At 38.7% G+C, this 131,368-nt stretch overlaps 1 protein-coding gene across 2 annotated transcripts; it reads left to right on the top strand.

The window, feature by feature from the left end:
• Window positions 1–12,066: 12,066 nt before the first annotated feature.
• LOC145985805 (uncharacterized) lies at window positions 12,067–119,234 on the top strand. Of its 2 annotated transcripts, none has more exons than XM_083119891.1 (3): window positions 12,067–12,321; window positions 108,503–108,589; window positions 117,843–119,234. In XM_083119891.1, the coding sequence occupies exons 2-3, from the start codon at window positions 108,559–108,561 to the stop codon at window positions 118,385–118,387; spliced, it is 576 nt and encodes a 191-aa protein (XP_082976017.1). In that variant the 5' UTR covers window positions 12,067–12,321; window positions 108,503–108,558; the 3' UTR covers window positions 118,388–119,234. The 2 variants fall into 2 exon arrangements, with proteins under 2 accessions (XP_082976017.1, XP_082976018.1); XM_083119892.1 differs by lacking the exon at window positions 12,067–12,321 and adding an exon at window positions 82,479–82,546.
• Window positions 119,235–131,368: the final 12,134 nt, after the last annotated feature.

Raw genomic sequence — 131,368 nt, 5'->3', positions numbered from 1 at the left:
ATCGAACCCGTGACCCCTCGATTACAAGGCAATGATGCTACCACTGCGCCATGTGGGAGGCCCAATTTTGTCGTATCATCTTCGCGATTAATCAAATGTGTAAAAGAAGCGAATCAAATCATTCATTGATTGATTGTTTGATTGGTTTATTTTACTTCCCTTTCCGCCATTTTTGGCTAATCGTGAAGACTATACGATAAAATTGATGAAGGGACGCACAAAGATCACCCATTGCCAAGCCGAGATTCCAACCCGGCATCTCTGGCTCAGTAGTAAAATCAAATGGTTTTTGATATTCGAAGGTGGGTGGGAGTTACGTGTACAATTTTTTGTAGTCATTCCTAACTTTGCCTCCTCGATGGCGCAGTGGTAGCGTCGTCGCCTTGTAATCAAGGGGTCCCGGGTTCGATACCCGGTGGAGGCACATAGTGGTTCGGATTCCACTTTAAACTGTAGGTCCAGTCGTGATTAGCCTTACTGTGCATAAAGTGGACTTAAAACACTAAATCAACCAACCAGCAATTTTTCCTGTCTTTGACGTTCTTCTTTTAGGAATACTGGGCCCTAAAGAGGGGGGTATGACCCACACCAACTCCCGTTGGGCACGCCACTCGTGCTACCCCAAGTGTCGATCTCACCGCACGTCACTGATTCCAACCTTACGTATATCCGACTCTCACCCTCCCTTCAACACACAAAAATATTAACAATGTAAAGGGTTTGTATGATTACAATGTACCAAAAAATTATTTACCTAATCAACTTCAAGATATATTATTTTGCAATAACGTTCCGTCTGTCAAATAGATTGTTCTGCAAGAGAGACGAACAAAGCAAACTGATCGAGAAAATTTTGTTTTATTTTCCATGTAGCTTTCTTTTTCTTCCTCAAAGAAATAAAATAAAAGCTAAACTGAGAGAAACTTGCCTCAGGGCATTTATAAACATGTATAAATTTAATGGGATTTGGATTAATAAAAGTTGCAATTTTTCACGTCTACGGAGGAAAACTTGGAATAGAGAGAACATCCGCTTGTACAGTTCTGTTCACAGAATCTGGCACACTCGTTTGAGTTAAATATCAGCTTTGGAGCCGATCGCGTGTGGCAGTACAGCCGAAGTAAAGGTTCAGGAAACCATCACTCTGCAGTGTTGCTTATCACGAAAGTTTTTCACCGGATGCAGGGAATTTTCTGACTTGCCGAGTGAAAAGAAACTGTTACAGGAAAGCTTTGCATTTTAATTATTAATGCAATTCAGTGTCCAATTTTAAAAGAGAATGGCGAGAAAGGATTCAGGAAAATATGTTCGAGATAATCAGTATCCCATAACTAATAATAATAATAATAAAAGAAACTGCCTCAATCCCTTCGCTTGCGAAAAGCTGATGTTCATTTGAAAGCAGAGGGGAGTGGATGGTGGTTCCATTACCTCTTTCCCTAGATTAACGTAACATTAAGTCGACGTTCACCAAGAGGACCCGGGTTCGAATTCCGACCTGAGCGTGAGTGTTCTTTGCGAGTGTCCCTTCATCAATTTTCCCATATCATCATTTATCTTCTTCGTTGCGATTAACTAAAAGTGGAAGAAAAGCGAAGCTAACAAAAAATAAATTAAACTGACGTTCTAGATGCGGACGGGAGGAAATAAACAATCCCAAGGCAATAAGAATATCTATCAAGGCCCGAATGACGTGACTTCAGTATCACTTTCGTTACTTTCTCTTACGTATGCAAACTGCTTTTCTAGCTTGTAATTTGAACACGAAAGTAGGATAAAAAAAGCTGCCAAAATCAATACAGGCTGGGTGAATGTCTTCATATTTTCCTGAAAAGTCACTCTTCTTCGTCAAATAGTTAGTTTAAAAATATAATTATGGATGTGCCATTCACTTATAAGATTCGTCGCTATGTTGACAGAAGCTAGAAGATTATTAGAGGTTGGAAACACTAACCTTGCACAAGAGCACGTCTCTTAATATACACATACAACATGAACTTAGTCTGTGAGCAACAGCTTAGAGACACTATACCATGAAGCGTATTGCTTTCAAATTAATGTAATTAGAGAGAAGGGACATTGAAAAGTTTGGAGCCGGAGAGGTAAAAGTGCAATCTTCAGGAGAAATCTCTCAAATAGCATGCTTTTTCCCACAGCGGCTTCTGTCCATGTCGATAAAACGCCAGCTTGTAAGCTGAATTCCTAGGTTCGATTTCCCTTGTGGTCAAAGTTTTATTTTCATTTTTCTGCCAAATGGGTGCCACGAAAAGTATTTCATCGAGTCACAGCTTTATACTTTGTTGTTGTTCGTGAGGCATGGAGAAAATAATTATTGAAAGGACTATGCGTGTGGTATGTCCTCCTCGATGGCCGTGCGGTCTAAGGCACATTGCTTTGGACGGAGGCTGCGGGAATTTTCGGCCTGTGTATAGGGCCGCTGGCAACCTACCATCGTTAGGAAATTGGGGAGCTCGAGTGAGTGAGCGTAATCCGGTCGCAAAGTCCTACAAAGACTGGGGGTTGGTCGGGCCGACCACCCGTCCCCCCAGTCTGGCTACAGATCTCCACGCTCCCCTGGTGGCCCGCGTGGGAGGGAGGCCAGCAGTCGGTAGGTAAGCCAGGGCCCAATATTGGGCTGTAGCGCTATAGGGTTTTATGCGTGTGGTATAATTTTGATTTGGAACGTTTTTTTTTTTTTTTTATTGCGTTGTTACTGAAACTCCGAGTATATGACAACCACTTCTGATGTTTTCTTCTGGTAACAAATTCCACCGCAAGATCAAACGTTATTCTTCTGTGAAAGAAAAATCACAGAATTTAAGTTCGAAACTTTGGGTTACGTCGATAAGTGAATATTAATGTTTTCCGTCATTCATTTGCCACTTCCCTTTTCGCCCCCCCCCCACACACACATACACAAACACTGACAGATTCTTTGCACACTCGGATTTTATATCCGTGATTTCTGGATGGAAGGAGAGATATGTTGGTAAAAATTGTAAAAAGACATTTTTTTATGTCTGGTGGAAGGTGTTATTACTATAAATATTCGAAAATTATTTTAAATCGACCGAAATGATAGTCATTTTGCGTTTGCTTGAAAAACAGGTTAAAATGTCTTCTTGTTTGAGAAATTGATAATTAAATTTTAAAAATGATAGAATTGTTTGTTTTACAGTGTTACTTGGTTTGTATTCATTGATGAGATTTTGTTTAGTACTTTTAGTATTGAGACAAGAAAGCAAGATTTATTCATGAGATGTAGTAGAATTTTCCACATATATAGTAGCTAAATGCTCACAATAGAAAATTTCGTATGCATGCAAAAGACTAATTGGAGGTTTTACCTCTATTGAGGGAAGTACACCAGCCTTTCCGTGTTAAAAATTATGCATTTATTCCTACAAAGTTGGATCTCATCTCAAATGTGTATACTTTAAAAAAACGGTGCTGTGTGCTGTTGTGTGGCACAGAGATTAGAATATTGGATAAACTTTATTTCTTAACTCCATTTTAAATAGTATATGGGAAAGTGACTTGGGACAACCCAATCAGGAAACTAAAATATTTACACAATGATGGAAAAGCTTAAATAATATTTTTCTTCATGATGCAGTCGCAATTTAGCTGTCACTAATTTCAAAATGCGACTGCAATTTTGAGTGTGGCGCCTATCTGAACTCGTCAAGTTTGAAATATTTGGTGAGCATTTAATTCGGACCATTAAAACCATGATATAAATTTGCCTCCTTTCTATGCAGCAACATGGGCTATTTTACTTTTTCATTATTGAACCATGTTTTTTATATTTCATGAATTTATTTAGAGAATCAATTTTATACATCCTTAGGTTAATCGTGCCTGCAAACATTATAGAAGCAAGGGCCTCCCCGATGGCATAGTGTCAAAGTCGTCACCTTGCAATCGGTTGGTCCGGGTTCACCTCATTCTGTAGGCCTAGCCCCGATTAGACTGTCTTTGCATGAACGGGCTTGAATCAAAAGTCAAGCTCATGATGGAACAACTATAAAAAATATCAGCCTAGATCTGTATTGAAGGTTCTAACTTTGTAACATCTAGAGCCTTGAACTCTCCATCAGTGAAGTGTGACATGCCGACAGATTTGCGAGACATTATGCAGGCAACAAAAAAAGTTTGCCAGACGGATGTCACTTTGAAAATTAAATATTTTTTCTCTCTAATTACATTAATTTGAAAGCAATACGCTTCATGGTATAGTGTCTCTAAGCTGTGCACACATTGCTCACATTGTGTGTGTGTATTAATGAAGACGATCGAAGACGTGCTTTTGTACAAGGTTAGTGTTTCCAACCCCTAACAATCTTCGTACTCTAGCTTCTGTCAACATAGCAGATTCTGATATGTGGCGACGATTCTTATAAGTCAATGGCACATACATAATTATATTTTTAAACTAACTATTTGACGAAGAAGAGTGACTTTTCAGGAAAATATGAAGACATTCATCCAGCCTGTATTGATTTTGGCAGCTTTTTTTATCCTACTTTCGTGTTCAAATTACAAGCTAGAAAAGCAGTTTGCATACGTAAGAGAAAGTAACGAAAGTGATACTGAAGTCACGTCATTCGGGCCTTGATAGATATTCTTATTGCCTTGGATTGTTTATTTCCTCCCGTCCGCATCTAGAACGTCAATTTGATTTATTTTTTGTTAGCTTCGCTTTTCTTACACTTTTAGTTTAACACGACGAAGAAGATAAATGATGATATGGGAAAATTGATGAAGGGACACTCGCAAAGAACACTCACGCTCAGGTCGGAATTCGAACCCGGGTCCTCTTGGTGAACGTCGACTTAATGTTACGTTAATCTAGGGAAAGAGGTAATGGAACCACCATCCACTCCCCTCTGCTTTCAAATGAACATCAGCTTTTCGCAAGCGAAGGGATTGAGGCAGTTTCTTTTATTATTATTATTATTAGTTATGGGATACTGATTACCTCGAACATATTTTCCTGAATTCCTTCTCGCCATTCTCTTTTAAAATTGGACACTGAATTGCATTAATAATTCAAATGCAAAGCTTTCCTGTAACAGTTTCTTTTCACTCGGCAAGTCAGAAAATTCCCTGCACCCGGTAAAAAACTTTCGTGGTAAGCAATACTGCAGAGTGCTGCTTTCCCGAACCTTTACTTCGGCTGTACTGCCACACGCGATCGGCTCCGAAGCTGATATTTAACTCAAACGAGTGTTCCAGATTCTGTGAACAGAACTGTACCTTTTTCCATGTTTTGCCAAAATTCATGAATAATTTCCAGAGCCAATAATTCACGCACAATTTCCGGAGTTAATAATTCACGCATAATTCCCGGAATTCAAGGAATTCCAAGTGAGTAGCCACCCTGATATTGTGCAGCAAATTATACATACGTAATTCATTTTTCATATCAGCAAGTAACTTTTTCTAACAGCACAAGTGCAGTATTTTAATAATTTGCAGATAATTTTGAAAATGATAAAAAGAAATGAAAATATGTTTAGAAAATTAATATTATGTTATTACGGTTCTTGTGAAGTTTTGTTTTTAACGATTGAAACTAATCAGTATTTTTCAGGAATTTTGTACCAAATTAAGTCCTTTTGCAATCTATTTCAGGATTTTTCGAGCCTAATTTAAGGTTTTTAGAACCTATTTTAGAATTTTTGGAGCCTATTTTAGGAACCTAAAAGCACACTTTTTAGAACCTAAAAATCCGAGGTCTAATAATAAATATATACAATATATAAGAATTGTTGCGGTAAACCAGGTCAAATTTTCAGAATAGCTACGCCATGCTGACCTGTCGCCTCTTGACTGAGCTTCTTGCTATGTGGACTGATGTCAAGAAACTAAACAAGATATTTTTCAAATATTCGAATGTTCAATTTCTCATTGCTACATTGTCGTTTATTTGGAGTTTTAAGTCCACTTTATGCACAGTAAGGCTAATCGGGACTGGACCTACAGTTTAAAGTGGGATCCGAACCACTATGTGCCTCCACCGGGTATCGAACCCGGGACCCCTTGATTACAAGGCGACGACGCTACCTACCCCTGCGCTATCTGGAGGCGCCTCGTTGCTACATGTTTCAAAATAAAATAACAGTTCAATTTCGAAGACGGAGCAAAATTGAGAGGGCAGAGAAGTGATGGTGTCAAGAAGACTGTACCTTTTCAGTCTCTCGTCTCGTCTCGTGGGTGAGGTGGTCTACCTTGTTCTCAATCTTGTTTACAGTTGTAAACGTCTATCTCGTACTGGGTCTCGTCTCGACGCATAAAGACTCGTTTCGTTCTCTTCTCGGTATCGATTTCACAGAAGTCTGTCTCATTTCGACAAGTCTCGAAGTATATCTGGTCTCGTCGCTATTTTAATAGGTGGTTTATCTAATGCATTTATCTATCCCAAAAGGGACGCTCGATTTCCTACCACACCCTTTCCCTCAAGCAAAAAGTTTAATTCGCGCACTGGAGAAGAGCGGACTATAAACCAATGGCATTTGATAAATTACAGGACTGGACGTTAACTGTTAAGCGCCATCGCTTGTTTTGAGTTGAGGAAATTGTCGCGAGGCCAGAAGAAACGTTCTCGATTCCCGTTTATCGATGACCGTCAATTATAACGACACGAGCGCCGCACGGTCAATAGCGGGAAATCATTTTCGCACCACAACACAACTCCAGTTTGGGACAACGTCGGCCACCGCGCATGCGCCGCCCCGCAGCACGGAAGTCTCCGCGGGGGGGTGTTGGAAATCGCGGGATATTTCCCTCCGCAAGGGAAATTTTGGAGGAGAAATTCCTTTTACGCACATCAAACGCGGCAAGTTTCATTCAGTTTGGGGGAGGCGATGGGTGGAAGAATGTAGGGATAAATATATGAATAAATAATTAAAATTCAAAATTACAACATTACCAACTGTAACCGTTAAAAAAGTTCATAACTCTATTTTTCACCATTCCAGCGAGTATCAATTGTCAATCTCGCTTGCTCTCGTGAATTCATATTGAAAATAAGAAAATTTCAAAATATCGCAGGCCTTGTCATAAAATCCAATCCAGCTCTTGCAGCAAATGACCATTAGTGAGACAGCTGTGTCCAATTCAAAGCTGAGTCAGTTAAAATGACCTATTCTCAGCGGGAGAGACGGTACGAGGAACCTCATGCACCAATGGTGGGCTTGATAGAGTGGGAGCTTGTTCTCATTCCACTCTTCCTGCGAAGTATCAAGAAGGTAACAACGAAACATTTTCTGCTGGTCCCTGGCTCGCAGAAGGTGAACCAGAACATCGCCGTTTGCATCAGCAGCCAGGCACGTATTTTAGAAATATGTTTCGGAGAGGGTCCGAACCAAGTGTCTCAATAATAATAATAGTTTAAATTTAAATAATTTGTAATTCAAATTAATTCTAATTACAATATATAAATTAATATTATATTATTATTATTACATGAATAGATAAAAAGACTGTATAAGAATAGAGATATACAGTGTCGGCGATTGGGTTCTAAAACTGGGAGGGCATTACTTTTACCTCGTAGGTAAGGTTTAGCATAGTGCGGGCGTGGACAAAAGTGGTAAGAAGTGGGAAGGGGCAACTGCCACCCCTCGTCCCCCTAATCGCCGCCACTGGAGATATAACAGCGCATATTCATTATGTAGCTTACCTTTAGTTAAGATCGGAATAATAAAAACAAGTGCCCTGGTAATGAAATCAATGTGAAATAGATGAAGAATTGAATATTTATTGAATAACAAAATGATGTTAGATGCAGTTGGAGAAATGTAAAGTTTCTGATTAATATTTTACGCATATTATTACGAGTAGTAGTCTTTCGGGTGTGTAGGGTGGGTCCAGATCCCCTAAATACGTCATTGCTGACCTTCAAAGCCGTATGATCTCACCATAATCCTTCTAAACTTCTAATAAGTTCATGAGAGGAAATTAATATCCATCAATTAAAAACAAATGCTAAACTAGTATATTTTCATTATTTAATTTTAGTTCTTGATAAGTCTTACGGGTAGGGGCGGGTCAAGACCCCCTAAATACTTTCTTGCTGACCTTCAAAGCCGTATGATCCCAATATAATCTTTGATCTTTGACGTTCTTCTTTTAGGAATACTGGGCCCTAAAGAGGGGGGGGGGGGGTATGACCCACACCAACTCCCGTTGAGAAGAAATTAATAACAATCGGTTATACAACAGAAGCAACTTCAGCTCTGTCAGATGACACGAGCTCTCAAAGGATGCGCTGCACTACAGGGTGCCTGGAAGGCAGCGATATCAGACTCTGGAGTACACTAATCGAATCCGTGCAAATAAGCGTGAACATGGGAAAAGTCCAGTGCCTTTAGAACAGCATGCAGTTCTGCCGTGTATATGGAACAGGTAGGATGCGAAGCGTAACTGTAAATTAGGGAGTCCACAACTAAGCTGCAACCAACTATTTTGTACTCATCCGTATTGTAATGATGCGATCATTACTTGATCCTTTTTATTTTATATGTTTATTAATTAATGTAATTGGGTCGGTCAGTTTTTAGTTTCATGTGTTTTGATAATGTTGTGTATATCTATGTATTCCTGTACGTCTATATTCTTGGCCGTTGGGGTAGGTACGAGGGGCGATCAGGTTGCTCCGACCCTAACATAGAAGGAATGACGTTATGATTGATGTTTTATTTTGTTATTGTTTAGTGATCCTTTATATGCTTTCATTCTGAATTGCAAGTCTGAGTAGCGTACAGTTTTCTTTTTACAGGGGTTTAACTGAGTGAAGTTGTGTCAATGTGCCAGAATGGAGAAAACTGAGGTGAGAGCGGTGATCAAATATTTTGTGAAGAAGAAGTGGACGGTATCCAAAATTCATGAGGACTTGGTGGATACACTAGGGGACACTGCTCCTTCATACAGTATGGTGAAGAGATGGTGTCGTGAGTTTAATTGTGGGAGAGAGTCGTGTGAGAATGAACATGCAGGTGGAGCACCAAAAACTGTCATGACGACCGAAAACATTAACAATGTCCACGATATCGTGCTGAAGGATCGTCGAGTCACTATACTTCTTGTTGCTGAGATGTGTGGCCTGTCACATGGCACTGTGCAAAACATAATTACCCAGGAATTGCTAATGAAAAAAATTGCTGCTAGATGGGTCACTCGAAACCTCCCCCCCGATCAGAAGCGCACCCGAGTGCTCTTCAGTCAAGAACTTCTTGACAAGTTTCGTGCTGATATAGACAATTTCCTTGCCCGATTTGTAACTATGGATGAAACATGGGTCCATCACTTCGACCCAGAAACAAAATCACAAAGCATGGAGTGAAAACATCCACATTCTCCACCAACGAAGAAGGTCAAGGTGTAAACGTCAGCCGAGAAGGTGATGGCTTCAATTTTCTGGGACTGCAAGGGTGTCCTTCTTGTGGACTATCTACAAAGAGGCCAAACCATCACTGGCACATACTACAGTGACCTAATCAACAAATTACGTGATTCTATCAAGAAAAAGAGGCGTGGGATGTTGACCCGTGGTGTGCTCCTTTACCAGGACAATTCACCTGTCCACACCTCACGCATTGCGAGGGCCGCTATCGCAGATGCATCGTTCGAATTGTTGCCCCACTCACCCTATTCCCCAGATTTGGCCCCCAGTGATTTCTATTTGTTCAAACATTTGAAGACTGACATTCGTGGGCAAAAAAATTCTGATGATTCTGAGGTGATGAGGGCTGTGGACTCATGGTTGGAGGACCAGTCGGAAGATATTTTTGGCAAGGTATCCAGGCGTTGGAGCACCGATGGGAAAAGTGCATTGGAGTTGCAGGGGAGTATGTTGAAAAAAAAAATGAAACCCTATTACCGCTCTTTCTATGTTAGGGTCAGAGCAACCTGATCGCCCCTCGTAGGTGTGTCGCTGGACAACCGACCAGCGGAAAGTTTTCAGTAATGGCTTAGGTCATTAGCGGGGGCCTATAAATAGGAAGGGCAGGGAAGCAGTGGTCTCATGTTTGGCGGAGTACTGCGATGTAAGCGGTATCTTCTCTAAGGGGGACGGCTGGGCGAGCTTTCTTTGCTTACTATGTAAACCGACCGGATGCTAACTTTCTTCCTTTTATTTCACACACTTGCTCTTTGTTTCATGTTATTTCAATAGTACATTTCGTGTGGGAAACCGGGGACACACGTACACATACCTTCAGCACCTTTTTTGGCACTGAAGGGTTATTATTTTTATTTTTTACTCGTGAAGCCAGTGGCTACACGAGTCTGCACACACTCTTCTGGAAGGGGGGACAGGGCACACTGAAATGTGGATTTTGCGAATAACTGCCGAGATTTAAGTTATGTAAATAAGATATGAATAAACCTATACATATGAAAAGGGAAATGTGTGTTAAGTTATAATTTGAAGAAATACCTAGGTAGAACTTCAGATACTGCATGTTTTGAACCTAGAGACAAGGTTTTGAAATGTATAGGTGTGCATGTTGAAGGCGTGAGCTGGGAATCGCTCTAAAAGCACAATTTATACCTATACAGTATAAAAGACAGAAAACTTGAATATTGGGATCGAAGGTCTAAAACCCCAGTTTTGGTGTTTCATCCTTTGGGAAGGCAATGAGAGACATGCCAATGAAATGTGTAGAAACTTCCCAGGAACAAAGGAACAATACTTGTTTGTTACACAGTGTAGTAGGTGGTTGTGGCACTACAACAAAGTTTGTTTTCGTGTCTCGCTTACGTCCTCAGGACTTTGCGGAAAGCCTAGTGGTAACGTTCAAGAACGTATTTAGGCGGGTCCAGGGGATCCGCACCCCGCCCAAAAGATTTATTAAGTACTAAAATTTAATAATGAGAAATGTATTCGTTTAGCCGTTGTTGTTTAATTTCCTCTGAACTTATTGGAAGACAAGAATTATATTGGGATCATATGGCTTTGAAGGACAGAAAGCACGTATTTAGGGGGTCCGGACCCCCCTCCCCCACACACACACCTGAAAGACTTTAAGTACGAAAATTAAATAATGAAAATATACTAGTTTAGCATTTGTTGTAATTTCTTCTGAACTTATTGCAAGACAAGGATTATATTGGGATCATATGGCTTTGAAGGACAGGAAGGACGTATTTAAGGGGGGTTCAGGGGTCCGGACCCCCCGAAAGACTCGCAAAGTACTAAAATTAGTAACTAAAATATTAGCATTTGTTGCATAATAGATGGTTATTATTTTCCTTTGAACTTCAGAAGGCAAGGATTATATTGGAATCATACGGCTTTGAATGGCATTACAAAGAAGATTTATGTAGCCTACACTACTACTCAAAATAATGTGCATAAAAGTTTAATCAGAAACTTACTTTTCTCGAACTACATCATTTTTTTTATTCGATAAATATTCAATTATTCATCTATTTGACATTAATTTAATTTGCCAGGGTACTTGTTTTTATGTAAATTATTCCGATCTTAACTGCAGGTAAGCTACGTAATGAATATGCACTCTTATATATCTATTCTTGTACAGTCTTTTTACATAATCGTGTAATAATAATATATTAATTTATGTATTGTAATTAGTATTAATTTGATTTATAATTATTTTAATATTATTATTCCTGAGACACTTGGTTCGGACACCCCCCTTCAAACATATTTCTACATACGTGCCTGGTAACGTTGTATCTTGTAATCAAGAGATCCAGGGTTCGATCCCCGGTGGACTACAATGGTCTGGAACCCGCTATAAACTGTGAGTCCAGTCTGTGGCTACATCAACATAAAGGATACTTGAAACACACACAGGCATGTCTCAGAAGAACAAAGCCGTCGTATAAGTGTATTTCCCTCAGGTTTTGATGATTATTCGCTAAATTCTGGTGTTGCGTATATTTATATTAGAAATGCATTTTATCTTTCTATATCATTATGCGTGTTGATCTGAAGCATTCTGCAAATTGATTTTTTTTAGGGAACGGGAAATTTTAACCGGGGTGTGGGAATTGTTACGAGTACGAGTTGGCACCACTGCGTCCCAGGCTGTGGTGAGCAGACGTCGCATTCCGAGGTTGTTTCTTTGCGAACGTTAAATGATTTGACCGTGTGTAACAACGCAGTGTACCGCTGTCATTTGGAAATGCAGGCTTACAGGAAAGCTTTGCGTGTGAGTGGAACACCTGCCATGTGAAGAGCAAGGACCACCTAGAGAGTTCTTCAGCGGCCGAGAGAAAGCTTTTATCATGCAGCAGAGGTGGGCGCCAAGCAGACGACACAAGCTACTCCAGCGGGACTGCAAAGTGAGTACAGGACAGTTGTCGATCGTGTTGTGGTCACGTGGTCGAATGAGTTTTGATAAGACACGATTTCACTGGCTCTTGTGCTACAGAACATTAGGGTAAAAAGAAATGCGGTTTTTTATAGGCAAGATAACGTTTTTGCAGTGCAAATTCATGTAGAATCAGGTACGGATAATATAAAGTGTCTGTCCGTTAGCCAGAGTAAAATTTGCTACCCTTACTAGTGTATTTTCTCCAGAAGTTAATGTCATACATAATACATACAATTACTGCACAGTCTAAGCAGGCATAAACAAAGTATGTAACATTTCCCGTAACTGTTAGAATTTACACGTACCTCATATATAGGGTTGTCACATTTCTCATTTACCCACACGGGCGTCGTTAAGGGGGGGAAGACTGGGAGAAGCCTTCCCCCAATAATCCAGAATAATGTATATGTACGATATTAGCGTATTATATTCCCTCCGCAAAATAATTCAAACCTAACGACTAGTGTTGGGTGATATATTGTCCAGACGATATATCGTGATATCGAAAAAAGATATCGTCCAGATGATTTCAACTAGACGATATTTTGTTGATATATCCTCGGGATATATTGTCACGATATTTTAGCGATATTCATCGTGTCACGATATTTGGCGATACATATCTTGGAGACGATATATCGCCGATATCACGACACGGAAAAAAATATCGTATCTTATCGTCTGTGACGATATTCTTTTGACGATATATGGCGATATCAAATTTTCGATATAGTCCATCCCTACTAACAACGGTTATGTTTGCCAATACAGGACGCATAGTGAAAAATAATGTAAAAATCAGCTTTTGTACACTGACACTACAGTGATATATTTTATAAATTCTAATACACATTGTATTATACACCTATATTACATTAAAATGATATATAACATAGACTTTCACATGACAATAATAGATTGTAGAATACAGGACGTATAGCTGATGTGACATAAAGGTCGAACAATTAACATAATAATAATAATGTATTAGAACAAATCTGAAGACTTTATTGCACTTGATTTGTTGATTCAATAAGGCGTTGCAAATTTTTTGATGTGTATAATTCGGTAAAAACACGTACTTACGGTGAAAAGAAAACCATACATACATTAATATAATATATTTTTTTTAAAAAAATAACACTGGTTAAAAGTCCAAAACCAAGAATGAATAAATCACCACTGATTAACTACAAAGAAGAATTAATTTAAGGGTTGGAAATGCTCCTTCCTGGCTTTCTGATGGAACAGAGGAGCTAATAATTTATTTTGTTTAATACGAATTAAATAAAAAGAACTGATGCCTGTGACCAAAGCCCTTTGAGAACCTGCTGTAGTCCGTTATTATTGCTGGGTCAACACGGAAATTTAGGAGTCCCCCACCCGCAGGGAAACCAACTCGGGACTTCTCATTCAGTTCAAATCGCTGATAAGTATGGGCCGGAATTTTATATAATTACATATTTGTCCCAAGTTGCGATTGTTTAATTCCGAATTTATTATGGGAAGTAGGCATTTTACATGGTTCGATTTCTATTTATGTCTGTACATGCTACACATATATTTGAAACTACAAGATTTCTTATTTCGAGTCTTTGTATTATATATATATATATATATATATATATATATATATCAGGAGCGTATACTCTAGGCTAGCTAGGCTATCTGCGAAACCTGAAGTCTAGAGAATAAAATTCAGGAGAAAAATCGATCAGAAATTGTATATAATATTATTCATATCAGTGAGATGATGATTCTGATTCTGGAGTTGGCAACCTGATTTCTTAGGAATTTGTAAATGTATTTCTATTCATAGCCTAGGAGCACGTGACATAGTGAGATAGCCCAGATCTTGGACTCATTATACGCCACTGATATATATATATATATAATATATATATATATATATATATATATATATATATATATATATATAATTCTTTATTGCATATCACATACATGAAGTAATAAAAGTATGTTGAATGGATTTTACATGAATCTGTTATACGTGTATAGAAAGTACAAAACAAACGATTATTACTTTATTTTTAACGAGCAGTAAGCACTCGATACTTTCAATTAAAGGGAGATTTCTTTTAAAAAAAGGAAATCTATAGTTGTCACTCTACTTTCTGAAATATTGTCTTCTATAAGTAAGCAGTCAAATTATGAGCAATAATCAATGTGTGCAATAGAAAAATAATATTTTCACTACCAAAATTAATTCTTATTAATCATAAAATGTGTTTATTTGAGAGCTTCGAATTGTTTTCATTGTGGAAAATGGAATACTCCTTGTGAAGAGTAGAATACTCCATCTTTAATTATTACTTTGTAGGCTTCGTAAATCACACGATTGCTACATATCCACTATTCGAGTCGGAATTATCTGAGTATTCACAAATAGATTATGCCACTATCTTAAAGTAGATCACGAGACCTCTTTTACTTTGGTCTCTTCATCGATAAGATTCTTTTGGATTTGTAAGTATATGAAGGATTGAAATTTACAAATATGTTCTTTCAGGAGTATGCCACAAAGTATTATTATCTTTCGCTTTACCTTGTGACCGATCGGCAGAGAAGAGTACCGGAACAAGCATCTCTTGACAATTCCTTTTCTCACTTTGAAGTAATTTACGCACCAGATCCACCTTCATGGATCGTGAACACGAAACATTAAAAAATCCAATTAATTTTACACATTACTTTAACATTGTAGAATAAGGTTATATCATATATAACACTCTATAAAGATATTCATCGTTTAAAAATGTCATTTCCTATATCACTCTCTTCCCTTCTATCAGAATTATATCCTCCATTAATATGGCTTCTCTATGCATATGCTGGAAAATGTAAGCTTGAATTATGACTTTTATATACATATTTAAAAAAAAAAACAGCAAAAGGAAAAGTGATTTATTCATATAATCGCATATGATACTGGTGAACTAGAGTGACTAATTTCAGAAGGAAAACTTAAAACTAATTCAATAGCAGATACGATGTCCAAAGTCGACAGGTTTTTGTTGACAGGGTCATGAACAAGAAGAAGGAGGTTATAACATCGTTTCCTTGGGAGAAAATTCCTTTTCATACACTCCCATTTTTCACATTCTTCCGGAATCCCTTTCTTTTCCTCCCCCACCTCCTGCACGTGCAAATACATACTTTTTATTCCATAGATACCTAGTAAAGGATATGTTTTTTTTACGTTGTATTCAAAATACAATCATGTATGTTCTTTTGTCCTTTGATTTACTTCCTGAGCAACAACAGGGAGCTAGGTGTACTACTTTCAAAGATAAACCTGTAGTATCTCACTAAAATTCACCTGCTATTTGGTAATTACAAGAGTATATTATAGTTATTGTTTATTTGAAATAAAGTTGTTTCTAAAGCATTATTTTAATGTAGGAACTGAAATTTTGAATTTATTATTAACTTATATTGATACTCCGGATGACGTCATATGTACATGTACCTCAGTAACGCCATCTCTGGAGCACCAAATCAATTATGTGCCAGCAGTATAAAAAAAGAAGGTAAGTTCTAATATACGCGTATAAGTAAAATCGAACATTTTCGTAATAAACAGTTACTTTTTCAAACAATGTTTTGAACTGAATAACTGTAACTCTGTTATGTACTTCTTTGAAGTAACTAGTGAGAAAATTGAGCTAATTTTCCAGTTACTTTGCGTTTTCATATGGGGGAAATTTTCTTAGTCGGATTTGTTGACTGAATTGTTGTTGTAAGTCCACTTTATGCACAGGCAGAGGCGCAACCACGAATTTTTATCTAGGGGGGGGGGAGTACCAAGATAACTTTACCAACATCCTCAACAACACTAATAATAATAACAATAATAATGGCATTATTATTATTACTAGTGGTAGTTTGTATCAAAGACGTTATTATCATCATAAATTACGCAAAGAGGTGGTAGAAGTCGGTGCTAAAGCATTTGTTTGGAACAAACTATTTCAAATATTTTTCCAACACAGTCAATTTCACATTAGCTAATAATGGAAAACAAGGACGCACACTGTATTGTTAAAGGGCAGAAAATGGATGATAAATGCATTCCGAAGATAATTCTTTTTATACATATAACATGTATAACTTTCATTTACAACATATGTTTTACAAATATGCAACATAGAGCGACATAAAATAAGAAAATACATATGCAACATGTTAACATTAATTGTGTACGTAATCAAAGCTTATTCAATATATATATATATATATACAACACATATTATTTAAGTACATCACATGACAGAAAGCAAACAAATTTTTAGATTCAATTTTTGCAATTCAAAACAATATTGATTTAATAGGGCACAAATAATTTCACTGGACGCCATGGCATTCTCTCTTTTTCAACTTATTAAATTTAGATCGCTCGGCATCCATGGCAGACTCCCGCCGCGCCTACCTACGGCTCTGAACCTGACGATACCGAGATAAGCAGGTTTTGCAAGCAAAGCGAGCAAGAAAATTTTCCGAAATGTATATTAATATGCATAAGATTTGAAATTGAAGGGAGCAATTGCTCCTCTGTGCCCCCCTGCAGGTTCCCTTAGCCGGCAATGTTTGCCACCCCCCCTAGAATTGACTTCCGTCGAAGGTTGGGCGGGCAATGCCCCTCCCCCTGTGATTGCGCCACTGTGCACAGGTAGGCTATACCCTGTCTCGGTTATCTCTGGAGCAAGGCCGCGCATAGTGTCACAGAAGGGGAGGAAATCCGAGTGGACAGCGAAGCAGTACACGCTGCTGGGAAGGCGGGCAACTGCACCCCCCACCCCCGTGCAACCCGCAATCGAGGTCCCTCTCACGCGTTCATCTCGCGTCACTACTTGCGCAGAGACTTGTTTTAGTTCGCCTGCTCCAGATAAAAATGGGACAGGGTATAATCGGAACTGGACCTACAGTTTAAAGTGGGATCCGAACCACTATGTGCCTTCACCGGGTAAAGAACCCGGGGCCTCTTGATAACAAGGCGACGACCGGGGAGGCCTTTAGTCGGATTTGTGAAATATCTTGCACCACATGCCCGCGTGAAAGAATGGACTAGTTGATGAACGTTACTTTTTGAAGTAACTGTTACTTTCTCAAATGAGTAACTCGAACTGTAACTGACTAATTTTCTCTAACTGTAACTCAGTTACTTTCAAACACTACTAAAAAGTCAACAAAGGAACACTAACATGGATAAGTTCTCAAGGATATCCAACTTAAAATGCCTTAAAATATAATGAATATGAAAGTACTCCTTTGAACTTTCTCATTCCATTTTCATGGTAACGTGTTTCGCTGCGGGATATAAACGGGGCAACTGGAAGAAATTTGGTGACCCGTGTGAGCTGTAATTTTATGTCTCTCAGTCGGTGTGAGATTACCTGTTATCTCTTATGAACACCTGCGCAAAAATTTGTTGCCACGAAAATGAAGTCGTTACATGTATTTCTGCTTTGGTAATATGATTTGTCGTGGAAACTTGTTTGTTCCTGCTTTCCCGCAACACGTTTAGCAACTGAGAAAGTTCATTTAAAATATGCCATGGATTGTCGTCGTGGTGAAGTGCGCACAGAACTCAAAATACATCAAATGAATGTTGATGCACTTTTATCCAGATCAATGCACTTTTGGTGCATCCACTTCAAAGTGTAATTTTGGTTTCTTTTAAATAATCGTGTCTGATCTGTTCAGTTCATGCATTATTAGTACTTCGCACGGAACGGCAGCGGCAGCTGATAAGTGTCCTTTGATGCACTTCTCTCCATTTTGTTTCATCAAAAAGTGCACCATTAGAAACTTAATGTATTACTGTAACCACAACAATTATGAATATTTGTGGCAAGTGGCACATTTTTGTTCTGTTTAGATGTGCTACAAAGACAAGGGTTCTGGGTTAGAGTCCTGTGTAAGGTATGGACATTTCCTTGTTTTTCCTTCCTTCCTTTGTTCCATCAGTTCGCCTTTCAAACTGGAGAGCCACAAAGTAACACCAAATTGGTTTCGGAGACATGGTGACATTACAAATATGAACGTTGACTTCCAATGATCCCCATAGATTGGCGGATGGATCAGTCATGCTGCGTTAAAGAGTCATTTACTGGATCTTCAATTGTTGAAAATGTTTAGATCTTCATGTTCGCTACGCTACGTACCAGGAATCTATGGAGCAACACCGAGCATAACGGTAGAGAAGAGAAGGCGAGTGGGCGGGGCAAAGCAGCGCGCGCTGAAGCAAATGACTGGTAACTGTAGTCGCGTTGCTGAACCTTTCCCTCACACGTTCATCGGTGGAGCTTTAAGTCACTGCTTGCGCAAAGGGCTTGTTTTCGTTCGCTTCCTCCACAGACTCCTGGGACAGAGTATAGTTTCCGGAACGTCAGTCATGTTTGGTCGATTGTTACCTGTCGCGACCAGGCAAAGGGTTCGATCAAGTTAGTCTATGTTGAATTGAACTGTCATTGATCATTCGGTAGGCCTGGCAGTTCAACACATTTCGTCTTTAGGGTGTAGGGGATGATCCCTTTCTAAGGACACCAAAATGTCAACACCTCTTCCATGTAGAACACTGTGGACTGCAGTGTGCAGACTAGCGAGGCTCTGGTGTCTGGACTCACAACAAGTTAAATCCTCTGTCCGTGAGATTCATGTTGTGTCATCCATATATATTTGTAATTGTCCCTTCATCCATACTCATCTTCGCGATAAGCCAATAGTGGCAGGAAAGCGAAGTAAAATAAATCAAATAACTATAAAAGGACCCAGAATTAGGCACTGAACATTAACTTGTTACGACTGCATTCTTATTGACTTCAATTTTTGTATTGTATTGCATTTTTCTTATTTTTTTGGTCGTTTTTCTGTTACTTTTTGCTGATCGCGACGATGATGGTGAGTCGTGGTTAGATGAAGAAGCGATTAGCTTATTATTAGTTGTTGAGAGAATAAAAGTAGCTAAATGAAGCGTGAGTAAGGTAACATACATATATGTATATAAAAGAAGACTACTTTAGATCGGGTTATGCAAGATAGGCACTAAAGCTAAAAAAAAGAAATGACATAAAAACATTAAAGGAATAACTCTGTCCAGACCAGGATTCGAATGTGGAACATTTGGTGGCGAGATTATGAGTTGACAGATGAACTCGGACAACCACAATGGAGGCCATTGTAGAGTGATGGATGAGTTAGGTTTCGTGAAGCAGTAATGGATTTGATCTGAAGTAAATTTAAAATGGATCACATCCTAAGAGTTATGCAACCCTTTAATCTGTACGGTCGGGCAGGTTGCCTATCGAAACCTTCTTTGCAAGATCTGCTCCGACACTTGTTTACATGCAGCGTCATCAGAGGTAGGACACGGATCATAACTAGCATTACAGTCGAAATTGTGTGTTAAATGGATGGACTGACTTAAGTTCGACTGGACCTTTGGCAGCCGCCAGGGCGATGTTTTTTAAATTTTCCTCTCCATTCGAGAAACCGCTGTGATATTCCAAAATCTGAAGAATTACTTCAGCTTAGAAATCCTCGTAGAGCATTGACTTGAATTTTCGTGTAGTTTGCTTTCACTGTTATCTAGATATTATCAATAGTTTCGCGATTACTAAGTCTATTAAATTATTCACAATATCTAGATAACAGTGAAAGCAAACTACACGAAAATTCACGTCAATGCTCTACGAGGAATTCTAAGCTGAAGTAATTCTTCAGATTTTGGAATATCACAGCGGTTTCTCGAATGGAGAGGAAAATTTGAAAAAAATCGCCCTGGCGGCGGCCAAAGATCCAGTCGAGCCTTAAGATGAAACGTAATATTTTTGGTGAGTGCGGACAAAGCGTAAAAACACACATTCGTCACCATAATGCTGATACCATGTTGCAATCCATAACCTGCTATCGATGACGTTGCACAGAAGCAAAGGTTTCTGTGCAGACCTTGTGATGTGATGTATTTATAAAGGAAGATGTTGGGCGGGTCAGCATATTTTTAAAAGATACGATTATAACATTGTAAGTAATTATGTCACAACCGCCTCAGTGGCTGATGGCGTTGAGTGTTCGATTCACAATCTTGCCTCTGAAGGTTCTAGATTCGAATTCGGATTCTGGTTGATGTTCTATTGTTTTTTATTTTTCGTTTAATCATCTTTCAACCAGAGAATTAATCAATCTACAATATGAAACAATAATTTGGATTTAAAAAAGGTTCGAAGAAAGTATAATGGCTTCCTGTATCTCCCTTACAAACAACAGCCCTCGTTTATGCCGTCCCCTTTGTAATTTCAGAGGTTCATTTCTTATCTCCATTCTCCAACTTCCTCAAACTGGAAACTTTACACGTTTTTAATAATTTTTCTTTCCCACGCTTCAAGTCTTTTCTTTCCCATTCACCAAAATATACTGCAAAGAAGCAGGTGCTACTTTCCCAAGCCACACAATCTGGGAGACGGAAAGTTTTAGCTTCCCAACTTGCACGCAGTGTTTCCAACCGTTATTTGGACAGTGAACCTACAATTGTCCAAGCACTCACACGACTAGCGTAATGTTCTTACATTGACTACATTTGCAGTGACAAAAGGATTCATGCGCATGCAAACAACTATACTTACTTAAGAGACCAACCAATCAAAGGGTCGCGGGTTCGATATCCGTTGGAGGAAAATAATGGTTCAGATTACACTAAACGTTAGGTCCAGTCCCGGTTAGCCTTACTGGGCATAAAGTGGACTTAAAACACCAACTCAGTCAATAAAATAAGAGACCAAGCGGTGAAGATTTTCGTGAAATGAATTACTTTTCATTGTTTTCCTCATTGTTGATATTTAAATTCCATTCCTACGTGTTTATTTTTAAGTCTTCTCGTCAAAAATAAAGTCAGATTAGAATAGAAGAAATGAAAATTCTGAGAAAAGCAAGCGCGCTATTAACATACTTGGAAACAATCTTGTGCGAGAATTGTTCCATTGTGAGTTACTGTTATATAATTTGGAAAAATAAGCCCAACTGTTACTAAGCTACAGTTTAAAACAATAACTGTAACATTAACTCATTTTCATTCATTTTGTTACAATTTCAAAATTATGATTTTTTAAAAATGTGACTTAAGATGTATTATTGAATGTTTTACTGCAAAATGGCAAGATACAAATACAAATACAAAATTCATCGTTGTAGATTGGACTGGAAAGTGGTTCACAGAACACCTGGAAATACTGGAGAAGTCAGGAAATTTGAGTTTTCAAAATAGTGGCGAAATTTTGATACGTATTTCTATGTATCCTTTTGAAGTATAAATGTTAACTGTGAACCAATATTAGATGGATGCAAAGGCAGACTTAAGGCCCTTCTTCCGCACGCAGAAGTCACTTTCTGAGTCAAGAACTATTATTTTATGGAGTAAAAAATAACCTAATTGAAGTGATGCCTGTATGAAGCCAGTTATAGTACATCACGCGCGTGCGTATTCGATTCACCACCTTTTCTTCCTAAGGTTCTGGATTCGTGTCTCGACTAGAGCATGCCTGTTCTTTCTCTCATCTCATATAATAATATTTTATTCTCAGCATTGTGTTTAACGTAAGTAATCAAAGTAGAAGTACAATTAATGGCTTCAGTATAACACTGTTAAAAGATAACTGGAGAAATCGCCAAAGAACGTCAATTTCAGATGCCATCCAAGAGCTACTGCAAAACATTATCATAACTGTTTTTAAAGCATTACATATTTAAGGGTAATTAAGTAATTTTTATGGTTCAAGTTTTAAAAATATATTTGCGCCTGCGCAAACGAAAAAAAAAAAGTTGCTTCCCGCTTTTATAATTTAACAGGCAAACTGTTAAATTTTAAAGATAGAATGTTGTAAAATTTACGGTAACTTTTAATAGTGTATAATGCCAGAACTGCTTTCAAATATTGTTTGTTTCGAAGTTTGCCTTCTCGCCACCGACGTTCCAGGGTTCGAGTCCCGGACTTTTTGCGTGTCCCTTCATCAGTTTCATCTAATTATCCTAATGTTTGCGATTGCCACGAAGTGGCAGAAGAGTGCAGTACAATAGTCAAAATACAAATGCGGAATTTGCCACTACGGCGGTTGAACAGTGAAAAAGATGCCTATATGTAGTGATATGAAGGAATAGTTGGCAACACCACATGCAAGATCTTGAACGTTTGCCAAAATGGGTGGTAGAAGCTCAGGTGCAGAATCCCCGAACTAAGGCGTGTCCCCCGTGAGCTCAATGCGGGAGGCTGATCAACGGCCGCGTCCTTCGAAGAACTGACCTACTATACTGGCGAGGCGTCGCGACGCTCGCCTAGCGTGACGTCCGCTGCCCACGTTCGACCGTGAGCCATGGAGCATGCTCACGGCAGTGTTTTATTTGTATTTATTTCAGTTGCTTTTGTGTTCAGACGAGGCGGGGGAGAGGTCTGCCTCGTTATCGGTCACGTTTCGATTCAAAGCACCCACCTCGGTCTCGTCTCCAGTCTGGAAATGTAGTACTATAGTGTGAACAACATATACAACGTGTCGCCAGCTTTCACTGCGTATTTAAGCAAATAACCTTTCTTAATAACCTTTTTATGTTTGATGCGTGATCATTATTCATGCTCAACCCAGCGATTAGCCCAAACAGACAGATAAACGACCTGAAGCCGGGAAAAATAACAACTGTAACTTAATTAATTTTATGATTGATTGATTTAGTTTATTTTACTTCGCTTTTCTGCCACTTTTTGGCTAATCGCGAAGATGGGATGAGTGAACCCGGGACCACTCCGCCACGAAGGCCGGCTCAATTAATTTTATAAAGTACCTTCCCAATCACTGACGCAGGATAGTGTTGAATAGTTTCAGAACAGATGTTATACTCGAATACAATAATTATTAAGAGTTCCCTTATTTTTCTTTCTTTAGTTTTTGTTTTAAATTTACTGCTTGTATAGGTAGGCTAATCGGGACTGGACCTATAGATTAAAGCGGGATCCGAACCACTGTACAACGTGCCTACGCTGGCTATCGAAACCGGAACCCCTTACAAGGCGACGATGTTAACACTACGCCATTTGGAGATTCCCATATTTCACACACACATACATTCAAATTCAAATTCTTTATTTACGTGGGCGAGGTTCAGCCTAAGGCTGTTCTGCCACCTAACCCGTGTCATCGATTACATTTAAATTTACATTTCTTATGTTATTACAGTATTAATACAGTGTACAATAAACTGTATGATTTAGTTACAAAATCTATTGATATTGTAATAAATGTATGAATAAAATGATACAAAAATTGTGAAAAGACAACTACATAAAAATAAATTAAATTAATAAAAAATAAATAAAAATAAAAATATGTAGACAAAATACGTAACATAAACATACAAGTTATTACGAATGCGAGAATGCAGGACCATTAATAGTGTGACGCGTGCTGTTGACAGGGCATCAAGTTTTGATTCGCCTCATGCTTCCAAAAAGGGATGTTCAAATGGATGAACACATGAAGAAATATATTCAACAAATACAAAATGAAAGATTACATAAAATTAATATACATTTTATGTCTTCATGCTGCCAATACTTTACTTTTACAATTCTTATTACATTGCTATGTTGTATTCCTGATTCCACAATTTCTGAAGGGTTAAAAGTGTGAACCCAAAAACATTCCGTCGTGCAACAGCCCTTTGGGATCCAAGGCTTAACTGACGTGTAGTCACCGGGTCGAGTCCCATCGTCGAATTTTTTTTGGCTGTCCATATCGGAGTCTTCTACCATTACTTTCAAGTCCTCACGATGCTTGGTCAGCACCGAATAGTTTTATTACTTTTTACTATTATATACATTATTAAGTAATAGTCAACAACATCTCTACTTTCTACGCGAAAATCCAAATCTGAACTGTATTATGATGTTATCGCTTTTCAAATTAACGTCATGTCACATCTAGTCTTTCTTATCGCTTCACGAAATTCTTTCATCCTTTACAATAGCCTCCTCCTAAGTGGATGTGGGAGTTGTTCGGTAACTCTGTCATCCGGGAATCCAATATCGCTACCTAGAATGATAACCAATTAATTGCTTTTCCTTTATGAACTTGTAATACCGAAGCAGAAATATCAACTCACAAAACAGAATTTGTTAAAACTCTCTTTTCTGTATTTTCTCACATAATGCAGAAGGAGGTTAAAGAAGCAAAGCTTGTAGGCTGTCTTCAAGTTATTTCATAGCTTGATTTGTTCGGAAGATATGTATCAAAACATAGTCATGTGTAAACATAATTCAGTCATCTTTTGGATGGGTACATAAAAGTTGGAGTTAATGACGCTAGATTAACATACAGTCATTGAAGCAAGGTTACAGACGACGCCAGAATCAAACAATTAAGCACATATAGTTTGTTGGCTGCCAGACCAAGTGAATATTTGTCACATTCACCGATATGCTCCACATGTATAGGTACTTTAATTGTATTTATATTTTTACGTCGCATTTCTGCTACTTTTGGCTAATTGCGACGAAGCGGATGAGTAATAATAATTAGATTAAATTAATGAAGGGAAACTAACAAAGAACAGGTACTTTAATTGTGCATTACATGATATTAAATGGCAGATTTATAAAGTGGGGGCAAGGGGGGATGGACACCCCTTTGTCAAACCTGTGTACCCTTTACCGCGAGCCAGCACTCAAGAAAAACTCGATAAATCAATAATGCTCTTTTAGCCCAAAGATGCATTTTTGTATTGGATTTGTGTGTATACTACGATGTGCGAGTGATTTGCAGAAAATATTCCCGCGCCGGTCTGCCTTCTATCTCATTTTCTATTTCTGATGTCCCATGATATTTTAATGTCATATCTACAGATAGTTGCACATTTCTATATTAGAAATACTACAAATTATTTTTTTACAAAAATTTACACTGTACATATAAAGTTAGTATTTTGTGAATGTTCTGGCTGGCATTATCCTCAGCGCGAAAACTCAGGAAATGCAACTTTAATGAACAGAAACCATTGTTACAGAAACACAAAACGTGCATAACAATAAATCATTTTGCATTCGGGAACGTGTGGTAACAAATGTTCTCATTTGCGGAGTTGTGAATTAAATTTGCACTTCCCGTAATTACATAAATTATAAGGAATGTTCGTTTATATAGTCACTTTACTTGAATATAGGTGACACACTTAATTAAATTTATTACGATGAGCATTTCTAGGTTAAACATGAAAAGTAATATTTGCCACTAAACTCCATTTCCTCTCCGTTATTGTACTAGATTTCTGCAGTAAATAGAGCAATGAGGGTCTTCTAATTTTCATCGAATAACTCGATGTTCATTTCGGTTTCCGGAGACAAGTACACGTACATGTTAAATTTATTTTGATGAGCTTCTAGATTAAGACAAGTAATATGCCAACCAAAACGCCATTATTGTACCAGATTTATGCAGTAAATAGAGTAATTAGAATTTCCTAATTTCCATCTAACAACTCAACATTTACTCCTGTTTCCGAAGACAATTACGTACATACTAGATACAAAAATTAATTTCAGGAGTTCGAGCGTTTCAGATATAAACGAACAGACTACTTTAGTTTGTAGTTTTCGACTCGAGATTGAGATTTTGTTAGTTTACTGAAGTATCCGTTTAACCGTTTCCTGTTTTTGTGAGGGCAGGGAAGGATTAAGCTATTCCCCTTCCTAATTCTCACTCAACAGGGTCACCTGGCTTGCCTTGTGTTGATGGTTTCGCGGAGAATGAGTCCAGCTCGAAAAAGTAACCATATGCAGCTGCATCAGGACCGCATACAAATCTAAAATTCTAAAAAGGACGAATCGTGACGTGCAGAGCGCCACACGAATATAATTAATTTACCTGCAGCGACATATGAAGCGTTGCATTTAGTATTCATCACGAATACAATGAACACGCATTCTAAGCAGAGGCCATCTTCAGATTTCAGTCCAGTATCCTGCAGTGCAGCGCACAGTATTTCACTGCGAATGTGATCATTTTGGGACAATTGAAGAAGATAATAGTATATGCCAGTTGCATGTTTTGGGAAGGGATGCTTGTGAAGAATATTTTTTTAATATTTGCATGACATATTCGTAGTTCTGCTTTAGGATAGTGGTAATAATATAGGGCGTTCCAAAAATGTTTTTGCCAAAATGATGTTGCATAATTGAGCAGTGCACATTCGTAACCGTGGTGTAAATGTGGGACCACATGTTGAAATATATCCGACATTATTCTTCTCTTGGCACTAGAGTCCATCACAGAACATGGCTTCCTCCAATAACTTCAGCCGCCCGTCTTCTACAGTTTCTGATTCCAAGCGAGTCAATGTCCTCTTGAACTGAATCAATTCATCTTACTAGTGGACCTTTCATCTTTATCGTGCCTTTCATACTCGTAAATGTGAGTTTTTGAATACTGTGTTATCAGTCTACCATTCTGCAGACCCAACAACATATGTCGCTTTGATTCCATTGCCTTCACAATCTCTGTATCTTGATAAAGTCGATACAGCTTATATTGTATATAATCCTCCACAATCCTTTATCATTTGTACAGGTCCATAAATTCTTCTTAAACTTTTTCTTTCAAAACCTTCCGGTCTTTGCCTTTTTCCATTTTGCTAATTTCCATGAATACATCCACAGATTAGAACAGGCTATATTAATATTTTGTACAAGTTTTATCCCTTATAATGTAATTGGATTTCATTTGCTTTTTCAAAGTCCGGAGTAGCTTCAACACACTAGTATATACCGGTACGTATTTTATGTTTAATCTATATCATTATATCATCCTATCTCTGTCAAATAAATGCAAAGATATTTCAATTCCTTTACTCTTAAAAAGTGAACCAAATGCACTGTTCGAAATTACCATGAGACTCATATTCTATCGGTTACAACCGGTTTTCTTCGTGGTGCATGTACAGTCAGCAGCAATAAAAATGGGACTCCTAGATACTGATATACTCGCTTCCTTGCAAGGGGTTATGTGTGTTGACTAACTCTACGGCGATAAGTGAATTTTAATAACAAATTGTAGAGGCACATATTTTTGGTAAATAAAAAAGAGACATTTCGGTACAAAAACACAGTCAATTTCGAGTTCAAAAGCGGTAAATAAAATAAAATTTCGCTGTTATAGCGGTGAAGAAGCGGTATATGAAATTACATTGTGGTTTTAAAAGTGTCAATATAACCCAAATTTGATTTTAAAACTGCATTTACTAAACAAAATAAACATATCCCTTCTAATAATACATTTATGTCGTTACCAGAATATTAAGTTTATTCTTGTACAAAGGAGTCCATTTTTGCTTCTCAAAATTAATCAATTTTCCGTGAATTGCATAACTTACGGAATAATTCTGACTTCGGAAAGTGTCACATCGGTAAATAAACCGTAAATTTCGTGTTTAAAAGTCTATTTCGCATTTTGCAGTTCATTTTGCATTATTTCGTGACAAGACAGGGTAGGAAAATGCACCTCACGCCTTTCAGAAACATGAAAAATTAAAATTACAATGTGTTATTTCACATTTCGTGTTTTCGTCAAAAACGAAATATGCGTGCCTCTACAAATTGTCAATGGCATGTTCTACCAACGCCGTAGAGTTAGGCAACACACATATCGGCCTGCAGGGAATTAAGTATTTCAGGATCTAGGAGTTCCATTTTTATTGTCGGTGACTGTCGTGACCTCTCTATGCGATGGCTAGAATGAGAAGTAAACGGTAACTGCTTACAACATTAGATACACTGGTACAGTCAGCTCAGAAAGAACTCCTGTATCTAATCTGAAATGCCGTGCTACGCAATGCAGTCCTGGCTAGTAAGAAAACCTGTCCGAGGCCTCCATTCCACCCACACCTGCTTATCGCTTGCACACGATGTAAACAAGGCATTGGATTATCACGATCGATTGGATTGATTTGTTGTTTTAAGTCCACTTTATGCACAGTAAGGCTAATCGAGACTGGACCTACAGTTTAAAGTGAGACCCGAACCACTTGTACCTCCACCGGGTATCGAACCCGGGACCCCTTGATTACAAGGCGACGACGCTACCACTGCGCCATCGGGGAGGCCCTACCATCTTCATCTAATTATTATCCATCTCGATCGTCGCATTAGCCAGAAGTGGTAAAAAAGTGACTCTGTATAACCAAAAATACAAATACATTAGTGATGCGGTTGCACATATGTTCAAATATATACCGGTACATTTCATTTTGTGTCCACCCGTGAATGTGTTCTGATTTTATTCATGCGTGGCGGCAACAATACATCAATTATAACGCCATTTTTTGAAACCTGAAAACAACTTCATGCAGATCTACTAACCGCGACTGATTTACAGTTTAATACAGGTTCATTTCACTGTAATGTCACCATACTAGGAAACGAAGCGCGGCTTTACAAGTGCAACACGGAAATGAATCTACGTGTATCTGTGGGAGTTGGGATTCTGTATGATAGTGACAAATGTGTCTATCTGGTGTTTTAGTGTGCGTGTGCGTTCGCTCACACACGTAATCTCTAAGATGAGTTAGTGTCAGTTCGAAAAGAGCATTTCACGTGTTGATCTTGTTACAAAAAATATCTTTATTACAACAAATGTAGGGGAATTAGAGTCAAATCAAAAAAAAATGGACAACGTTATGCGTTGCAAAAACAGAGGTCCCAGGTTCGAACCCTTGTCAGTCGAATGTTTTTGTGCTATCGTCATTTCATCAATTCATCCTTTCTCATCGTTGATATTAACATAGGAGATAGAAAAGCGACGTATAAAATAACAAAACCCTTTGCTGCTTTAGTTGTCTCTTCATGATCTCGTCGTCGAATGTTGCGGGTTCGAGTCTCGGCTTGGACATAGACGTGTCCATTGGGAGTGCCCTTTCACAAATGTCTCCCAACAATCGTTCATTTTTAATCTTGCGACTGGGCAAGAGTGGCAGAGAGAAGCGACGTTAAATAAGAAAACTGCCAGTTTCTAGAGAGTTAGAATGCATTTCAAAGCCTGGTCCAGGGGAAATAGTAGTATTGTGTGTCATTGTAACTTTTAAATATATAAATAAAATTTAAAAAAATAATAATTAGCAATATCCGTGAAACTGCAATCTGCGAACTTAAATCATGTACTTGTATGATCATTAGTATATTAAAGAGAGAGACGCGTATCTGGCGAGTCACAGATAGGGGCGAATATTTTGTGGGCGACAGTCATATATAATATATTCCGAAATATTAGTCACATCTCAGATATATTTCAAGAAATATTCAACATGTTATCATAGATTTTTTGTCTATTTCGTTGTAAGTGACGGGAGTGTAAATACCATTGCTTCCTTGAATCGCTACGGAATATATAAATTAGTAGTTAGGCTTACATCTGGCCGGAGATCATATGACAGAGATGCAAAGTCAATTAAACAAAAATTTATGGTTTCATCTTACAAATGGGGCGGAGGGAGGGGTATTTTACATGTTTGTCAGTGATCGAGGTGCTTTGCCTTGGGTAGAAAAATGTATCCTCTACACGTGCGCACTTTTTTGCTTGTAATTTGGGCATCGGTTTGCACATGTTAGGAGTTCATCACTAGTTACATGATGTTCTACAGACGGAAGTCATTTCGCCTAATGAAATTAATTCGAATATATATTTGCCGGCCTTTGGAGTGCTAAGGATAATGCAATACGAATCCAGAGGTCCCAGGTTAGAACATTGGACAGAAATGAATCTTCAAAAGAAATCAAACTGGTAACGAAACCAGAAAAAGCTGGAAATTTTATCATAATCCATGGCTCTACAGTAGGGTGTATCGATTTTTTTTTTCGAAATGTTAAGGTGCCTAGTGCGGAAAAGTGGCCATTTGTGACCAAAAACACGACTGATTTTTTTTTCAAATTTTTTGGAGGTCGTTTAGGTGGCGCGCATCGACCTTGAAGTTTTGATAGTGATTTGGTTATGCAACACGCACAACAATTTCACAAAAATGTCATTATTTGGCTATTTCATGTGTTTTTTTTTTCTGCATTATGGTCGTTTATTGTTTTGTTTATGGCAAATATGTTACATTCGTGCCTTAGGGGTGGTTTCCTATGCTGTTTACGTATGCTTTTGGTCAAAAATTGTCAATTTGAGGCTAAAAACTCCATATTTTTCTATTGATGGTTTCCAATTGGTTTCGACTGTGTTTTATTGGAAGGTTTTCCGATATAAAAGACTAAATAAAATATTTTGGCTTTCTAATTGCTAACAGTTCCTCAATTACTGCCCAGCGCTTCGCTTATTTTCATAGCTTATTATGCTTTGAAAATAACCCAGAGCTCACCACGAGGAGGTGGCTGGACTGCGACCTCCACCCACCCAAATGATGTTGGCAAACATAATTTTACTAAGGGGCAGGCCAAGATTTTCTTCTAGTTTTCTCCTTGAACTTTATAGTTACTTTTTGTTCGAAATGTCGGCATATGTTCTCTAGATTCGAATTTCGCTTTGATGTAGCCATCACGTGCGCTGGCGCCGAAAACGGAAGAAACAGCCTCTGTGATAATTTTCACAAGTCGCTCCACTCCTTGTGTGTGGCAGGGGAAGTCTTGAATTTCGCTATATTTTTTTTTTATTGTAGTCATCTACTTCTTCATTTGTAATATTATTGGCCACCGTAGGCTCGTGGAGGGAGCATGAAGCCCAATCAACCATGTCATAGTTTGGTCTGCATTAATAAAATTGATGGTTGGTAAAACAAAAGTGAGAATTCTTTTGCCTTTCTTTCAATCCTCTTGCTTTCTTAATTCTTTGCCAACCAAAACTTATTATTTCTGGGATTTTGTCGGTTATTAAAGCCAGAAGGAGATTTTCAGGATGGGCCAAGAATGCGTTTTGTTGAATGACCCTATTAATCAGATCTCTCAAGTGGTGTGGGAGAAATTGGGACAAGTGGATCAAATTCCAGAGGTGTCGGGCTCCGTCAGTTATCGATGGTTCCTTCTTGATCCCAAACCACACCGGTGCGTACACCTTCATTATGTAGTATGTGGAATTTGTCCCGATTTCTCCCACACCACTTGAGAGATCTGATTAATAGGGTCATTCAACAAAACGCATTCTTGGCCCATCCTGAAAATCTCCTTCTGGCTTTAATAACCGACAAAATCCCAGAAATAAGAAGTTTTGGTTGGCAAAGAATTAAGAAAGCAAGAGGATTGAAAAAAGGCAAAAGAATTCGCACTTTTGTTTTACCAACCATCAATTTTAATGCAGATCAATACTATGCCATGGTTGATTGGGCTTCGTGCTCCCTCCACGAGCCTCCGTTGACCAATAATATTACAAATGAAGAAGTAGATGACTACAATAGAAACAAAAATATAGCGAAATTCAAGATTTTCCCCTGCCACACACAAGGAGTGGAGCGACTTGTGAAAATTATCACAGAGGCTGTTTCTTCCGTTTTCGGCGCCAGCGCACGTGATGGCTACATCAAAGCGAAATTCGAATCTAGAGAACATATGCCGACATTTCGAACAAAAAGTAACTATAAAGTTCAAGGAGAAAACTAGAAGAAAATCTTGGCCTGCCCCTTAGTAAAATTATGTTTGCCAACATCATTTGGGTGGGTGGAGGTCGCAGTCCAGCCACCTCCTCGTGGTGAGCTCTGGGTTATTTTCAAAGCATAATAAGCTATGAAAATAAGCGAAGCGCTGGGCAGTAATTGAGGAACTGTTAGCAATTAGAAAGCCAAAATATTTTATTTAGTCTTTTATATCGGAAAACCTTCCAATAAAACACAGTCGAAACCAATTGGAAACCATCAATAGAAAAATATGGAGTTTTTAGCCTCAAATTGACAATTTTTGACCAAAAGCATACGTAAACAGCATAGGAAACCACCCCTAAGGCACGAATGTAACATATTTGCCATAAACAAAACAATAAACGACCATAATGCAGAAAAAAAAACATGAAATAGCCAAATAATGACATTTTTGTGAAATTGTTGTGCGTGTTGCATAACCAAATCACTATCAAAACTTCAAGGTCGATGCGCGCCACCTAAACGACCTCCAAAAAATCTGAAAAAAATCAGACGTGTTTTTGATCACAAATGGCCACTTTTCCGCACTAGCCACCTTAACATTTCGAAAAAAAGTTTTTTTCGATACACCCTACTCTACAGCCCTGGAAGTGCCTTGGTCTATCTCCCAACTGCCATTCTTCCTCTCACAATAACGCACAACTTTAAAATATGTCACTAATATATTTATTTTGAGCAAAGAAAGCGTAAATCCGTGTTATTATATGTAATATTGCACGTTGTTTGTAATGTATATCTTTTGTTTAATATTTATTGTATTTTTTGCTCTATTATGAGTAGTTCAATGTATCTTCAGAGTTGCGAGAGTGCACTATATGAATTTGTATTTCTAAATATGTATAGATGTCAGTTTTGTTGATAGCATCCTTTTGTAGATAGTGAGTGATTCATCTGTACTTGAATCTGTGTTCTCGAAAATAGTATAAAAGCGAGGATATCGCATAAGAAATAACCCACATTCGCCACGGATCGTCGAACATTTTAAACTTAAAAAGAACTCCTCGGTGTTGTGCATACACCTTGATATGATAGTACGGGGCGGAAGCTAAGCCTATGTGTCCATAGGTATACCGATGGCCATGCATTGATGCTATGCACAATACTGCAACCATTCTACGTTAAGAAATAAAGCTAGCCTAAGGATTAATTTGTAATAAAAGGCTAAAGAACAAATATTGGCTCAGTTATTATTGCATATCTCTTGGTGAGGTAGTTCGGGGCGCAAGCTAGGTCTATGTGATCATAGACATGCCGATAACCACGCATTGAGTTTATGCGTTTTAGGTGAGTCAAGTCATCGACAAAACGAAATCCTCAGCTTCGTACTAAGCCTGTTTGCACATAATCGCAATAAATAAAGAATAACCCCTTCGTTTTGTCTACTGCAATAATGTGTTTTTTATTCCTCTGTGCTGTGAAGCATTGTCTTTGCCTAACACTATCCCTGTACCTGAGACGAGTCTGTGTACTTCACCGAGTCTCATCGTTCACCGCTGGGTGATACTGGATGATAATAAGTATAATAATACGTTTAATAAATAATAAAACGTGGAACGTATCAAGTGGCAGCTCAACGTGTTGGCTCGATATTGTAGTGTACAAAAGCCCCGTTTCCATACCACAAATTTGCCGCGCAACATGACGCGCGGCATACAACGCGGCATGTGCCAAGCATTTGTTGAAATGGAAACTGTCTGCAACATGCCGCGGTGCAAGTGCCGGGGAAAAAATTGCCCCAAACGATTTTGACGCACAACATGCACCGCGTCATGCGCCGCGGACAATGGAAACAGCCTGCAGCAAGTTCCTAGTGCACGGGCACGCGCACTAGAGTATTTGTGTGCGTTGTACCGTGTCACCAATATGTATGCAGATGTGTCAGATTTATTTGGATTTTTCATTGCACGGAAGCTGGTGCAGTGGAAAGTTGTGTTCAACTCTCCTGGTGACGGGTGAATCTTGTGGATCACTTCTAGAGATGCTGCTAGAGGAATCTCCGGTATCTCTTGGGGTCTCGGGATAGATTCATTCTTCCGGAGGTAAGAAGAAGCTTGTTTGTTGTTTCAAGTAACCCGCAGGAAGGTTATCGTGGAAGGACACGTACTTGTGCTGCTTGCATAACAGCAAGAAATCTTAATAATCTTTTGGAGATTGGATATTATCGGAAAATCATTCTTTGATGTTGTGCTCATACTGTTTGTGAAATTACAGTGACAGAATGATCATTCTTTGAATAGAGTTTTTAGTAATAGTAAAAGTCCGGTGTCGAGCAAACAAGTGCCTGCCATAACCACAAAACCATAGCTGTACTGTCCATCTTTACACAAGTTAAATCACTACCAAATTATTACAATACAAGAGAAGAAACACTGAACTACTCTAAAGCACTGCACACGCTATGCACTGCGGTCCTGCACTCCAGTGTTGTTGCGGGCGTATTTTGCAGAAATAGTTTTCAATTGGAAACAGTGCACTAAATGAAGCGCTACATGTGCCGCCGCATGTTGCGCGTCATGAGTCTGAAACTTGTCAGAACGGAAACCAAGCTTTAGGCGACTTCGAGTGTGTATATGTATGTATGTATAACGTCTTCTCCGTGACACACTTATGGGTGTCATCCGTTACAAGTGGAGAAAACAGATGATTTTGTTAACACGCTGTTCTTGAAATGTGAATATAACCATCTTATGTTTCTAAAACGGTTCCAAACCCAACCTGCGCCTCCAGCTTTCTTTGTGCCATAATGATGCCGCCAACTGACTGACTCGCACAGCTTTCATGAATACCTTCGTCTTTTAAAGCAACGCTTATGTTACTACGTTCTCCCCTTCCCATAGACGTTAGATCTTGAATGCGCCCCCTCCCCCGTATTTAAATTAAAAGTTGTTGTGTGTTTACATACAAATTCAAGACCAGTTTTTGTGCCGGGTTCGGATTCCGACCTGGGCATGGTTGTCTTTCTGAGTGTCCCTTCATCAATTTTATCATCTCATATCATGCTCATCGTCGTGATAATCCAGTGGCAGAAAAACTACGCTAAACAAAAAATGAATCAAATGAAGAATATTTTTTCTTTAGCAAACTGTGAGTTACGCAGTAACAATTGGGATGTAGGCGCACTGATCGCGTTGAGAAGCACAGAAAGGTTCTTGTCTCATGAAGCAGTTTAAGTTTTAAAATCTCATGAAATATTTTATGTCACAGGTTACACTACTATTTATGGGGGATATAAACATCCCTGAAAATTTACCTCTGTTGCCAGGGTTACTGGAGTCTGTTGAGGGTTATCCTTGTCATCTCAGCGATGGCATCAGAGATGAGATCAGACGCCTCTGTGTCTGCCATTCCCAAACAAACTATAGAAACTACATAAGTAAATGCTATTTGGGTCCAAAATGGGCTTTTCTTCTGTGATATTCAGGTGAACACTAAATGTGACTGAACCCCCCCCCCAGAAAATATCCCCCTCGCCCATTTTTTTCTGTCTCCGTGACTATGGCATTTCCTGTTAATTCGAAGAAATTCGAAATCATTTGCAAAGCGTTTGTTGCCAAGGTAAGTTTTTATGCCACCGTAATACGTGGCAAACACTTCTCACAATAAACATTAGAAAAATTATAATAATAATTAATGTCCTTTGCATGAAGTTCTCTTCTTCAGCGTTGTTCTTCGGTTGTTTACGAAACTAAGCACGGTCGCTATTTTGAGTATTGAGCTGCGCATGCGCAGGAAATATCTAGCATCTGCAGTCTATCAAACCTATTTCCAAGCTATAGTCCGTAAAAGACGACTAATTTTCTACGAGCAGGTTGTTATAGTCGTGCAATGGGAGATGTGCTGTGCAAAATGACTAGTTTTACATTAATTATATAATATATATTATTCGTTACTTACTTACTTACTTACTTAGTCGCGTCCTCTTCTACCTGCCGGTGTCGAGGGGTTACAGAGAGTTCTCCAGACGTTTCTGTCCATCGCCTTTTCCTGTGCCTCTTTCCATCTTATGCTTCGTTTCTCCAAAATCTCTTTGACACTCATATTCCATGTCTTTCTTGGTCTTCCTTTTGGTCTTGTTCCTTGTGGACGTGCTTCCCATATCTGCTTTGGCAGTCTCGTCTCACTCATTCTGCTCAAATGGCCGAACCATCTAAGTTGATTACGCTCAACTGTTTCTTGTAGTGGCTGAGCATTTAAAGATTGCCGATGGTTTGATTCCTTATCCGATCTTTCCTGGTTTTCCCACTTATTCTTCGAAGGTACCTCATTTCCATTGTTTGTACACTTTGCAGGTGTTTTCCAGTCAATGTCCAATTTTCACTGCTATATGTAAGTGTTGGTATATAAATTGTTTTGTATACAGTGAATTTTGTTTGGGTAGATATTTCTTTTTTGCCTATAAATCCTCGGTTTATCATTTGATATAGCTTTCCTGTCTTCATGATTCTATCTCTTATTTCTTCCTCTTCTTTTCCTTGACTGTTTATAATTACTCCAAGATACTTGAAATTTGTCACTTGTTCTAAAGGTTCGTTATTCAGTTTTATCTTATGGTTTGTCTTTTCTCTGCTGATTATCATTGTTTTAGTTTTCTCCGTATTTATTTGCATATTCTTCTTCTTTAATTCTTCATTAAGAATATTTAGATTATATTGTAAACTAGCCTGTGTATTAGCTATTAGTATAATATCATCAGCGTATATGAGCTCTATTAGTTTAATTGATTTCATATTCCAGTATCCTACCTGAAATTGTTTCATTTTTATATGGCATTCCTTTATTACTTCATCTAATAGTATTATAAATAGATATGGTGATAGTATATCTCCCTGTTTAACTCCTGTTGTTATTTCAAATTCCTCTGACTGGTGGTTTCTCGTCCTCACGTAACATCTGCATCCTTTGTACCAACTTTGGATTGCTTTTATTAGGTTTTTATCCACTCCTTTCTTCTCTAAGGATTTCCATATCTCATTCCAAGGAACTCTATCAAAAGCCTTTTGTAGATCTACAAAACATACATGTGCCTTTTTATTGTATTCTATTGTCTTGTCTGTTATTTGTTTGAGGGTGAAAATATGGTCTTGTACACTTCTTGCTGGTCTAAAGCCTGCTTGACTTTCTTCCAATTGCTCTTCGACATATTTTCTGAGTCTATTCTCCAGGATTCTTGAATATATCTTCCCTGGCACACTGAGCAATGAGATTCCCCGATGGTTTCTACATTCTCTATTATCCCCTTTCTTGAAGATTGGGATTATTACTGATATCTCCCATTCCTTCGGTACAGTTTTCTTTTCCCATATAACATTCAGTAGGTTCAAAAACAGTTGCTCTCCAGCATTTCCCATGTATTTAAGCATTTCTGGTGTTAAACCATCATGTCCACTAGCCTTACCTAACTTCATTTTCTTTAATGCTGCTTTTAATTCTTCTACTTTGATATCATTTATTTCCTCTTCTTCATCCTCCATTTCTATATCTTCTGTTCTTTCGTTTCCTGTTTGAACCTCCGTCCTGTTAGTTTGTGTTTCATCCTTCAGCAATTCTTCGAAGTATTCCTTCCATCTTTGCATGATTTCTTCTGGTTTTGTTCTTAGTTTACCATCTTTTCCTTTTATGTATTTTAATGGGCTTTCTTTATCTTTTCTCAAGGTCTTTAAAACTTTGTAGAATAGTTTTTGATTTTCTCGGCTGTTCTCTTCCATACTTTCCCCAAATTTTCTCCACGAGTTCTTTTTAGCCTCTAACACTTTCTTTTTAACTATATCCCTTTGCCTCCTATACTCTTCGAAGCTTTCTAAATCATTAATTGATAGGTACTTTTTCCACAGTATTTTCTTATGCGTGACTTCTTCTTTCAGCTCATCTGTCCACCATGCCGTTCTTTTCATTTTGTTTTCAATGTATGTTGTCCCGCAGCTTTCCTCTGCAGACTGTAGCAAAATCTTCTTAAATTCATCCCACAATTTATCTACGTCTCTTTCTTCCTCTTCATGTTTCTCTTGTATCTTTGCTTCTATTAGTTGCTGATATTTTTCTTTAACTTTTGTATCTTTTAATTTGTATGCCTTTATTCTTATTTTATTTTGCTTTTCCTGTCTTCTTTTTCCATTAGTTTTTAGCACTCTACTTCTTTGTACTACTCTTTCCATTATTAATAGTTTATGGTCGCTCCCAATTTCCGCCCCTCTTTTGACTCTGGCATCTCTTATCTTTCTCATTGTATTTCTCTCTACTATGAAATAGTCAATTATAGATTTTTCCCTTCTTGTTGGTTCTTCCCTGGTATATTTATGGATTTCTTTATGTGGGAATTTAGTATTTACCACTACCATGTCGTTTGTTACACATAATTCTAAGATTCGTGTACCATTATCATTTAATGTCTCTTCTCCATGTTGTCCTATTACCTGTCTCCATTCTTCCGTATTGTTTCCTACTCTTCCATTTAGATCTCCTACTATCAATACTTCTTCCTTTCTTTCATCTATGATTTTCTGTAGTGAATCATAGAACATGTTTTTATTCTCTACTGTATCATCTTCATTTGGACCATAAACTATTATCATTACTCGTTACATTATTCGTTACTAATATTAATATATGATCTCTAAATAAAATTAGACATATTGTCTTTGATCAAAGCACTTGAATATGTGTTTGAGATTTTATTTTCGTGGCCTACCATCTTTTGGTAATATTTTAAACCTATTGTAATGTAGGATTTCAGTAAGAAAAAGACAAAATGTGTTCAAAGAGTATTAAATATCTGAGACATGCTTAATTTTAAGGGCAAAATCCAGTAATTTGTTACGCTTTTCAACATTTAATTTACCTAGCAAATTAGTAAAGCTTGTAGCACTCATGTGAGTGGAAAAAGAAAACTTTGATCCTATTTTTTACAAAATATTTTGAAGGCGTTTTTGTTTTAATTTTGCCCAATATTTATGAACCCAAATGCTCATATTTCGAATGGAGTACTAGCTTTGTTATTAGATACAAATAAATTACAAAGTTTCGTTTCCTGATGCTCCGTGTTCTTAAGAAGCAATGCGACTTGATTCCGCAACCAAGCAGCTTGACCTACAATATGACGGTTTCGACTGCTAGTACGTATATGGCGTCAGATATTATCCAGGAACTCTATTTCAAGTTCTATTGCACTGCCATCTACTGGCACCTATCAAAACTATTAACCTCAATAGGTAGCTATCCCATGACAGTTTGTGGCCTATTTAATGTTTCTCCCCTCGTATACAACCCTTCAGAATTTATCAAACCCTGTCATCTCTTGATTACAAAGTTACAGCGTTAACCGCTACTCTATCAGGAACGTTTTACAGAAGGTCTCTTTAAAGAGCTTAATCATAAGCAACTCATTCGCAGTTTCTACATGCGAGATCGCATGGGGAGGTGTGGAATCGGGCATCTGAAGTAGCCGAAGCCAAGTGCCGCATGTTAATTGTTACTTACGACGATGGTCACGTGATGCATGCAATAACGCCCTGCAATAGCCTTGTATCGTGAGTTTTCTTCATCGAGAGTCAGGAAATTCTTCCTGCGAGATCAGCGAAAAGATTGTACGGAGTCTTTGCAAAATCCAATTGATATGAAGGTCGTGCGGCTATGTAGACATGCGACGTCCTGCAGCAAGAAATCTGTCCTTTATCCGGTAAGTTGATATGGGAATAGATTGTTTGTTTATTTTTGTTCATTAATCCCACTTAGGCTAAGCGCGACGATAAGGATGAGTGATGATTAGATGAATGAAGCAACACTTTATAACTGTCTTATCCTGGCCGGTGCTCGAATAGCACTTTTCGGTGACGAGTTTGTGGATTGCATATTCACACCCCAAGAGTAACGAAGACAATTAAGGTTATATTGATGGCTGAGTACTCCTTTTCTCTCCTCTCGAAGGCTCTGTGTTCGAGACCCGTCCTGGACATTATAATTTAAATTTGATATAAGTACAGTCAACTCCGCTTATAATGAACCCCTACGGATTCAGTTAATTGGTTTACTACATCCGAAGTTCATTTAAACCGAAATGCTTTCCCTGAACCCGAATGGAGGTTAGTAGTGATAGAGGAAATAAAAGATCTAAGGCAGAAATAGTAGAATATATTAATGAAACAAAATATCAAATACAGAACCAACCATAAAATCATTTTTTAGTACACTTAATTACCCGTACTTTGAGAGAAGTCGGTTATTTGTGGCTGTTTAAGACATGCTGTTTAATTAGCTGTCTTTTCTCTAGCGTCTCTGTTTTTCTACGCTCGATTTGACATCGTTCACACACTCTAAAAACCTGAAAACAGTCCTGACACCCTCTAACGTCTCTTTCACTGTCGGACACTTTCTTCATTCTTGTCTTTGTCATCTTCACCCTCGTTGGAATTGCTCTTCACAGCCTCTACGATAGTTCTTCCAACAGGATTTACTAGTTATAGCTTCACAATGCACACTGATAAAATCTTCAGTATCAGTTGCACCGGCATTGACGTTTTGAAGCAGTTCCTTGAGTGTACAACGTCCTCTTGCTCGAATGAGATACATCCAGTAGCCAAAAGAGCAAGCCGGAAACAGTTCTGTACTGAAGTATGTAACGGTATAGTTTGTGCTTTTAAGCTGATTCTCAGCAACATACACAATATACACAACCATACATTTTTGAATCCTTGTTCCGAGGTTCAAAACTTGCAGTACCTGAAGTTCTGTGGATGCTAGTTTAGGCAATAGACACGTACTTCTTCAAATTACAACTTAACGCCCATTTCCTTTTAGATACATATAGGTTTATTCATATTATATTTACAGAAGTTAATTCTTGGCCGTTATTCACAAAATTACATTCCGGTGTACCCTGTCCCCCTTCCCGAAGAGAGTGTGTAGACTCGCGTAGCCACTGGCTTCACGAGTAAAAAAAAAATATAACCCTCAGTACCAAAAAAGGTGGCTGAAGGTATGTGTGTTGTGTACCCGGTTTCCCACATGAAATAAACTATTGGAATAATGTGAAAAGAGCAAGTGTGTGTATTAAAAGAAAGAAAGTTAACATCCCCGCCGTCGGTTCACATAATAAGGAAAGGAAGCTCGCCCAGCCGCTCCCCTTAGAGAAAAAGATACCTCTTACATTGCTGTACTCCGCCAAATATCTGAGGCCGACTGCTCCCCTGCCCTTCCTATTTATAGGCCCCGCTTATGACCTAAAGCGTTACTGGAAACTTACCGCTCCCCAACGGCCAAGAACCCAAAAGTACAGGAATACATAGCCATACAAAATTTATAACATAAAAAAGGATCCAGTAATGATCGCATCATTACAAGTATAACAATAATAATTTTCCATGTATATTTAATTTTTTTAGGTTCACTAAAACTTAAGTTTATGGTTCACTATGGACGAATTTGAAAGTAATAATTTAGATTCATTATTGCCGAATGTTGACTACAGTCGAGTTCCCTACATCCAGAGTTGACTGTACTTCATTCTTATCGTCCAACTTAACGTAAGGAAATAATGAGCATTATGTCATGAGATGGCATCGGAAGACAAAATATTAGAAGAACCAGAACAAAAATACACTTCTTATAGAATTCGAGTATAACTATTTAAGTAAAATATGAGTAAATAGTCTTTGAAGTTAAAATATTGTTTTCCCTTCGTGAAAGTTTATTTGGAGTTAGATGAGATGGAATAATGAAGGAAAACAGCGAATGAATCTTAATATGTTTGTGATATACCTGTTTCAAGTAAGAGAATCCTTTAATTTGTTTCATAACTGGATAATGATTATGAATTTTTATATATGGTATTGATATATTATAAGCTCTTCAGTCCATGATATTAATATTTTATATCGTTGTTTTCTATTCTTTGATTCGCACGCAGACATATTCACCGATCTAGGCTAACTGTGTCGCATTACGACGGTATGTAATTTATCCACTAGATTATACATGTGTCTGCAGAAGTTACTGAATATTCGATTAATATAGATTGGTTTTGATTAAATGGATGAACTAATCGCAAACATTGGTATAGCATCAAGTTTTGTTAGAGTCGTTTTGTTGGAAGCCGCTGCATGGTCTGTAGGGGGCAGCGTGCGATTTGTGATTTTATCGGGCGAGGTTAGACTTAGCGGGTTTACGATTCTAATAATCTTATCATCTTTATCATTAGCTACCAAGAAAAAAATATTTATTAATACGGTGTCTTTAATTTAAACCTCGCATGCAGTATCTATCTCTTTGACTTATACAGTATATAATATTATGCCTGGTTATAATTGGGCGCTAATTGACTAAAATCTAATTTTGATATCAAATTGAACACCATTATAACTTTAAATTACGATCTAGAGTTACATAATTCATTTGAATATATTTTTTCTGACATATGACACTTTCTCTTTCTTATATATTGATATTTCTCTTGTTAATAAACTTTATTAATGACATTTGACTAAGAATAATGAACATAACCGAAGTTTGTAATTAGAACACATGTAAACATTTCAGTCACATGGCCCCATAGGTATTATTAGGAGGAGAGGGGTTAACTTTCAGTTGCACCCAAATATTAGAATTTTACATATATTTTTATTATTAATCTGCTTGTAGTTATGCCGCAATATTTTTCTAAGCATTGCGAATGTAAATATCAGCTTCACGTGCATTAATAGCTACCAACATGTTGAGTTTACATTTAATTATGATTCTGTTAGACTTTTACATTTGAATTTTTTAATTTATCTATCAAAATAAGTTTATCGTGCATCACTTAACCTAACATAAATCTAACAATCCAAAAACATCCCATTTTCAAATTTTGTACAGTTATTGAGTAGTAATTATTCATAGTATTTATTTTAAAAAATAAATTAAATGACCCATTTTTGAGAAAATGTCTACCCATATTTTGATTACACCACCTTCACAAAATTACCTCACATAGACATGTAATAGCTCATGTGAAAGAGCTAGCTCTTCAAGACCTTTCCAACGGGATCTGCATCACTCCTATATTCTAGATGCGTGTAGTCTCGTTTTGCTTAATTGCTTCTCAGTACAAGATAATGTGATTTATGACCTAGCCACAATTTTAGGTAAAACGGGATATCCACTTTCGCCAAATCCCATTGGACAACAGTTTGAATCCTACTTAAAACTGTGGATCTAATCGTAATTAGTCTAACTAAGCTTTAAGTGGGTCTTTTGCCAGATTTTCACACGAAGGAAGGCGTAAAATGTATCAAATTTTCCCTTTCTTTCTCTCATTACTAGAAAGTGTGAACAATTCCTCCTTCCCAGGCCCTCGCTGCTTTTCTCCATAACATGGCGATAATAAAACTTATATTTATCTTGCTTTGCGGAACATTTCCGGCGGATATCCGGTCATTGATCCAAGCCAAGACCGATCCCAAACGTGGACATTGCCCTCTGTGCATTGGAGGGAGAAATGCACCCCGCCCCTCCTCTGGTTAATATTTCATCGACCGGTTGCGTGTGTCAAGACAGTTACATGGCACGTACGCACACATCAACCACTGACACAATAAGTGAAACTATACTGTTTTGTTTTGAATTATCGGACGACCGACAGATGGCCTCAATGTCGCATGACTCCTCTCTGCCATTTGTGACAAGTTAAGATCAACTCTTCTTGTTGCAAAACATAATCCATTTAAAAGTATTTCTGCAAGATATGATTCCAAGTATTACATAAATTTTGCAATTTGATTTTGAACCTTTATCTCCCAGTACTTTAGTGCCTCGAAAGACCATTCTGAAAGAAAAAAACACTTTCTTTTTTCATTTATCTAGTGCAGTAATTTCAAGTTGTCAGCAATATTTAGAAGAAGTACAATGAAATTTACATTAACGACCTAATTCATGTACAAGTAGTACTACTGGCTACCGTATACTATACAATGTAGCGAGAAATAAATGAAAAATGTCTGCAAATTACGGTTTAACCTTACGGTCACATTAGATCCATTTTCAGCAGAATTTTCACTCTGCATTGTTCGTGGTCACATTGCATGAGGAAAATCGTTATTTCACATGAATCTGGTTTCTCGATTTTCTTTAACATTATATCCACACATGATGCGTAAACACTGTTCGAATGTCGAATGGAGTCCGTGTCTTGCCGAAGAATCGACAAGCTCTGCACGCGAGTGCGCGATCGCCACCACAGCGCCACAGCGGCAATATTTGCAAACGAAACTTACATTCTGGATAACCCTCGTGTAGGCAAGGTATTTGAGCGTCTAGCATAGAAATTGACTGCAGAAATAAGTTCCTTGGTTAGTATATTGAACTGGAATCCTTGTGTCTTACGGTATGCAAACTCAAATTACTTTTATTTTCACTGCGAGCCTTTTTGATGCATTTAGAGTCACTTGTCGTTTTCCGCCATACAGAATAACTTTGAATTAACAAAATAGCTCTCCTGATATAACTCTGAATGAGCAACATTATATGCACAAGTAGTCTTTAAGTGTTACAGTGATGACATTAATTATTAGGTCTATATAAATTTCTCCCATGATAGCCTTAACTACTGTCCGAGCGCGGAAGACGAAACTATCTCGAGATGCGACAGTGGAAGTAGTCCGCAGGTCAGGATAATCCTTTGTAGGACTGTGTTGATCCGTGAGCTGAGTGTCCCTTTACAGCCCCAGCTTTTAAATTAGATAAGGAAATTTTAGTCCTCCGAGACAGCATAGTTTTAGATCTTGTTAAGTAAAGAATGAATTAGTTTAAAAATTGGGTATTAACGTATTTTATCGGGACGTTGCTATGTGTGAAATTTCATTGTTTTTTCAGAAGCAGAAGATTTTCTCGGAATCTATTTTCCTCATCCGTTACAACCCTATTTTGCCAGTGAACTTGTACAGTCAACGCATGAGCACAGCTAACGGACTATAGTTTTTGTCACGGTAAACCATAGTTAACGATTTCTTGTGCATCTTCTCTTGCTTATACTTATCGTTTAAGACACAATAAAGGGTCAGGTGAAGGAAAGAAATAAAGTCAATGAAGTTAGCGCCAGCCACATGTCCAGAGGACTAACCACATTTCTCCCATCTTTAGTGCTAAATTATGCTGTAATGAATTTCGTTAGTGCTCCTACAGTATATTTCCAAAATCTTTCACAGTGTAAATACGAAATGGTGCGGGATAAGTTAACGTAACCCGTCACTCCTCGGGAAAATTCATCAAACTTTGTCCACACTTAGTGCTATGTTCTAAAGGTCCCGGGTTCGATCCCCGGCCGGTTCAAATCCGGGAACTTTTCTAACGTAGGAAGCGGCCCCGGCGCCCACCCAGCGTCGAATAACATGGGTACCTGGGGGAAACCCTGGGGGGTAAAGGCGCTCAGGGGCGTGTTGCTGATCACATCACCCCCACCCACGACCGGATCAAGAAAGTGTGGGGCGTTACCCCCACACCCCCTATACGCCTTCATGGCGTGGTGCTGAGCACAGGGGAGCACTTTACCTTTTTTAGTGCTATGTTAGAGCTGGTTTTTGCCTTAAAGATATCCGTTAATGCTGTTATACTTTTGGAACAAGGGCCGTTCCAAAATGTAGTGAGTAAACATAGTACACGGGGACACAAGCATTTTCTTTTTGTCTGTTTCGGCTATTTTATATCGCTTCTTTACCTCTTGAGTTAGTGGATAAGGATGAATGATTAACTGGCAAATGGAACAAACACAATGAGACAGCCGTGTCTTACCCGAGGTTCGAATCTGGGAACTTCGGTTTCCTAACGCGTTACGGCGACCATTCTGCCGCGGAGGCCGATGAGGTTATTTTATAATTTATAGATTAGTGGTACAATAACTCACTAAATATATAAAATTTATTGTTGTGTAGGAGGGAGGAAAGAAAATTAATTTCCAGTTCATGTGAAACTTTCATTTTCAAGTTCCTATTACAATTTTTAAAAAAATCAGCATCAGTGTTCTATTTCAGAGATTCTCAATGTTCGTGGTCCCAAAAATTTTATTCTAAATACATTTCTGATTTTTTAAAAACTTTATATTAAATAACATGTACCCTTGAAATTAAATACCGATATTAGTAAATAACCTTATGGCACAATCATAAAGAGTAAAATAGCTCTATTATGTCTAACAGTGGCTTGTTCGCTTGTTAACAAATATAAAATTAGAAAGTTGTCTACTATTGGATCTAATATGACAAACAAATTTTGCGGGCCAGGCCGGTGTAATTTATGCCAGGCCCAACGAAGCAGCGATTGGAAAACACTGTTCTATTTCAATTCAGCAGGATTTAGAAATCTGTGCTTCCAAAAAGATTTGGTTCGATCCCTATAAAAATAGGTGTTAACGCTATATTTTTGGATAATAAACCTTTTCGAGCAAGGCCTCATCTCCAGGAAGCTATCAACTCGCGGCAAGCCACTGCACCTAGCGACCTGTTGAATAAGATGAGTCAAGGCAAAAGGGATAATAAACCTTTTCCTGCTCCCACAAATATATGCAATAATTAGGATGAAGAGTTCGATGAACTAACCGATCTCTAACTACGCACAGGTAATGATCAGCAGAGTTAGGATTTTTAGGTGCGCACCTTTTTTTCGTAGTGAAAGTAAGACCTCTCGGGAAGGACTCAGTGTGTGACATGTTGCCTCAATGTGAGAATGGAGCTAATTTTCCAGCACCTTTTTTCCCCTTTTTTGATAACCTTTCTCCTTCCCTCCATTTTCTGGGACATTTATCTATTTTCCCCCTTTTTCGTGTTCTTGATCGCTTTTCCTCCCTTTTTGTGTCCTTTTACTGGTGTTGTTAAAATATATTTCCTAAGCAAATCATTGAATTTTTTTTTTTTTTTTCGCGACACTTTTCTCTTTAAGATGTTTTCACATTGTTATCTGAAATTGAATGTATTTAAACTGTGCTTGATTGTTGCCTATTTGAAATCAACATTGGAAAGACCGCAACGGATATGCACCAGATCGCTGTTAATTTTTTAAGATAGAAGGAAGAAGGAAACGCAGTTTGGTCTTGGAAGCAGTGAAGTAACAATGTGTTTCTGAAGTGGTAGGTTTCACGTTTCATGTGTGCGCAGTGGAGAGATATTGTTTGTGGATGTAAGTTCCTTACCTGCTTTTTCACTCTGTTAGATCCTGTTAGTGCATGTACTTTACCATGCCGAAAGTGCCCAGATCCCGATTTCTCAGTCTGGCTCAAGAATTTAAGCACGATTTCATAGAAAGTGATGGAACTGTTATTCGATGCACGGTTTGTAATACGGAAATCACATTAGATAAACAAAAAAAAAAACACCACAGAGATCGCATCCAGCAACATATTTCCAGCTCTAAGCATCAAAAGAACAAGAATCTGCAAGGAAGTAAATCTCGGCAGCCTCTCTTACGCAATGCATTTGAGCAGTGTTCTTCCAAGAACCAAAATTTAAAGGAATTTAATGTTGACTTGTGTGCATCTTTTACACAGGCGGAGATTCCATTCAACAAGGTGAACCATCCGGCCTTGAAAGGGTTCCTTGAAAAGTACACACGGTTGTCAGTGCCCGATGAGATTACGTTAAGGAAAAAATATATTGAACTTATTTATGAAGAAACTGTTCGTAAAATTAAGGTGAAAGTGTCAGAATGCGATATAGGTGTCATTCTGGATGAGACGACAGACTCAATGCAACGATATGTTTTGAACATTTTGGTTTTTCCTCTGACAGGTGAAGAAGTTAAGCCCATGTTACTAAACATGTATGAGTTGCAGAAAACCAATGCCAGTACGATGCAGTCATTTATGGATTTCTGTCAAAAACTGTGGTCCGGTGGAATTCAGTTCGAAAAAGTTGTTGTAGTTAATGACCAGGCTCCCTACATGCTTTCGGCATTTAACCAATTGAAGCCGTTGTTCTCTAAGTTAAAGCATGTAACCTGTTTGGCTCATGCCCTTCACAGGGTTTCTGAATACAACATTGTAAATGAGTGCATATCTGATCTGAAGAAAATCCTCCTTAAGGCCCCGAGTCGCATTCTGGCCTACAGAGAAACTACCTGCCTGCCCCTGCCACATTTCCCCATCATTACTGGCTGGGGATCATGGGTTGAGTGTGCTGCATTTCTGTGTGAAAATTTTGAAAAAAACTTTCAACCGACGCAGGTGCAATTTCCAAGGCACAACAACTTCTCCTCCCAGACAAGATAGATGATTTGCAAAAATAACTATTTTGTGTACATTCCTACAAATACCTGTCGACAGCCATCAAAAGCATAGATGAACAAGGCGTCGAAAAGGAAAAACAATGGGATATCTTTACTACTGTGAGGAGGCAGTTAGATGGTTTTGCCAGAGACAAACTTGAGGCTAGTCTTGACAAGAATCCGGATGTTGTGGATTTTTCCAGTTCCACAGAGTTGCCATTCCGAGTGAATACTAAGTTTGCCTCACTTGTTTCTGTAGATGTAGAGAGAAGCTTCAGCTTATATAAAGATATTTTATCTCCGAAAAGGAACAAACTTACTTTTAAAAATTTAGAAATGCTTAATGTTGTAAGGTACAACAACTTTGTGTTTTTCCCTGACTTTTGAATAACTGTAACACAACCTATGTGTGTGATGTGTACACAGCTTCGAGTGAATAGCTTAGACTAATAAAATAGGAGGGAAAGTTTTAATAAGTAGTATAATTATCAGCACCTTTTTCCCCCCAAATCAGCACCTCTTTTGCCCCTTTTTGGGTCTTATTTTAGCACCTTTTCCCTTCCTTTTTCCCAATGAAATTTTCCTCTAAAAATCCTAACTCTGATGATCAGGCTGGAATGTTCATACGAACTAACCGATTTTCTTACCGTTATGCCTTCTTAAAGGAAGTTTCCAATAATAATAATCGTGAGAATGTCATTTCAAGTTCTATTTTGTGCATGCGATTTAATTAACTTAAAGTATATTTCACTTTTTAAGGTAAGGCTTTATACCTCAATTAATTTACGTTTGATTTAACGTTTTTATTAATTATGTTATTTGTAGGTAAAGTGTTCTACTAGATCTAATGAATAACTCTGCTGCAATTTACTGGCAAATATGTGAACATCAAATTTCATGCTTCTTCAAAGTTGGTAGAAATGAAGTTCAGTAAAATGCTCATTGTTTTTCCTAGGTTGCGAACGAAGAAGTAATTTGCTCCCTAGCATGTTATCGTGTTGGTCAGTAGGTGCGGAGAGAGATGTGGCAGGGGGAGGGGGGAGGACGTGATGTGCTCAGATCCGGCCTCGTGGTGCCGGGTTTCAAAGCCTGACCTCGGTCTCCGAGAGACTGGCTAGGGCCGAGACCGTCTGAGTCTAGGCATAAATAACGAGAGTCTACAGTCTACGCGTCGACAATGTAATCTACACCCTGTCCAGGTTATCTCTGGAGCAAGCGAACGAAGACAAGTCTCGGCGCAAATAGTGACGCGACGCGGCACCTCCAATAAACACGTGAGAGGGAATAGGATTGCGTGGAGTGGGGAAACCGACTGCAGTTACCAGCAGCATGTACTGATTAGCTCTGCCCACTCTATTTCCTCCCGTTCCCTGACGCTATGCTCGGCCATGATCCAGAGATATATGGGTCAGGGTATAGTCTACGGTACATCACTGGGGGGCAGGGCGGGATTTAAAATGTTACCTCCTGGAGGGTAGTGTGAAAATGCTGCCCTTCCCACACTCTTTTCTATGAATGGTGTGGATGTGGAATCAGTTGTTCATTTATTCCTTTACGCAGCTAATTTGGGTTAACAGCAACTGGAAGATGGACTTAGGAATTGGAAGGAAAGGGACACACGCCCATTTCATTTTATCCCAAATGTTAATTGTTTCGTTCGTGTATTTCGGATGCACTCCAGCCCCATTTTCTATCTTATCATTACTATCAGGACGAATTTCCATGCTTTGATCGGGACTTGTATCCAGAACCTCCTAAGGCGACATCGTGAGTCGAATACTGAATTTTCTCGGTTCTTGACCTTCCATCTTTGCCTAGGACTTCCTAGAGGTTTGCCACCAGGTTTCCCTGCAGGACGTTATGTGTGTTGCCTAACTCTACGGCTGAGGCAGACCTTATTATTGACAATTTTCTACACATATCCACTCATCGCCGTATAGTTAGGGCACACACATTACGTCATGCTGGGAAGGCAGCATTTTAGGATAGGCTATAGGTGTTCCGTTTGGATGGCCGGTGGCTGTGTACATATAATGGCCTACTGTAGGTGAAATCTTTTTTCACTTTAGATTGTTTGATTATGTAAATCTCGTGGATTGAGTTCAGTGATATCTGTATTAAAAAAAGTGTTAACATAAATTCCACGTTAGTTCATCCTGGCTGACAACAAAGATGTCTTAGCCTACCACAAAGTTGTTGTATACACGCCTTATTGGTCCTTTCCTTGCGAAGCTGTTTCTTCTTGATGTGTCGTACGTAAGAACCTGTCTTTTCTTCCAGACGTTTTTCCTGTCTGCAGCCATTGATTCAATTGCTGGTTGCGTCACTTGGCTAGAAATATGTAAGTCATAGATGTGAGCACATCCTCTGATTAGTGTGGGTGAGGGAACCTTGATAAGTTTAGTCGGGGAAAGAAAGGCTACATTCCGTCTCACTGTTGTATAATTGTATTGGTGCGTATAAAGCAGGGACATGTATCTAGAGTTTGTCAGACACCGCGAAAATCCCATTCCTGTGTATATTTAGTGTACTTTTAGACGTTATTATATAGGCCATACCTCTAATGCGGAAATGGATATCATACCGGTATGTACTTACAAAGTAAACAAAAACCGAAACTAGAAAAAATCACGGCTCTTAAACTAAAAGTTTCACTACACACGCGCGCTTGGAAATTGAATGCACAAATTTGCAAATATTGGATAGCTTTTGATTGATTTGCTTTGTTTTACTTCGCTTTTGCTTTTTGCTAATTTGCGAAGATGGGGATGAGTGATGATGAAATTGATGAATGGACACTCACAAACATCCATGCCCAGGCCGGGATTCGAACCCTGAACTCCTGGCGTCGTAGCGTGATGTGCTAACCACTCCGCCACGGGGGCCGGCTGATAGCATTTGAAACACAGTTGGTTCAACATTAGAATAAACTTCTGCAGTCTTATATCATATCAACCTTAATATCATATCCTTCAATGTAAGTCTTCGTTTCTCCACTTTGTCACTGGCATAAGAAAATATAAGAAATAATGTCCCCCCCGTTGCTTTCATCGACTTGAAATGCTTCATCTCTTTTTTAAGAGTATAATATCGTTTATTTACGGTGATAAAAACGCTCTATAATGAAGTAAAAATATTAGAGTTGCAACTGCACCCTTCTTGCCTCTCCTCCGTGCGCACACCTATAATGTTCGTCAGTTGCTAGTTTATTTATGTTGTTGCTTCCAATTAACATTCATAGATGGCGGGTGCGTACTTTTTAATATTGTCACAGCAAATTCAGTCATTTCTGTGCAACAATATTCAAAAATTCCTCAGAAATGTATGAACATATAATAAAATAAACCAAACTGTAATCAAATTCTAAGTACGTGTGTGGACAGTTACAATGAAAAACTAACCATTTTGCTAAGCTCTTAGAATTTATACGCTATTTTACACCAGTGTTACGAATAAAGCGTTTCTACGTTACTGGAACAAATCAATAATCTCCTATAGGTGATAAATATTCTCGATAAAGAAGCAATGCACTTTTTTAAGCGTAGAAAGGAAATGTAAAATTGATAAAATGGCAAAATTGGCGATCTATTTTTCTTGGAGGTTTTCTAATATACACCTCATATTAAGCAGAATTGTTAAGTATTTTGCTCACAGTTTTAACATGAAATAAATAAAATTATAAAAACAAAAGTACAATTTGTGTAAGTGGCAGTCATTCTAATATATAAAATAGCGCAGAAGGACAAGGCCGCCCGCAGCATCTTTCTGGGGGGGAGCAGTGCTCAAAGTAGGGGAAACGTGGAGTGATGCTTTCCCCCAGTTAAGAAAATTCTCATAAAGCATCTCCAGCACTAGGATAATTTGCATTGGCACTTGATCTGCTGTCTTTCACGACACCTCTCATCCCCGTTTCAACGCTACAATTTCACCATTCGAAATATATGTAGTCTTCCCAGATATCTCAGGAAGGAGCAAGTGCCCGGGCCCCCTCTGTGGGCGCCCTTGCAGAAGGATGAATCTCTCATCTGCATTGCACAGTGTCATGAAAGCACGTTGGGTCTGTGGAGAATTGTCGGTGTCCGTAGTATCAAAGGTGATGTGATCAGCACCACGCTTTCTTTATATTGTCCTCCTGTCGAGAAGGGGACTTGGCATAGCTTGGAAATTGACATTCCTTGTCAACTGCTTTTACGCCGAAAGTTTATCCATTTCTTGCCTACAGACGTGTATATTTGTGCCCATGCATAATCATAGTTACCATTTGGTTTATTTTCTGGTGGGGAGGATTCCAAGTTGGTTGATTATCATGTACAAATTACATATTTATATATTTCAATTCGAAATTAGAATTTCCGGGAGTCAGTTGTAAGTCCGGTGTGTGTATGGTGGGGGGGACGTCCCACATGCAATGCCCATGTATATGCGTGTGTTAGAAATTGTATCAATTAGTGTTGAAAAATAATAGCTATATATATACACACACGCACGGCACTTATGACATTTTGACCTGATTTTTTTCTGGAAGTCCCTCTACACAAAACATACACGTTCGATAGTGATACTGTAACAATTGGTTGGCCCTATTGGTATGTAAGTGATCTGAATTCCCTACTTCTTGCATATCGTTTCCTTCATACCGCCTCCCCCATACACATGTCGCGGATCACTGGCCATTCGGCACAGTCTCTGTAACAACAGGGTGTTTGCGTAGTCATAAACGCTGTCGCTTTGTAATCAATGAGTCCAAGGTTCGATCCCAGGTGGGGACACAATGCACTATTGTAGTTTGGATCCCATTTTAAACTCCCAACTCGGTGACCGAGCGCGTTAAGGGGTCGACTTTTGATCTCGCCAGGAAAGTTCCCGAGTTCGGGTCCCCGCCTGAGCATCAATTTGATGCTCGTCGTCGCGATTATCCAAAATTGTCAGAAAAGCGACGCTAATTAACGAAAATAAAAATGCAAGTATTTGCTTTAAGCTGTAGGTCCTGCCATGGTTAGCCTCTCTGAAGATAAAGTGAACTTGAACTTTTGACTACAAGCATATCCCAAGATGTGGAGAACGATTCGCTTCTTAATCGGAGCCGAGTCTCAAGGTCGCTCAGCAGGAGGTGCCGAGCTGTGTCATGTAGGACGAGGGTGGGAGGGATAAGGTCGATGGTCTCCCATTGACTCACGTGATCTCCCCTCCTAGAAGTTGGATCGATGTCTTCCTCTTCCTGGGCCTTGTACGGGAGCTTGGTGATTACGTAACGGGAAAACCTTGTTGACAGGAGTCGATCTTTCGCGCACAATTCAATTTCTTGCATGTAGTAAATCTGGGGCGACCAAGCGTCTCGGTCTTCATAGGACGGTCCTCTTTTTGTAGTCATGTCCTGCGGTCCGCAACCCAACTTCGGAAAGCAGAACGTCTCCTTCCTTATAACAGCGTCCTTCGAAATGTCCTGGATGATACGATGCTAATAGGAACTACGGCAAAGTGGAGGAAAATTTTCAATATTTTCAGAAAAGAAACTTTGTTGGAATCCGCGCATACAGTTGTAGAGTTTGGTTTGGGTCTTCCAGGCAAAAATGAAAGGGTGTGTACAGTCATGGAAAAAAGTTCTTCCCCATAAGGCTTTAATAGGAGCAAGTAATGCAGGAGGGTAGGCAACACATATTGCACCCTTCGATGATCGGGTGATTTTGCCTGTCTTAACACCGAGAAATGTGTTCCACGCGAAGGTCAACATGACAGGAAAGCAAAGAGGGTCACGTGACTATTGGTTACGTGGAGTGTTGTGCTTCTCCACGTCCCCAGTTCTTGATCCACATTGCAGAAAAAGTAGAGCTGCATGCAATATATGAAAATAGGTTGTTTTCAACTACACGCTTAATTATGATTTTCCCAATTGTAAATCTATCAGACGTGTCTCCCGATTTAGTCGGGACAGTCTTTTACTTTGAATTCCTGTTTTTTCATAGGCGTAACTTGACGGGAGCAGAAAGGGCATTTGTAACCCCCCCCCAAAAAATCAGGTTTCTTAAAGCTGCTAAAACAGGAATTAAATACTATGATTTGACGCGTCCAAAAAAAGTATTATATTGAAAGATTGTTCCCAAATACGTAGATAGCAATTTAATACTTTGAAAGTGTCTCAGATTTGTTTATTATGTCACATCTTAGTGTGGCACAGGTCTACTACAAAAGTGGAATTTCGTAACAGAAATATGAACCCACTCCTTTTATTTCGTAGCCGATTTCATCTTGAAACTGAAATTAAGAATATTAGTTAACAAGGTAAAAAGGTAAAGTGTTCCCCTGTGCATAGCACCACGCCATGAAGGCGTATAGGGGATGTGGGGGTAACGCCCCACACTTTCTTGATCCGGTCGTGAGTGGGGGTGATGTGATCAGCATCACGCCCCTGCCGCCTTTACCCCCCAGGGTTTCCCCCAGGTACCCATGTTATTCGACGCTGGGTAGACGCCGGGACCGCTTCCACCGTTAACAAGGTCATTGGTAAACAATAAAAAAATGTGTTAGACCCAATTCTTTAATACCTTATCATAATCTTTATCGCAATTTTAAATTTTGTTGTAAGTCCACTTTATGCAAAAAAAAAAAGGTAAAGTTCTCACCTGCGCTTAGCGCTACGCCATGAAGGCGTATAGGGGGTGTGGGGGTAACGCCCCACACTTTCTTGATTCGTTCGTGAGTGGGGGTGATGTGATCAGCATCACGCCGCCCCATACTTTCTTAATTCGTTCGTGAGTGGGGGGTGATGTGATCAGCATCACGCCCCTGACCGCCTTTACCCCCAGGGTTTCCCCCAGGTATCCATGTCATTCGACGCTGGGTGGGCGCCGGGGCCGCTTCCAACGTTAGAAAAGTTCCCGGGCTTGAACCGGCCGGGGATCGAACCCGGGGCCTATAGCATGGTAGTCAGACGCGTTACCGACTGAGTCACCGGCACAGATAGACTAATCTGAAATGCATACAGTTTAAAGTGGGATCCGAACCACTATGTGCGATCACCTGGTATCGTACCCGAGACCCCTTGATTACAAGGCCTTACCACTACGCGATCAGTGAGGCGCACACAATCTTTGTATTTCGACCTTTTTAAACCTATATGTATCATATAAGAGGTTGTTTAACGTTGCTATGCCTCTATGGATTATATATAGCCAGTATTCGAGCACATAGCGTCAGGTTTCATAGAATATAAGCTTCTCTTGCATGTTTATGGTTTCCTGTCTGCAGTAGAAAAACTGGCAGGTTCCCGTAGCTTTTCTTTCAATAGTCTTCCAATGGTTGCATATCATATCACTCAAATTTGATTCATTCGTTGCGAACACAATCCCCGATGGCGGAGTGGGATCGTGGGCGCCTTGTAATTAAGGGATCCCGGGTTCGATACTCGGTGGAGGAACATAGTGGTTCGGATCCCCCTTTAAACTGTAGGTCCATTCACGATTAGCCTAACAGGACATAAAGTGAACTTAAGACACCAAATCAAGCAACCAACACAATCCCGTTATTGTCCAGATTATCGAATCCAGAGCCTTCGTCGCGAATAACATAAGCAGGAAGACAACATGAAATAACCGAACAGAAACAGAACCTAAAACCTACATCGGATAGATTGGATTAAGTCGACGATACAGCACGGGTTCTGAAATGAAACAGAATACGAAAGTTGAGGGACCTCTATACGCACCCACTTTTCCTCCACTCAATGGGGAAGATATCCTTCTAGCTCAGAAGCCTTTACGTAGGAGTGCCCTGAGGGAACTTCAAGGCCACTACGACAAAGTGTTCTACGTGCAGCGGCGTATACTCTGGGTCATCTAGGTAATCGCAGATGACCCGGCTGTATTTCTTTTTTTTAATATATATATATATATATATACACACATTTCCTCGCAATATTCTTCCAAACCAATTTCGATGCATACATTTCCTTGCTTCCAGCGCGCGAATACTTCCAATCGTTTGCCACCGAATGTCCGGGAACCTTTCTCCAGCCGGTGGAATGACTTCAGGGAATCTCACCCTGACGTCATTCCTCCCGCTTTCCTTACAACCCTTGGCGAGGAGGGAGGAGAAAGGAAAGAGGGGGAGGAAACAGTGCTTTTCAGGCGCGGTGATTCCGTGCCCAGGGTAAGCTCCTTCTTGTGAGAGTCCACCGGTCGCACTCTCAACCTTGAGAGCCTTTTCCGTTCCCTCCGCTCAACTAGGGAAAACATACCCGGTAGAGTGCGAAGAACAGGAAAACTGAATAACATGGGCAAACCAATTCTACGCTAATTTTCACTTTACATTTGCTTCTGTCTTGCTGATTTCTGTTACTTGAACATAAATTTATCAAAAGGGAAAAGCTTAAATATTGAAGATGAAGCAAACTGAATTAAAATTCAAGGCTTAAGCAATTAAAGCACCTATTTGCTGACTCCCCCCATCCTTGTATTTACAAAAATAGTGATTGTTTCTCCTCTCTAATCTTCAAAAGCAGCGAGAATACTTATCTCACGGAACTGAATATTTTTTTAAAGGGAAACCCCCCTCCCCGAAATCCTACAAATATCTAATTTAAAAAGTGTATAGTGGTAATTCATTTTACTTCATTAGCAGGATTAAACACTTTGCTTAATACGTTCTAATAATCTGAGATTCATCTTCAGGACTTCTAACCCCACTGTTTCAAATTTATGTGGCGGCTGATAATAAGGGATGATCCTCATCCCGAATTAAAATTCTGACTCTGACCTGCAATGATTCGAACTTTTAAAAACCTGTCAATTCGAGCTCGGAAAGGGATTTTTTTTATTATTCATAGGGAATTTCATTCTGAGCCAGGAACACAACAACAGAAGTTTGGCGCGTGAAACTGAATGCGTGTAGTCGTTGGCTTCGTGCTGTGCTTCGTGTTTATTATTTATTTAGGTGTTAGTGTTTGTCGTGATAGTGCTGTGTTAAAGGGTAATGGATGTGATACAAGATTTGCTGGTGAAACCTTTTGGAACAAGATCTTTTCAGGAGAAGTTGCAAATTGTTAATACAGGTAGGCCAGTGTCATCGCTTGAACTTATTTCTACACACAAAGACAAAATCGGGAATATGTGAGGCATTTTCGCAAGCAAATTATGACAAAACACCATGGTTGACAGGAAGTATAAGTGTTAATAAGCTTTGCATTTTTGTTCGCCGTGCTTACTTTTCGGGGCTGAAAAGAATGTATGGACGCGTGACTGTAATCTTTGCAACACTTGTGCCAAACATGAAAAATCCAAAAGTCACATAACTTCCTTTGTTAAGCTGCAATCTTTCGCCCAGACACGTATTGACGTGCAACTGGACAAACAGCGTGCTTTGGATGTGGTACGGCACAAGTAATCGGGTCCTGGAGTAAGTTGAATTTTACAATTAAATTAATATTGCGGGTTTTTATTTCACTAGTGCACGTCTTTCATTTTTATATTTCACAGGCTGTTTTTTTATAGCTTTATAATACTGTCTTGTTTTATTATTTGAAATTCTACGCGTATAGTAAACTGCAATAACGAGAATTAATTGATTGTGATCGTAGCAATAAGACAAACATTCCGACACAATATTCCTAAATCCAATATGGAGCGTGACATAAATTGCACGGAAACTTTTGGAGTTTGAGGATCAAAAGGTCGGAGATTACCCACTCGTTAGAACCAGCATACGCCACTGTCTACGTGCAATGACGGGACCAAAACATACGTCAGATAGCTGTGTTCCTCCTTATTTCGTACGCCATTGATAACTGGAACACGTGACCTCGTCTTTGGTAGAGCACAAGCCTGCTTGCTTGCCACCACCCTTTAGTTCAGTGACCTTCGCCCGTAGTCAGCAAGAGTGAATGACTCACCAGATACTTGTTGTCTGTGAGGCTACACAAGAATAGATATTTCGTTAGTGGCTGTAAGTATTGTTTCATCTGCAGTTATATCAGTTAACATTTCAATAGTTTCCTAATGGTTACGTTAGTGATAAACATGTAAATTAGTTCTCGAGAGTGAACGTTTTATCTATTTGAACGGGGGATTTTTATAGAGCCTGCATGTATTATTTTTTCCTGAAACAAGAAGAAATTCGAAGACGCAAAAAGAGTTGTATAAGAGTAGTTAACAAAAGGAAAAAAGAAGAAGAAAACGAAAATGTAAATGCTGAAATAAATTATGGTAGAGATCGAGTGAATAACATTTTGTCATGGGGCCTCCTCGATGGAGTAGTGATAACGTCGTCGCCTTGTAATCAGTGGATCCCGGGTTTGATACACGATGGATGCACATAGTGGTTAGTATCCCACTTTAAACTGAAGGTCGAGTCCAGATTAGCATATCTGTGCACCAAACCAAAACTAAGAAAGAAATTGTCACAGTGTAAGAAAATTTCATGTTCAACCAGATACGAAACAAAAGGGAATAATATATTGCAGGTTGGAGTTCACATCTGTAGCATCTAACCAGCACAATTATGAATCGCAACATATCGTATGAGATCCATTTTTATTATACATGTATGATAATATAAGAGAAGTAGAGGAAAGAGAAAACCAAGCGAAACACGGACGCCTTCTCCAGAATTTCAAATCTCGTTACATAAGGTTCTGGGTTGGAGTCCCGAACAGGCATGACTTTCTTGTTCTTGCCCTTTTATCTGCTTCATTTCATCATAATTCATCGTTATGGTTTACCTGCAGGGGAAGAATAATGACAATAATTGCCAATACAAAGCCAATGACAAACAGAACAACTCGATTACGGAGGTGCCAAGAAGAAACGAGACTTGACAGTTTCTCCGTCTCTCGGTTTGTCGAATTGAAAATTGCTCTCCCGTTCTCGGTCTCGATTAGTTAAATATAGAAATCGAAAATGTATGTGAATGAATATACATGTATTTTATATATTCCGGTTTTGTAGGAGATTTCGTGAGAGATGAAATAAGTACTCTTCCATCGTATTTATTAGGGCCTCCCCGATGGCGCATTGGTAGCGTCGTCGCCTTGTAATCAAGGGGTCCCGGTTTCGATACCTGGTGGAGGCACAAGTGGTTCGGATCCCACTTGAAACTGTAGGTCCAGTCCCGATTAGCCTTACTGTGCATAAAGTGGACTTAAAAAACACCAACTCAACAACCATCGTATTTATTTTATAATTTTTATTCCCTGTTCGATGATCGCGACGATAAGGACGAGTGACCATTACATGAAATTGATGACGAAATAGTCAAACACCCCTGACAAGGACGGTACTCAAACCCGGGAACTTTGGCGACGATATCGAATGTCAATCACTTAATGAGCTTGACCACCAAGCCTGCTTAATGTTGTTTCTGTCAGGTAATTCGTAATAATATCCCACATTCACTATCATTTTCTTCATAATTTATCTTATTGTTGTGATTAACCTGAATTCAAAGAATTAGTTGAAAGGCAAAAATGCAAGATTGAATGTCTCTGATGTTACTTCGTGCCGAATAATATGACGTGGTATTATCATATGAATTTATTAATCATATAATATGCCTATTCATTCCATTGATTGATCCCAATTGAGCACACAAAATATGCTATAATGTCCACTACATGGAGGAGTGGTTAGCACAGCGCGCTACGATGCCATGGGTCCCTGGTTAGAATCTCGACTTGGGCGTGGGTGTCCTTGGTAAGTGTCCCTTCATCAATTTCATCATAGCATCACTCATCTTCATCGTCGCTATTTGCCAAAAGTGAAAGAATAGCAAATCTAAATAACAAACATCCAATCAAATCGAACATCTCTACCGATTTAATTCTATACGGTACCGAATTCCCACTTTATTACTGCATCTTAAGTCATTTTACAGCATCTCAATTGTTTTCCGATTCGAAAACATTTGGAATGTTGTCTTGTGCAGTCGATTGTGCATTGTTTCGTTGTTTGGATTGTTTAATTAACGTCGCATTAATTAGTTTTAGACCAATCGTGACGGGGGAAGCAAGAGCACAAAGAAAGCGAAAGAGACAAGGAAGAGACCACGGCTTTCTTTAAAGATAGCATCCCGTGAATACAACTCAAGTGACTGCAGAATGTTATGAATAAAATTTATTTCGCTTTTTCCTTTTATTTCTGTTTCAGTTATTTTACTTCGCTTTTCTTCTACCACTCGCGTTACTCGTGTCGGTGAGGAAGAATTATAAACTCGTGAAATGGACGATGGTACAAAAAAATATATGCCTCTCCCACGGTTCGAAACTGTCAGTACAAAATATTGTCTTATATTTAAAATTTACGGGCAAATATGGTTTGTCAGGTAGCAATTTTCGCTTATCTCTTTCTCAAGGGGTTCCATTGCCTCTCTGATGTCGTAGTAGTAACGTCTTCGCCATGTAATGAAAGGCTTCCGAATTCAATACCAAGTAGAGAGGCTTTGGTTCGAATCCCATTTTAATCTGTAGGTCCAGTGCATGAACTAGACTTAAACAATTAACGTGTGGCATGTGGTCTGTGATGAGAACCATCATTTCAGCGAACCTTCTTGACAATGACTCTAATATCACTTGATAGAATAGTGTTTCCTTACGAGTAGCTCTTGTCAAGAAACCAGTTCCTGAAATTTTCTTCTGGAGGCATCGTAGCACCCAGCTGTTTGTTGTGGCTGGGGCACGAGTCATGTGACTCATGCTATCAAAGCTCAATCCTTCCCGAGAAGTCAGAATCACCAGGCAAACTTAAGCGAATATTTTGTTATTTGGGTTGCATAAACAACAGGCTTTAAGACGTTACGAAATTCTACGTCCCGTGGCCCAGGTATTTTTTTCTCAGACTGTACAATAATCAATTTGGACAGCCGATAATCAGAAAATGTAACTTTTTCCACATGTTCTGAATTTTCTGATTTGATTTTGAACATCAGTTATTTACTACGAGCAATGTATTCTGATGACAAGTACTATGTTTCGAAGGGTGTTTTATTCACAGGCATTACTGTGGGTTTATTCTCGGGGGTCAGACACACACACACATGCGCGCGCGCGTGTGTGTAATATTGTTTATATCTATCTTGATTTGAAGTCAGCACTACTGCAGCCTACAATATATATCTGTCTATCTATACGCACACACACACACACACACACACACATACACACACACACACACAAACACGTGCGCGCGTGCATCAGAAATTTTCAAATGCCCAAAAATGTCTCTGCATCTTATTCGGCCTAGTCTCTGTGACAACAGAGTGGCTGCGTGGCTCGCTTGTTCGTTTTGGAGATATTTCACGCAGGTTAAGGTTAGTCATATATTTAAGCACCGGCAACATATCTGGAATGCAAATACGCAACTTCCTAATGCGAGATCCTTAGTCTAACCGTTAGCATAAGTGTCCCTGTTTAATAGATAAGATTTCGTGGCGAATACGAATTACAACCTGAAACCTTTCTGGAGGAGGACAGACGAACGTGATTGTGCCGCATCATTCGCTACGTTTCACCGTGTAACGCGATGGGATCGAAAACCGTCGATTAAACATGATTGATTGCCGAGGAAAAGGGCGGGGATGGATGTTCAGGTCCAACTGTTACAAATCGACACGATGGAGTGTAATCAAATCTGTCGGAAATAGGATTTACAGAAATGAATTCATGATTGAAAGGGATATCTGTAATCGGACATTAATGGGAAATTCAGACTTTAACTCGCAGGAGAATCTCGAATGCTCATACTGGTGTGCATTGACGCTTTCGTATCTGCAGCCAATTTTGCATATGAGGTGCCTATCCATTTTGGTGAGCTGAGCGACAGAAAGAGATTAAATACACATTTTACATGTTCCCTAATATTTAGGTATTATTCTTATTACTGTTATATTGAATTGATTAAAGCAAAGTGGGCGCTATGAAATATGAAACTAGGCATGCTCTAAAAGGTGTAATATTGCAGATCGTATTCTTGTCAACTGGTGGATTGTTCACACTTTGAAGCGAATGTCACAATTGTAGAATATTATTGTGTAAGTTCAGTTTTCTATTTTTTTTCTCTTCAAGGTACAATTGTAAGGGGAAATGACAAAACTGAACATGCACTATCTAATAATTATTCTACAATTGCAAAATTGGCTTCAAAGTGTGAACAAATGTCCATTAAAGATGTCAGAAGGTTTTAATGTTTCACAAGAATACAATATAAAATATTACGTCCTTTATGGCATATCTAGACTCGTAGGCTTCCCTATTTGGGCTTTTAAGGGTTAACAACCTTATCGTATGGGGGTTACTGGCTCCTTCTCTCGCTGGCCTCCGTGGTGGAGTGGTTAGAACAGCGCGCTAAGACGCCACAGGTCCCAGTTTCGAATCTAGGACTGGGCGTGGGTGTTCTTTGTGAATGTCCCTTCATCAGTTTTATCACCAACCTCGTCCTCGCGATTAGCCAAAAGTGGCAGAAAAGCAAGGTAAAATAAACCAAATCAAATCAATCTTTCCTGTTGTCGTTAGGTGGGTCAGTCTGGCCCTGTGTTCGTGTAGTTTACAAGGCACCGTGTGGACACTGTCTTAATTTCAGAGCTACTCACGCGGGAAATAACTCAACTGCACCAAACGCTACGTCAAAAATAACTCTCACAGTTACTTTGCCGCGTGCAACTAGGAGCAAAGTGCACGCTGCAATAAATACGATGTGTGTTGTATTCATGGAGAGCTCCAGCATAACCGCTTAAGTTAGCATGATCGACTTTTGACGATCCTGGGTTCGATCCCCGGTAGGAGCTGCAAGATTTCGGGTGGACAATTGGGGAGTTACTTGAAAAACAAAGTAGCAAGTTCATCTAAAGAGCCAGAAAACACTGGCAGTAATTCGATGCGCTGACCGCGCGTCATCCAATGAAACTTAATCATTGCATTTGCTTAGGAATAAGCATATATACGTAATAAAAATTTACTCCAAACGCTAACGGAGCAGTTGGGGTGAAGGAACTCTCTGTTGCTGGAAGATCCATAACAGAAGTTACTCGATCGATTCCCGGACGGGACTTTCAATTGAAAAGGCTGAACACAGAAAAATTTCCTTCGATTTCCTATATTGAAACGAAAGTTCTTCCATCAACCGCGTGTGATTTGCTTCTACTCTGCTGTTTTTATCGCTCGGTTCCGTCTGTGCTAGGGTCAATGCTCCAACTGCAAGTGGGGAAGTATCCTCCGCTTCTGTATTTTCTCCCCAGGGTGCAACTTCTTTTAAAGTAATTTGCAACCCGCAACGTAGGAGGGAGAGGGAGTCTTTCGTCCTCCTGAGAATATTACATACCCCACCATTGTTAGCATTTTGTCCAAAGGGGTTTTCAGCGTTGTTCTTCTTGGGATTATGTCGATTCGATAGGTTTGTGCTATCATCAGATCCGTGACCCCCAAGGACTTCGTGTGCGCATACATGGCGTCATTACTTCTTTCGCACATCAGATGTTGGAGAACGCACGAAAGGAAACTGATTGGTGATCATCTATGATCTGTGCAACAAGAGGAGCACACGTGGAGCTGTATTGATCTTACGAATTTTACGTACAGTTGTACTGTACTAATTCTTTTCATCAATAAAACTTGTTGAGTGTCTCTTATAATTGCATAACTTAGTTTCATTTTCTTCTTTTATTGGCTCTACTTATAGCCATTTAAAATATGTCAGCCTGAATTCAGACACCCTGTATAATATTTAAAGCGTTGTTTTCTAACTTAATGATCTACTTAAATTTCCGATTACACATGCAAATTGGAGAGAAATGTGTAATCTAAAACACTTCTATGGATTTTCTCAATACTCACATGCATTTTGACAGTACCGATGTAGGTCTCCCCGATGGTGCAGTGGTAGCCTCGTCGCCTTGTAATCAAGGGGTCCCGGGTTCGATACCCGGTGGAGGCACATAGTGGTTCGGATCACACTTTAAACTGTAGGTCCAGTCCCGATTAACCATACTGTGCGTAGAGTGGACTTAGAACAATAACTCAATCAATCAAGTACCGATGTAAATTTGAACCTTGTGCAAAAGTTTACGTCCTACTTGAGATAGTTCAGAGCCGGATACCACTCAGATAGGTACAGATTTGGTGGATAATCTCTTAGATTGGCTGTCTCTCGAGGTGATGCGGTAGTCGGAAACATGGACTTGAGTTTGAGTTTTAAGTCCACTTTATGCACAGATATGCTAATCGGGACTGGACCTATAGTCTATTGTGGGATCCGAACCACTCTGTATCTCCACTGGGTATAGAACCCGGGACCCTTTCATTACATGGTGGTGAGAGAAGAGTTAGCTTGGATATGTGACATTCAAAAGTTATCGAAGTTTGTTTTACGTCCACTTTACAGGGAGGCCTCCTGTTGGAGTTGTACTGTCACCTTGTATAGGGTAAGAAGCCTAAATCTATTGCCTTCTCGCAACAACTGTAGACGACCCTGCGGGGTTCCGTCAGCGAAAACCAACCACGTCGAGGAACTAGCCCCCTACGTTGCCAAGCTTGCTTGCTACGTCCTTGCTGATAGGGTCAATGGCCAGCGTGTTATCACAATGTGTGACTCAGAATACGTGTGTGACATGGTTTACTTGTAGCTATGTTTGTTGCATTAATGTTTGTAGTACTTCTAACAGATTTTCAGCAAGAATGAACTTTACATTCGGATGCGAAGAAGCTGGTGGTGAATCCGCAAAAAGAAAAAAGGGAGAAGCACCTTGCGAATAAGGCTATCTGGCTTGCATCTTAGGCGAAGACGACACGACTGAATCGTCAACAGCGTCCACTGACTGAGCACGGAGTGAAGGGAAGCAGGCACAGTTAAGACGAAGGGTGACGGTTTTGCATCAGGTGTGCATTTATATCATCGGAATGGGCAGTGGCGCAGGAACGTTTTTCATTTGGGGGGTACAAAATTCAGCCTCCCATGTGTATGTGTATATATATATATATATATATATATATATATATATATATATATATACACACACACACACGCATATATATACTACGCATATACTACTTCAAAGGTAGTACCTATAGGTATAATGTGAAGGCATCGGAAATATTCCATTTTAGAACAGCACACGAATTTCCTGTTTTTTAAAATTAAAAATTGGCATAAATAAATTTTATTTCTTTGTTTTCCTTAGTATTTATGGTCATTTTAAAAACAGATTCTAACCATATAACAATTCCGAAAAATATAAAGCTCTGGACCTTGTTCATGGGCTCATTTTGAATTAACGAAACAGAATATCAGGAGTTCGAAATGTGAAAATTGCGAACAATGATACATCTATTGATTTTTAATGCAGGGTGAGATTAAAGGGGCTGAGGAGGGTTACCCCCTCTCCTCTATCTTCAGCCATCCCAACCAGGAATAATCGTCTCTCAAAAACTGGATATAGAAACCATATTATGGAATATGTCATACTTATAGAGTCCACATCAGTTCAGTTCATTTTAATTCTAAAGTCCCATAGCTATGCATAAAAATATCTTTAAACAATTTATGGCAGATGTGTACCACATCCAATGCCTTTTAAAAGCCATGTATTCGGTATTTCCTCAGACATCTATAGGGTTTTTGTATTTTTTTAAAAAATATTGAGTTGAGATGGTTCTCTCCCGATCAACTCGTAAGAGGTCTAAGTTTGGCATATTTGTAAAACATTTGATAAAGCATTTATTTGTAACATAATTATTTGTACCTAACGACGTTCTTCAAGCACTGAAAGTACTATCATTACATATACAAAACCGAAATCCTTCAGATCTCGGAGCAAGCAAGGAAAGCCAAACGCTCGAATGTTGTTTTATTTCTCTTTTCAATCTTCGGTGGATAATATAAAGAGCCGGCCAAGGTTTCTTTTCGTATTTACTAGATGCATATACATGCATGTTTTAAGGTGAATTGTCAATTCCTCGTTTACGTGAAAAGGTGAACTTTAATGTAAACAAAAGCATGTGCGCATCACAGTTAAAGATTTTGGCGTCTACAAAGAAAATCCAAAACACATTTCCACCTCGCCGGTTTCTGTGGCGGAGGGGTTAGCATAGCGTTCTACGACGCCAGACGTCCCCGGTTCGAATCCCGGCCTGGGCATGGGTATTATTTGTGAGTGTCCCTTCATCAATTTCATCATACCATCACGCATCCTTATCTTCGCGATTAGCCAGAAGTGGCAGAACATTTTGCTCCAAGACCTTGTGAATTCAATCCAAAATCTACCAATATCTACGATACCAGCCGAATGTGAAATGTCATAATCCTAACCTTAACTGATTAGAAAAATAATTAGAAGTTTTAATCATACTTTTCCTTTCCTTATACCCCCAGTGCATTGCTTTCATGCAGAAAAATTTGCAAGAAATTGAATGAAGTCTAGTCTAGATAACACAGTGGCCTTGACAAGCTAACTGGCAAACCATAGGACCTGCAGTGAGTCTCATTTTCCCGTCCATTCATTTGACTAATGTACTTTTTTTCAGTTTGACTTTAGGGTTTAACTTCAAATAGCGTTGTGTTTGTGTTGCATTCGACATCAAAATTAGACTTTGAGCGACAAAATTAGATTTTAAGCGATTAATGTCCAATTCTAAGTACTATATCTAATACTTAGGTAAAAGTAAGTTGTCGTCCTCTGATAAAATCACAAATTTCACCCTGTTCTAATGTCTAGGAAAGGGGAACCTTTCATTTGACCTAGGAATGACATCGAGAATTGTAAAAGCCTCATCTCCTCTCCTGTGTGGTGAGTTTGAGTTTGTTTGAGTTGGTGTTTTAAGTTCACTTTATGCACCCTAAGGCTAATCGGGACTGGACCTACGGTTTAAAGTGGGATCCGAACCTCTGTGTCACGTGCCTCCACCGGGTATCGAACCCGGGACCCCTTGATTACAAGGCGACGACACTACCACTTTTTTTTTTATAAAGGAAAGCCCCTAATTGGAAATTTCCCCCATCACGCTTCATTCATTCATATCATTTTTACTTAAATTTCTAGTTCAGGACTTTTCAGAACATACAATCACAAACATCCACGTCCAAGCAGGGAGTCGAACCCGGGACCTCTGTCATTGCAGCGCAGTGTGCTAACCACTCCGCCACTGAGGCCGACTCCACTGCGCCATCGGGGAGGCCCTCCTGTGTGGTGAAGTCCTTCTCGTGCTTGTTTGTGCTTTTCTTTTGTTTCGGTGTCCACTCAGAAGTTGTTAAAACTTATTCTATGTCTATTCACTTCATGGGCTAATCGGGACTGAATCTGCAGTTTAAAGTAGAATCCAAAGCTCTGTGCTTCAGTTACAAGGCGATATATATCTCGTCCTGACCCACGAAATGTTTAGTATAAGCAAGACGTACATTGTGTCATCACTCAAAGTTTCACAACGTATATGTCAATAAAGCAAAACTTTTCTTAACGTTTTTCTGCTTTATATCTTGCTTCGATGCTGTGGACCGTCGAAATACGGAAATATATTATACATATATTAAACCGGGCAGCACAGGTTTGCGATTGTTACTAATGCATTAACTTTGCAGGAGTCCCGGGTTCGATACCCGGTGGAGGCACATAGTGGTTCGGATCCTATTTTAAACTGTAGGTCCAGTCCCGATTAGCCTTACTGTGCATAAAGTGGACTTAAAACACCAAATTAATCAATCAATCAATCAAAGCATTAACTTTGCAATTACAGTAAACAAAATACACGACATTCTGGGAAAAAGCAGTCAATAAATTATACGCTTGGTATGTCTGATAAGACACACAGTAATTTAAATTTATTTTTACCAATTTCTTCATATATGATACCAGAGTTTCGAACGAGATCATCTCGGACATCAAGTATCGCCTCGCTTTGATTTTGCAGAGATTTATTTCAGACTCGTTTCAAAATTTGAGAGGAAACACAGACTTCTCTTGTCTCAGTATCATCTCTATGTTCAAAAATCTCTTAATATATAGGTTTAAGTATAGTTTTCCCTCTTACAAAGTTATGAAGTATAGGAGTACATTGTACCAACCAATGTCTCGTCTCATTTGTGTAAGTATTTCGTTTCGGAAAATTCTATTTGAAAAATTCAAAAGAAAAGATCAGTCATATACTCTTCTGATGAAGATTTATATATTGTCTTTGAATCGACGCGACCACTTCTTTAGAAAAGTGTACTCCCCCTTAAGCATTCATCTGGAGTGTGATTTTCTGAGAGTAAACTTTATCTGATTCCATCGTTTCACAGAAACTTTACACAATTTTCATCTCCTTAAAGAGGTTTCCAAGAACACAGGTCAATGAACTAACTACATAGTAGCAAGCACAATGTAGTAGAATAAGTTTACAATGGTTTGAATTTCTGTGGTAGCTAAGTAAGATAAATTAGATAATGCTTGTAAGTTATAAACAATATACCTAAACCTTTTTTATTGAGCGAATTGAAAATATGTTCCTTTAACAGTAGCACCTTGTGTCTGTCAAATTACCTAGGGGGGGTACAGAGGGTACAACAGGATTTATGGATTTATGGGGTACAGTACCCCCTTCAAAAATTTGAGGGGGTACAATGTACCCTTGTACCCTCCCCCCTTCCTGCGTCACTGGGAATGGGCAATGCTACTGAAAGACAAATATTGTACAAGAGAGTGTGAATTTCTCCCAATTTGCACGTGGAGGTCGCCTCTTAAGTATTAAGCTAAGCCCCGCGACAGGTTAACAGCAAATTTTCGCATACATAGACCCAAACGTGCGTGCAGAATATAGTTCCGCTGTAATACTGCGGATTTTCTCACTGTCTGTGATATGAACAGCTCAGCGGTTAGGGCGATACTGGCACGGGGTGCTGAGTGACGTTCTCGAGTGGATTGATACATAAAATCTGCTGCAAACTTAACCTGTCGCGGGGCTTAGATACGATCTGTAAAAAATATGATGAAAAAATATTTACAGACTCCCATGTCTTCCTCAGTGAGAACCAGCTTGAACTTCAAATTATTGCTAGCACATCGCGCTACGACGCCAGGGGTCCCAGGTTCGAATCCCGGCCTGGGCATGGCTGTTGTGAGTGTCCATTCACCAATTTCGTCATATCACTCATACCCATCTTCGCAATTAGCCAAAAGTGGTAGAAAAGCAAAGTAAAATAAACCAAATCAATAAACAACAAACCAATCAAGTTACTGCTAATCAAATAGAAGTTTCGACTTTTCCCACCACAGACAAAATCTTCAGCCTGTACTCCTTACGTTCATGTATTTTCATACGGCATCGGAAGTTTAATATTTCAAAGAGAACAAGTAAAGTAACCCCATAATCACAGTGTTAAGTTTCTTCCCCTCCTACAACCTCATTCAGCTGTTGATATGAAAGTAGAGTACTTTACACGTTTGTGTGCTTCTACTTTACGAACCCATAAGACTTGCTGCTATCTATTAGAAATGGGTTATTGCGCCTTGAAGGCAGCATAGAAGCTAAGACTCTCGGGTTGACATGAAGAAGTAGATTGTTCGGTTTCTTGCGAAGGCATCATTTCAGTGCTTCGGATCCCACTCTGGCTAGGTCGAGCCGCAAGAAGCTCTTATATACAAGCGGAAGAAACATTTTTGGAGCCTGTTATTGATTGGCACTCACGAGATACCGTAAACGCTGTTTCAACTTGTTTCTTCTTGCTACCAAGTCTTCATCGCTTTCCATCAAAGCAGCTTTTCTAAATAGCCCATGTATCGAATAGACCTTCCTTTGAAGGGCCCCCCCTTCCCCTTCCACCAACTCGAGTTTGCCTCGAGTTAAACGACTTTCGATTTTTCATGCCGTAGGATTCACTTAAAGCAATTGAGTAAGCTTCGAGCCGCATGTTGTAAAATCACGGAACCAGCCGGAATGTAAGAGGTACATTCAAAATGTCCGTGGAATCGCGCACTTGTCATTATAATAGGTCGGACACGGCTGTCATTTTGCGAATAATGGCCAAGTTTTAACTTCTGTAAATAAGATAATATGAATAAACCTGCGTCAAAAGGGAAATGGGCGTTATGTTATGATTTGAATAAATACCTGTCTATTGCCAATAGTTAGTGCTATATTTCCACAGAACTTCAGATACTATATATTTGTTGAACCTACGGACAAGGTTATAAAATGTATGCGAGTGTATGCAGAAGGTGCGAGTGTGAATCGCAGAAAAACACAATCTACAACTATACAAGGAACAATCACCTGCGAAGATTAAGTACGAAAGAAACGACAACAAAGGAAGAATAAGTACAAAACCAAAGACAACAATAGGGGAATAAGTACAAAAGGATCAACCACAAATGACGAGTAAGTTTAAAAGAAACAATCACCAAAGAGGTATGTATACATGCCAAAGAAAGAAAGTATAAAGGAGGAATTGAGGAACTGTAAAGTTATTCTAACTTTATTATCTGGGACGAACTAAGGTGTCTTATAGTTTGAAGAATACCTGTTATTAAACAAAATAACAAAATGTCCACATGCAGGTAAAAACCTAACTTTCCATCGATAACTTTTCAAAATGGGAGATTCCTAAAGCAGACAACACAACATGGCTCTATGGACCCAATGTTTACATACGAGTTTGTGACGTCGATACAGGACATTGTGACGCAGAGGGTAGCACGCAAGTTCCACGGCGGAAATCGGGAAAGCAGCCGTTCTTAGCTCTTGTATCTGGTCAGCTTGGCTCTAACGTGTCTTGCATGACACATTTCTGTCGTTGCTATGGTTACCGTGTTATGTATTTAAGAGGCCGAATGCTAAGGTCTGTGTGGCACGCAACACTGCTCTCGCCGTTCTTCAATCGACGTTGGGGTTGTTTTCAGGAAGGACGAGCATTAGGAATGTAAAGTGGAATCTACAAGTAGTACCAGGAAAATTGTCCCTTGCCAAGCCCATTCATTCACCTTGTTTTTACTCGGTGTGAAGTTCAAGAATCGCAAGAAAAATACGTCAATGCAGTAGCACCATGTGGCACGACTATGTAATACGTATGTGTCACGCATTAAGAAGTAATAATATTGTGGGGTAAGATGCATAATTGTTCAGTGGGATGCAGTAGTACTACCAAGCAAATTGTCCATCACCATGTTCGTGATCTTCGTTTTACCCAAAGAAATCTTCAAGAATTTAAACAAAACGTCAAACAAGCTGCTGACAGCCTCTGCATGAACGTACTTAAAAGTATATTCCTTCCAGATACGTAGGATGCAAGAGAAAAATAATGAATATATTCATGGACAATTTGCCGAGTAAGACTACATTAGGGGGCTGTGGCAGCGAAAACCAACCACATCGGCGAACCGGCCACCTCCGTTGTCAAAGTTCGCTGTACCTCTGTTGAAATGGTTAATGGTCATGCAACTGCATGTTGCGACGATGAAGCAGACGACGCGAGTGTAGCGGCAACAGTGCCCACGTGACTCGGCGCTGACTGGCGGAAAGACTGTGCACTTATGTCCTTTGCCCTATGCAGGGGTGGCCAACGCATCGACCGGCAAGCCGTGAGACTTACCTCTCTGTATTTTGACCTGTTGTATCAGGAAAAGAGTGGATAGGTGTGGATAGGTGTCTTGTAGCTCTTTCAAAATAAATATTTGCCACTGATTGTATTTTATCTGTCGGATAATATAGTAAATAATCATGCCAGTAGAATTGCTATCAGGTTCAAGTCGTTGGGCTCATCATTTCTTCTGAAATTATCTATCTGACACATTTCATAAGTAGGTTGCTAATGTAATCTCCTGCTTTGGCATCACTCGAGGTATTGGCCCTTACCTAAACTGATAACACAGTCTGTCGTATTGCACAAAAGATTTTGCCATTTTCAGGCATAAAAAATATCTGTTGCAAACTTACAGAATAAAAACACCACAGTTTTCCAAGAACTCGTAGCGAACTCATTTTCAATGATTATCTTTAAAAAATGCTGTTAAATATATTCAATTATATGCATATTATGCTGAACTCCAGGGGTCCCATGCGATACCCGGTGGAGGCACATAGTGGTTCCGATTCCACTTTAAACTGTATGTCGAATCCCGATTCACATACCTGTATATAAAGTGGACTTAAAACAAAATCTCACCAACATCGTGGCGAAATGGCTACCGCAACACGCTACGATACACAGGGTCCCGGGCCTAGACATCGGAATGCTTTTTGAGTGTCCCTTCATCAATTTAATCTAATCATAACTCATTCTCACCGTCGCGATTAGCCAGAAGTGGCAGAAAAGCGACGACGCTAAATAACAAAAATAAAAATAATAAAACTTAAACATTATGCTGAACTATGCACTACTTTCAGTAATATGTAATTTTGTGCAATTTAAAACGAATCCAATGTATCTTTAAACAATGTGATTATTATCAAGGAAGATTCATCCACGCGCGCAAAGAAACTCCTTCAGCTTATCCATTCTTCAGGAAACGTCTTTACTCCTAGTCTCTATTCAATTTGCGCCGATGCACTCAGCAATACAATCGAGCGAGGAATATACGAGATTTGACCACTCGCAGACGTCCAGACGCTCGCTCAGTACTAGTTGAGGATCGGAGTCCGTCGGATATGAACACATAATGACGCTCCTGAGTAGCGATTAGGTTGTGGGGCTGTATTGATCACTCCAGAAATTTCCAGTGTCGTCTCCAGGGTCTTCCAAGACGATGCCTCCAGCACCAAGGGAATGCTTTCCAAATCCTCAATAGTTGACCACGTCCTTTAAAAACGTTCTTATTTCTTTTTCTGTTGACTTAGATCTGAGAAGTGATTCTTATCAGATTGTTCATGCTGAATTACAAAATTACCACCATTACGCGTTATCAGGTAAGAATTGTTCACTAAAAAAAGAAATACTAAAATAAAAAAATAAAAATTTATATAGATTTTTTTCAAATTAATGTTTGTATAATACCTTAAACAGTGGCATTGTTCAATCATTGAAGAGCCTTCGATAATAGCATAATCTTTATATGTAAAAAAGTTCGTCCTCACTCACTCACCCATAAACGTACAGCCCAAACCCATGGACCTAGAAAATTGAAATTTAAGGGATGCCTTCCTCTTATGACGTAAACACACAGTTCAATTTCCGGTTGCAGTCCACAAAATGTCGGTCCTCACTATTGTGAGAACAATTGGTGGGCTACTTGAAAAGAAGTAGAAGACGTCGGTCTCGAAAGGCATAAAACAGCAGCGATGTGATTCATTCACACCACGTTAATCATTGTTATGGTGAACGACTTTAGAATCACCCTGTCATTGACTCCGGTTATTAATTATTATTTCCGGGAACACAAAAGAGACGAGGAACAGCTACCTCGGGTTGTGAACCACACACGTTCCGAGTGCTCTCCTGGCCTGACAGTCAGATCCTTTTATTTTAACTCCAATGCTCCTTCTGTGTTGCAGAATCAATGCGATATATCTTTGGGTTTCTGACAGCTTCTCGATATGCCGACCACGTCTGCAACATATGAGAAGCAACGACGTTGGGAAGTAATATAAAAATGACGCAGCATCTCAAGAAGTTGCGAATGCAATTCAGATGATGTTTTGCTCACGAAGTATATCTGATGATAGGACAATGACTACGTAATATTATAAGAACACACGCTCGCAAACACGCGGCAGCAGCGGCGGTGGCTGAATATACGGAGCTCTTACAATCTCGCTTCCAAGGGTTCTACACACACAAATGTAAATTCATTAAAAAAACGTGAAAAGTGCGTAAAAGCAGTATATTCGAACAAACGCCTAAATGCATCAGATGTTGAATATGTACTAAAACTAAACAAAGCTAAGTAATTTTCATTTCTTAAAATATATAATCCTCGATATTTATAATATTGTTTCCTTTTTGGAATGCAAGAAATAATGCTATTTTTTGAACAATGTATTAAATCTTAGTCATTTCCAACTTGCTATTTGAGAGAATCTTGTTTCATATCTTTGGCAACAAATTAACAATAATAACATTAATAAGTAATAATAAGATTAACAGAAAAATACATGGAAAGTAAACAAGTCACTTGAACGAATGATGCAATGGAACGCACCCAATGCAGGAAAATGCATATCGCATTTTTCTTAATTTACATTGTTTTCCTGCGTCTTTAGGCTAATCCCGGCGATGAGGATGAATTATGATTAGATGAAATTGATAAAAAGACACTCATCCTTAGTTTTGCCCCGTATTTTCGTTACATCGTGTTACCAACGCCATGTTTATTTAGCCACAGCAGAGAGGTGTAGAGATGACGACATAGAAATGGCTTCGCTCTGTTTTTAAAGACAATAATAAGCAGTTACAATTTTAACGGCATATTATTGTAAAATTTACAATCACTTTTAACAGAGCAATAAGCTTAACGATGCCAATAAAACAAGCATTTTACCTTAAAACTTACCCTTCCTATCACCTCTTATCATATAAAATCAGGAATATAATAGTTTGCCAGTGTTAAACTTTATGCAACAGATCTCTGCATGAAACACACGGGCTTTACTGAGAATGAAGTTTAACTAGCAGTAAATCAAAGTTTTCTGTAATGCATCACACCCACAGAGAAGATTTGGGGTTTTTGCACTTGTTTCTCTTGATATGTAGTGACTCAGGACGTGCAAACAAGGTCATATTTCACTCGGCCACATCAGCAGAAAACGGTGTCGGCTTTAGCAACTGCTGTAATTGGACCCCGGAGAGTAGCAGATGCTCATCCAATTCGGAAAAGAAGAGAGAGGAAGGGACAGGCGAAAGAGAAAACGAGAGGGAGAGAGAAAGATGAGCAGATGAACTGAAGGAGAAGAGACAAACATGCAGAAATAAGAAATTATAGCCGTATTACACACTTGCACGCATATCGCGGTGCAAATTTATATGGGCCTCACGCTCGTGCTCGCCTAATTGTTTACTAATTTTATTATACTTGATATCGTGAAATCACTGAGTCACATGTTTCCTATTCAATAGATGGAATTTCAATGCTTTCATGTTCAAAATACTTTTCCCATTGTTTACAGGGTGAGTAAAAAGTCATTTAACACCCCCTATAAAATGTAAAGGAGTTAAGCTGGGTAGACTTGGTTATGATCGAAACAGGCTTACATTTTATAGGAGGCGTTAAGGGACTTTTGACTCACCCTGTGTTCTGAAATCAAGTCTTTTATATGCTTCATTTACAACACAATAAAAAACTCTGAATCGTGCATTACCCTGAGGTCAATGCAATTAAAACCCCAACTAATTAATTCCATTCCTTACAGTTTGTTTCTATATTTGCAAGCAAGGATTCTTTATTGGCATTAATTGCAAATGTCCAATATTAAATGAGTTTATAGAATAATAATTTTACATTTCTTTGAGGTTTTCATGAGAAGAGAAAAATGCTGCCACCTGAAAACACTCCACCTCTTAATGGAAAATTTCCCGTGGAAAGATAAGATGCTTATCCTTGGAGAAACTTCCCGCACGGCACTCTCAGGAGCAAGGGCTTTTAGCATATCCATTACCTGCACTCTGAGGAAGAATGTTACAGATAATGCTATAGGAGTTTTATAGCAATAGAAATGCTTTGTTTTAAGTGCTCACGCATGTTGCTCTTGCTGTTACGATGGGAAAGACATCCTAAGTGTAATTGAGAAAATATGCATACGTTTACGTCAGATCTTATGCTTGTGGCAACTCTTTGGCTTCAATGACGTCCATGTGTCCTATGTTCAACTCTTGAACTAGTTTCAACGTAATTTTCTTTGCTGTATAGAGGCTTCGTAAGTGCCTCTTCGAATTCTGTGACCTTCTATTTCTTCCAATCTCTATGTGGCGAAGGATTAACAAAATATTTGAGTGCTGCTCTCCCAAGAAGAGAAAATCCCTCTAGCGCTGAATTTTAAATCCTAAGCGAGAAGAGGACATGGGTGATGCAATCAGCTTCTTGCCCCTGCGTTGCCAAAATGCACTCCTTTTCTGACAATGAAGCAAGGAGAGGAAGTTATAGTAAGTATGGCAGAACAGGGGAACTCGCGGACAAGCGAAGATAAGCATTTTCGTCTGCGATGGCTACGAAAGGAGTACTCTTTAATTCGCATGTTGTCCGGGGGCTTTCTCTACTTGGTACGACTGTAGGAGACGATCCAACGTCTGATTATCACGCACGAGACCCGGATTATATTTATCTGTGAATTATATCAGGCGGAAACTTTTCCGACAATTTCCCTAAGCGGCTATGGAGCTCACTCAGCCTCGAATAAATGGGTACCTGTGGGTAAAGGCGGTAGGAGTGTGGGGCTCATCATGTCACCTCTGCTATGGCCGAAAACCAAACTTTGTTTTAAGTTCACTTTAGGCTCGGTTTAAATTCAGTTCCGAACCAATGTGCCTCCGCCAGGAATCGAATCGGGAACCACTTAATTACAAGGCGACAGATTTGTCACTATGCCATTGGCAGCGTTTAGTACGATCGAGATCTACGAGAATGTGTGCAGTCCACCTACATAACCCTCACGCTCACTTGTTTCGCTAATCATTACGCTGCCTCTGTCGATCAGTTGTTGAAAGGGAACTAATAGAACTTGCTACCCTCGGACCATGCCTCTCTCGATGTCGCTGTGCACCTCCCGTCCGTTGAGAAGATCAAAAACCTCCACCCCCAGAACGGACCGCGCCGCCTGTGGCGAAAGCCCCCTGGAATGAAATTCGCCGAGCACTAGATGCCTACCCCTGGTTTCTGCTGGAACAGGAAGAGATCAACGATGCCGTGGAGATGTTTGTGGAAGTTCTGCATGCTGCAATAAATGACTTAGTTCCCACCAAGAGAACGCGTTCTGCGAAATACCCGATTTGGTTTCATAGTGAACTAATTCTTATTTAAACAAAAACAAAAAAAACAGGCTTGGAGCTTGGGGAAACAGTACCCCAATGAACACACGTATCTTATAAAACATTCTGTGATATTCGGAGGCACTCAAAAAACCTATTCAAAAATAAGTATGTTATTATGTAAATAACTTAACATCAGAGTGTATGACTGATCCAAATGAGTTCTTTTCGTTAGTTAATTCAAGAAAGCAGAACCCACGTGTGCCGATGGAAATTGTGCTTAATTCTATACCACTGCTGTAGGAGATGAGAGAGCGCAACTTTTTAATTTTTTCAGAGACAATTTCTGAACCTCTTCCTATAGTCAAGTCTCTCAGTTCACACACTCTATTGGATTAAAACCTCCCCTGAAGAAGTAAAATTTCTCCTCTCCTCTTTGCTGTTGCGCCGGTCCTTAGCCCCAGATAGAATCCCGACAATTTTTCTTCGTAAAACTGCTAACTCCTTGGCTCACCTTCTGTGCCTCTTACTTAATAAGTGTTTTTCTACAGGTGTGTTTCCCGACTTGTTCAAACGTGCCAATATTGTACCTATCTACAAATATGGAGACAAAAATTCCACAAATTCGTATAGAACGATCTCTCTTTTGTCACCTCTCTCCATTGTCTGTGAGAAAATAATGAAAGACAGGTTGCTAAAGTTTACATCTCCCCCTTATAAATATACTGCTCAGCATGGTTTCCTTCCAGGCAGCTCTTGCTTGACCAATCTATCGGTATTACTTTCACATGCTACTCAGTTTATCTCAAATAATTCCCAGCTTGACGTTATATATTTGGACATTTCAAAAGCCTTCGGTAAAATAAATCATAATCTCCTTCTTCATAAATTACAATCCAGATTTAACATCCATGGGAAATTTCTATCTTTACTACAAGACTATCTGAGTGCACGAGAGCAGCGTGTTATCCTTCCTGGCACCTCTTCCAGCTTTCTTCCTGTTTTGTCTGGAGTTCCCCAAGGGAGCGTCTTAGGCCCACTTTTGTTTCTTCTTTACATGGATGATCTCCCCGAGAGACTGTCACCTCTCCCTATAAATATAATACTCTTTGCCGATGACTGTAAACTCTTCACAGAAATCTCATCAGAACACGATGCTTTAATCTTACAGCAAGCTCTTACAGAACTACTTGTATGGTGTCGCCAGTGGAAACTTCAATTGAATCCCAAGAAATGCTCCTGCCTCATCATTTCCCTCAAAACGAACAAACTCGATTCTGCTTATCTTGAAAACAATCCCATCAAAAAAGTTTCCTCTCAAAAAGATCTCGAAGTTATCATCGACGAATATCTAAACTTTAATTAGCACATTACGAACACTACTAAAAGTGCAATGCGTCTTCTCGGTCTTCTGTACAGATTCACTGAAATCCAAAACCAATCATCAATCAGCATATTTTACAAATATCTTATCTTCCTCATTCTTGAATACTGCTCTCCTATCTGGACCATGGCTTCAAAAACAAATCTTTCCCGGATTGATTCTGTCCTCAACTTTGTCCTCGCCATTGATCGCCACAGAATACCTTCTCTGAGGCACCTTCTCAAAACAGATATTATGTCTGTCTTAAATATCCAACCACCACACACTCGTCGCGAATTAGCAGCACAAAATCATGAATGGTAAAATTAAATTCGAATTTCTGCTCAACAAATTTCATCTACGCGTCCCCACACGGCCAACCCGCAACAATAAGCTCTTTCACAATCCCACCACAAGACTCTCCCTTCTACAGCGGTATCTTTTCTACAGGCTTCCTCACTCATATAATAACCTGCCTCCAAATGTGGACATATTCTTGCCAAAGTTTTAGAAAATTGTTAACGATGAATGTACAGGGTGCGGCAAAAAAAAAAGTTAACTGAAGCTGAACTCATTTGTTTCTGAGAAGTACGCAACTGCGTGATACAGTACACTTCATATAAAAAAAATACATGTTCAACCTTTTTTCCACATTATCGACAACGTATTCCATTCGTCTTATCATATCTTTGACCATGTTGGAACACTGATCTCGCGTTATCTCGCCAATAACAGATTCTATGTTGGTACGAAGCTGGTCCAGGGTTCTTGGAAATGGCGAGAAGCAATCTTTCAGAAGTCCCCATAGATAAGCGTCACATAACGTAAGATCAGGAGACTACGGGGTGGGAAAGGAAAATCTGTTCCTCGTGATACGATGCCACCGGGAAAGAGTTCATTCAACAATTCCTTGTTACGACGTCCCCCATGTGAGGTTGCTCCGTCTTGTTGGAACACTTGGCGTTCAAACTGTAAACCATGAATTTCGCAAAAAGTCTGTTAGTCAGCTTGAAAACGATTAATTATTGTTTCCTATACACTACTGCATTAACTGTTCTTGTTTGCCCATAGTCGTCATCAACAAAGTATGGCCCAATCACACCATGTCTAGAAATTGCAGCCCACACTGTCAGCTTTTCTGAATGCAGCGGTCTTGCAGCATACTCGTCAGGCTTCTCCCAACCTAAGAAACGCATGTTCTGTTTGTTAACATGTCCACTTAGCAAAGCACGAGATTCATCTGATCACCACCAATTGTCCAGATAATGTGGATCTTCATAGAGCTCAACTAAAACACGGCCACAAAAAACTAGACGTTGAACATAATCTGGGGGTTTAATTTCATGTAGAATCTGTATTTTGTACGAGCGTGCACCAATTTCCTTCACTATTCGACGAACACTTGTTTCTTCAATTTGAAGTTCAAAAGACATACGCCGCATACTTTTTTTGGCATTTGCAAAACTTTGTCTAATACACGACCGTCATTATAATTTTTTCTCATGCTTCGTGGACTGCCTGATCGCCCTTCATTACGGTTCTTCACCGAGCGCGTAGTTCTAAACATTCTAACCCAACTTAGTAACGTATTGTTTGGAGGGGCATGTTTCTGGAACTCTTCTTCAAAGCGTTGATTGACAATTTTCAATGACGGACCACCTCCCCGTCCTGTGCCATAACTACGGAAGTAATGTTCGACGCACCAACCACGTTCCGCCGCAGTATACTGCGGCATCTTGGTCCAACGATTAGTCTGCAATGACGAGAATTATTTGATTAGAAATCAGTATTACGTTATCAACACAAAGATAACAGTTGCACAGTTGCATTTAAAGATATTCAGTTATTTTACATTTTAAATTTACATTTTAATTTTTTTTAAGCAACAAGCTTTCAGGTAAGTTCAGTTAAGTTTTTTGCCGCATATATATATAATGTATAATTTTGACTTGTTTTCTGTGCCATCTTGTACTCTATTTTGTTGTTGTTATTATTATTATTATTATTATTAATTTCCAGCTGTTACTGTTTCATTGTAAAATGGTCATTAAGTACTGTATCTGAAACTTTAGGTAAAATAAATAAAAAATAATGAAAAAGCGGAACACACGCATCCAAGCATCATCCGTGTTAAGAATCACTGGTAGGAAGGACTCGTTATAAAACAATAAAATACTTGTCTAGAACAACCACAAACAAAAGAACATTCGACCAAAAGCCTTCTCGCATTTTCCCCTCCATCCGTTCAAGTCGGGTCATAAGGAAGAGTGCTCTACTCTGCCCCTCCCCTCCACGAGCGAGTACGATTCTCAAGACACGCAGTTCTGCCAGAGATAAACCATAGATTCTCTACTCTACCTGTCCATCAAGATTTGAAATCCTACTACATATGCAACCTGCAACGGACTTTAACTTTCTTGGTTGCATATGTGTTAGGCGTTTTTGTCGTTTTTGGGAATTATCATGCAAAAGTAAGTAGTCGGCCAGCTACAAGAAGCTGTTCCCCGAGTGTCGAGTGTTCCGAGCTGTTGGTGAACATGTTTCACTTTTGTAGGCGCGTAGAAAGATGATGCGTTCGCCCTTGAACCAATCATGAAAGGTTCGTTACCATAGAGACGATGTGTTTTGTTTTGTTCTGCATTGCCAAACCTAACAGTCGCAAATGTATGGAATGGTTTATTTTTTCCGAACTCCTTCATTCAACTGAGAACTGACAGCAGATGTTGACTGACCGAAGCGTGCAGTAAGACTTGAGGTAAAGCGACAACACTGTGACACCCCTTGGCTCCTCCATTTTGTGCCGGAAAGTCTGGTTCTTGGCCTCCCCGATGGATTAGTGGTCAATTCGTCGCCTTGTAATGAAGGGATTCCGGATTCGATATCTGGTGAAATCTAAAAGTGGTTCTTATCTAACTTTAAACTGTAGGCCCAGTCTCGATGATTAGCCTATCTGTGCATAAAGGAGACTTAAACAAAAGTCCAAAAACTCTTGATATATTGTAAATTAAGTTTATGAATACAGTATAGTTTAATTGACAATTTTATGCAAAACTGCAGTTTATTTTTTAAACATATTGGAGATGGTATTTGTCAGAATAACGTAACCAAAAACGATTGGATATCTAATCTTGTCAGATAATGTTTCATACTGCACGAATGACGCTAGATTGTCGCAATGCTGCATATCCAGCTAAATTTATTAGCTGCATATCCAGCTATATTTATTAGCTGGATCATGTGCTGTACTCCATACTGGTTTCTGTACTAAATGTTTAACCGTGAACTTAAACGTTGTAGGCTTTCATTTGTTTGAGATGGAAATAGTTTACAGTTCAGAGTTCAGAAATATGGTTTTGTATCCTTACCTTTCAATCTGTCGGACCTCCCCGATAGCGCAGTGTAAAGTCGTCGTCTTGTAATCAAGTGATCCCGGGTTTGATGCCTTGCCGATGTACATAGAGAATCGGATCGCATTTTAAAACTGTAGGTCCAATCTCGATCAGCCTATCTATGCATAAAATGGACTTAGAAACAAACTCTGTATGTACAGCTTTCCATCTGTCGTCCTCTAATTTCCTCCGTGAGGCTAATGTAACGATGCAACCTAGGATGTAAAGGAAATGAGGCAATCAACATGAACTACATTTCTTTGAAGGCAAGGAACTTCATTCCAACAAAAATATTAGAATTTTTCTTAAGTGACACATAAAACCCGAGCTGGAAATGGAAATATTTAAGACCCATACCTCAATACGAAGGTGCACATAACGCTCTTTCATTCACAGCTTTCATGTTCCCGATTTAGGTCTCGAAACTACTCTCTGGTAATATATTTTTTTTTCTTTTAGAAAAGCTTTCATCTGAACACCAGCATCTTCTGAAAACCTCAGAGAGAAGAACTTGAGTGGGGGGAGAGACTCTGCCACAAGGGACTGCTCCGAGGTCCTTCGTGTTATATAATGCAGCATCTATCATTCCGTTCCGAGGGGAGAAAGGTTTCGCACCGCCTGTTTCACAACCACTTTAAACCTCTTTCCCTCGAGAGTTGAAATCTCTTGGGAGGTGCGGTGGCACTCTCAACTCGCTTTCTTGTGAAACAGAATAATATGCAGGTAATGAAAATGGAATCTTTGATCTTTCGTATGTAATTTGTGCATGTGCTGTACTGATTAGGGATACCTGTTGATAGCTCTTCAAAGTAAAGAGCTACGGTGGTCAAGTCGGTGGGGCGTCTGAATGTCACGTGGGTGACCCGGCTTCGATTCCCGAGGTGGGTGATCTCAGGTGAGAACTTTCCTAACAATGTCACTGCATGCAGCGGTTTTGATGTTTGATTCCATCAGCCTATAATGAATGGGTGCCTGGAGAGGGGTACAAGCGGTTGGAGCTTGGTGCTCATCACACCACTTCCTCAGGTAGCCCGTATCGTGAATGTGTGGTGTCCTACCTCCACATTCCTCCGTATGCCTTCATGAAATATGTGCAGGAAGTAGTTTTTCCTTTTCCTTCGTCGATTGATAGTACGAGTTTGTTAGCAATCCAGATTTTACAGTAAAATCACAGGTCCTTACCACCGGGAAAAATATGTTTCCCTGAAGACGAGAGAAGAGATACTCTCTCGAAACGTAACGATAGAAGTATAGTAGATAGAAAAACTAACCGTGAAGAGAAAGGGGGGAGGGAGGAGGAAAGAGGAAAGAGTTCTTTGTTGTTGTAGTTCATTGTTCTAGTTGGACATTTCCAATTAGGATTGTATGATAGCAGCAAGGGGTACCCGAACAAGCTGAAGGGAAGAGGAATAACATGAGAAGAAAAAGTGAATGGAAGTACGAGCATAAGAAACCAGGTGATAATCATATAAATAATAATACTGAAGGCCGAAAGCATTTCTCAGAATAAAAACTAAATGGAGCGAGACGAAAGAAACATAAGAACGAATAGTAAAAACGGGACAACATTCTCGAATGAAGGACACGCGACACGTTAACATGGTGTGAAGGAGACAACAGTGGAAATCAATAACTAGTGCTCTTGAGGAAATTACCCGGCAAGGTTAGTCGCGGAAAAGAATGATAGTGTGGCATCTGAATAAGCGTCACGTTGTGACGACCCCCTTCTCGGAGATGGCAGCGTAATAGATCACGTAGCGAGAAATTCCCATTAACTCTTTGGGTGTCCACCTGAGCCTCGCCAGTAGCATGTTTTATTCACTAGGCAGAAGTCTCCAGCGAGAAGGTGTCTCGAGATATATCAGCAATCACTTTCGTAACATAAGACATATGTTCCTCGGAAGCATGCGAAAGAGGGGGAAAAAGAAGGTGGGTCATAAATAGAGAGAAAGAAGGACGAAAAGGACATAAAGAGATGGAGAGAAAGACAATTTTACCGAGAAATAAGGGCATATGCAAAATTGTGAGAGAAGAGGAAGAGGGGAAGTAAAGAAAACAAAAAGAAGAGAGAGAGAGAAAAGGAAAGATGTAATTGGGAGAGAAATATTGGAAAAAGGAAAGAGGGAAAAAGCGAGTGCTCGCTCACGAATAGAGGGGAGACAAGGAAAAGTTATTTATAATGCGATAACAATAAATAGGGAAGAAGGTAGAACAGAAGAAACAGAGAAATAGAGGCATGTGGAAAGTGGCGGCGCCAGGCTGTGGTGGTAGTAGGAGGCATTCGATGATTGTCAAAGATTTTGGTGGGCCACATCTTCAAGTAAAAATGTATTTTCGTATTCACATTGTCATTACCTGAATCCAAATAAGGACGGTTCCCATTGCACGCATCATTATTTACCCATTTCATTTTTATCATTAAATGTTTACCTATTACATTTTGGCAGTCTTGGCCAGGGCCATTTCTGCCCACCCTTGGCTCCGTTCCTATATATGGAAGAGAGCAATGGAGACAAATAGTCAAAGACAAAGCGAGGGAGGAAGAAAGAATGATACAGACAAAGTTTGGAGAAAAAGAATAGTGTGCGAGATACGAAGAGATGGCGTGCGAGAGAGAGGGGGGATGTTTGTTTGTTTGAGCTGTTTTTTAAGATCACATTATGCACAGTAAGGCTAATCGGGCCTGGACCTACAGTTTACAGTGAGATCCGAACCACTATGTGCCTCCACCGGGTATCGAACCTGAGACCGACCCCTTGATTACAATGCTACGTCGGGGAGGCCGACAGAGGGGAAGAATTACAGACATAAGAATTCATTCAAGAATCATTTCCCATTATAACTCTACTTAATAGCGTATACCTTCTACTTATAATTATTGTAGCTTTTATGTTTAAGTGCAATCATTAAAATACATGTTTCATTTTCTTTATTTGAAGAATATCTTCGCCAAACCTCTTTTATGTCAAGTATGAATACTCCCCCCCCCCCACACACACACACACATATATATATATATATATATATATATATATATATATATATATATATATATATATCGTAACGATCCGTAGGATCTCTTAATTATAATTTACAACGAACTCCAACCCCCAGTCATTATGAATATGAATGAGTCGACCGCGGGACCTTGTTCGTTCCCAAAACTATATTTATTAAAAATTGATATCCTTGTTGCAATGATGTTAACAGTTATAGCTCATGCATTCTAGATCATTTACAAGTTACGGTCAGATTTAAACGAAGGAACTTTAAGGAACTTTAATTAATAATAATAACAATAACAAAAAATATTGACTCAGGCAAGCATATTCTCTGCTATGACTCGTTGAAATACACCATATTGCAACTGAGTCAGTCAATTAATTCTAATTTATTGTCCTCGTTCATAATAACTTTAATATTCACTTTTAGTTAGTTAATATGTTAAAGGGTAAGCAGAATCACAGTCTGAGCGAATTGCACAGGAACGTCAAGAATAAAAAGGTTCGTTTACGAAATTTATGTAGCTTGCTGCATTATTTCAACACTTATAGACGAATCTATATATATACATACATACATACATATACGTATATCATCACTATTCTACCAATAATAATTATTTCTAGAAGTTAATTGATTTCAGCCATGTATTTAATGGAAACAAAATACAAAGTTATTAGAAACATGGTAACGTTTCACAAAACCTAGCGTATACCCTGTGAAAATTTCGGGACTACAACCCTGCCTTTATAATGGGTTTCTCTCTCCATTGTGCATAAATCCTGATTGGCACTAAGATGAAACAGGCTCCTCCTGTCTCGCCACGAGGAACCTGTCTCGTTCTCGTCTCGACTCGACTCGACTCGATTTTTATCAAAAAGTGGGATCCGAACCTCTACCAGGGCTAGAACCCGGGAGACCTTGTTTACAATACGACAACGTCACCACTACGTCATCGGGGAGACCCGTATCGACACCCTACGTAATAGTAATTACAAAGTACAAAAAAATGAAATTGAACTAAGTTTTGGTATGTAGGAATAAGTTCACGATAAATCAAGCACAATCGACGCTGTTTGACGTCACTCATCCCCTGGTTTTCTCTCACTAAGTGACATCAATGAATTTGTGAAACTGCGTACCCTCGCACTATCAGGTACAGTTCTGTTAGAAACATCTGTCGCATGGAATTTTTCTAAGTACAACGTCTTATCAAATTATGTTGGTAGCTATGCAACAAGGAAGTGTTGTGAAATATACGATCCTCCGATCAGAGTGAAGTTCGCTTCGGAGGAGCAGGATGCGTGACACACGGTCTTCTTCACAGGAAGTTCAACCAATGCAGCATTTTCTGACATGAGATAATGTCCCCATTGGTTAAATATTGTTTCAATAACGGGAATCAGCAGAAAGATTGCGCAAAAGTTTACATTGTCGCGTTAATTGCGTTTAATCGTTTCAAATTAGTATTAAATTGTCCCATTTATAGTTCAAGAACTTAATATATGTATTCATGTATGTGTTTGACAATATTATATCACTCATTAGAACAGATTTCTCATTGTTTTCACTACGTGAGATGATATTTCATTTACATTTACGATAAAATAGTGGTTTGGATATAATAACAGTTTTCATTAATTAATTTAGAGATGAATTTTTATTTGTTGAGTTAATGACTAAGTTAATTCGTTATTTTTCTTCAAAAGAAGAAACCTCAGCTGAAAGAAAATATACAAATTATTATTGAGGTCAATAGTTAGTTTTAACATCACTTTTGCACACATAAGCTAATCACGACTCGGAATACATTTAAATTGGAGTCTGAAACATTATGCCACCTGACTGGAACTCGGAAAAGGACACACTGATTACAAGACGTCGATACATTGCCACTATGCTCTGGCGAACGCCTATAATAATACGGGTTGTGTGAGAGGGAGAGGGGTCACTAAAAGTAGAACATAAATAGTATTTTTTTTGAGTATTGAATTTTATATTTATACACATACAAGCCTACGAAACGATTTATTGTGGTGCATGTGTGTGTGGCGAAAGGGGGAAAAGAGAGGAACAGAATTATATTGGGAAAGATAGGACCAAGATGTGATCATATTTGTTGTAGAAAATATTTTGTTTGACGTTCAGTAATAAAACAATCAATAATGATTATCTTATAAATGCCATATTTAATGTAAATTTATTTTTGGAATGGGGGCGGGGAGCTGTTTGTTTAACTTCAGTGCAGGATAACAAGGGGTTCCGGGTCGTATACCCGGTGGAGACACATAGTGGTTTGTATCTCACTTTAAACTGTAGGTCCAGGCCCGATTAGTCTATCTGTGCATAAAGTCGACTTATAATTCAGTAGGAAAATAACGTCGATCTAGTATTTTGGATTTTAGATGCGTTGAGACCACTAAAATTACCAATTTTACTAATAAAAACCTGTCCTCATCTTTTCATTTTGAAAGAGAGAGAAAGTTAATTGTATAATCTTTCGTTGTTAATTTGAAAGAAGACTAATTCAAATAGTAACAATGAGGAACGAATAAATATTACGAAAAGTTTTTTGCCACCGAGGGGATTTGAACCTACGACCATTAGAGTGACAACTCAGTGTGATAATCACTACCCCACGAGTTCATTCCTTCGTACGGCATGATTATAAGTAAAGACGAATTCGTTCAATGTGAAACGAAGTCGTTTTACATGGAGAGGCTACAGCTTCGAAAATTGAGGTTGTTGTTGCGATTGAAATTGTAGGATACACCATAGGTAAGTCAAGGCTCTAGTGTGCACTAGATTGGTTCATTTGTAGTGACGTGCTCAGGAATTTTAAAAAGGTATGTGAATATAAAAGTGTTATTGCTTCTTCATTTTTTAAACAGTGAACTCATATTTTAATATCAGCTGGGTTACGAAGGGTTACGAATTTCATCTATATCTCTATCTGTTCATCTCATTATCTCACTTAGGAACTAATTAGTATTGCAGGAGTCATATTGAAAAAAAAAATCACTGACAATGACGAGAAATTAGATTTACCGAAGGAATAGTTTTCATATTTTGTAATACATGGCGCGACAGCCCTCGAAGGGCTTTGACCTACTTCCCGACTGCCAGTCTCCCTCCCACAATCCTACCTAGAGGTGTGGAGATTACTGGTAACGAGGTGACGTGGGTCAGCACGTCGAACCCTCAGCCGTTATAGAATATATCTAAAACCGGGTTACACCAGTCACTCGTAGCTCCTCAATTTCCTCACGATGGTGGGTTGCCACCGGTCCTATACACAGGCCGAGAACCCAGGCCGACTCGAATTCATGCCATCCCGCAGTCGGAGTCCAAAGCACAGCGTCTTAGACCGCACCGCCACGGAGGAGGAGAGTTTTCATATTTTGTTTCTTATAAATGTCGACAATACATTAATTATTAAGCACCAAAAAAATAGTGGGAAAATAGCCGATTCAATAAGAGATTCGAACCTTTGATCTTCACTCAACTAGGCCGCTATTTTTAACAATTTCCCACTTTCTCACTCAAAACACTTCGTTGAACGTTTGTCTTAAGAGTCGTTAGCAATCTTGCAAATCTTATTAACCTATCTGCTGTCTATCACAAATTTATTTTATAACCTGGAATATATTTTCAGGTCTGCAATTTATAACTAGACTTTTGTGGTATGTAATTCTAGACCGTCTACTATAATAAATACATCCAAATCTACATATCTCATATTTTGTAAATGCGAAATGTCATTGTTACATGTTACAAACGCTTTCTCATTCCACCGTTAGTTCCAGATTTAGCCACAGCCTTCTGAACACCAGCGTGAAACGTGTTTCCCACATCTTGCAAGGTGAACCCTTATCAGTTGTATTGGAGGCCTGTAAAAATATGATTTCATACGTCATGGCGCCGTGGTGGATTTCTTCCCCTTCCCCTTTTACCTTGAACGGTAGTTCCTAACTGGGCACTTCGAAGCAATCACAGAAAAGCAGACTGTCTTGTAAATCGCATGCCATTTATTATTTCGAGCTCCTAGGTTTTGGAAAGTGAAATAAAAAAACTCATATAAGATAAATTCATATTGGTTGGCTTCTTTGGTTATTATTTGATGTCTATTTTCTACTTACTCCTTTGAAATTTTGTCTACTGTTTTCAGTAGATAAATACGTGCTTTCAAACATCAACTGTGTTCAGATTTTCAAAAAGATATGAATAAGAAAAATAATAAGGGGGAATGAAATGTAATATTTACAGCCAAAATATTAAGCTTAACATATCATACACTATACTGAATATATTATTTTCACTTGTATTTAGTTACTCTACTGTACTGCTTTCAGTAGACCAATAGGTGTTTTGAAACATCTATATTAAGAATTTTTTAATTTGAATTAAAATTTGGGTGCGTCAAAACTTAGGGTATTTTTCACCCGTCACACTATACGGGGCCCAGCCCCTTATCATTACAAAAATAAAAACGTGTCTGAAAACGAAAATATCCTTACCTGGGTTGAAAGCTGAGTCTGTAAAGGGACACTCAGCACAAACAAGGACAACACACACACAGTCCTACGAAGATTGTACTTTCAGTACTTCCAGACGACAGAGCCTCAATAGTCTGCCAAATGATATAAAAACAAATTGTTATATAAAAAGTTATATTCACAGCCAACATGCTGAGCCAAACACACTACATGCAATATTACATGTTGTACTGAAGAGAATATTTCACTTGTAGTTCCTCACAGAGGTGCCCACAAGGGGGGAATTATGGCGCAGGCTGCGCCATCAAGATTTTTGAGAGGATTTTTTCCCTTCAAATAATATAAAATTCAACATTTATATATTTATCAAAAATATATGTAAATATTTTACCCCTTAAATGCACCATATTTAATCCATTAGATGAAGAAAAGAAAGTGTTTAAGGGTATTATCGAAGAGGGGGGGGTATCCACCTCTTACATATTATGCCTTAATTGAGACATTGGTTCGGGGGGAGGGGATTCTGAATTAAACGTTGGGGGGAGCAGTATCCAAATCTAGGTCTTAGATTATGTCAGGTATTTTAGTTAGAGGGAAATTGAACATTAAATTGAGGGGGTATGCAATTCTTGTGTATTGCTATTGTCTTAGACTGTTGCGGAAATTCTGGTGTGGAGACTGATAATTAATTTTTTGGAGGAGGCAATGTCCACTCTTCAATATCAACAGTAAGTCTAAAATTGGCATGGAAATTTTGGTGGTAGGATTGAATATTAAATTTAAAGGGGGGGAGAAGAAGCTTTTGCTAAAGTGTTAAATCTTAGATTGTTAGGGGAGATCTTTAGTGGGGGAGAGTTCGAATATTATATTCTGGGGACTACATTCAGCGGTATGGTATCCACACCTTTTCAGCGTCGAATGTGTGAGAAGAAGTAGTTGTATTTGTGGTGGGGACAGGACGAGAAAGTACGAACCCCTCTCCAGCAGCTTTGCTACACTTAAAACTTGCTCAACATGGTTACATGAGCTTTTTGTTCAAGCGTGGAGCTCTTATAATTCAAGATTTTTGTAAAAAATGCCCTCGGGAATTTTTCAGAAAGTACGAACCCCTCTCCAGCAGATTTGCTATACTTAAAACTTGCTCAACATGTTCATTTGTTCAAGTGTAGCACCTGCCTAACCCAAGAATTTTATAATTCGGAAAATATCAAACCCCCCTCAAGCAGATTTACAAAATTGCATCAGTTTGTCTATAAACTTGAATCTATACCTACCTATACATATTTACTTCAGGTTTAAGTTTAATTGGATACCATTCAATTTGCTTATCTAATATTAAAACAAAACAATATGCAGAGCCTACCTCTAGAATTGCTTCGTGTTTGCATGTTTCTCCTCTGTGGCAATGTGTGGAATTCCCGAGACGGTAGTATTGATTTTTTTCCTCAGCGCCAGTATTTACAGAAATTCCCGATTATTGCATCAGCCAGTTATGTGAGAGTGACTGAGGGGAACAGATGTGTTGATACAGTGCTTCTCATACTTACTGGTTTAAATTCATATTGAACAATATAAAATCTGATATTTGTTGTAATCCACTCATATTTAGAGTCAAGCTTATATTTGTCCCAGCCTGTTGTACATAACAAGGTTATTGCCATTCAAGATATGCATGTTCGTGCAGGCATTTGCGCTGGGTCAGTGTGAATGATTTTCCACTTGTGGGCTATTGGCTTTACAACCTGTCATAAGATTAATATTATTAATAATAATCCATAGAGATTAGATTTGAATCCCAGGAAATTTTATATAAATACCAAAGCCAAAAATATTAAGTGTATACACACATACATACATACACACACATACAAATCACACGGCTGAAGCCAACTGATATTTTTATCTAGTATAAAATTTTGAATTGAAACCCAGGAAATTGTATATAATAAACAACAGCAAAAATGCCAAATCAAAAATATTGTAATCAGTGCAAGAAAAATATATCCAGCTCTAATTGGGCCAAGCATCAAAAAATTTGTAATCCAGACAAATACAAAACTCCCACAAAAATTTGCCCCAAATGCAATAGAAAATATAACATGGAATATTTCACATATAAACATAAAGATACTTGCTCTGTACAGTCATCAACATCTGGTCTGAAAAGAAGGCACGAAGCACCTGTTAATGCCAGAGCAGCAAAGCAGCCACGCTATGCAGTACCCATCCGTAGCAGTTTTAACGGCCAATTAAGAGATCACCGGTTTGTATCAGAGCCAAGATGTGGCATTGAGAATTTCTTGAACAGTAAAAATTCTGATCTGCAGGCAATTCTTAATGCACAAAATGGATCTTATAAGCTCTCCCTCAAATTGTTTGTACAATATAAGAAACCAAATGGCACAAAATTTACACATCGCCACTTAACAGAAACTGTACCTGTATATTCAAATTCAAATTCAGATACAATAATAAGCAGGCTGATAGATCAATTGAATATCAAACACTCTGAATTTGCGGCAAAAGAGTCAGGATGGAGCCTATGCGGTTCATCACACAAGCTCTATGTTAATATTTCTGAATTCACTCCATTACAAGGATCCACTTATGTGCCATTACCTGCTAATATCAAAAACAAAAGAGCCGTGGTCAATATAAAAAACACCGACCAGAAATGCTTTTTGTGGTGTATATTAGCTGCTTTGTATCCAGTTTCAAGCCATCCTGAGAGAATAACTTATTATAAACAACATGAGCACGATTTTGACGATGTAATAGAGGGTTTGGAATAACCAATGTCTGTTCAGAATATTGATAAATTTGAAAAAAGGGCCAGGCACATCAATGGCAAACAATTATCTATTAATGTATTTATTTGTTCCACTGGCAATTGCCCGATAGCACCTCTCAGAATCAGTACAATTGATGATGAATCTGCTATTCCGATTGATCTGCTCTTAATTGAAGGAGATGATACATACCATTATACTCTGATACATAATCTTGAAGCTTTAGTGAGAACACAACTAGACAAATATAAAAAAATATTTAAGTTGTGCAGAAGATGCTTAACTGTATTTGATGGTAGAAAAATGGTGAATGGTGTTTGTGAAGAGAGTGCAGAAATTGCTAAAAACAAGTTAATTGAGCATCTGAAATACTGTGGCAACCATAAACCTGTTCATATGGTGATGCCCAATCCAAGTGAAAAAGCAGAATTCAAAAAGTATGAAGCCTTGTTGGAACACCCAGCATATATTGTCTGGGATTCTGAATCAAATCTCAAATCTCTTGCATTCTGTAGCCCAGATCCAGAAGAATCTTCAATTACACCGTACCAGCAACATGAACCTTCCAGCTTTTGTTATGTGGTTATACGGGATGGTGTTGTTATTAAAGAATATTCATACAAGGGACCAAATGCCATCAAAATATTTGCACATAAAATAGAAAATGAGTGCCGTGACATAGCATCTAACATCTTATTAATATCAAAACCCATGTTGCCTTTAACAGAGGAACAGATTGAAGATTTCAACAATGCAGAAAAATGCCCGGTATGTGATTCTGAATTTTCAGATACAAATATCAAGGTGAAACACCATTCTCATACAGATGGTCGATATATACAGGCCCTGTGTAATAGCTGTAATATTAAGATCAAGAGACCAAGATTTATCCCCATATTTTGCCATGGAGCATCCAATTATGATTTCCATCATCTGATCAGGTACGAGGGGTTTGACAAGCAGAATTTAAATATTTTAGCTGAAAATGATGAAAAATATATATCTATTAGCAAGATAATTAAAGTTGATGGTGTTCCTATTCACATAAGATTTCTTGATTCTTACAGATTTTTATCTGCTGGCCTGCCTACACTAGCCACTCAATTATCTGATGATCAATTCAAAATCACACGTGCATTGTTTCCAAATCAGGACCTGAAATTAATTAGGCGGAAGGGTGTATATCCATACGACTATGTTACAGATTTTTCTAAATTTGATGAGTGTTCCCTGCCACCACAACAAGCATTTTACAGCAAAATCAGAGGATCTGGAATCACTGATGAAGATTATCACCATGCTCAGTTGATGTGGAACAATTTAAAATGCAAGACATTTGGTGATTATCACATGGCATATTTGAAACTTGATGTCACTCTCTTAGCTGATATATTGCAAGCATTCAGAAAATCTTCTATGCAAAATTATGGACTGGACCCAGTGTATTTTTTCAGTGCCCCGGGTCTAGCATGGGCCGCAACGTTTTTGAACACCAAAAAGCAATTGGATCTGATCCACGATCAAGATATGTATCTGTTTATGGAGAAATGTATAAGAGGAGGGATGGTGCAATGTTCCCAGAGATATGCCAGAGCAAATAACAAGCATATGCCTGATTATGATCCAGCACGGCCATCAAATTATATACTTTATGTGGATGCAAACAACCTCTACGGTCATGCCATGATGCAAAAACTGCCATATGCAGAGCTTGAATGGGTTGAAAATTTCAATATTGAAGATCTTAAGGATTTTGATGACAGTGAACATGGCCTCTTCTTAGAGGTTGATCTGACAATTCCAGATCATTTGCACAACAAATTTTCTGATTTGTCCCCAATTCCTGAGGTTAAGTGCTCACCTGGCTCTAAACAGAAGAAGCTCATGATGACTCTGGAGCCGAAACAGAGATATGTCATATATTATAAAAACCTCCAGTTCCTGATGCGTCATGGTGTTCAAGTAACCAAAGTTAGAAAAGTCTTAAGGTTCAGGCATTCAAGATGGTTGAAACCTTATATTGATACAAACACGGAGCTTCGAACATCTGCAAAGAGCCAATTTGATAAGGGCTTGTTTAAATTGATGGTGAATTCAGTGTATGGCAAAACTATTGAAAATGTCAGGAAACATACCGATGTTAAAATAATTACTGACCCCAGCCGGAGCAAAAAATTGGTTGCAAAGCCCAACTTCAATTACAGAAGAATTTATGATGAGCACATGGCACTTTTCAACATGATGAAAACAAAGATTAAGTTTGATAAACCTATTTATGTAGGGGCTGTGATATTGGAATTGTCCAAATTACATATGTTAATATTGTATTATGATGTGTTGAAACCTTTTTATGGTGATCGTGTAAAATTATTGTACATGGACACGGATAGTTTTATTCTTGATATTCAAACAGAAGATGTTTATCAAGATATGTCACAGCCTGAATTGTTTCAATACTTTGATACCAGTGAACATACATTAGTTCAACCCCACAACAAAAAGGTGCCTGGCAAGTTAAAAGATGAGACACTTGGTGATGTTATTGTGGAATTTGCTGGGTTAAGTGCCAAGGTGTACAGTTTTAAAACATGTAGTGCTGTTGTCAAAAAGGCCAAGGGCGTTGGCAGAGTTACTGTGGAAAAAGAGCTTGTATTTGAAGATTATAAAAATTGCATCAAATCACAGAATTCAATTAGAACATCAGAAAATAGAATTCAGAGTGAGAATCACTTATTGACTTCAAATATTGTAACAAAAGTGGCCCTGGACCCACATGATGATAAGAGATGTATTTTATCATGTGACATACATACTTTACCTTGGGGGCATTGTGATTTGAAAAGTGGGAAACAATGCCCAATTACAGAGCATGATTTGAAATAAATAAACATGCCTATGAACTTATTTGGGTTCAAAAAACAGGCTATTATGGAGCTGCCGACACCACAAGCCTCTCCTGATATGCTGTCTAAACTGAGTGGCTTGTTAATTATTCATCTGAACAGCATACTTACAGATAATGATGATGAAACAGGTAAAACATTGTACATATTTAACAATAATTTAAATCATTACCAATTACCTGTAGGTGGGCAATTGCAATTTATTACAACCCCTGAGGGTGATGTCAAGATTTCAGTAGGGAGAAATATTTATAGAATTAAGCACTCAAACATGATTTCTGGCACTGTATATACTGTTTCTGCTGGTGACTGCTTATATATTGAGGTCCCTGGATCTTATGACAAGCTTATACCCTTTTTTATAGAATTAAGAATCAGATACTCTATAATAAATAACCATTAAAACAAAAATGCCTAATGATATATTTGGCCATACAAGACATGAAGATCACAGTGATGAGATTCTGATGCTTGATGTCAGAGTCAAGAAATTAAGAAGTGATTTACAAGCTTTACAAACCACACTCAATGCCAGTCTTCAATTAGAAATTACAAATTTACAATCACAATGCATGGACCCTCTTCTTAAAATTGATTCTGAACTCAAAGTGCTGCTTCAGAAATATACTGACCTGGCAACATTAGATAATTTTCAAAGTTTAGAAGAGGCTGTAGCAGCTCTTCAAGCCAAATTTAAGACCCAGGCTAACAACTCTGAGCAATTGAAACAACAATTGGAAGAGCAGATAAATAATGTCCAGACACAACTCCAAACAATTGTCAAAAGCATAAAATCACAAGAAGATTTTGATCTAGTGATTTCCACTCTAAAAGAACAGGTTCAGTCACTCCAGATACCTAATCTGGATCCTCTGCACAATGCCATAGCCGAGGTTAAAGAAAAAATTGAGACACTTGAAAATTTTATGAACAATTTGCCATCTTCTGATGCTTTGAATGCAATAACTCGGAGTGTAGCAAATATTAAGCTGCAACTTGAAACATATGAAGATTTTGGAAAAATTCAAAGTACCATAACCCATCTTGAAGGTACAATAGCAGCAGTGCAAAGTGATTTGACAAATATACAAGAATCTCGCCTGCCTGGGATTGTAGACACCCTTGTCAGTGTCCAGCAACAAATCACAAAGCTTGAAAACCTCAACACTGAATCTGAGCTATCTCATTTTCATCACTTGATCGATGATATCCAAACAAAACTTGAAATTTTACAACAATCAACACCCACTCAGGCAGATATAGCCCTGCTCCAAAATGCTATGCAAAATGTGGCTGATGCTTCTGAATTAAACAATGTAAAATTGGCACTTGAATCTTTGCAAAATACAGTATCAAATCTTCCTACATCACAGGAACTTAAAAATATTAAGAGAGCAGTGAATAGGATATTGAAATCAGAAGATATCAAGAATATCCAAGCAGAGATCAAACATCTCACTCAGACAGTGGCCACTCTACCAACCAATCAACATATTAATGAACTGCATGCCCTGTTTGAGGATATCAGAAGACAGGTCCATGATCTTACTGCTCAAAATTCAAAATTGGCAGTTGTTGAAAATTTGCAACAAATTGTAGCTAATATCAAGCAACAGCTAGGGACCATGGAATCCAATCAAGCAAATGCTCTGTCTGTTTTTGCCACCCAGCTTCAAGAAATTGTGCAACAATACAAGAAACTCATTGTGGACATAAAAATCAAGCCAGGCCATGATGATGTTGTTAGGACCATCAATGAGCACCTTGAATCTGTAACAAGCAGATTGCTTACAGCAGAAAAGGAAATAACAGGCATAATCGAGAATCCAAAACATACAGTAATTCTTGAATTGTACAGTATCCCCAACAAAGAATATGATTCACCATTTACACCAGGTGGCAAAATATATATGCTGTCCCCTGCACAATTTTATTACCAGTTTTTTGTTGGGGGCACATTGAGACCAATCAAGATCAAATATTGGCATCAGCCACAGGCACACCACTACCCCACCTTATCAATAACAAATGCTGAGAACAAAGTAAAAATCACCAGTGTAGAGTTAGAGGATTTTACAGACCCCAATACATTAGAAACAGCATATGTTGAAGATGATGGATCTCTGGAATTTAAAATACAAATAGGGGACAAATTATATTTAGAAAATCCTGCAGTATCAGCTGCTGAACACCCCATAGTTGCAATATTCTTGTTTACATACCATGTCTAGACAAGTTATTGTTGATGAATTACACAGACAAGCCCGACATAATTTTAAGAGACTGCCAGTAGTCACAAAGGGCATAGATGATTTATGGCAGAGCGACTTGATTGAGTTGTCAAGTGGACAGTTGAAAAACTTAGACAAAATCAACAAGGGCTACAAGTATCTACTCACTGTAATAGACACATTTTCAAAATTTGCCTGGGCTGTGCCACTCAAATCCAAGACTGGAAAATGTGTTACAGAAGCCATCAGGACAATCATCAATCATTCAGGAAGATCACCGCGCTATTTGCAAACAGATAATGGCAAAGAATTTTATAATTCAGTGTTTCAACAATTTATTAAAAGCCGGGCAATAAAACATTACTCGAGTTACAGTGATCTCAAAGCCTCAATTGTAGAGAGATTCAACAGAACCTTAAAAAATCTTATGTATAAACAATTTACACTTCAAGGTAATTATAAATGGGTTAATATTCTTCCAGAACTTCTACATAAATATAACAACTCTGTCCATTCCACAATCAACATGAAACCCTCTGAAGTAACTTCATCTGATGAGCAAAAATTGATCAGGACTGTTTATTATCCTAGATACCAGCCAACAACAAGAAAGGCCAAATACAAGGTGGGTGATCAAGTAAGAATCAGCAAATATAAGCACTTATTCAAAAGAGGCTTTACAAGAAACTGGAGCACTGAATTATTTACAGTGGTTCAAGTTAAACCCGGGACCCTTAACACATATATAATAAAAGATCATCGAGGAGAAATTCTCAAAGGCAGGTTCTATGAACAAGAGCTCAGCAAAACTAAACAGCCTGACACATACCTCATAGAAAAAATCATCCGCAGGAAAGGCAACAAGATACTTGTCAAATGGCTGGGTCATCCGGAAAACAGCTGGATCGATGCAGACAAAGTGATAATATGAGCACCTGGGATGTTATAAAAAGGCTTCCAGAACCTGAACAGCAGAATAAGAGAAATGGAAAATTGCTGCCTGATAATATTAGGTGTCTTATTGTTGGGCCATCTGCTTGTGGTAAAACTACACTAATGGTTGATAATTTTTTATTGGCACCCAACTGGTTAGACTGGAAAAACAGGCACTTGTATATCTTCTCTAAGAGCTTGGAACAATTAAAATATCAGCAGCTGATGAAGCTATATGATGGATTGGATATTGCCACTTTTGAAACAGATGTTAAGCCACTTCACGAATGTCTCGATAATTCTGTTGTTGTGTTTGATGACGTTATACTGGATAATCAAAACAAGGTTAGGAATTTCTTTACACAGGGGCGGCACAAAAACATTGATTGCTTCTACCTGGCACAGACTTTTTCTAAAATACCGAAGCAGCTGATCCGAGACAACAGCAATTTTATATGTGTGTTTCATCAAGATCATACCAACCTCAAACACATACATGATGAATATGTAGGTGGGGACTTGAGCTACAATGACTTTTCCAAGTTTTGCAGCAGGTGCTGGAACCAGGACAGTTATGGGTTTGTCACTATTGATATGACAAGAACACCCAATAGCGGCAAATACAGAAATAAAATCAACGATTTTCTAGACGTTGAAACATATATAAATAACCATGAAAAGGCCAATAATTGATGATCTTAAGTTAAGAGATTATCTTGTAAAAAGATTTAAGGGATGGAAATCAGAGAACCGAGGAATTTATGAAAAACACAAACAAACAGAACAGCCTGTAATTGATGCTATTAATAATTTAGGTAAGAATATCAAAACTGTTACAGAGCAAAATCAAGATTTGATCACGGAGCTTGTACCTGTAGCTGCAAGAAACATATTAGATTATCCATTCACCCCACTTTCCAGTATTCATACACCTAGTCCTGTTGCTCCTAGAAGAATTGAGGCAACACAGGATCCTATTGAATTGGGTCTTCTTGCTCAAAAATATTTAACCACACCTAAAGACAACAAAGATGAGGTGTTTGGCTTATATGCTGACACAGAGCTTGATGGCAGCATCATTCATAGAATTGGCAATTTCAGAGTAACTTTTATGGGGGATGATATAATTGTTTATTCAGAATCTCGTCTCGGAGAAAAAGGTGGTTTTGTTAAATATCCCGGCACACCTGGATTGTGGGAACTGATGACTCGGAAAAGGCCTGGCAGCTATACAGATCAAGATTATGAACATTACAAAGAAATATTAATAAAATCAGATGCTCTATACCAGAACAATGATCCCACACAAAAAAGAGTCAAGTCTAGCAGTGGAGCAAAATACAACAATTTAATCAAACCCATATGGTCACAGATCAAGACTGGCAGTGGAATCAAACAATACAACACCCTGCCTAAAGAATTTGTGTGGGTTGATGATGTCAGGAAACTTGTAGATAGGTTGCTGGTCATAGCTGGGGAGGAAAATGCTGGGAACAACAATTTTTACAATGAAAAGGTTGGAATTATGGACATGATAAGCACCAAATTGTCTAATTTTATAGTGAATGACCCTAAGGGGATTGGATATCTCATAAAAATTATTAATACTTTACCACCTAAATTTTGGAATATTTCTGAGGGTCGGGGCCTGGTTAATGACATCATAAACAAGTTGCCATTTGAACTACACATTCCAGGCTATCAGTATTGTGGTCCAGGCACAAAATTGGACCATAGATTAAACAGAGGGGATCCTGGTGTTAATCCCCTAGATGCTGCTTGCAGAGACCATGACATAGCATACAACACACATTCTGATCTTGACAAGAGACATGTTGCAGACAAGAAATTAGAAGAGGCTGCATTTGGTAGATTTGTAAGCAAAGATGCTTCTTTGAGTGAAAGAATATCAGCATTGGGAACCACCATAGCTATGAGCACCAAACAAAAACTGGGGTGGGGGTTGTGAACATGTATATAATAAACCTACAATGAAGGCCAAGGGTGTTATGTATCAAATACCTTATGCAGGTCTTAAATCTCTTAAAACTATTGACAGTCTTTTGACCAAAAAGCAGCGCAAGAAAAAAAGCTCTTGTATTGCAAAGGGTCATGGTATGAAATTGTTCCTTAGCACCCCCCAATTAAAAAAATTACAGCAATCAAGAAAAAAATCACATGTGGGGGGATTTATATTTACCATCCCGGCCATCTTAGCTGCTCTCGGGGCTGTGGGGAGCTTGGCTGGGGGGTCAGCCGCCATAGCAAAAACAGTAATAGATGCCAAGAAAAATAGGGCAGAATTAGATGAGCAGAGGCGCCATAACCTGGCCATGGAGAAAAAAGGCAAAGGTGTTAAGAGAGCCATGAGTAAGTTTAAAAAAAACAAGAGCCGCTTACAAACCAAGATATTGAAGCTTTAATCAAGCCACTGGGCATCAAACATTTTAGGGGTGTGTACATGTCTGATTCTTTACCAGAACAACCACTCAACAAAGAGTGTGGCATTGTTAATTTGGATGAGTACAAAAATCAGGGCACTCACTGGATCTGTTATCTTAAATATTTAAAAAATGAGGCATTTGTGTTTGATTCATTTGGAGGTGTTCCACCTGAAAATTTAGTAAAATATCTAAAATCAGTTAATCTCTATTACAATAATGCCCGTGTTCAAAACTTCAAAGATGTTAATTGCGGACATTTGTGTTTATCTGTTCTTAGATATATGTCTCAAATAAATAAACCATCAATTGAAAATTTTCAAAAAGCCTTGTGGTATCTGAAACATCATGGGGGTATTCCATCTCACCAGCCAAAATTCAATATTGAAACTCAAATTGCATGATGACATAGTGTATCCCAAAACAATAGCTCTCAGAGCATTTTACGGCATGTACCTAATCCCAAATATTACACACCACAACAATACAATTGCAGTAGGGGATCAAAAAATTGTCATCACTCCAGGGCAATATAATCTATCCACTCTAAATGCTCAATTACCCAGAGGTGTAGTGTTAAGTCAAAATTCTGTCACTCACAGAGTAGAGATTGTATCTGCTACAGAAACAGTGGATCTGGGTACTATAGGAGAGCTGTTAGGCTTTGAGAACAACACAAAACTTGAACCGGCCATCAAACACACTGCTATGAATATACCCAAATTCTTAGCCATAGAGACTCTGAATATTCACTGTAATGTGGCCGAGGGTATGATCACCAAATCAAATGGCATAGGCACTCACAAACAAACCGGCATCATTGCAACATTTAAACCTAATTCCGAATTCATGGAGCCAATCATCTACAATCCATCCCCAACATTATATTTTCCTGTGTGTCATAACAGAATAGATTATATTGAATTGATGGTCACTAATGAAAAAGAAGAATTAGTTGATTTTGCTGGAGCCACAACAACTGCAATCATAGAGATTTACATTTAAATAAAAATACATACAATGGAAAATATTGAGAGTTATGAGCTACAATCATTCCCCCCAAACAGGAGGACATTTGCAAATTTAAATCAACCCAACACAGAAATAGAGGTTGATCTTGATGTAGGGGACGGCTTTATACACCCCCACAGAGCAGATCTATACATCAAATTTGATGTTGTAAAGCTGGATGGAACAGATTATCCGGCAAATTCAAATATAAGATTGGTAGATAATTTTGTGCCGCATCTGTTCTCTGAAATTGAGATCAGAAAACATGGTGTTGTTATAAACAGAATAGATTATCCCGGCATTACCTCCACAGCTTTGGCCACACTAAAATTATCCAAAACCGAGGCTTCTTACTACAAAATAGGGGGATTTGAGGCTGGTGATAAGATATTATCTAAGAACCACACAGTGCTGTTCCCCATGCGCCTGTTGCCAGGATTCTTCTCGGATTACAAAGAAATTATGTGGAAAGGCGGTTTAAGAATTACATTTAGAAGAGCTGCAAATGATAATAATGCATTGATGAGGTACAGTACATTAAACCCTACAGGGGAAGCTTTGCCTAATACCTTACCAGATGCAGGCAAATGCATTATTCAGACTATGGAGTTAAGAATCCCCGTTGTTGAATATGAGGCCAGTTACGCTCTTAAATACAAAGCTGATATAGTAAAAAATCCCCAGATTCCTCTGCAATTTTACACATATCAATGCGTACAGAAGGTTGCCACTGGTTCTTATTATGAATTTGATGCTACAAATTCATTCTCCAGTATTCAATTTGACATGCCCGATTTTGTAGTGGTACTGTTTCAGACTGGAAGACACAACAATCAGGAAAAAAATTCAAGTAGATTTGATAACTGCAACATCAAAAACATATATCTTAAAAATGGCAGAAATGAGGTATTCCCTAGGGAAAATTATAATTTAGACATGTCCAAGGATGATTTTCTTAAATTATATGAGGCTTTTTCTTCCTTCAAGCGCGTCACTACTGGCAATACTGACCTGTACTACGCACCAGATGAATTCAAGGAACGGAGACCCATGTTTGTAATTAACACTTCAAAAAGGAAACAAGTTGTGGTTAATGACAGGACAAACATTAAAATTATCTGTGAATTCCACGAGGCTTTACCAGATGACACCATATGTAGCGTTATTCTCATAGGTGAAAAATCATATATTTATGATGTGAGAAATGAGCGGGTCACAGAGCAGTTCTAGAAGCACGATTCAGGGCTTCCCCCATGGCGCAGTGGTAGCGTCATTGCCTTGTAATCGAGGGGTCCCGGGTTCGATTACCCGGTGGAGGCACAAGTAGTTCGGATCCCACTTTAAAACTGTAGGGCCAGTCCCGATTAGCCTTACTGTGCATAAAATGGACTTAAAACAGCAACTCGAACTAGAAACACAATTCAAACACAGAAACCCTTTGGATATAAAACAATACTTTACCGTCAGAAAATATATTACCTACCCATTTTATGCACCTATGCTTACGAGCAGAAAAGCTTTTACCTACTAACACAGCACATTTGCCATTGCAATTATTCTGTTGCGACAAGATCAACCCTTTGCATGACAATATCCGAGAAGGCAATTCCTCAATATGATGGATGGTCCCTGAAAGGGTGCATAGTATAGATAAGAATTTCTTTTTGAGTTCCATGACAAATGACGTGTAATTTCCCTCGGAAAAGGCACAGTGTAGGTAATATCAATAGATATAATCACTCAGGCATACAGAAAGAAGGCAATTACTCTTTGATGAAGAATAACTCTGAAAAGACGCAATATAGATTATATCTGTTGACATACAACTCCCGGGCAAGCAAGATTAATTGTTGGCGGAAACATGGGACTGATCAAAAGATTGGAAAAAACATGCAATGTTGACTTGACCTCCATTCTATTGTATTGTATTGATCAGGCAGTTTTGCTCGTAATGTTGAGCCGATATTCTACCCAGATAACAAAACTCTGGCGATTCTTAATAGAGAATAATTTTGCTCTGTTGTATAACATTTTTACCAGGTTTAAGATCTGGGAGCTATCAACTAGCAAAATTATTCTCAAAATCTCACGTATGGAGTGCCACATCTCTCAGGACTCGAACCCGGAGCCCCTTGTTTACAAAACTACAATATTAACATTTTGCCATCAGATTTTATGAGGACTCAAACCCGAACCTTTTGATTACAAGGCAATGCACTACACTCCACTCGGTCTCAGAACCCAATAGATATCAATTCAAGATTCCTGGGATTTTGAGAGAAAAACATACTATAAGTTTAATTTCTGGTATGGCCAAAAATTGACAAGCTTATGTACAAAAATCTGGATGATGCAACTTTTGTAAGTATACACAAATCAATCTGATGAGCTCGTACTTTCTGAAAAATTCCCGAGGGCATTTTTTACAAAAATCTTGAATTATAAGAGCTCCACGCTTGAACAAAAAGCTCATGTAACCATGTTGAGCAAGTTTTAAGTGTAGCAAAGCTGCTGGAGAGGGGTTCGTACTTTCTCGTCCTGTCCCCACCACAAATACAACTACTAGAAGAGAAGCTGGAAAACGGTAAATATCGCGGGATGCCCTGAACTGTACTCGTGACGGGAGCGATAAATAACTTTCCGGATCTTGGGAGTCTTCCGATAGACTTGCCTGCAAGTACTTTAATCACGACCAAGAGAGGAAACTACAAGCACATTAATAGAGCTGTCGGTGGTATTAAAACAAGGTTCAGCACTTGATCCTTTTTTTCAGAACATGTCAATTTACTTCATAAAATGAGAGACTTGAATTAATAAGTATCGACTTTACGGGACTGCAGTTTGTTTTAGGAATACCCTTGTTAAACATCTAAATTTTACTCCTTAACTTGACAGAATGTTTTCTGCTTGTAAATGAAATTTGCATCTACTTGTAACTGAAGCTAAATTGTCCGACTTTGTTACAATGAAGGTGTGTTACTTCATCCACTCAAATCTAAGTGAAACTATGACATACTATGGTAATTATGTAGTTTAAACTCATAGAAAAATATTTTGTTACAACATAGAGTAATCAGATATTTATATCGGTGTTCATAAATATACTGTTTAAAAGTAACTGAGTTACAGTGGCAGTTACTTGCTTCAAAAAGTAACTACGTTACAATTAATCATTTTAGAAAAATGATTAAGTTACTTCAACAGTTACTTTCGGCTGGAAATTTTTCTCCAAACAAATTAATCGATGATCATTGATTGAAAGAAAATAAATATAAAAGACTTACTTGTGTTTTGTTTTATTTGTGTTTCTGGTACATAATATGTCTTCATAAGCACATATAAAATTATTTCACCTTAGCATCCAAACAAGCGACTAGGGAAACAGAGTTGCCAAATTTAGCTCTTCCCCAAATTACTAATTTCAAGTTAGTAATTTAAGTGTTGTAAAGTAACTGTAAAAGTTACTGTTGATAACGTTACCTCTATTGCAAAAAGAACTCTGTTACAGCTACAGCTTACTTTTGAAAGTTGGTAGTTACAGTTAGAATTCCTAAAATAAGTAACTGTTACTTGTAACTGCAACACTTGTAACAAATTACTTCCAAACACTGATTTACATAACAATTCTATTCCATCTGTGACTAAATTAAATATATATATGATTAACACATATTGTGAATGTAAAAGAAGTGGGTAAAGAAAGCTTATTTTGCATGCTTTCTGAAATGAGTAATCATATGTGATTGTACTGTGGCCAAGTAGCTTTCCGGACTCAAACACAACTAGAGATTCACGTGGAACGAGTCACACGGGAGAAGCAGATTAAGAAAATGGGGAAACAAGGAAAAAGAATGAGTAGAGACAGAAGGAAAATGTGTCAGAGACACGATAGATTGCGAAATGGGATCACGCATGAAAGAGTTTTATTTTGACGTGACCTCCATTGCATGCTACACTCGTTCAAGGTCACACCCATTATCGACCTTTTCCTTCTTCACAACAATGACTGCCCCTCGCGGAAGGGGGGGGGGGTTGTTCTTCCATTGGGCAAATCCATCTCTTTCTTTTATATTCAGCCTTTGTGTCGAATCGTGGAAGGAGGAGGATATTAGTGACTTACTTATTAATGTTATTTCATATATATAGGTCGCCACTTCTAAATAGTATCCTAAGTAGTATTTAGCTGTACAGTCACCGGCAATAAAAACGGGACACCTGGAGACTGAAATACTGCAAGGCGTTATATATGTTGCTTAACTCTACGGCGATAAGTGGACTTTAATAATTTTCAATGACAACTTCTACCAGCGCCGTAGAGTTAGGCAACACACATAACGCCTTGCAGCGAAGTAAGTAGTCCAGAATCTAGGTATCCCATTTATATTGCCGGTGACTGTACGATTTCGGAAGTAGTAACTTGGTTTTGATTGCCAGAAAAATATGGAAAAGCAGAAGGACATTGACGTCCGTTACCAGCGAATTTCACTCTGGTGAATGCTTTAATTGGAAATTGTTTGGCGAGAGGATCTTTGCTACAACCTTGAACCTTCCTTCCCCCCGCATCCCACCTCACTTAGAACACTGGTTCTGGTGGATTAAAAGTGGACGAACAATTTTCAGCTTCTCTCTCCCTTTCTCTCTCTTTGCGTTTCCTTCCTTATTTCTTCTTCCTCCTCTTCTCTCACTTTCTCTCTCTTTAGCTTTCCTTCTATTTTTCTCCCTCTGTTTCGTATATTCCCGTTTCTCTTAATCTCGTTTCGCCTAAGGGCTTATCCACAAAAGAAAAGGCGATTTATGTCCTGGCTGCATATCGGGTGTTTTATAAATAATTCACGAAGGGTTACAAAAAGTTATTGCAAGTAAACTATTGAACTTTCGTTAATGAAACTAGTCCAGAACGAACGCGGAACTCAAACAGTTTCTTTTTAACACCTACACATGTTCAATGTATGCACCACAGGTGACACGGAACGTATCAACACGATAGGAATGCAACAGTTTGTGCGTACATGTTTCGTTAAGCTGAGAGTTCATATCCCTGCCGCTAGGCGACACTCAAATCACCCACATCACTCAAAGAGTTTTGTGCAATGTTTTGGTCCCCAAAATCACGGACCTTGCACCGTGTGACTTTTTAGTGGGGTTTCATCAAAGACAGAGTATTCGTCCACCGATTCCACGTGATATCGCAGCCCTAAAGGGAGCGTATCATCGCAGCGATAGACAATATCGACAGGCCAATGTTGATGCGAGTGTGGCAAGAACTAGACTATCGTGCCGATGTGTGCCGTGTCCCCCGTGGTGCATACGTTGGAACATTTGTAGGTGTTTAAAAAAACCTGTTTGAGTTCCTCGTTCGTTCTGGACTGGTTTCACTAACGAAAGTTCAATACTTTATTTGCAATAAATATTTGTAAACCCTCAAGTATTTATGAAACACCCGGTAGTTTGAAAGGGAAATATTTTTTAAACGAGGGAAACTTGATAACATAGTAACGCAGTTCTTTTCATCCTTTTGATTTCAAATTATTAAACTTAATCCTCTTTTTGCACAAGATAATGTCTTGCGCCTTCTGTTGGATCAGGGGTATTGCTGAGAAATTCGCAAATGAAAACACCCATGGAGGGAATCGAACCCGGGCCACCCCAGTAACAGTCTGTACTGGACCACCGCGGCTCTACTTTCCTCTGCACGACCACTATTTAATATTCAACAAAGACAAGAAGGTGAATTTGGAGAAATATCCTGTTTGCTATAAAATACATTCTGCTTCCATGTTATACATCCGGGATATATTTTTACTTTTATAATCTCCATAATATGATACTCAGTGGCGGCACTAAAGGGGTCAGAGTGGGCAGTTTTTAGAAACAATGTTCTGATCATAAAGTATTACAGCATTATTATTGCCACACACACATATTCTGTATATAGATTTTACTTTTGAATATCTAGTAAGTTGGAAAGTACAAGGTCTTTAGGTGAAGGTTCAACTAACATAAAAGAAGACTTTTTTAGAATCTTATTAATCGGTGCTAATGAAAATTAAATTCATAAGTTTGTGTTTATGTATATTTTATCGAAGCTGCTGCTAGTTTCAATATTTGCAGCAACAAAGTATCTGTGCAAGAGTAGTTATGTTTTACTAAAAATCATGAGCTCCTGATCTGTTTCTGTTAGCACCAGATCTGTTACGTAAATATTCATTTCGGGCGTTTATTTATGCGGGCTTGTCGGTTGTAGCCCTGGACATCCATTGAGGAAACATTGTCTTGAAAAGGGCTACAAAATAAAAATTAACATGTTTAAAATGAGGCAAAAGAAATATATAAATAATTTAGCTAACAATCTGACATGGCGTGGCCAAAATTATAACTGAAATTGTATGTAGGTGACCTGAACGATTTTGTTAGTCCAGAGCCTCTGCGTACGTATACCGAGGATTGTGGAAGAATGCAGTTATGCAATAGGCCTACAAATAGGCTATTTTACTCTCACAATACAAAATAAAAATTGTTTATAACGTTTGGAAACTCTTGACTGCTTTACTTGATGTTTTGTCTAGTGTACTTCTTCTCTCAGTATTAAAGATTCTAAACCTACTGATATCTGTGAGCTAGCTGTGATTTTACAGCTGCTGTATTAAAAAAATAGAATGTCGAGAGATGAAGCAAAGTATAAACTGAAGTCTCAATTTCGTCTAACTCGAGAATCTGGTGAGCCTGCTCGTGCTATTCCCATGTAATGACTCCACTCTTCCTTGAACAGCTTGTTTTGCCTTGTTAATGATATTGTGCATTTGCTTTTCAACATGCTGATATGAATAATGAATAGCACGGAAGCTCGAGCTAATGCACTCTTTATTCCGCAGAGATGTGACGTCACTGAGGTCGCCATTGAACGAGGCCAAAAAGGAAGCAACTGGCGATGGAGGCGCTAAGGAAGAACAACTCGCACGGTAGGTGGTTCTAGTGCAGCAGAAACATAAAATGCACTCGAAATAAACTAACTTGACTACCTTAATAAAGTTATATTAAAGCTTATAATACAGAGAGCCATAGTTAAGATTTTGTTCTATATTCAAACACTTTCAAAATTGCAAGAACAATACTTTATTATTCAACAAGTCCAGATGTGTATTTTATAGTACTGTATTTCTTAAGTATAGTGAATTGGCTGTTCGAAGTAAAAAAATTAAACTTCCCGAACATGTCAGATTTTCCAAATTATTTTCTAAGAACATTGTAATTGAAAGTCGTTATACAGCTTTGAACTTTATTACTTTGCACTTAATTAATATGTAAAATTTTTGAACGGAAATAACAAAAATAAGATGTTTAAGTTTTAACTATCACAAGAACGACATTTCATACTCACACAAAAATAATACTTATAAGTCATTATTAGTTAGCGACTTCGGCAGTTTTGTTACTTAGAGGTATGTTTTTTTCCCACTTTATAAAGGCATTTGAAGTGATGGAGATACTTCAGCTTTTGAGAAAGGCAATTGTCTGTCCTCTCCCCCCAAATTAAGAGCATGGCTTAAGTCACATTCTGTCCTGAATAGATGCTGACATTGCTTATTGCACATTGAGTGTAGAGTGAAATACAGTATGTAACATTGTTATTCGTACACAAAGAATTTCCGAGGAAAAAATTGTCAAATCTACTAAAGTCGTTTTCACGTTCAGAAGACACAACGGCGCTTATGGAGAAACCGCACAGTGTTGCCAATACAGCGCTAGCTCATGTCGCCGGGAAATGATGACCTTCCTTCACAATGAAGATGTTACATATTTTGTATATATAATGATAATTATACGTAATTATTAATATTAATATTATACTGTGAACGTTACAGTTACCCATTTTACAATGATCCATTGCGATCACTACACACGCGAGTGTAATGCACGAATATGACACTTCAGAAATCACTTAAAAAAGTAAAAATCACTGAGCGCTCACACAACTGAATACACTTTTTCGAGAGAGGAAAAAAGTCTAAACAGACCAAAGCACTCACTCACTCAAGTAAGGGGAACCTGGCACATGGGTTAGATTCAAGTTGCAACCCAAACAAACAAATGAGTTATGGCCCACGTGAACTGATAAGACGTGAATGACTCAAGCAAGGCATGTCATATTTCTATCTTGAAGCCCCATATTTTGTCACGTGTTGGGTTGGGTTGAGTTGGTGTTTTAAGTCCACTTTATGCACAGTAAGGCTAATCGGGACTGGACCTACAGTTTAAAGTGGGATCCGAACCACTTGTGCCTCCACCGGGTATCGAACCCGGGACCCCTTGATTACAAGGCGCCGACGCTACTACTGCGCCATCGGGGAGGCCCTGTCACGTGTTGGAAAGCCTTTCAAAGGTTAATGTGGTGTCCATGAATTTATGTGTAAGTTGGAAACTGAAAGGTGATCTTCATTTCAGTATTAATGTCGACAGTAATGTAAACAAAAAGAACGTGTATTTGCGACAGCACTAATGTTGCTCACAACAGCAGCATTGGAAATAATTGTCAATTATTAAATTTATGTAATTTCAATTCTATTATAACAAACTGCATGAAGTTCATATTTTTACTGAATGGAAATAAAAAAAAAACTCGAATACTTGGTGGTGTTTAGCCGGAATGCTGCGGTGAGTCAGCTCAAGATGGCCAGACAACGTCTCCTTACTTCGCGCTCGGTTCGGGTTAAAAAGAAACTCCAAATGCATGGAAGTAATATTTCTGGGAACCTTTAAGTGGTTATAAAAAATAATTTCATTATTTTCTCCACAACTTTGTCGCTGGAAGTTTTTACTTGGAATTACAGAACAAAAAATGGCCAGCGACGACATTTTCTACTGCACGAATATAAAAAATCTCCACATACTTTATTTGAATATTTTTTAATGCAAATATGCTTTAAAGTATTGATAAATTCTGAGTACCACAATCACCTATGACAATTAAAAAACAGTGTCAATTTTATTAATAATGAATGCTTCAACTTTACGTCATGTTTCAACGTTAGGAATGAAAACAATGTAAAAATTGTGTTTTCACAGAAAATTTGCGTTTTTAATTTATCTAAAATTATGTAAGCAAGTTACCAGTTTTTTGTGTTCACCATCGTATTCTCTACAAAATTTCCTGCAAAACTGCAAGTACCGATTTTACTTAAGCTAAATTTGTAAATCCAGAAATTTCACAACAGCGCGCTCGTATTTCCCATAAGAAAAGCATTGCCCATAAGAGCCCATTGTGTCTTCTGAACGTGAAAACGACTTTAGTAAATATAATCATTTTCATATGTACCTGGAAATTAATGTTAATGAAGGTTTCACCAACAAATGTCAATAAAAATATATGTTCAAAGTGTATAAACAGACCATATAATTCAATCTTCCTCGCATACAGCGCCACCGCTATTCGGGCGATTTCGTGCAGTTTTCAACTTCGTAACAAGTTTGAACATGTAGGCGCGCTCCCCGTCAAGCGGAATGCTGGCGTAGGTATTGTTGTAGGCCTATCGTCTATCTAGAGTATCTAACATTCTTATTCGTACACACGGATTTTCAAAGAAAATGCTTTAATATCTGAAAGGAAATATACTCTTTTGAAATTGTTTCTTTACAATTCAATAACTAATATCATTAGTTAAGGAAACTTGGACAAACAGTCAATAAATCACACTCCACAGTTCAATACATAGTAAACAAATTTAGAGAGGAAGGTTCAACACAGAATGTGCCGAGAAAACCAAAAGAGAGATGGTTGAATAAACGTGATGAACGCTTTATTTTAAAAAGAGTGCGAGAAAACACCCGACTAAGTGTTCCTCAGTTACGACCGTTAGTAGAAAATGTTGCTGGCAAAATGATGTCCGATCAAACTGTCCGACGTGCCTTGTGGAAGCATGGATATCATGGCAGAATACCACGAAAGAGGCCGTATTGTAAATAAGGTGAATCGCAGGAATAGACTTTCAATCGCGAAAGAGCACATCCACAAGGACCAGCAATTTTGGGATAGTGTCATATGGTCAGACGAGTCCAAGATTACTATATACGGGTCAGACGGGATAAATAGGGTCTGGAGAAAATCAAATAAAGACAATGATCACATTAACACAGTTCCAACAGTTAAACACGGTGGTGGGTCATTAATGATTTGGGGCTGTATGTCGTCCAAAAGTTTTGGTACCATCAAGTTTATTGATGGTATCATGGATGCATATGTCTATTTGGACATATTGAAGAACAATGTAAAGCAGAGTGCTCAAAAAATGGACATGCCGCCTATCTACAGATTCCAACAAGACAATGACAGTAAACATAAGGCGCGAGTTAACATGAATTTGATAATATGGAATGTGCCCAAACTACTACAAACACCAGCTCAAAGTCCAGACTTAAATCCCATTGAGCATTTATGGGCAATTTTGAAGAGGCGAGTCCATAAAGCAGGCGTCAAGTCCAAACAAGAGTTGAAAACTGTTGTGCAAGCCGAGTGGAATAAAATAAGCTCTGAAACATGTCAGAAACTGGTTAATTCTATGAAGAACAGTTGTCAAGCAGTAATTAAAGCCAAAGGATACGCATCAAAGTATTAGAACTGTCAGTCAATTTGCTCTGAATATACTTTTTATTTTATATTATTAAGTGTACGAATAAAAAAGTTGTACAAAAAATGGCATGTTTCTCTTTTAGTTTCATTTAATTTATTATTGTCATTGGTTATACAGAATTTGGGTAACATTTTATGTTCCTAATGATATTAGTTATTGAATTGTAAAGAAACAAATTCAATTTCGAGAGGACTCGACCAATGAAAGAGTGAGAGGGGAAGTGAGTGCATGGAGGAGAAATGATGTTGCATCTTCAGCAGCGCTCATTGCTTCGCTCTGCCCACTCGCTTTCTCCCCTTCTCTACCGTTAGGGTCGGTGTTGCTCCACAGACTACTGGGAGAGACTGTACAGTCATCCTGTCTCACGGCAACTAAAACGTGAAATAAACGACCACTTGCGTACAAATAAAAATAACGAATTTTTGAACACTTGTCAGAAAAGCTGAAAAAAATATCTGTCCATCGTTCCGTCTCAACTATCAGTAGTGAACAGTGGATTGCTGAACCTAACATACAATAGCTCGAGGTAACATTAAAACTCAATCGACGTGTCTGCTTATTAGAGACAACAAATACCATCATCCGTCAACATCTCTGAAACTCGGAAACGTAAAGATCTAACATTTTCTAAACTTCAAGATCTTTAAATAAGAAGTTTAATGCGACATAATATTTTATTACCCAATCCCTCTGCCTATTAAAAGAATAATTTAACGTCGTCGCCTTGTAATCAAGGGGTCCCGGGTTCGATACCCGGTGGAGGCACATGGCACAGTGGTTCGGATCCCACTTTAAAAATGTAGATCCAGTCCCGATTAGCCTTCCTATGCCTAAAGTGGACTTAAAAGAAAAAATCAATCAATAATTTAATTACTTCTTAAAGTTTTTATGAATGAAGAAATGATCAATCCACCCTTGGTAGTTCGGCATGGGATATTCTGGGACAGTGGCGTACCCAAACCGGGATTAAATGATGGTGGCATTTACGTTATTATTATTTTTGTGGCCGAGAGCATTGACTCCACCATCAAAGGGTACATGTTCGAGTCCCGGTCTATGTATGGAGGTACCTTTGTGAGTATGCTTTCATCAGTTTCCTCTAATGATCGTACATGATTATCGTCGCGATTAGAAATACGCTACGCAGAATAATCAAAATATGAAGATATTCCTGATGTTTGAGCCTTCTTACATTAGATCTTGAAAAGATAAAAATGTAGTAGTGACTAACAAGCGAAGAAATGACCCCTTTCTTCTTATAAAATCCCCGGGCACGCTATCAGAGGGAGTAAGTTGTCCAAATATTCTGCCAAGTATTGTTTTAAGTTTCGGATAATATGTTAACTCAATAGATTACAAGAGGTATAAATCCATGTACAGGAGCAGCGTAACCTGCGACCTGACTTGGGGGCAGAACATGATCATACTAGTCTCCGAACGTTAATAAAAATTATCTTATGCCCGATTCGTTCAAGCATCGTTAGAAACGTTCTTAACGAGCTGATAGTTAAGGTATCACAAAATCTTAGCAGCCTGTTAAACTTTTAATGTTCGCTCAAGCGATTTTATAGGCCCGTTAACTAATGGCAGGTTTTCTTTACTTCTGTACTTGGTTAGGTGAGGCAGGTCAGGTTTGGTGCTTTTAGCATTTATCTCCAGGTTGCTACAGCTGTCGCTAGCCGCTTGTGGTTGCACACACTGTGATTCAGAATATACAGGGTGGTCCATATGTCTTGTTACCCCCTCGAATCAATATCTTGTTATCTCTAATTCAGTGTTTCTTTTGAAGAGATGGCTGACACAAGCTCCTACAATGTAGAAGAGCGCCTTTTTGTCAGTGTTTGGGCCCATGAACGTCTACATACCGGCAAGACCATGGAGGATGTGCGACGAGATTTCACGAGAAATGCACCACCAAAAGTGACAATACTGCGTTGGGAAAAGAAACTGTTTATGTTGGGATGTATCAAAGACAAACCGAGGCCTGGCACCAACCAAAAGACAGAATACATGTGCAGGAGTGGAGGCATCTGTGCTTCGGTCACCACAGAAGCCACTGCGCAAACGGTCTGCTGAGCTTGGAATCCCGAAGACAACAATGTTACAACACACGAAGAAGGATCTTCGATTGAAATCCTTTAAACCAGCAAGCGTCAACGAGCTCAGTGATGATGACATGCGTGGACGACATGCAGCATGTGGAAGAATGTTGGAGGTATTTCCGACACTCCCGAAGCGGGCTGGCCTTTTCTTCTCCGATGAATGCGCAATAAATCGAAGTGCACGTGCAAGGAATGTGTATTTCTGGTCCAAGGAAAATCCGCATTATTACGAAGAGCTGGAAAACAACCCCCCACATGTGATGCTCTGGGTCGCTATGTCCGCTAAACACTTGATAGGTCCCTGTTTCTTCGATGGCGTAGTCAATCAACACTCCTATCTCGCCATGTTACGGGCATTTTTTGTTCCACAGCTCCAAAGAATGAATCTCCTGGGACGTTCCTGGTTTCAACAGGATGGAGCACCGCCTCACTATGCCATCGCTGTCCGGGAATATTTAAGTGAAGTGTTTCCCAATAGGTGGATAGGACGCGGATCGGTACATCATCCGGCGCCTCTGGATTGGCCTCCCAGAAGCCCTGATCTCTCGTCTTGTGACAATGTCCTCTGGGTCATTATTAAGGAAAATGTATCACAACAACGATACCAAACCACAGAACAATTAAAGGACGCTATTAGGGCAGCCTTTCAGACAACAATCACGAAAAATTTGCTTCGTAAAATCTCACACAGGTCATGGCGCCGTGTCATACATGAAAATAATGGTGGTCATACTGACCATTTGGATGCGTGAACAACATCCTGGTTGACGCTGAATCCATACGTCTTACAAATTGTTATATTGTTATTATCATAATATAAAATTATGTAAAATTGTTGGTGTCACACGACATGTGGAATGAATGGCTACCTTACACTTCATTATATTATATTGTATTATTATAAAGTTGTATTATTATCAAGTTATGTAAAATTATGGGGGTAACAAGACATATGGACCACCCTGTAGAATGATGAACATTTGTGTCGAGCATTCTCTTCACTGCAAAATCATTTTTTTTCCATTATGTTAATTGGAGTAGGTGGATAATAATTTGAAAAGTTCGAAAGAACAATTCCCTACTAATTTGAAAGATTGCGGGCTACATTGTGTAATGTCACAGATTTCTTTTACATTAAATGAGAGTACAGGACGTGTATTACCTATTTCTAGGACACTTGCTTCATTTTAATTTTATCTCTTACGTTTTCTGACATTTTTCAGTGAAAAAACAACAACATAAAATTGGAATGGTAGTTATAAGCAGACATAAGCATAAACACAACAAACCACGACGTTCTGCAGATTGTATGTGATTAACTGAAAAACGGCGTGGACGACGACACCGAATATTTTGGTGAATAACTTTATCTTATACAAATTGAAATATGTAAATGGAGGTTACATTATTTTAAAAAGTCATGCGATATTTGGTGTTTATGGTTACAGTGGAAGCCCAATATGCATTTTAAAAAAATCAAGTTCGTATAATATAACTATAAGCATATATTTTTGGCTCAACAGGCAAAATTAATAAAATTTGAATAATGTCTGATAATCACGATGCCATTATTGACAAAACTTTAAAAAGTACATTGATACAACATTTCTCCTTTAACTTACATGTGATTTCTGATTTGCAGTAATTCAGTTTAGTACGAATTTGTAATATGAAATACGAAATGGGAAAATTATTTTTGCTGTAGAAAGAAATCGAACTAGTGTACATTTTGCGATGGTTGAAATAATGTGTTCAAATCGGTTTGGGATAACCTTTCAACACAACAGCTGGCACACGCAATTCCGCCATCTTATTTCCGACACAACACAATGCGCTGTTAAGCATTTTAATGAAGCAAGAGAGTGCCTTTAGATTTAACGACGACATTAGAGGCCTGTTAGTCTTAACGTAGGTTGGAGAAATGCCTCGATGTGCTAACGTAGCGTTAACTTGATTTAACGCTTCTTTAAAATTTAACACGCGTTGGGCGAACCGGACATTAGTCTCTTTCTCTCCTTCTTACATTCTCTCACATTTTCTATTTCTATTTTTCTTACTTTCTCTCAACCTGTCTCTCTCACACAGTACATTTGTATTTGTTCTTACTGTACTTCACTTTTCTACCTCCTTATGGCAACGATGAGGATGAATGATGACTAATTATACTGAAGAAGAAGCACCAAACCCAGGTCAACACAGTCGGCCACTAGCCAGACTCAGGTTGGCCAGTCTGCTAAAGCACCGCATCCGAAAATACTGTACCACACTACCCATTTCTGTGCTACGCTTCACACTTGTTAAAGAAAGACTGTCGCTGCCATCTAGCGTCGCTAAGCTGTACTACTAGCGATTCAGGTACCAAGAAATTCCGTGAGGGAGCTAGGGATCTCTTCACGTTTTAAAATTCAACATTTTTCTTAAAAGGATGTTCCTTTCTTAGGACATCTTCGCCAAAATCAAATTAGTCAGTCGACCCCCCCCCCCCTGAAAATTGCCATTGTGCCTTCCCAATGGCGAAATGATAACGTCGTCGGTTTGTAATCAACGGCTGTTGGTTCGATACCCGGGTAAAGTCACATAGTGGTTTGGATCCCAATTTAAACAATCCAGTCCCAATTAGCCTATGTGTGCATAAAATGAACCTGAGCTTCGAAAATTGTCATCGTTCTCTTAATTACAGAAAGAAGTAAAATAGTAGCTAAAATAAATAAAATTAAGTTATTCTGCGTTTCAGCAGAATAACCAATATGAAAAATGTGTAATATGAAGAAACAAAGAAAAATATCTTGATGATCCGCTTCTTCTTGCAATAAGAATCCACCAGAGATTATTCCAAAAAACAGATATGACATATTTGTGTGGAACGTCACACAATATAAAATTAGTGACTTTAATTCCCCCCCAACTTTGTCTTATAGACTATTAAAGGATTAAACTCTTATTTATATAAAAAAAAAAAACACCCTTGTGACAGATATTCGCTCATCCGCTGTTCCGAATAAAAGAGATAATTGCTACAGAACTACAAAGTGGGCTTGCCATGTGACACGAATGGGAGAGGAAAGAAGAGTTTACAGGATTCTTGTTGAGAAACCTGATGGTAAGAGGCCTGTAGGAAGACCAAGATGAAGATGGAGGGATGACGTTGAGATGGACCTAAAGGAAATCGGTAAGGATGATAAGATTGGATTGATCTTGCCCATGATATAGACAGATGGAAGGCTTGTGTTGCTGCAGCCATAAACCTTCGGGTTAAGAAGGAATTATAAATTGTATTAGGTTCTGAATTGAATTGACTATATTGATGAATGAGGTTAAGTTGTTGGTGGTCTACCATCTAACACACATACATACACATACATAACATACATGCGTGTGGAAAGAATTGTAAGCTACCCCTGCAGAATTCAACTTGTTATGAAGCCATATGGCGGGGATGTGGAGTTCCGTACACACAGTCCTAATTCTCTCTCTTCTGTCCACAGGTAAGATGAGCTCAGCGTCCGGAGGCCAGGGCCTGGTGGCCCTTCTGGTGATGATCCTGGTGCTGTGCTTCATCGTGGCCTACTGCTGCTGGGGCGCCTGTTGCCGGGCCTTCTGCCGCCGAGGCGACGACCTGGAGTCCCAGTTCCCAGATTCGCCTTTCGGTCTGTCGCAGCCGACCATCATCCTGCTCCCCTACGGCCGCATGGTGGTGGTCGACAGTAATGTCTTCGCTCAGCTGCAGGCCGAGAGTGGGGTGGACCTCGTGGAGCTCGGCGAGACCGTCCTGCAGGGGCGGAACGCGTCCCCCGCCCTGCCCCCCATCCCGAGCCCAGTGGACAGCACCGTGGACTCGGAGACCGTGAACAAAGAGGGTTGCGAATCCCCCGTGCTGCCCCCGCCCTCGTACGAGTCGATATTCGGCCTGGGGGAAGACCTCCCCCCCTCGTACGACGAGATCCTCCTGCAGAGGAACCCGGCCGCCCCCGTCATCCTCGAGATGGAGGAAGAAGAGGACGTTCCGGAGATTCGCGAGAGTCGAGTGTGACGAACCGAAAGTTTCCGGTGTTTTGTGAAAAGAGTTTGTTGTTGAAGTAGGTACTTCTCAGAAGCTAGATACTTTCCTACCCCTATGTGAAAGAAACTTCATATGATAGCATGTTGTTATCTTAGAAACGAAAGACTATTTTTCTCTTCCAGATAGTTTACAATTGAATACAGCTAAATTGAAAAGCATCCGATGAATGTAATGTGTAAGTTAATTGGAATTTCAGGAATGGTACTGCTCGCTTAGCAGCATCATACTAAGGCTGCGTCTAGCAATTCGTCAAGGTTGTCGATGATCCACTGATTACAGTGAAGCAAATGAGTTTCTCCAAAATACAATTCAGGTTTAGTCCAATCCAGCTGTGGCTTTCGGATTGGGTCGAAGAAAAGATATACTTTACAACACTCTAGTCAGACACAATTGTGGTTTTACTCACTTTGAACTTGTCGTGTTCTAACGTCTTTCTTGCACAGTTCTTCCAAATGTCATTCCTTCATTCATTTTGTCTGTCTTCACCACTTTCTGAGCATTTATTTTCATTCGTTATGAATGGTTTTGTAAAAGTTACTTCATTTATCCATTTTCATTGCCTTTGTTGGGTGTAGTGTAAGAAAGTTTCCAACTGTTGCTAGTACACCTTCCAACTTGTCCTTTCACCTTTATCCTCCTTTATGTCCTCTCAATCCTAGTTTTTTTTTACATCCATGGTGTATTATTGACTTGCTTCAACCATTTCAACTTTGCCTCCTTTACACCACATTGAAAACATTTCCCATTGCTGCCCACCGTTAGTCTGAACCAAATGTATTCTTCTTTGCTGATTATAAATCAACATATATATATATATATATATATATATATATATATATATATATATATATATATATATATTCCTTCTCCGACACCCGATTAATTTCATCTAATAAATATAGTAGTCGTAATGATGGGAGAGCTATAAAAACCATTATCTGGTGCTGTCATCCTCATTTGAGAGGAGCTCCGTATTAGTTCTTACCTTCTAAGGATATCGTGTTGGTGCTTGATATAATTATTGTTACTACTTCTCGCTAATGTTACTAGCAAATGAATGTGTCGTGTAATGGTAACGAGAAGTGGCATTGTTGTACCGTCTGTAGAGTAGGAGTCGTTTGAAGTCTTGATGTCATTCGTCGTAGGGGGAAGAGAGGAGTAGCCAATCAGCGTCACCTATCCAAGTATATCCCAGAGGAACATTCTTGACTTGCTGTGGTGTGGATTTCCGTCCAAAACTACTGCTTGAGCCTTTGAAGCACTGTATGCTTCCTTCCTTTCGAAGACTTTCTGCAAATGTTGTTGAGAGATAACATTTCCTCTTGCTAACTGCCTACTAATGTCCTATAGCCGAAAATTATATTTTTACAACCTCGTGAGACCAAAACTATAAAGTCAGTCTTCTCCGTCTTATAGAATTACCAAACATTATATATCTGGGTACAAAAATTCCAAGCAAAAAAAAAAAAATAGTAATAATAACCGGCTGAGAGAAAAAAAATGAATGAACATGTTAAATATATTCCAATACACAGTTTTGCTTTACACTCCACTCAGTCATGCCTATCTTCAGATCCTTTCTCGAAATGGACTCATCTGCCAGGTATAAATATATATCGTGGTTTCCAACATATTTGGTGAGCACGAAGCAGTTCAACGTTTTCTGTCGTCATCTTCTTTACTTCAAAGTCAGTGGCCAGGGAGAGCTAACCTCGTAAAATGTCCTGTAACAGGAAAAAAAATGGTTATCGTCATTTGTAGACGTGAAAGTTCTCATTTTGCAAAGTAATGTTATGTTCGTTAGAACATAAGTACTACAATTTAACCTGGCTGGTAAACCGAGATCACCTGTTTGCACTACATATGTGTTGTCAATGTCCTGATGTATAACTGCAACACAGGAACTAAGCCACTGGCCTCAGTAAATATACACAATTGTCGCGACAATAATTATGCATTTTTTTGGTTCAGGTGCATACTGCATACATTTCCAGCATCAACTAAGAAAGACAATAAACTTTATGGGAACTTCTATTGCTTGAATTGGAAGGATCATTAAAAGCATTATACGATGATAGGTGACGTTATGATTGTCCTGCTTTTTTTCGTGACGCCAGTCACTCTCCCTCTAACACAACAACTCATGGTGCAATGTCGTGTCCTTCACGATCAGCCACTAATCCTATTTACAGTTCTTCTTCTTCTACTTCTCTTTCTTTCACTCCTCTCCCCCCAATCTCAAGCTTATATTCTTCATAGTTATTTTGTAAATCTTTATCTTTGTCTTTTGTTAGTAATAGTATTGTTTCCACAACAATTGTCTCTGTCTTTTGTTGTTGACCTTTGTCAGAGTTTCAAATTTGGTGGTTTGAGAAGGCTTTTGTAAGTTGATATCGCATGTCTGCATGTACACATTTGTATATGTATATATGTATATCAATATTTCGGAGTAACGACGTACTTAATAAAGCAGTTACAAGTAGTAATTATTTTTCTCGAAATAAGTAACTGTAACTCGGTTACTTTTTTTCAGGTAACAAGCAACAAAATAAATAGTTACTTTCCTGTATATTTTAAAAGTAATGAACGAAGTTATTTGCTAAAAGATTGAAATAAAATGTTGAGCTTCATTTGTGTACTGTTACGTTAAGTTTGTGATGCAGCTTTTGCAAATATAAGCGTTCTAGAAGTTGTGTCTTATCTACAATAAAATAACGGTAAATGTAACCTTACAGACTGATATACAATGCTCAGTTTTAAAACTCTTTGATGTTAGCCTACAAATACTTACGCAAGTCTTCCTGTAACTTGAGATGCATGATCAACAGAGAAGCAACCACTTTTTAACAAGGGTTTGGCGTCATTTATTAAAATCAATTTAACAGCTGTGCTGAAGCCTACAGCCAAGGAGGTTTTATTCGGCAAACTTGCTTGCTTCGCAGTAAACAGTGGTAAACTTAGAAGATACCAAACACTCTATGAGGAGTTCCTACGACCACGTCCAAAGGCTTACAGTGTAGCTGGATTGGGAGTCCTAATGGAATTTACATATATGGCTTTTAAGTACAAATACTCAGATTTAATTTTGCTACCTACGATTGTAATGTACCACATATCTATACACCTAAATAGCACCAGAGTCAACATGTTATATAGGTTAAGTAACATTCCTTAGAACTTTCTTAGTTTCTTGAGAAGTGAGTTAAAAATCAAAATAAAGTATTTAGTAATGTTTGGAAAGTTTCTGCCAAATCTTTAAAAGCATAGACAAGGCTAAGTTTGGATTGATTTGTGTTCTCAAACTCTCGACTCTTTGTCTAGATTTCTTTCTAGACTTCCTGCCGTTTCGCCTCGTGAATGAGAAAGCCTATCTCGTATTATGTTTCGAATTAATACATACGGAAATGTAAAGAAAATTGTCATTAAAATTAATTAAAAGTATACGTTTCGGCGTATTGACACATGTAACCTGCAAAAAATCAGATAGCTCCTTGATATGTCTGAATTTGGCGCATAGTAAAATGATTTTAGCAGAAAATAAGGAATGAATGATTTGAATGATTGAATTTACAGGGTCTACCAAAAGTGATAGCGCAAACTGAAACGGTGAAAAGTACGCACACGATAGTAGTAGCAAAAAAGTCTTGGTAAATATTGGGTCGAAAACGAACCGTTTGCGAGGTAATTGCGAATGTATGATTACGATCCGCCACTGATTTCATTGTTTGTACACATCGAATGCTTTTCACGTGTGAGGTGCCATAGTACTATACTTGGTAACAAATAACAGCATTAAAAGGTTCGCCTCGCTAGACATTATTGTTGCTTATATTACCAAGGACTATTGTACTGTACAATATGTTACATGTTACAGTTGCAATTACACTCGTACCTATTACAGGAGGTGCTCAAAATGTCGTCCTTGCATCTGGACGCAAGATGTAGTCGTCCCCGCATGGAGTGTCGACGTCAGTGGCGGATCGTAACCATACTTCGCAATCACGGTTAGTTTGCCACCCCATGTTTACCGAGACTTTTTTCTTTTATTACCGTGTACTTTTTACCGTTGCAGTTTGCTCTATCAGTTCTGAATATGTTGACCGAGCATCGTGAGGACATAGAGAGCGTAACGGTCTGGGTCTCTAATATCAGGAGCTATCAATGGGACGAGACTCGATTGGCCACGTATCGTCCAACAAAAAACGGTGGATTGACCCTCGAGGAGCTGTTATACACCCAACGGCGAAAAAAACAGTAGGCGAATTGCCCACCACCATTTTAATTAGGTCTGTATTACACATTGTGATGACAATTAATTGGAATAATGACGTCAATAAGCAGAGAACAATGCCTGCTTCGAACCAACATAGTTCCATTCCTTAAAACAACACAGGATGTAGAATAAAAAAGTAATTAAAATATCGGTGGACAATTTGCCTACTATTATCTTTGCCGTTGACTGTACCCATCTATAAATCTTGTAGATTGATCGATTTTCCTTTTGTCGCTACTCCCTATTGTCTGTGAGAATATAATCAACAACCAATCTTTCAGTGTTTCTCTCTACATGTTTTGTCTGGAATGCCACAGGAAAGCATCTTCGGCTCACTTTGTTGCTTCTTTACATGAATGATCTCCCTGACAGACTGTTGTGTAAATAAATGTATCGTATCTGTGTTTGCCGATGACTATTCAAAGAAATTTCTTCCGAACATGATTTATTAACTCTACAAAATGCCCTTGTCATTGAAATGTAGAAGCGAATCCTCAAAAATGCTCCTGCCTCATTATTTTCCTCAAGAAAAACAAAGTGCGTTCTATCTGTTCTCTTGAAAACAATCCAATCAAAAAAAGTTTCATCTCAAAAAGATCTTGACGAAAAACTCAACTTCGAAAAACACCTTACAGCTACTACTAAAAAGAGTCATGACTCTCCATGTTTACTGAAATCCATTACCAATCATACATTAGTATATTTGTCAAATATTATATCTCCCCTACTCTGGAATACTGCTCCCATATCTGGACCATGGCTTCTAGAACTAATCTTCCCAGGATGGATTTTGTGCTTGCTCAGCTTTTTCTTTGCTCGCCATACAATTCCTTTCCTGAAGCACCTCCATAAAACAGTCTGTTTTGAATTAATCCAGCCACAGCATATACTCGTCGTGAGCTAGCGAACATGAATTTCTTAAATCAACTAATTTAATCTTCCAGTACCGACACGACCAACTCGCTGTTAAAGATCTTTCACAATCCCACTTCAAGGTTCTCCCTTCTCCATCAGATCTACCAGCTGATCCGTTTGAGATGTCAGAAAAGTAAACCTTTATACACAAGAGGTTAATGTACGTATCTCCGAGCAGCTTGTTGTAATATAACCAGAAAGGATGTATTAGCCACATGGCGGGGATAATGTGCATGGTAACAAAGGTGGTGATCAGGGCACAACAGCGCACACAGTATGTCGTATGGTATGCGAAATTTTCGAGTATTGCATGTATGCTACTGCCGCCACGCAGTTGAAGTCAGTAAACCTCCACTCATTCGAAACTTACATCCTTTATGGTTATATTACAACAAGCTGCTCGGAGGTACGTACATTAACCTCTTGTGTATAAAGGTTTACTTGTCTGACATCTCAAACGGATCATCCGGTATTTTCTACAGGTTTCCACAATTACAATAATCTACCAACAAATGTTGACATTTTCTTACCGGAACACAGTTTCCGACAATCGTTAATACAGTATATGCATTTTTACCCTGTGCTAGTTTCTTTTATTATTGCTGTTGCTGTTACAGCTTCAGTGTAAAATGATTGTTCAGCACTCTATATGAAACTTTAAGTACACCCATACATACATACATACACACATGTATATGTATACACATTTCAAATTGCAATTGAGGTAGAGTCTTATACATACACGAACTTAGCGAGTTCGATACCGGGTGGAGGCACACAGTGGTTCGGATTTCAATTTAAACTGTAGGTCCAGGCCTGATAAGCATTTCTGTACATAAAGGGGACTTAAAAACAAGTTCACGATTTCTGTAATTTGTGGAGGTGATGAGAAAATCACCATTCTCCGGCTGTCTTTAGCCGCTTCCACTCTTCAGTTATTGGTAATTCTTCTATGTAAAATAAAATGTATTTATCACCACAAATCATTTCTTTAAAAGAACGAGAAGACGCCTGGATAAGACAATGACACACCGTGTGCGGGAACCAGACAATCTTGGCCCTCACACGCTTTGACTTTTCCTAACATGGCAACAGCGCATTTCTGTCAGCCGCCTAAAGTAGTGGACGATGGTATAGCAAAAAGAACAAATGATGGCAAAAACATATCTCTGTGGAAATTACCCACCAGCATTACAAAATAAAATCTAAGAACAGTACTCACTCCTTATCTTCTCTAACGTTAAGTATGATGGTACACGAATAAGCCCAGTTTTAGAGGGGCTTGAGAAGCTACAGTCCCTAGATGCAAAGGTTGCATCAACACTGTAAAATATTGACCGAGATGGGAAAATGACACTCTAAGACCGTCAATTTCCGCTACCATCCAACTACGCCTTTAACATTGGCTCACCAGAAAGTTTTGCAGTAGTTTGAAGTGAAAGCATTTTAAGGTGGCGTTGGTCCTAAAGGGTGTGTTTGTTACCATAATGAACTGATATTTTTGAAAGGACCGTTTTGACGATGACTGTTCTTAAAATACTAAAGACCATTAGATAGTTAGCCCAATTAATGTAATTTTAATGATTCAGTTTTAAAAATATAAATACACGCAACTAAGTACAATGCATAATCACTATCTATCTTTATGCAAGATAAAATATTCAAAGATTAATTTGGATTTTTCTTATAAGACTGAGTGCTGTAGCTACTATAGGTTTATGTGCAAAACATACATGAGTGTGTGTTTAATAATCTAAGCGGTTACCAACATCATGTTGACTTCTCACTTTAGCCACAAGACATGCACGCGCCTGTACTCACGAAAAACAGCGATTGGTTCTTGTTTATTACAAATTAAACCGTTATTTTTAAATTTTACGGTAAGTTCTAACAGTCTACAGGAGTAAATGTTCAAAAGGGTACAAAATCAAAAATAAAACATTTGACATGTGGTAGAAATATAAACCATCTGCTATAACTTAACGCAAATTTTATAACTGGAATCGTATAGAGCGGCTCACGATGTTATCTCCGGGCAGATACACGAAGGAGAAAGTTTCCGAGTGTACAACCAACGACAAAAAATAGTAGGCAAATCCTCCATCACAATTTTTTTCTGTCCCTTTTCCAGTGTCATGATCATGAAATATGATAGAAACGTCTATAAGCAGAGGAAAATATCTGCCAGCCATCAACAGAATTCAATACCTTATAACAACATAGGGTGTAGAATAAAAGAGAATTAAACTAGTGATGGACAATTTGCCTACTATTATCTTTGCCCTTGGCTGTACATTGATCATCAAGATCAAGATACATACGTAACGCAGAAGTCGAAACACAAATCGGTCCAAACTTAAGACTTGTCAATAACCATAAGGTCCTCTGAAACGGAAGTACTTCAAAAGTCGCTCTGCTTGTTACAGCGAAAGAACCAGACGCTTATAAACTGACCTCATAACAGAGCCTACTAGTTAATACTTTCAATTAATTTCCACATTACTACGAGCAACAAGGGTCATTAGCCATACAAACGCCACACAGAGAAAACAACGAATTTATTTCAAGCACAATATTTTCCGAATGTGTGCGATTTGTTAAGAATAGCTAAATCGCGTTACGCAGTACATAAATATATATATTTGGTATACAAACTAAGTTACAATATGCCTTATAGAAACAAAACATTGTGAATTAATGTATAATATGTGTATATGTATAAATTTTAAATATATATCAAGTTTGCATGTAAGTAGGAAGTTTTATTTTATAGAAATAGCTTGTAAGATAGTATCTAAGTGTAAAGTATTTTGGATTAAATTATTTACAATATTGTACATAAAGGAGAAATTTACCAATGTTGCTTATTGAAAACACGCTGCAATAGCTACAGCTTACACCTATCATGAAAAACAAACTTGCCCCTTCAATGTCTGCAAAAAAATGGATGTAAATTATGTGGGTTTTTTGGGTGCGTTTTAATGACTCGATTACAAAAGTAATTTTCTACTGGCTGTACATTAGCATTCCTATGTGATACATACAATTTCTTACAATATATGTAATGTTAAACAACACATTTCTTAAAAAAAAAATAATGATAACGTAGGTTTGATAAAACTGTAACCCATAATAATGAGGGAAAATATGTAATTTGAATATCGCAAGACATTGAAATTAACACACACACACACACACACACACACACATAGGCTATATGTGGCTGATCGTGCATGTACTTTGTGAGTGGTTCCTCCATCAATTTCATCATCTCCTCACGCATCCTCATCGTCGCGACTAGCTAAAATCGGAAGAAAAGCAACGCAAAATAACAAAAATTAAAATCATTTTCTTTAGACAAGTATACCCCCTTTTCCAAAGTGGCATTAACCTCCAGAGTGATTTCCTGAAACTAAACTTTATCCGATTCCGTCGTTTCACACATATTTCATTTCCTTAAAAAGGTTTCCAAGAGCACACGTCAAGTGAACTACCTAATAGCACATTGTAGTAGAATAGGTTTACAGTGGTTTGAATTATTGTGGAAAGGAGGATAATATTTGTAAACAAAACTTTTTGTGTTGTGCTATTAGAAAATAGATTATTTTTAACATCAGAACCTTACGTCTGTCAAATTATTTAAGAGGGAGAAAACGGTTACAACTTGGGTCTATAGATCGAGGGGAGGTACTGTACCCCCTCCAAAAAAATTGAAAGTTACAATTTACCCATGTACCCCCACTGCGCCACTTTACTCGTTAGGTGTAACTGCCTACGAGAGTCAAACAGTAAGAAGCCTATACAGGTGATGCTAAAGTCTCTACATGTTCTAGTGATATCGTGACAAGATACATTTCTTTTCTATGTTATGTGAAGCAATGGTAACCGTAGAAGAAGAAAACAGCCGTTGTTTGTGTTTGTCTGCGTGGAATGACGTATGAACAGGTGCGGACGGACTTCATTCGGAAATTCAGAAAACCAGGCCCCACCAGGCTGGCTATTAAGAACCTGGTCAACAAATTCAAGCGAACTGGTAGTGTTGTGGATGAAGAACGACCTGGTAAGCCAGCCGTAACACCACAAATTGTGCAAAGTGTACAGGACGCGATCACAAATATCTCCACCGCATCGACCAGGAGACTCAGTATCTATCCATAATCCCATAATCTACCAACTGTGACTCATAACACGGTGAATTGGGACACACCAAGCTTCTTAGTATGCACCAACAGGATGGAGCACCACCCTATTTTGCCATCAATGTTCGTGATCACCTAAACGAAGTTTTCCCTGGTAGATGGATTGGTCGTGCCTCGCAACAGGGAGTTGGGCTCCCCCTCGACCTGACCCCTTAGACTTTTTCATCTGCTGGTTTATCAAGTCTAAGGTGTACGTGGTGAAGATCCACAACATTGCCCAGTTGAAACAACGCATTACGGCCGCAGTTGCTGAGATTACACCAGTTATGTTGGAGAAGGTGTTTGGGCTGTGGTGGATTGTTGGCATATGCGCCTAGACTTGAGGGGTGGTCACATTGAGTTATAATGATCTTGTGTCCTACTGTGATGAATGTTTCAGTACATATTGTATTTTGTGCAATAAATCCTGTTCATGCAGAAATGTATAGCGACTTTATAATCACCGCGTATTAGTCTATATACGCAATGTTTCAGAGAACTTCGCCTGTCTCTTTCTTCGGGATATTGTACTATGTTACATCATAATATGTAGGTAGGGACTCTGTCATCTTTTTCTAACTTCTGAGGTGTCATTATTCGTTTGTCCATTCCTCACTTGAGATTCCCACACTAATGTTTCAAAATCGTCTCTGTTAAGAATGGACGCCACTGTTAATTCTGCAACAAGCCCCTCTCGTTTAAATTGTTAAGCGCATATTAGAAGTTAGATCGGCGACTTTATTTGTTGTTAGGCTGCATACATACAGGATCGATTATGAGCACTTTTGGCCAGAACAAGCAAATGAATTGATCAATCAAAAATATATACACAGTGCGGCAATTTGAAATCAACACTGATTTTTTCTCGGTAGGTGGCGCCACTGTGCAAGCGTTCTGTGGTGCGAACAAGTAACGGGTATCTCAAGAACAATCGACGCAGAGCTCGTTGAACTTGAGCGACATTGCCGCTTGTGGCGTTGTTGAATGTGGCAAGTGCCGTGAAAGTGCGTCGTGATTTCAACATGGAACAAAGAGCAAACATCAAGTTTTGTGCATTCTTGGGTACAACTGCTGTGGAAACGTTTCTCATGTTCTAGCAAGTCTATAGGAACAATTGTTTATCCTGTACACATATATTTGAATGGCTCAGGCGTTTCAGTGAACGACGGGAGCCAATTGAACACGACGAGCATCCAGGTGTAGCAGGGACGGTGAGAACACCAAAATTGGTCGAGAAAGTGAGGACAATCATTATCGAAGACTGAAATTTCAGACAGACTGTTACCGCTGCATTTTATCTTGAGGTACTGAAACTTTTGATTCAAGGAATAACACGTGTGAGGCCCGAGTATCGAGATGATGGCAGCTGGCGTCTGCTTCATGATAGTGCCCCAAGTCGCAAGACTGTGATTGCGAAGAACGTTTTGGCATTAAATCGATTCTGTGTATTGTCACACCCTACCTACTCACCGGATCTAGCTCCGTGTAATTATTTTTTATTTCCTAAACCAAAATCTGCACTGAAATGTTTCTACTTTTATGATGTACCAACAATCAAGAAGACTACGACATGGATTTTAAAAAAACGTTACACAAAACTAATTCCAGCAATCCTTCCATGCACTGGTAGGCATTGCGCTACGATGTGTGGATGCAGGAGGGTTCTACTTTGAATGATCCAAAGTAAGTAACTTTCTATGAAGACTTGCTTATTTTTTACAGCACCAGTCTCGATTTCAAATTGCCGCACTGTGTATTATCACTTAATTACTTATTAAAATCCTATCCGAGTGAAAAAGAACACACTTTATTGTATACAATGGACGGCTAAGATCAGTGGCGCTGGTATTTTTGTGGGAGGAGGAGGATATTCACTCCTTAAAAAAGATACACAAACACATTACAAAAACATACGCACGCACACCCACCACACACACAGCCACACGCACGCACACACATTTGGTTGATTGATTTGCTTTATTTTACATCGCTTCTTGTGTCACTTTTGGCTAATTTGTGAAGATGGGAATCAATGATGATATGATGAAATTGGTGAATGCACACTGACAAACATCCATGCCCAGATCAGGATTCGAATCCGGGATCCCTGGCGTAATAGCGCGATGTGCTAATCACTCCGCCACGGGGGTCGGTTCACGCACGCATATACACCCACCATCCTACACACAGAGAGACACACTCACAATATATTTCATGTCAATCTTGCCAATCCCCCAAAATTTATTTGAAGTTTGCGCTACTGACAAAGAACAGCAGGAAAATTGCCCACAAGCACATGTAATGATCACGTCAAACAGAGTCATGTTCACTCTTTTGGTATAATGGGTCCTATACGCATCAGTTATACATAGATTTGGTTTGACTTACTGATTAGAGAAAATTCCAGACATTCACAATGGAGTGGACACAAGATTCAACTGGTTAGTACAAATGGTTTAATTAGTGTCGTAAATAGATTGGTTTTGTAGTTTTCAACTGGTTAGTACAAATGGTTTAATCAGTGTCGTAAATAGATTGGTTTTGTAGTTTAGTTATATATATCAGGGAGGGAGAGTCACGACGCTATCGTCAGGTTATCCTTGCTGCAGGCCCGTAGCTAGAGGGGGGCAGGGGGAGCAACTGCCCCCCCCTGAGACCCTGGCTTGCTCCCCCTATGAAAATATAGAACACATTCCTATCCGGAATTCTCACTATTCTTATATCCTATATTGCTCTAGCAACACAACAAAGACACTCATTGATTTGGTGATTTATTAAGGAAGGTGTGTTGGATACCGTACTATCATAACAGAGTTGGGAAAAATATTCATTTTTAGATCCAGATTTCTGAGAATGATTTCCAGATTTTCAGTATCTAGAACAGTTGGGAAATTCTGAATGGTCTTGTATTATTAAAGGTGTGTAATGTGCTTGGATGTTTTTTTCTTGGATTTCTATGAAGTTTAAAATGCTCATTTGTTTTGTTTCTCACATCTACCTTTTGGTAATAGTGATGCATGTGGTAGAGAGAGAGAGAGATAGAGAGAGAGAGTGGATATATGATTTTTCTTACTTTACGTCTGTTTTCTGCCACTTCTAGTTAATCGCGACGATGAGAACGAGTGATGATATGAAATTGATTTAGGGACACTCATAAACAACACTCATGCCCAGGCTGTCGTCGCAGTGCATTGTGTAACCACCCCACCACGGAGGTCGGCCAGTGAAAGATGTAGGACAGATTACTGGGTCAGTTATCAAACATGACGAAAATGCCATAGTGTTTCACGTTTATTATTTCTGTTACAAAGCAATAAAAATTGTTGTGTGATATGGGTTACACCAGGTATCTTTTGGAGTGTAAATAGAAAAGGTTCTAGGAAGGTTTTGCAATACACCTTTAATTTTCAAAATCTTTGAAAATACTTTCCACCACTTCTCCATCCTTCAAAACCATTCGTCGAACCAACTCTTCCATATTTCCTCAGGGAAGTTGGTACACTCGTCATCCCACGCCCTTAGAAGGTTCTATTCATTGAAAAACCTATTCTTTAAGCCTGGCGTGAGGAAACAGTGCAGAGTAGG

The sequence above is a fragment of the Lepisma saccharinum genome, chromosome 3, assembly GCF_977018435.1.
Source record: "Lepisma saccharinum chromosome 3, izLepSacc3.1, whole genome shotgun sequence".
Classification (NCBI taxonomy): Eukaryota; Metazoa; Arthropoda; class Insecta; order Zygentoma; family Lepismatidae; genus Lepisma; species Lepisma saccharinum.
Note: the sequence above shows the minus strand (reverse complement) of the source record. Positions and strands in the feature narration are given on the sequence as shown.

What these genes read in the sequence shown, in the direction of transcription:
- LOC145985805 (XM_083119891.1), top strand. Translation starts at nt 108,559, where the DNA reads ATGGAGGCGCTAAGGAAGAACAACTCGCACG. An exon ending in AAGGAAGAACAACTCGCACG is followed by an intron (nt 108,590 to 117,842) that starts GTAGGTGGTTCT and finishes TTCTGTCCACAG; the next exon opens with GTAAGATGAGCTCAGCGTCC.